The sequence below is a fragment of the Hermetia illucens genome, chromosome 6, assembly GCF_905115235.1.
Source record: "Hermetia illucens chromosome 6, iHerIll2.2.curated.20191125, whole genome shotgun sequence".
NCBI lineage: Eukaryota > Metazoa > Arthropoda > Insecta > Diptera > Stratiomyidae > Hermetia > Hermetia illucens.
The window spans coordinates 5,251,864-5,375,768 of NC_051854.1; the positions used below are offsets into that span (position 1 = coordinate 5,251,864).

Here is a 123,905-nt window from a genome sequence, read left to right on the forward strand (position 1 = left end):
TATATGGTGTAGTGGCCCTTCTCCAGGAAACCGGTCCCTGTCCAGTGCATCTCTTGCAACGCTATTGGATCAGCCTTATATTGGGACAGATTATCGGCTAGTGCTCAGCAGCACTTGGTCTATGCAGGGAGGGCATGTTCCATGAGAACATGTGCAAATCGTTATTCCCTTGTCGTTTTAAATTCCATCCTGCCCGAGGCTCGTTCTGTGGCTGCGTAACTTGGGTTTTCCGTGTAGGGTTGTCAGCCGTACCCAACCCCCAACCTGGAGGACCAGTTGGTACATTTTGTCCCGTTTTTAGGCGCGGGAGGCTCGCCTTCATCCTTCTCCGTCTGCAGTTTTTCATGAAGCCCCATGAACTCCCAGCGATCACCAGAGGTGGAGATAGAATTTGGTAGTAGAGCTGTTGGTGGCGTTTCTCAGGTTTTATGCTCCATCGTGGGTACCACATTTCGCCCTGGGACCTATACTACCCTTTGACGCTTTGCTGGTGTCAAAAGACACCGCTTTCACAACTCTGCCCTTGGCCTTGGCTACAGATATTTTTAGTAATAGGTCGTTTAAGCACGTAATGGTCGATTTCCCATTTCTGTACGCACAGCAATGCTCCGCAAGCACGTTTTTTGTCGCTAGGAAAATGGAAAGTCTTTCCTTGACCATACCATTAAGAATTTTGGCGAAACTGTTTATTAGGGAGATAGGTCCGAAGCTCATGGTGTTGTTCAAATCAATGTGGTTTTTGGGTATTGGAATAATCTTGACTGTCCTCCATTCTTGTGATGGTTGTAGGGCTCTCCAAGCCCCATTAAGCGCGCTCAGAAAGTGAAATTTGGTTTCTTCATTCAGCCGGTTTGCATAAGAATAAAGTGTTTCATTCCCTGGAGCAGACTGTCTCTTATGCTTAGCAAGAAATTTGTTGAGAGCATCCATGTTGAAATCCGCATGGCAATAGGTAGCATATGGTGTTGTATCTAGCGGTACAGATCTTTTGCCATCTATTTCTATTTTTGTTTCTTGTATTTATCTCATGATGTAAGCTGTCTGGACTCCTCCTGAAACGGGGGAATAAATCAACGTTACAATGATTTTGCGTTTAACATTTAGTATTTCTGCAATCAGTATTTCATGTCCAGTGTCAAAAATGGGTTTTCTAAATGTTATTCCGCTGCGAAAGGCGAGCGCCTTTCTGTCATCTTCTTTTTCTGCAGTCTTTGCCCCGTTCACAAGTCGGTTCGGCTCATCGTGATCGTTTTCGCCATTTAGCCCTATCAAATGCCTGATCTGAATCTCCAGGCTTTTAAATCCCCATCCAACGTATCCCCAACGTTCCTCCCAATCTTGGCAAGTTAGTTCTCGTTAGCGCGAATTACGTGACCATGCCTCTCTCGCAATTTTTCCACGATCGATACAACTCCATATCAATCGCGGATATCCTCATTTCGGATGTGATCAAAACGTGTCATGCCACTAGTCCAACGCAACATCCATTACTGCAAGATGCGGTTCATTGTTTTTTATAGTCGACCAACGGTCAGAATCATAGAGAACGACAGGACGGACGACATTGCGGCAAATTTTAGATTGAAGACGTTCGTTGATAAGTCGATCAGAAAGAACATCAATTGTGAAACGCCACTTCATCCAGGTTGTGTTAATACGTGCAGCAATTTTATATCGCAGTTCTCCATTGGGTGATAGCATTGTCCCGAGATATTTAAATCGCTCAGTGCCGCTGACAGTGATTGTACCTGTTTCATGGGGATCGGTCATCAAAAATTCAGTTTTATTCAGATTGAATCTGAAACCGTGTTTCATGAGGCGATCATTCCATGTTTGAAGAAGTTGTTCGCGGTCAGCTTTGCTAATGAGACGCTGGGAGAACATTATCTGGACACAGCAGTGTATAAGGAGCTGGACGTTTGATATCCCGTGTGACAGTGTCCATCATCATCATCATCAACGGCACAACTACCGGTATTCGGTTTAGGCCTGCCTTAATACGGAACTCCAGACCTTCCGGTTTTTGCTCTGAGGTCCACCAATTCAATATCATTAAAAGCTGTCTGGCGTCCTGACCTACGTCATCGCTCCATCTCGGGCACGGTCTGCCTCGTCTTCTTTTTCTACCATAGACATTGCCCTTATAGACTTGTCGGGTTGGATGATCTTCATTCATACGAATTAGGTGACCCGCCTACCGCAAACTGCTAAGCCGGATTTTATCTACAATCAGACGGTCGTGGTATCACTCGTAGATTTCCCCGTTATGTAGCCTACGGGATCGTCCCTCCTCATTTAAGGGGGAATGGAGGGCGCGTTCGAGAGCAGAATCCTCCGAAGAATATTCTGCTCTCGAACGCAGCCACCAAAGCAGACGAACGCTTCAGAGGGTGGACAGTAGGGCCAAGCATCCATCATAGCAAGAGATAATATTTTAAATAGTTCCGCTCGGAGGCTGGTGTAAAACCGTGGGTGAGTGCCTATAAAATTGTTATGATACGACTTAGAGGCCGGCGGTTTCCACAGATCACATTCGCTACCCTCCTGTTGAAAATAATTCAGGGGGTTAATTCCCTCAGCAAGGGAAGAGCGCCGAGAGCTTTCAGAGATCTCCAAATGTGGTGGCTATTGCGACAGTAATAGCACACGAGCTGCTGGAAATCTGCGATAGAGCAGGTGAAAATAAAGCTCCAGGCGTGGATAGAATTCCGACCAGGGTCCTTAGTATCGCCGTGAAATCCAGACCGGATATGTTCGCTGAATTGTTTGAAGCGTGCATGTCTGTAGGGATATATTCTGCACTATGACAAGGGCAGAATTGGGTACTGCTACCTAACACTGGTAAACTTCCAGGTGAGCCATTCTCCTATAGACCCATATGTCTTCTAGACATTATGGGTAAATTGCGGATGGGTAGGTAGGTAGGTATCAGTGGCTGCTCCGAGCAGTCCAATTAGTGTTGTGGTGCCAGAGTCCAGCCGTCTTGGATCTTCAGAGCCAGTCCGTAGCATTCACGAAAGAAAATAGCACCCCACCATCATCTCTCTGAGGTCCCCAAAGAATGGTTTACCCAGCATCCGTAGCCTGATTCCAGCTAGAGCTGGGCAATCGCAAAGGAAGTGCCTGAGGATTTTTCCCTTTCTCCGCAGCTTGGGCAATATGAATTGAAGAGTATGCCGAGCCTGGTGACATCGTTTCCTATGGGCCAGTGAAGCATGTATCAGCACGCGACGCAGCAGCTCTTGTGATGCGGATAATCTATAATAGATTTCGCCCGACTGTTGAAAGTCAAGGAGGCCTATCAGATCGGCAGTATGGGTTCCGGAAAACCAGATCAGTCATTGATGATATCAAATTGATTGTCGGCTTGGCCAAGAAAGCATTTCACGGAAAGGGTATTGCTAGCAAACCTGGCCAATTGGCGTCGTATCCAGAAGTTCCTGGCGACGATTGGAGTTTCCATCTATCTCGTCGCTATTCTCGGTGGCCACTTGCAAGAACGGAGGCTCTGTATAACACCAATGATAGCCCCAAGAAGTACGTTGTCTCCGCGTGTGCTCCACAGGACTTCGTACTGAGCCCACTGCTGTGATGGTCCCGAAGTATGCCGCAGTGGTGGGTTATGCCGACGACATAGCATTCGGAGATGCTGAGATGTACTCATGTGAAGTAAACAGTGTTGTCAGACCCTGGTTAGAGAACGCTGGGCTGATACTTGCAAAGGAAAAAATGCAAGTTGTTTTCATCATAAGGCACCGTAAAATAAATGTTGTATGCAATCTCGCTATAACGAGCGTACATAAACTGAGTGTGGTCTACAGATGAACAGGCCAAAGGGTGTATTCTGTCTTCAGGGCCGTCTCAGATGATGCGACGTTCGTGATCTTAGGAATGTTCCCGATTGACGTCTTGTTCCACCTCAAGTCCATCTCTCCCTTGTTGCAGGTGAAAATGTCGGAAAGAAGAGATCTATAAGTAGATCGCAACCGCGATGGTATCACTCAAAAAAGGGCCGCTGAACCCACAGTTTGATCAATGCCGTCGGGAAGTGGTGGAGAGAACTGCAGGTGAGATGTCGTCACCGGAGAACTTTGTCTAGAGGATGTTAGCATGCCAGGGGGCTGGGCTACGATCAGCTTCATGATCAGAACGATCCAAAGTAGGAAGAAGAGGTCAGGAAGGCGCGATTATGAACGCCATGGATAAAAGGAAGGAGACATGGCGTGTCCAGGCCAGACCTTTTTAAGACTTCCATCCCTCTACAAAAAAGACATTGAACCGATTTTAATAAGATTTTGTTTTCAAGTGAATCTTTAAGCCAGAATCCTTTTGACGACCAGGAGAGCAAGGCAATATGGTGTCTTCCCTCCTCAAGAAAAAAGGGAACAAGTCAACTCCGTTCGAATATTTATTACTACCAACTAACATTATAAACAACAAAGTGCAACCTTCGCATCACCTACGCCGCAATCAACTTCTCCTTGCTCCCCTCGCCACCTTTGCCGGCTTCAACCTGCTCCACCTTCTCCTCCTTGGCCGCTTCTATCGCCTCCAACGGCTGTTCCGGCTCCTCTTCAATCCTGAACGTAATCGGAGCTGGTTGCTTGGCCGGCATCCAATCAGGAATTATCTTCTCGTGCAGCCTCCACACCCCGTACTCATTCGCGATGTGTTTCTCAAAGACCACGTACTCGAGCACATCCTTGGGAAGCGTCTCGCTGCCGTGCATCAACCGCCCGAAGCGGTCATAAATCGCGAGAATCTGCTGCGTGTGAAACCGGACCGTCACTTGTGCGAAAATATTCTCCTTTGTGATCAGATCCGTGCAACGAGCGTGGACCACCCGCGGCGGCTCCAGCGATTGCAGGAACTTCCAATGAATGGTTTTGTCTCGGATATTGTGCATCATTTCGGGGTACGCTCGCTCGGAAATCACCTCCCGGATCGCGTATTTGTTCTTCTCGGCCATCAGCTGGTGGGCTTTGATGTAGATGTCCTGCGCTTCCGTGGCGAACTGTGTAGTGTCGAAATCCTCCTCGTAGCTTCGGATCTTTCGCACGGCCAACATGCTCTTGGACTTCTTCTCCAAGAATTCGAACTTCTGCTTGGCGCCCGTTGAGGAAATGAAGGACTTCTTGCCATCACCTTCTGGAGGCACGTATGGCTCGAAGATTCCGCCAGTGCAGCTTATGTAGAACGAGCGCTCGAACCATGGTCGGGGCGGGAGCACTCCGCGCTCCTTCATTCGACTGCGGAGCACTTCCTTGGGGATTTCGTCGTTTTTCTCCTCAAAGTTGGGAAGATCGACTTTCACGAATTTCTCGCGACGCAGTTTCTTCCATTTCGGGTTCCAGTGCTTGGTGTGTCGTTCACGGAATTGCTGGGTGGTGAGGACGGAAGTCTCTGGTCCAGCGAGGACGAGACTTGGTTGGATAACCTAGAAATGAGGAGGAATTAATTCGTGTTTTGTAAGAGTGATTGGGTGGTTTTCAGGTTGACACTTTGTGGATGCCTAATTTGAGTGTGAATGGGGTCTCACCCGTAGTAATTTCACGCAATTTCGACCGGCGCCAGTTATCACCTCCATAGCGCCCTGATCCTGCTGATGTTTGACAGTTCCAACCAGAGAGCAACCTTCGCCGAGTATGTTTTAAGAGAAACAATTCGACCTGCATTATCTACATTACAAAATTCTAGGCCACCATGCCCCCAGTTCAAAATCAAATTGAACATCAACAGGCCACGCAAAATTTGCCAAATTTTCACGTCGCATTCAAGATATCTTTCTTCCATTTTATTGTAACGGCAACTTTTTGATTTTTTTCCTTTGCATTTGGTGAAATCGCGAATATCGCGGAAGCGATAGACGAACCGCTTTCTTCCAGCTCTAGTACGTTCTTTTTCTACTCACGGCTACGTTCCTATTGGAAAGCCCACTTAACCTCGCCTAATCTACTCCTTTCTCCATAGCATCATTCTCGTGTGTGTGGTTCAATTTGACGCCGCGTAAATTTCCTTCGAGTGCGATCGAGTAATTATTTCGTATTAAAGTAAGTACAAATTGTGAAAATCTGTTGTAGCCATTGTTTTACATTGAATCTGTGTTAGAGTATGTCTGGGTTTTGGTTTGATCGCTTAGGGGATCGGAAAATATGCATCGGGGGCATGGTTACGTATGAAGCCTTCTCCAATGTCATGATGGCGTTTGGAGTGTGGGTGGCTTGATTGCTGCCCCCATGGTCGCCGCTGCCTGTCACACACGCCCTTGCGGCTATTTGGCCGCCTTCAGGAGATTCCGGTTGCTAATTTGAACCCCGAAAAAGTGTATTTTCCTTCGGTGAAATCTGGGACAAGCATACGAAAGTAGTTTAGCGGAATTCGAACGATGTGTGATTGCGTGTGTATGGGTCGCTGATAAGAAATTGGAACGCAAGCGGAACGGATCACGTGTGGGTAGTTTTCGCCGAGTCTATGACATTGCCATGTGTTTTTGTGTCGCCACAGATAATGGAGGGAAGGTTCGCGATGGTTTGAATTGCCGCTTGACCTATTTTAGGCAATTATGGATGGATGGTGGCTAGAATTTTGCAAGAGTGGTGTGATGCGGAATTTAGTGACTTTTACTTCGAGCCCTACTTAGGTTATTTTACGGGGAGTGAGTCGGGGATGCGGTAGGAATCGGTAATGATGGAGGTGGTAGCACTCAACCGCTAAATTTATGCTACTTTCAGGCTCAGATGGATTTGTTATTCGTAAAGACATTCGTAAGTTAAAATAACGTAGGAAAGATGAAAAATAATTGACTTTAGGAACGATTAAGGAAGGATCTCAAAAGTCTTTACGCGAAAATAGGATCATACTGTCTAAGGGCCCTCGTAAATTCGGTTGCCATTTACCCTTTAATGGGGTGCAGCGCGTCAATCACACGCGGTATCGTTCGCGGTTACCTGAAATGCGCTTCAACTCGCCCCGCGAGTTCTTGAGACGACCGTTTTCTTTATGGTGACTAAACTGGGATACGCGATGCAAAAAAATCATTCTAAGTTGCCGAACACGACCAAGAAGGGAGACCTATCCCAAAAACCTAAAAGATTGAAGTTCCACCGAAGTGCTTCGTCGATTCGCACTTGCACGTCTCTGTCTGGTCAGCTAGGAAAAATGGGGCAAGGATGTCCTTCAAACACTTCGATTCCTCACGTGTCTTTCCAAAAATCCCACCCATCGGGTCTGGAAAAAACGGGCTCGCATAAAACGAGTTAAACCTGAAATGAAAATATGTAAAAGAAAATAACGCCTCGATCGCAAGCGTGGGGTCGTAAAACGCCGAACCCAACTGCCGAGGTCAAAAGGGAGGATTGAATACAGATCGTATCTTCGATCGCTGGTTCTCCTCAGCTATAGGATGAGCCGTGGCCTCAAGGTTTTCCTCCTGCTGTGGATTCCTCAGGTCATTCTATTGAAGGATGTTCCTTTTAGTAAGAATTTTGCGGAGTTGAGAGAAATAGGGAAAGAGGACGCCCTCAAATCAAAGGCACCGGAGCTACTCGTACACTTTCAGCGGCTTGAAGCAAAGATACCTTAATTTACAACGTCTTCGATTTCACTCTACGGCAAACACTGAATTATTGCAGTTTATTTAAATTCTCAGCAGACATCAACATTTAATTATCGCAAGCGTTTCAGTCATATCCACTCTAGTTACCAGAACTGCATTTCTTCCAAAAGACAAAAACATCTGGCCTACTCGATGGCTTCGCTTTCTTCGACGGCGGATTCCTGTCTTCCGGCATGGAATCCTTGTAGTTGCTTCAACAGACGAATCCAAGCAAATGTCTCCGGCAATTGGGAGAGGGATGACATTGAAAAAGCTTTTAATGCTCCCTGTGGGAAAAAAGGGGGATAATGGCTCCTATAGCCCGGAAGGTATTCCATCCACTCCAATTCCTATTTAAGGTAAATGATCACCTTTGTAAGAAATGTCATGGCAGAGAATGAGTTCTCGTTTTTCAAAGAATGTGTTTTCTCGACACCGTTAACGTCCACGAGGAAGGTTCAGTCATTGAATCTCTGGACCACTCTGTGCGGTCCTGTATAAGGCTGCCCCAACGGCTTGTTAACAGCATCTATGCCGAGGAAGACGTATTCGCAGGTGGCCAAGTCCTTGAAAACGAAGAGATGGATGTGCGTTTAGTGGGGGGTACTGGACGGATAGCGTTGAAGAGTCGTATGGAGTAGTCCCAGTGGAAATGTACGGCACGATGAATTCACCCGGTATGCGCAGTGGTCTGCCGAACACCATCTCGGCTGATGATGCTTGAAAATGGTGCGGAAACCCAGAAGGACAATCGGGAGTGCGCGAAGTCAAGGCGTTTCTGGTGCGCACTTCAGGGTAACCTTGTCTGTCCTCGGATTCGCATGGGGATGGTATGGCGTTGTGGGCACCTACAAGGACGAGGTGAGACGTCAGCTCCGCCTCGAATTGGTGGCCTTGATCCGCTGTGATCTCCAGTGGTGTGCCAAAGAGGGAAATCCAGCGGTCGAAGGGGGCTCTGGCGACGGTGGAGGCCTTTGCGTTTCGTACAGGAATCGCTTGAGGCCAGGGCGTGTAGCGATCTATGATCGTGAGAGGGTTCTGACTATGCATCTTCGCGCGAGAGTTGACACGGAACGCATTGTTTGGCCCAGCGAAAGACGTCTTTATGGAGATTGGGTCAGAAGAACTTAAGCGCTACCCTCTTGGCGGTGGTGCGTCCGCTCACTTGATGTTCTCACTGAGCTCCCCATAGTAACATAACACCATCGAAAGATTGGTGACCACATGCACTCTGTTTCGTGAATCGGTATACACACGCGCACACTACACAACTTCTCGGATCTGCAGCGGTCAATAGAGCCGTCGACCCTTTCCATCCATCGATCCGCTTTCACAATTCCGCAGTCAGTCGGATCTTATGACTTCCCTTCGGGACGTGGCCAACGACCTGTATAGCATCCGAGAAAAGAGCAATTTTGATGGCAGCCCAATAAACAAGGATATTCTTTGCAGTCCGTTCAGCAAGTTAGCTCGTCAAATGTCAAGCAACAGCAGGATCAAATAAGTCGTCGATGTGGTCAGTCGCAGCTCGTCAACCCTGCGGGAGGTGGCGGACGCAACGCACTAGTGAAAGTAAACGACTATCAGATGGTGATCTATTTCGAGGCCGATGTCTTGTTACGGGCGTTCAAGAGAAAACTCCTAAATCTACTGCTGATTGCGAAGTGGTCGATTTGATTGCTCGTACGGTGTCGGTCAGTCGAAACCTAACTGACGTTTGGCAGGTACTGTGTTCGAATAATGTGCCACCAATGACGAGGTGGTGGAAGTTGCTGAAATCCACAAATCTCCCACCATTACGGTTGCCAAGACCGTCTTTCATCATCATATGCCGATCAAGGTGTTTTCAGATTTCACCTCGGTATTCAGACCACCCATCACAATCACACCGTTACCCTTAGGAAGCCTGCCCTGGAGTGTAGAAAACATCCTTCTCCACTACTTCGGAAATTTGCGTTGGTGCATAACATTGTACAGTTACGTCCTTGTTGGTTTAAAGTGAGTACCTGTCGAGTTTACTTAACCCCACGGTCTTCTTAAGACACGGATTGATTTTTGTGGCTACAATTAGAGCTTCTCCGAGACAAGCTACCCAAATTTCTACCGTACTTTGGAGTACGGTACCTGTGTTGAAATGCAACACCACGTTTGAGGTCCGAAGGTCTCTGTTCGTTTGAACATAACCACAACCCCCATAAAATTCCCACTAGGGGGCCAATCGCTATAACCGAACTGAACGCACACGAGGCAGGAATTCTCCTGGGACATGCGGATACGGGGGCTAACTCGGGCCCCATGGAACCAGTACACCCCTGGTAAGGTGCCGTAACCTGGAACCACTTCAGGTACAAACTAAGTCGGCAAATCATAGTGGGTATAGTGTACCCTGGTGCCATTACGTGGAGGTTTTCCTAGGTCACTTGGTTTTAGTCTAGATGACAGGGTTGCTACCCCCGTCTTCTCGCTTCCTCAGGAAACTATGGCATTGTACAATTGTGATGCTCCTTAATCTGCCTGGGCCGACATTTTTTAGTTAGGATCCTGTCAGCAATCTATCCGAAGCAATGAAGTTTCAAAATTTGCAGGTTTCTAGCCCACAAATTTCTATCTCTTTTAGGCGCCTCTTGCGACAAGCAGGGAAGACTTTCAGTGTATTCTTAAGCCCCAGCTCACAGAGCAAAGACCCTCGCAAAGACGAAAGAAAATTTCGGTGCTACGCGAAACTGCATAAATTCGTTCTAACCTAAAACCTCCATTTCACCCTATTTCCTACTTAAAACTTCAAAAAAATATATCCCGTTACTCTGGCAATGACCCGGAATACATCATAGCCGGCCATTTTGACGGTTCTCTCCATGCTCAAGAAAAACTTCCACCGCATTCAAGAAGTTGTTCACTCTCTCCCGTCACCACACCGCCATATTGCCATAACCCTGTCCCGTTTCCATCCATTCCATGCGGCATTGTCCGCTCATTTGCCGACGGCGATGACTTTGCTCGTCATTCGTAGTATTGCTGTATGTGTGTCCGGACACGATTCTCACACGGCAGTTTCGTGAATTTCCATTTTATTTTAAAGTTTTATTTTAACTTTGTTCCGTTTTTAAATTAGACATTATTCTTAAGTTTTGTATTGAACCGCCGCCCTCAAAGCCCCAGTCCCACGCAGACACTGTCCGGGGTAGATTTAAGTTTTTTTCCCAACAATTTTGACGACAAAGGAGGTGCCGTAGTGTGTGCGTGCGTGTGTTACTTGTCACGGCAAATTTACGAAATTTCTCTACGAATTTCCACTTGGCCGTGTGGCGCGGCGAGATATTGCGAATTGACGTGTGCAGAAGAAGTTGGCAGAAGGAATATCTGTCGGGGCGGGCGAGCGTGAGTGAGTGCAAGTGTCTATAGGCGGGCATCGGACGAGTGAAGGACTTGGGATCTTAGAATTTACCTATTTCGGGGGACGCAGGCGAGTAGAAGCGCAGCAGACAGAACTCTAGTCGAGAAGAATTTCCATTTTTACTTCGTGTGTGGAATTTTTGTTGTGACCCCAGTGATAAAGTAAGTATGCCCGCAGCGGTGGCGGTGAAGTCCTAACTGCATTTCAGGTTGACCGGTAGCCGGCACCGTGACAGGAGTTGCGCATCCTGTTCGCCGTGCCTACGCCGCAGAATATCGAAATAGATCATTGACCTTGTCTCGGTTGTGGCCACACGTCTCTGGGTACTCCCCGATTTCTCCAAAGTTCCATGAATTCACGCCTGAATCATTGCTGCGTGATTAATTCGAGTCGAACCTGTTGTCGGATTGCGACGCAGCTTGCCCACCTTCCTCAGTGAACACTCATGGCCTCAATCGGGCCGGATTTCGGGACCTCGATTGAGAAATGACTGCCCGGACGCGGCCACATGGGCCAGATATCTGCGCTGTCGCGGAAGGCACGTCATCGAGTTTGAGGTTAGATCGGTCCAATCTGGGCAAAATGTCGTCGACGTCACCCCTGGCAATCGAGAAAAAATGCGTTTATCGAGCAACCGCTCGACATCAACGAATCACAAACTCATCTAAAGCATGTACAGTTTGCAGTTTTGACGTCATTTCTACTAATTCGAGGGCGACTCGCGCCGCGCTTGTACATTTAGAGGCGATCCGCCGATTTATCGAACTTGCAAGTTGCAAGGTTAGTCGCGGATCCAAAGTCGAACCAGCACTTTCCACGCGAAATATCACAACTTGTTTTGCACTAACGCGAATTTGCTATGCAATTAGGCCAGTGGACGTGTTTTCTGGGTCAGCCGCTACCCTTTCGTCGCAGTCAATAAATCAGCACTTAGCACTCGAGTGCTAAGAGCATGCCGCCGGCCCTGATTTCCAGCTTCTCTGAAGATTCCGGGCTGCATCGCAATTTATCATCAAGCGCACGGTCCGGATGTGCCAAAAATGAACGGTGAAAGTAAAGAAATTCCGCAATCGGAACTTCTCCGCCGGAGTCGCCACCATTCCGTTGCCTGGAGGTTCTCCACGTAGTCAAATTCCAAGTCGGGTTTTTATGGGCCGACGTTCTAGAATTTCACTTTGCTTGGGTGATTCAGCTCCCAGAGGTCGAGAATAGTCGAAAAAGTGGTCACACTGGAGCTACTTACTTGCTATGGTTGCTCGGGGATTAAGCAATGCAAATGGTTTTCCGTTTTATTAGTTCACACGTTTGGCGGGTTGGACAGTGATTCCGGTTTTTAGATGACGACATCACTTAATGGGGGAAAGGTTACAGTTTTTCAGTGGATAATGCTTGCTGAACTTGGAGAATACAACTGGAGGCCAATGCGGTTACCAGAGATTTTTCGAACTTTCCTGATGGCTGAAAGCATTTCTCCCATTCCAAGCTTGATCCTCTACTTCAACTGAGTACCGGAGCCCATTAGAAATGGTGACCTGAAAAACGATTTATTTTATTCGGCTTTAAAGGGGTTGACCTTAGATCTTAATATTTTTGATTTTTTTATGTCGTTTTTTATTTAGAAGCAATTTTTAAGGTTCTGTGTAAAATAAAACCTCAACAAAATCGATTCATTCTCTGTCTTACACGCATTTTCCTCAGGAATAGTTGCCGCGATTGACAAGAACATTTGGTGGGAACTGTGTGGACGTGTACCCGGCGTTCTACGGCGCGTTTCATGGTCAAAGGAGGATGTACATTTTTTTCTTATTGAACATAGTTACGTGGGGTATCAAATGAAAGGTCTCAATTGCTATTTTCCGAAGCCGATCCTAATTTTAGCATTCATTGTCAAGGCGGGGGCCAGAAATCGATTAATTCTCAGAAACTACTCAATTAAAGGGGGTAGGTATCAGTGGTCGCTCCGAGGCGCCCAATTAGCGCTTTGGTACGCCGTTTTGAAGCCATAAACTCCTAAGACGGTGACTGTTATGGGAGCTGGGAGGTAGGTCCAGCCGGGTTGGATCTTCAGAGTCAGTCGGTAGCATTCACGAAAGAAAGCAGCTCTCCCACCCTGCAGCTGGAAATCTCTCTGAGGTCCCCAAAGAATGGTTCATCCAGTATCCGTAGCCTGACTTTAGCCAGAGCTGGGCAATCGCAGAGAAAGTGCACGAGAGTTTGCTTCGGCAATGCGAATTGTAGGGTATGCCGAGTCTGGCAGCCTTGTCCCCTATGGGCCAGTGCCCCGTGCAGACTGCCGTAACCTTGAATGCATTTGCAGGCGTCAGGCTATGTTATAAGCGGGCTAAATTCTCTTTGACTTTGCACAGCTCGTAAGCCTTCGCCATCTTAGGCCCGCTAGGTAGTGTGAGTAGGCTCAGCCGTCGACAGCCTCCAGCGGAACACCGACTGTATTCGCCGAAGGACTCCCAAGAGCAGAGCCTGGCCAATTCGTCAGCCCGCTCATTCCGTTCTGTTCCTATGCTCGGGAACCCAGAGGAGAGTGACCTTGGGCGTGCCGCCTAGACGGTTCAGCGCGTCTTTGCACTGCCCCACCAGCCTGAAAGATGTCGTCGCTGAGTATAAGGCCTTGATGGCCGCTTGGCTGTCGGTCAGAGTGGCTATCTTACGTTTGGGGCTTGAATCTCGCTCCAGCCATCGCCAGTACTTCCGCCTGGAATACACTGGCGAAACCTGGGAGACCATACGACTTGGATACACTGTGTATTACTCAATTAAAAAAAAATATGAAGTGGCGGCTATACGGTAACCTTCCATAAGAAACATTTGTGATCGACGTCGTCCACCACTCTATTGCAGAACACAGACAAGGATTCGTACCTTTTCAATCTTGTACAGGCAAAATTTCGGTTTTCAGTCTCCATGCCTGCTTAGAAGGTGGGTAGAGAAAATGTCTCATAACGCTTTCGATTTAGCCAAGGATCTAAGTTGCCGATGAGCATGGTAATCCCACTGTTAACTTGTTTTATCAACAGAGTTACCTCTCATTTGGTGTATGTTGTCGTTCTTTATGAGCAATAACCTCCCTTAAGTCTTCCCCCTTGCGGCTGTATGTGGTTTTACATTGCTTAACAAGGAGAGCGGCGGTGATAATTCCTCCGAGCACAATCACAGACGGTGATAATTCCCTGATCACAATCACAGACGGTTCTAAGACAGCGTGGTATGCAGATGCCATCCGAAATTGTACTCGTTTATGTGCAAGGTGCTTTCGATAAAATGTTATCAAGAGCATCAACCTATAGAGCACAACCTACTGCGTTACATTCAAGAATAGATGTTTCTTGTTAGAGGTGGAAATAGCCTCAACATTTGCCATCAGGAGATCGATATAATGAGGAAAATCGAGAACAAAATGTTGCCTAGGGTCAGTCTATCGTAAGTGTTCGAATTGCGTACCGTTGCAGTTTGCGCAATCGTCAAGGCACTGACTGCACTCTTTCAGAATGCGTTTCCGATGGGTTGCAGATTGCGTGGTCTATGGGCGAATATTTTGTCCTTCACGACACCCTAGAAATAAAAATCCATGGGGGTCAGATTAAGGGAGCGGAGAGGCCATTCAAAGGCCTTATGCCGATTGATAACACGTTCCGGGATTACGTCATCTAGGTAGGCACGGACCATGACTGCATAATACGGTGGCGGGCCGTCTTGCTGTAAGTACAGGTCATCGAACTTTGAAAGCTGCTGTATTTTTAGGAGCAATTAATTTTGCAGCATCTCCAGGTAGTTGTGAGCGTTGACATTGCCGTCAAAGAAATAAGGGCCGTAAACACTTGCTTCCGAAATTCCACTCCACTTAATCAATCCAGGCTGGTTTAGCTGCTGTTCCAACGAGAGATGCGAACTTGTGATGTTCCAATACAGGGAGTTCTGACGATTCACTTGTCCCGATAACTTAAACTGAGTCTCGTCGGACCGCAGGATACTCGAAGATAATATAGGATGACTCAACTGATTCTTCATGAGTTCACAACACTGTAATCTTCGGTTCAGATGATTTTCATTGAGGGCGTGTATCAACCGTGGCCAATAACATACATAGTACTGGCATACATCAACACCATCCCATTTCATTTTTACCGTTTTCGCACATGTAATGGTGTTACCAAGGATTTTTCGCGCGTTCACGACCACTTTTTCAAAAGTGCAAAAAGACTTTTGGACCACCCTATACATAGAAGGCTTCCTACGGGGCCCTTTGGGTCTTACTTAATCTAAGTGAACGGAACGACCCCCTGAAGTGTCCTCCAACCCGATTCTATTTGTGTCCAGATGTTCTCCCGGCCCGATGATTCCTCAAACGCACGCCCAAAAACGATTATTTTATCTATTCACGTAATCGCTAAGATAGAACTTAATCTCAACGCTCATGATCATTTGCGAGAAAAAATCGTCTTCATTCTCGTTGAGATTCAGGATGGTTTGAGCATACGTTTGACGCATTTGGCGATCAACAGCTAACAACTGATAACTGCCAGCATTTTGTAAGGGAATATCTTTGAATCTTCCACCAAAATTCTGCGTAGAGATCGCCGACTAATGCCCAATTGCGCGGCACGTCGTCTGGTCGATATTCTAGGCTCCTCTGCGACATATTGGGCAACAGCAGCGATATTCTCAGCAGAACGGCTGCTCCGGAGCCGGCCAGCCTTGGGAACATCTCTCGTTATACCAGTCTTTTCAAGGCGAGTGGCCAAACGCCGCAGTGTTTGTCCAATTGGTGTCGGACGGCCAGGAAATCTGCGATGAAATTCAGACTACGCGAACACAATCAACGAATAGTTGCGTAAAAAAATGAAAACAATTATTCCGCGTTCCTGCGGAGTAAACCAGCATATTCTGTGTTTGTTTACTGCTCAAATGTCAAAATTGAATTGGCAATTGGCGGCATTTGCAAAAGTTATAACCGTTTTCCAATAGAGTGATTACTTTTACCTCACCTTGTGTTGATGGTCGCTCGCAGGCAGGTCCTACAGAACTCACCACTCATACATTGACCGCATCACAAATTCCGTGCCGGAACGCCCTGCTCTCTTCGATATTACCACCTCAACATCTCCCCAAAATTTCATGGAGGATATGAACCAAAGCGGTCTTGAGATGTCTGCTGTCTCCGGCGATTTGCCAATATGAGATCGTGGATTTTTGTCACGTTATCCTCCGTGGTAGCCATTTTCGAGGCACCTGAGCGTTTCTCATCAAAACCTGACGTGTGACCACCTTGAAACTCGTTAAACCAATCTTTAATGGTTGCAGGATCGGATCATCGACTAATATTCTTCCCATTTCTCTAAAACTCGCGGACACATGCAGTGAAAAAAAAAGTACGAGTCCCATTCGGCTGAAATTGTGGCAATAGCCGTTTACGAGAATGTACTATACGATAGTGAATTTCTCTTGCGATAGCGGCGCCATCGGGAAAATGTTGATTTTTGTGGTATATATTTAGCAACATTTTCGAGAAAAGTATGAGAATGTTGTCATGTCGTCCATTTGAATAGGGATGATTTTTGTGCGGAAATTTACGATTGAACTTCACATGGTAGCCACTCCTCTGTTGCACGAGACATCTAACGTCCTGGTCGCTGCAAACTGTCCAATCAGACGATGTTTTTTTATCGTTTTGTCCAATAATGGAATGATCGCCTCATACATCATAATCTCCGACTTAATTTGATCAAAACAGAATTTTTGACAACCGATCCTAATTAAACGGGCGTTGACAATGTCAGTGGCAGCAACCTGCTGAGAACTGAGCGATTGAAATTATCTCGAATCAATTTCTTCAGTCTACGCCGAACGCGCCATGGAATTATTTCACGCACTAACGCAAGTTGGATGAAGTGGCATTCTTTGCGGTCGCGTTGTATCAACGGACGCCTCAAATCCCCCCCAATTTTACTGCAGCGTCGTCCGCCTGCCGCCTGGAGTGTTGGCTGACTATAAAAGGCAATGAACGCCACCTCGCGGAAATGAAGATAAAATTGTTGTGTGACACGCTATGATCACATCTGAAATGAGAATATTTCCGATTGATATGGGGTTGAATTCATCGTGGTATGGCCATGTAATTTGTGCTGACGAGAACTCATTAGCTAGGATCGGCGTGGGTGATTTGAGATCCTCTCGATTCCATCCAGATCCTGCCTATGCCCGAGCAAAATGATGTGGCCAAGATTTCATATGCTATCATCAGCTGCCAATGCTATGCAATTTTAGCGATTAGTTGTTAATTGACGTATTTACGTCAAAATTAAGGCTTCGTGACCGATTTTCAAGCCAGTAATGGCTCTCTGACTACTGCGGAGAACATCGTATAGTCATAAAGCGATGATCATGGCTCGTACAATCCCCTTGCTTCTTTCATAGTGGAAGTGAGTTCACACTATGAAGATATTAAAATTTTGAAAATAACATTTAATCTGTTGATGAAATGCTGAAATTAATATTTTCATCCACAAACCGGTGTGTATTCTTTGTTATGCATTCCATGTCGGCCTTCAAGGAATAGACGGTGGTTTTTGTAGTATCAGTTTCGTGCAGAGATTTAGTCGTAAGTCTGCCGTCTACAGATGATCAGTCACCATAAATTCATTTTATTTGAGAAACTAATAAAACTCATCAATATTTATGGAGATCCATTTTGAGCTCCGATTAAATTCCACTTCAAATCTATTGAGGCATAAAAATACTTATCAAATAAGACTTTGTTGACTGCTCTGATCCCCGCAAATCTCTTAACGAAAGCAGCTCATTTTAAGCTATTTCGAAAAATTAGTTTTTCACCTATTTCAGCTTGTGTCTTCGAGGAGATTCTGTAAGATACCGGAAATTACCAAATAAAGACTAATAAATACGCACTATACATGATTTCAATGAATTTCGCAATTACATCTCCAACAGCAGCAATAAAATATGATTTGACTTGGGACAATGCACTTTTTTTTCGGTCCTTGAAAACCACGAATGCTTGTGTTCGTCTTCAAGCTATCTTTTTGTGATACGAAATAATTTTTTTCGAGAGTTATATTTTAAGACAGTATGCGGTCATGATAACAATGGATTCTAATCTATGCGTACAGATGTGGGGTTTGACGAACACGACGAAATCTTTCACCTTCATTTGGGTGGATAGTGAGATATTTATTCGCTCCAATGCTGAACCCAATTTTTTCCGTCATTGTTTCTTAATTTTCTTGCTTGAAAGTAATTCGATATTATCGAATTAAATTTAACTTTGTGCAAAATAGTTAAAAAATGCGCTTTCCCTACGATGGAGTTTGAATCGGGTGATGGAACGCAATCATCACAGATTAGAGCCACCGACGAGTAAGCGCACAATGATACGGTTGATAACGCCCAAGGAAATGATTCATAATAAAAGTGATATCAGCTTGTGCGTTGAGTTTTAAGAAAAATAAATAAAATAGATTATTAATGTCTATTTCTATATTAATCTATGATTTCTCTTCTTTCAGCAATTTATTGTATGAGTCAAAAAACCGAAAGACCAGTACTGTCAGGTCAGCGCATCAAGACCAGAAAAAGAGGTAAAATTGCACAACTAAGCAACTTAGCAAATAAGCAGATAAAGATTTTATTCTTATTACGGACATGGCTACACGTTTATCGTGTTTATTATTATAGGACCCTAGCAATAAAGTCCTCATATTTTTCTAGTTGAGCTTCGGAGTAAAATCACGTTTTTTGATGATTTACCGTCGTAAAAGAGCGGGCGGCTGGCGTTCTTCTAATCTAATACAAATTTCAAAGGGGGTCAAAGTGCGAACGAGATTTATCTTTCGAGTTTTCACATGCTTTTGTAAATTCAGACAGAATTATATGAACGTTTGCAGAAATTATTAATCAAACAGTATTTGCCTCGATTTCCCTAGCTCGAATATCATTCGCAATTACATCTCCGGTAGGTGGCCCACTTGGAAGAAAGTGGGAAATTCAATTTGTTGAAAAAGGTTGATAAATCTTGCTATTTTTCCGTATAACTACTCATGAACGAAAGTCATACGCACAAAAGCTTCTTACTAAACTCATTTATTTGACCTCCATTGAAATCAGATATTAAGATATATTTCCGCTATTCTATTGACTTATTGTGAAAGTAGCACATACAGATTTCATTGATTTTCCCGTCTATTTGCACTTGATTTAGAGAAAAAGTTCTACTTGAGTGGCAATGAATGATAGACATAAAAAGTAGCGCGTCAGAGAGTTTTATTTGTGTCTCGTTTATTGCGGGGACGATATTTCTCAATGACCTAGGCAATCGTCATATGTCACTCGTGTGTGTAGCCATGTGACGCGGCAATGAATGAATAAAATGATTTTTCTAGGTTTAATAGGTTTTTTTCTTTTATTTCATTGTTACGTGCATGCACTTAATTTTCAATATTGACAGTCGAAATATATTTTATTGTGTTTTGATTCCATATTGAGTGCAAGAGGAAATTGTTTTCAATTTGCAACAATTCTCTACAATATTTTTACTAGAGGATTTACATACGAAAACAACAAATTTATAACTTATTTTACTTAAATTTAAATATGATGTCATTTGAAAAGACTCAGATACGGATTTGTTATAGCAAAAATCAATATTTAAGCTCTTAAAGTTGAAAATAAGAAAAAGAAAAAAGTGACTTAGAGTAAATTTCCACTCGTTTTTATGGAAGTTGAAAAACAAAAACTACTTTGCCAATACGAGAAAAAGACCTAGTCTTTTCTCAGCTAATTATTTGGATAAGTTTCCCATAACTAGATTGATATGCTGAGTGGAATTCGTCAGCTACATTCGTTAGATTCCTTCATTATTATGTTGGTTGCGCACGTCTCCCGGAATGCTGTTCAATGTTTCATCTAGCGATGCACGATCTAGCTCGTTGGTTTCCTCTTGCAAGTAATCTTGCTTTGTCCATCTCTAAACCAACTTTTGTACAAACTCTAGCGCGCTTCAATATTTATAGTCGAAATACATGTTATTGTGTTTTGATTTCATATTGAGCGCAATAGAATAAGTTTTCGCGTCGCAACAACCCTTCTGCAATATTTCTTTACTGGAGGGTTTACATAAGAAAACGACAAACTTATGATGCTAATATTTGTTTAAGAAAAGAAAAGTTGTTCAAATAATATGTTACTTGAAAGATACAGACAGATACGATTAAAAAAAGTTGGAAGTATCAATATTTAAACTCGTGAAGGAAAGAAGCCTAGAATAAAATGATTTAGGGAAGCTTAAAACTAGTTCTTGATGTAATGACAAAATGCTATTGTTCGATGGCCGGAGACGACCAAGAGGAGAGAGCTATCCCAAAACCTAAAAAGAAAACAAAATTGGTGAAATTGACCGTGAAGGTCCCCCCGCAAATACTTTAATTCCATCGAAGTATTCTGTCGACACGCGCTTGCTTGCCTCTTTGTTCGATTCCTCACGTGTCTTAATCGATACATGGGATAGCATACTGGAACCTGAAATTCAAACGCACACGGAGCTTCGCGGAATGTGAAAATAAGTCGGAATACTGGAAGCTGGACACTTCCAGTATAAAGGTTTTTGTGTTCATCTTCTGTGAAAATTTTTTTATGCACATTTTGCCATTGAAAATATTCCTTGATATATCTAATTTCACCGTTCGTATGAATTATTTTTACATGATGAGGACGTCATAACACGTGAAGGATTGCGATGATCCGAGAACGAGACCTGTTCTATTTTTTGGGGTACACATTTTGAGCCCCCAATGTTAGAAATAATATTAGTTTCGAAAAGTACAAATCAAACCCTTTCATTTGATACCACACATGACCATATGTTAAAAAAATTCACTCACCCCTTTCTCGGACTCTCCCACTCGCCACTTCCAAATTTCGTGTCAATACCCCCAGCCGTTTCCGAATAAATCGGGTGTGATATGCAGATAGAATTGAATCGATTCTAATAAGACTTTTTTTCACACGAGACCTTAAAAAGAAGCGCTCGACATGCGAGTGGCGCAAAACTCGCGATCCGAGTGCCGAGATCGAGAGGATCGCATCTTAAATTAATATTTCCCCTCCCTTGCATGTATTGTGAGGTGTGGCTGGTGAGATTTCCGCTCTGCCTTGCGATCCTCAGGCCACTATATTGGAGGGGGTGCCATTAAGGCATTATACAAAACTTTATCTCCCCTTCAACAGATTCGTGGGTCCCAACCGAAACCTGAAAAATAACAAACTCTAGACTTGCCGCGAATCTAGCGAAAAATCAACACGCGAACTGAATCTGGAAATTAACAGAAATAAAATAACGGCTGGATCGCAAGCGTGGACCCGCACCCGAGTGCCGCGGTCTAGAGGGAAGATCGATGGATAGTATCCTCAACCGTATAGGCGATGCGTCAGCCATTTATTACCTTCTCAACCGAAGAAGTGCGGTTAGCTCCTCGAACGTTTTCAAGGAAAAAAACATTAAGATATTCTCTTTACTGACGAGAAAACCTTCGTAATCGACGAACAGTGAACAGTGAAGGGGAAATGCGTGGGTCCAGCGTGGTCACTACCCCACTGCCGTAATGGTTTGGTGGGGAGTTTCTTACCGATATTCACTTCTGTGAAGCTTGTGCGCAGCTTCCAGCGTATACCAAACCATGTTGAAATAGGTAGTTGAACCCTTAAACGAAACCTGATTCGGCGGGCAGAATTGGTGTTTTTGACAAAATTTAGCGCTGGCGCACAAACCGAAGCGAATCCAATAATGGCTGACAGAATGTCCACCATAAATTAATGGCCTTATGGTAGTCCCGATTTAAATCCACTGGACTATCTACTGTTAAACAAGCTTGAGGTTACCTGCGCACGCCGACATCCAACTTTGAGTGGTTTAGAGACGAGTATATTGAAGGTTGTGGAAGAAGTGCGGTTCTACACGCCTGATCTCAGAGACTTCAAGCCTGTATAGACGAGAGAGGTGGTCATTTTGAATGATTTTTTTTAATGACATGTTTAGTCTTTTCTATATTAATTCCGAAGAATTTGCTTCATTGGTTTGTGAGAAATGAAGATTTTTTTGACTGTCAGAACTTATCGCTAACTGTAGTTTAGCAAGAATGGCCTTGAATGGCACTTCCGATGAGATGCCATCGATTACTTCGCTTCAGTCTCGAGTAAAATATTGAGTTGCTGGTGAGTTTTCCAACTGATTGACGTCATTGAGCCTGTATATTAGTGTCTTTGAGAAGTGCCTACTCCAAATATCCGAAGTTTGATCCGGTAATACTGGAGCGTCTCTTGTAGTAGTTTAATGCTGCTTGTGGTAGATATTCCAAATTGCTAGAAAAGGCTTTTTGATTTCGGGATGAAGTTGCATATCCTTCCAGTCGGGTACCGACACCCAAAAACAGGGGAACGCTGGTATGTACTTGATATAAATCGTTACTTTTGTCTTAAGATGAGAAGGCGCTGTTGTACGATATCTCTTCATACTGTTCATTCCCGCACGCCGCTTCGGTTGAGGGCGGTACGTAGAGTGGCAGTTAGTTGGCGGAAAGGTTTCATTGCGGTTCTCAGCATCGAGCAGATTCCAGTTGAGCCGTTAGGTTCCAGTAAGGCGATCAGACTCGAGTTTGCAGCCTCACCGGAGGTTCTCTGGTACCATAGGAACTGGAGTGTGACCACCTGAGAGCATATGTTCCAGAAGAATTTCCGGGGGAATTTGTTCTCGCCCGGGTTATTTGTGGTTAGTCCTTTTATAGAAGTTTCTTGGTGGTTGTGCCTTTATCGCGGGCAGAGCTTAAGCGTGGAATTGAGCCGTGCAATTCGGGCACTATACCCCTTAGTTGCGGAAGAGGTGTTAAGATAGATCTCGCATTAACTGGTATGAATGCTGAGACTGCACTCAGCAAAAACCAGTACCGCTGTGCTAGCACTAAGTATAAACCAGTACCGTTGTGCTAGCAACTCCACCGCTCTGATTGTGTGAATCAATACACCAGATGCAAATTGTTGGGCGGTGTTTCTGTTGGTTTACAGCGCGAGATTTCTGATAACACTGCATTGGATACGTATCATTATGTGTTTGTATTCTCTTATGAGGATTCAATCAAGGATAAGATTTTGTTAAACTTGAAAAGAGCATCTGCAAAGTTTTGAAACAAAATTGTTACCGAATCAGAAATGCAATACTTCACATAGGTTGGTCAGTTTGTTTCTCCCCCATTTTGTCACAAATCCGTATAAGCGCTTTTTTTTCAAATGCAATTATATCAACTTAATTTCAAACACATTATGTTTTATTGAAAGTCATATCTATAATAATGTATCTGTTCTTCTTTTTACAGATGAAAAAGAGAAATACGACCCCACGGGATTCCGTGACGCGGTCATTTCAGGTCTCGAAAAAACTGAAGGTGACTTGGAACAAATCTCTAAATATCTAGATAGTGCTGGCAACAAATTAGATTATCGTCGTTACGGTGAAGTACTATTTGACATATTAATAGCTGGTGGGCTATTAGGTGAGTGAAAAATCCTTTGCTTTATCATTATTTGATCCTCATTATCACATCTGTCAGAATTTCTTCAGTTTAGTCTAATAATTTGATGATTAACTTTTGATTTTTATCTGTTATTTCCTATTAGTTCCGGGCGGATCAATCTCTCAAGATGGCGAAAAACCCCGAACCAATTGCTGTATTTTTACAGCATCCGAGGATATGGATGCCATGCGCAGTTATGAGCAGGTGAGATTATGTTTAAAATATTGTCTAAACATTGATGATAAGCTAGCTAGCTAATTTCACCGTGTTGATAATCAATTCGCAAATTGTGTGGACACTCATAGTTGATACATATCTAGTCGTTTGCTAGGTAAAAATTCAAGTCTTTTATTTTTTGATAAAATATGTAATAAAATTTCCACATAACTTCAATATTCACTGCATATTATTAGAGCCAATCCGTTGACGTTCATTCTGAACACTTTTAAACTGATCGGTGTCGAAAATATGCTAGAATAAAAGCATTTTTACTTGTCTAATATTTAGCGTAATCTATCTAAATTTTGGATTTCTTAAAATGCAACAATTAATCTAAGAAATTGAACGTTTGAGGTCAAAATTGCATTCTTGTCATACTCAAATATCAGACCATACTATTAACGTTTTTCATTTTGAACGGAATTTCCTGATTTCCCTGAGGTGTTGATTTTGGGTATAAATTACACCAAATGTTCACGTATTTAGGGTTTGCAAGTCCGATATAGAATTTTCCAAATTTTTCAAATCCAATTCCGAATTTCCTGAAGAAATTCAAGATTTTCCAAATCAATTTCCGAATTTTCCATTTCAAATTCAGAATTTTTTCAATGCTTTGCTATTACGTGTTGTATCAACATTTTACCACTGGATAAGGATGGAGCTTATGGAGGCAACGAGATAAATCTCTGCTGCCAAATTTCTTTGTTTTCATGGTCTGGGAAAAAATGTAATCCCTTCAATCTCTGCTGTTTTTCATAGCTTCTAGACAGGTTTTTCATGACTTCTAGGCACGAGGCTGTCATACGGAAAGTCGCGGTTCGAATCTCACTGGAGGCAGTGAGATTTGTATCGTGATTTGACGTCGAATACCAGTCGACTCAGCTGTGAATGAGTACCTGACTGAAACCAGGGTAATAATCTCGGGCGAGCGCAATGCTGACCATATTGCCTCCTACAGTATACTGTAGTGTACCGTTACAGTCTTGAATGAAGTGCTCTAACACACTTCAAGGCCCTGATCCAATATGGATTGTTTAAATTTGGAGAAAAGGTGACCTCCGTGACAGTCATATTGCAAACTATTGTTTGGCTAATACTACCTTGATCAAAAAGTTTCCGGAATTCATTAAAAAATTAAACAATTCCTGAAGAGGAAGAAATCACATGAGGCCAAATCAGGTGAATTCGGTGGTTGTTGGATGGTATTCGTGATGTTTTTAGCCAAAAACTCGCGATGGCATTGCGCGACGGTGCATTATCGTGGTGTAAAATCCACGAGTTGTTCGCCCATACATGCTTGGGTTTTTGACGGACTGTTTCACGCTTACATTTCAAAACACTCAAATAGTATTCCTTGCTGACAGTCTGGCCTTGTGGCAAGAATTCCCTATGCACCACACTGTGGTAATCGATGAAAACCGTGAGCATCACCTTCTTTGACTGGTGCGGTTTGGTTTCTTCGGTCTCGGCTCATCTGACGCGCGGCATTCACTCGACTGATGTCTGGACTGCGTCTCGTACTCATAAACCTGATGAATGTTGGGTCAGAATCAGCCATGAAAATCATGTCTTTGGCAATGTGCACACGGTCCTTCTTTTGCATGAAATTTAAGTATTTCGGCACCAACTTGACTACAACACGACTGAGACTCAAATCGTTCACCACAATGCTTTGAACGGATTCAAAAGGAATGCTCAAGTCGTCTGCGATCTCTCCTATAGTTAATTTAAGGTTTTCGGCCAACATTTCCTTCGGATTTCGATGTTGATGGCCTGCCGCTACGCTCATCATCGGCGATACACTCACGACCTTTTCTGAGCCGTTCGGGCCATTCGAAAAGGGCTGTTTTCTTTAAAGCATCGTTGTCGAAACACTTTCCCAACATTTGCAAGATTTGCGTATCGTTGAAATCTTTTTTAACGCAAAATTTAATGTAAACTCGTTGCTCATTCAAATTCATTTTGAAAATTCTCGAAAATCGTGAATATGCTTAGAGACTCGACGTAACTTTCACAACTGATCAATATCAGTGACAGTTGAGCAACACACACACCCAAAAAGGACGGCCGAGTACTAAGAGCGCCACATGGCGTTCATTCTGGGAACTATTTGAACAAGGTAATATACCAAGAGCGAATGAGAGTTTTATTGGAGAACTTGCACTGATAAAAGGAGCAATTGGTTTTCGAAATGCGGAATTTTCAAATAAAAGAATCGTTTCAGGCCACGGAAGTGGCATATATTCTCTACACAAGCTTTTGCGGTTAGTTTTGTACGGGGGAGGATGTTCCAAGGTTTCCCAGTCAAAGAGATCCAATTTTTGTTTCGTTGCGTTGGCTACGCCAGGCGTTGCGTTATCATGAGAAAGTATCATGCTTCTGACGGATTTTGTCTTCCCTTTTCGCCAAAATGACAATTTCGCGGCATCCAGCATTTTTCAATGATATTGTGCGTCTATAATCCGTCGACCATGGAGAAAATGGAGATGAACAACACCTTTCCGTCGTTTTTCCTCCACTCCATAGTGGCCTGTGTGCAATGGTACATCTAAGTTACATCACAGGTGACGATTCTATCCAAGAATGTGCCTCCCTCTGGCTTGGATGGTGCGAATAGCGCCGAGAAACTTCCAATCGATGCTGCTTGTGGATAGGAAACCTGGTAACCGTCTAGCGCAGGCTTTTCGAAATCATCACGATTTTTTGGACGCTTCCATAGCTTATATTAACTTTCTCAATGATTTCGAATCGGAATATTCGTCGCTCTTTTGCTCTATAAGCCTGCGGATTGCCTCTGTTTTCTGTGATAACACTCGTCTTCAGGGTAATCCTGGCTCAGATTTTCGACTTCCTTCCGCCCTTCAGAGAATTCCTTATGCTACGCGAATACTCGGTCCTTGAAAGCGTAAATTTCTGTTGGATTCTCTCCCTAACCAAAAACTTAATTATTGTTTGCTTGACGGTCGCGTGCACTTTTTCTCGCTCAAGGTTTCTTTCCGATACTAAAGGGTTCGAGAGAATTACGGTCGGTCCTCCCTTTTCAATAAAAGTACCGGCTACCTGCGCATCAATTCTTTTCTGCTATAAGACCTCTACGGAATCTTAAAAACAAATCAGTTTCGTTTATATTTGATACACCCTCGTTTCGGCCCCTGTATGGTTCGTATGATCTTTGGGTTATTTACTACAAATAATCCAACTTCTCTGATGTTTGAATTTATTATTTAAATATTAAAAATTATACGAAAATTGATATATTTTATGACGTATGATTCCACACAATTTCAATTTCCACTGCATATTATTAGAGCCAATCCGTTGACGTTCATTCTGAACAATTTTAAACTGATCGGTGTCGAAAATATGCTAGACTAAAAGCATTTTTACTTGTCTAATATTTAGCGTAATCTATCTAAATTTTGGATTTCTTAAAATGCAACAGTAAAAATAACAAAACATTCAAATTTAAAGTCAAAATTGCATTCTTGCCACGCACTGAAATCTTAAATCACGCAATTTATCGTTGATATGTCTTTGGAATAGAAAATCTAAACTCATTTGAAATTTCTCGATAATATTGACATAAATTCTAAGAAATTTCCTGATATAATCTACATAAAATACAAATCGGTATCCATAATTTACTTTGCCCCTCTATCTGAACAACAATCCACCTCCACACTTGCCTTGTATTAGGAAAATTTATCTCTTTATCTTCTCTCGAATTTCTTGGGATAGTATCAGAGCGGTTTTCCGGATTTTATCGTTTATAAAAGTAAACACCCGTAATGAAAAAAAAATATTTGCACGGTAATTTCTTTAATGCAATTCACACTAATTGAAGAGTCCCGTGTTATATTGTATGGATCGCTTTGATGAAATTTATGTAATGTCTCAAGGCGACTTTATAAATTTAGCCTTCATTCTATGATGCGTCTAACCTTGAAGTAAAAGTGATCTACATGAAACATTATTTTTATCAGACTTGTCATGCAATTGAAACATTTTGAAGTAATATTCTGTGAGATAGAATTTCTTGCAAATTTTATGGACCTTTAGAATATAAGCCCCATGAACATTGCCTGATACCAAGGGGGACACTGGGCATGAATGCAGTTTTTCTTTCTCTAAGATACTTTTCAGCTGATTCTTTATACACGTTTGGTAATAAATTCTTCCTCTTTCTCTATTCAACCAGGTATTCATCAAGCTTATGCGCAGATATAAGTACTTGGAGAAGATGTTTGAAGAAGAAATGAAGAAAGTATTGATTTTCATAAAGGGTTTCTCTCCTAGTGAAAGGGTTAAACTTGCTCGCATGACAGCGTTATGGATTGGTAAGTACTCATTTTAATTAGATAGTAATTATCGCGCAGCAATCCAAACATTTAACACTATCGATATGATAATACCGAACATATCGATGAGCTCTTAATTTTTGGTAGATCAAATTATAGGCATGACGTACTGACACTACGGTTTTGTACTTTAGTGTTACAATGTCTGCTACATTGAGTTAAAGTATAGTAAAATTCGGGTTTTTTTTTAATGTGCTATTGTATTTTGTTTCGAGCTTGAGCGGGTACGACTAATCTGTGAATTGTGTTATGAAAGTTCATTCTTTGTTTTTTGGATGAATAATGATTGATAGTCGTCTCATTAGCGGCGATTTGTAACGTGGCAAGAGAGTACGGAATTAATTCGCTGTTAAGCAGTTAGATCCTTCACATGCTACAGTGGAGAAAGATCCACACGTTGATCGGACAGATGTGTCTTAGGGTAGCCCACAGGGAGGGGTTCTCTCTTCTCTGTTATGGCTCCTAGTTATGGAAACCTTGCTATAGATCCTAGAAAACACAAAGGTCTTCGCACAAGTCCTTGCGGACGATCTAGCCGTAATTATTATCGGCAAGTTCGCGGGCATAGTATGTAACCACCGGGATGCAACACTGCAGTAATCCACAGTTGGTCCCTCCGTAATGGACTCACGGTGAGCGCTCGGAAGACTGGACTAGTTATGTTCACTATGAATGTCAGGTGGGGCAGCTACACGCTACCCACCGCAAATCCAGCTGATACAGACAAATATTTAGGAGTACACTTCAACGTGGAAGTACCGTATCCAGGAACAATACCAGAAATCCTGCAAATTGGTCTGGTGCAGTAGGACTATGATAGGTAAGACCTGGGCACATTCACCAAAACGGATTCATTGGATGTATACATCCATAATAAAACCCATTTTGACGTATGCATGCATCTTCTGATGGCCTAAACTGAATTTTGCTAACAGCAGGAAGCTAACGCTAACTAACGCAGATTCAAAGGCTCGATTTCGGCACTCGAAGCTATTCTAAATTTATCCCCAATCCATTTGGAGGTCAAACGGAAAGCAGCTAACCAAGCATATAGGCTTGATACTATTGGCGCGTGGAAAGGCAGCCAATCATACGGTCATGGGTCCATTTGGAAATTTCTTGGCAAACATCAGGTGGCTCTGAGTCTTTTTTTTGGATTACAGACTCAATAATCTTCAGCGACGGGTTAGTCATGAAAATGGATCGGGAGTAGGGGTGTTCTCGGGAAATCCGATTATGGAACTGGAAAATTGACGACCATATTCCAGGCGAGGATATATACCATTTTATTTGCAGTAGATGAATGTTTGCGACAAAAATGGAGGGGTCACACTATTCGAATCTGCTCCGACAGTCGGATAGCATTATCAGTACTAAACAGCAACGACATCTCAAGTCAGTTGGTGTGAAGTTGTCATCAGGTGCTGCTAAAACTTGGCCGACTGAATGAAACATTCCTGATGTGGCACTCAAACATCGCTGGTAATGAGGAAGTTACAGACGCTGGATCCACAATGGTGGGGCCAGAACCAGCTTTTGGTATCTGGCTACCTACTGTCAAGTCTACTCTGAAGGGGGAAGTGGTAAGAATTCACGCGGCCGAATTTAAACTTCTGCCGGCAGGTGAAAATCTTTGTGAAGGAATCCGGCGCCGCCCAGAGCAATTTTGTTGTTCTTTAAAAAGTGGGGCATGACCACTCTAGTAGGGCTTTTAACGGGACACTGCTCCTTAAACTGTCACATGGAAAAAATCTGAGTGGTGGTCTTGGCCATATGCAGCAAAGGTAAGGAGGAGGAAGAGACGGCCTTGCGTTTTGTATGCAGCTGCCCGGCCTCCTCAAACCTCAGACGAAGATGCCTCGGTACGGTTTTCTTCAATGAAGAGTCTGCGCATTCTCTGTCTCTGGAGAATGTTCTCAGGTTCGCGAATGCCTGCGAACTAAACTAAGGTGATCGTCACAATTTTGCAACAAACTTAGGGACAGATTCCTTCATACCAGCCCCTCCCCTTTTCATTCATATCAGACTTTCCTCTTTTTCCCCAATGTCAGACTTTTCTCTTTTCCTTTATGCCATATTCTCCGCTTTTCATGTAAAATATATCACATCTTCCCTTCATTCTCCATACAAGTCCCTCGTCTTGCCTCCGTACCAGACCCTCCTCTTTTCCATGAAATGTTCTTTTATTGAATTGGCAACCGCAATTTTCAAGCAGGGCTGAGAAGTGGATTTCCCTTTCACTCTCTTCATCAATATTTTTTCTTTCCTTCTCTGCATATTTTCTTTCTCTCCCCATTCCTTCCCTTTCTTCTCCCAAACCTTTCCTTCCCCATCTTGCCATTCCTTCCCCAGCTCATGCCTTTCCTTCCCCAGTTCATCCCTTTCCTTCCCCAGTTCATCCCTTTCCTTCCCCAGTTCATGCCTTTCCTTCCCCAGTTCTTGCCTTTCCTTCCCCAGTTCTTGCCTTTCCTTCCCCAGTTCTTGCCTTTCCTTCCCCAGTTTATGCTTTTCCCTCCCCAGTTCATGCCTTTCCTTCCTCAGTTCATACTTTTCCTTCATCAGTTCATTCCTTCTCTTCGCAAATTCATGCCTTTTCCTCTTCGGTTTGTACCTTTCCTTCCCAGTACATACCTTTCCTTTCTCAGTTCCTACCTTTCCTGCTCCAGTTCACACCTTTTCTTTCTCAGTTTATGCTTTTCCTTTGGCAATTCATAGTTTTGTTCCTACAGTTCAGACCTTTCTTCCTACAGTTCGTACCTTTCCTTCCTCAGTTCATACCTTTTCCTCCCCAGTTCATACCTTTCCTTCCACAGTTGATACCTTCCCCTCCTCAGTTTATATCTTTCCCTTCCCAGTTCATACGTTCGTATGTGCTTTCCCCTTTTCTATCTCCATTTATGCCTTTCCTTTCTGCCCCATGCCTTCCCTTCCTACTCTCATATTTTCCTTTTTTCCTTCCATACCTTTCTTTTCTCTCCCCAAATTTTTCGTTTCTCTCCCAAACTTTTCCTTTCTTCCCCAAACCTTTCCTTCCTCCCCCAAACCTTTCCTTCCTCCTCCAAACCTTTTCTTTCTCCCCTAAACCTTTTCTTTCTCCCCTAAACCTTTTCTTTCTCCCCTAAACCTTTTCTTTCTCCCCTAAACCTTTTCTTTCTCCCCTAAACCTTTTCTTTATCCCCTAAACCTTTTCTTTCTCCCCTAAACCTTTTCTTTCTCCCCTAAACCTTTTCTTTCTCCCCTAAACCTTTCTTTCTCCCCTAAACCTTTCTTTCTTCCCTAAACCTTTGCTTTCTCCGTAAACTTTCCTTCCTCTCCTAAAACCTTGCCTTTATCTCCTAAAACCTTTCTTTCTTCCCTAAACCTTTGCTTTCTCCGTAAACTTTCCTTCCTCTCCTAAAACCTTGCCTTTATCTCCTAAAACCTTGCCTTTTTCTCCTAAAACCTTGCCTTTTTCTGCTCAAATCTTGCCTTTATCTCCTCAAGCCTTGACTTTATCTCCTCAAACCTTGCCTTTGTCTCCTCAAACCTTTCGTTTCTCTCCTCAAATCTTTCCTTTCTCCCTCCCAATGAAAGGCGATTGGTTTAAAAATACGTGATTTCCCTTGGATGGTTGTCGTCTTTGAGAAATTTGGAAATTCCAGGAGGTTACGTAGCAATACTTGACCAAATATGCAAGGTTGAATTTTTAGTAAGCCTTGTCTTCTATTTTTTTTAACCTCACAGCGTCCAGATGTGCCCGATTTGCATCGTGCCCGCTCGAAAGATGTAAATTATCCAACAATCACTCCAAAAATCAATTCATACAAGAAAAAATATTTGTAGTTCCCATTTAACATTCCCATTTTCTTCTCCCTTTTATAGGCAATGGTTCTGTACCGCCAACCGTGTTGCTTGTTTTGAACAATGAGCATTTAATAAAAGATGGAATTGCACTCGAATTCTTAGTCGAATTGTTCGTAACTTTTAAAGAAGAAAAGGGAATGTCATCACTTGTACAAGCCTTGAAAAGGGGCGGCTTAGAAAGCAGGTAAGCGCAAATTTGTCTGTCCGCCTATGAAATGCAAGTTCTGGAAATATTAATAAAGTTTGGAGAATTGTCAGGCAGAATTCGGTTCTTATATGGGTTCCGTTTTCTTTAATCAATTTTCCAAAATTAAAATATTTCTTTAAACTCTTTATTTTCCCAAGTGAATTTTATTTTGTTTGGGTTTTTAAAGAGTTTTGAACAGTCATTGCAAAAAAGGTTATTAAATTTGAAGTTCAATAGTAAATGGAACTTGTCTGTTTATTTTTTGTATAATCTCCTGCCATTATCCAATTTTTCTTTTCGCAGATTAATGGATTTCTTCCCTCCAAATAAACGCACCGAAGAATACTTGAAATCCGTATTTCTGGACAAAGGTCTGACAGAAATCGTTAAATTGCACAAGGCACAAGCCAGCCAAGAAGCGAAACGGGAACTGCAACAGGTAAATTGAAGATTTGTGTTGAATTAGGTGTGCATTGTAGGGGCCAAGTGGAATGATCTCCGAAACTGAAGCTGGCGAAGCGGCTGTCCCGCCCTTACAATTGGCCTCTCCAATGCATGGCTTATATTCAAAATCAGCTTTCTGCCAGTTGGCATCCTTGAGAACTTGCTTGACCTACAATTAAATGGTCATCCTGAGTTGTACCACGATGCAAAAGTAAATTTGAATTTTTTGCTTACGTTGTTGCTCTAAATTTACCGTAGACTTCAACGTCAATGGAAATATCAAACAAATTATTAAAAAAAAAAATCGTAGATTTAGTATAAAATTTAATTTTGAGCGTTTCTTTTTACGTAAATTGATTGATCGAAAACTGACCTTATACCTAGTTCCTTTTCACTAAATCAATAATCTATTCACAGGCCCTACTGGATGATATCAACGATAACAAATCTCACAAAGAAATCATAGGCGACATCAAGGAATTGGCACAGAAATCAAACATTCCCGAACATGAAATTATAAGTCTTGTAAGTATCTTTTCTGTAATTATCTAATTTTATCAAGTATGGCTACACATCCTGTTGACCCTTTCTCATAAAGCATAGGACAACTCCCATGGTCTCTTCTTTTTTATCGCTATCTCTACGTACTTCATTGTTAATGTGACTAAACTTTAGTTTCTTTATCACATATGATGGTGTGCGGATGATAAGCCTGCAGTAGCGGATGTTTTTTCTTTACTGTCACTCAAATTTAAAAATAGATATATTTCACCTCCAGCGCAATAGTTATATCCGCCTCATATTCACGTTTATCTAATCTGCATAGAGTTGTCTGTAGGCGATCAAAAAGTATTGAAGATTATATAATGCCTCCTGTTCGCTTCACTTTTATGGAGCTTAGCAAATTGATGGTCTTTTTTTACTACGTGATGAGAAATACTCCAGTTTAGTTTCATTATCCTCACTTTTGAAGATAAAAATTAAAGATATGTGGATTGTTGAAAAGTATCTCTAAGTTCTCAGTGATCACAGTCTAATTCTTAAATTTATAGAAATAAACTGTTAAAACCAGCCACTAACGACTCTTTTCTATTTGATATTCCCTTCCAGATCTGGTCAACGATTATGTCACTCGGTGAATGGAACAAAAAAGAAGAATTGGTTACGGATCAAGCTGTTAAACATCTTAAACTTTATACACAGCTATTTCAAGCGTTCACATCGCAGGATAGGTCGGAATTATCATTGATATTAAAAGTTCAGGAATTCTGTTATGAGAATATGAATTTTATGAAGGCTTTCCAAAAGATCATTCTATTGTTTTATAGAAGTAAGTATTAAATTGCTATTATTTGAAGGCGTAATTAGATTATTGAAATGCCTATGCATCCAATGCCTGTGTTAATGCTAATTAATCGTCCTATTCTCTTTCCAGCTGAGGTTATATCAGAGGAAACCATATTTAAATGGTATAAAGATGCTCACTCAGCTAAAGGAAAAATGCATTTCCTTGAACAGATGAAGAAATTCATCGAGTGGCTACAAAATGCTGAAGAAGGTATGTACCGCCGACCTATTTAATTTTAGATTTTATAAAGCAATAGAAAATTTATATGAGGAACAAATTATACACGCACTTACTGGGAGGAGTACGGCTAAGATTTAAAGCGGTTGGTTTGATTCCTGAGCTCGAGCGTTAGTAGCCATTTGCTAAAGTTTGTGACTCTTAAGAATGTAGTGTTTTTGTGTTGGCATCAAATTGACAATTTCGCCCAATTATAAAACTATCAGACCCGCCCCAGCATGCAATAACAATTTCCGTTAGTCCTATTTCATCCAGGGTATGGTCCCAAAAGTTGGGTAGTCTGGTAACTAGCTGAGATCTTAACACAAGGGAATTAGTTCATGGGAAGAATTGCGCTTACGCAGTATTATTACCTTGGTTTGTCTCAGGTATTCATTCATAACTGAGTCGATTGCTATTTAACATCCGGCATATAATAAAAATCTGTTTGATTGCGATATTCCGTTGTGAAAGTTCACTATATATTCTAGCCAATATGAAAACTCCAGTTGAAACGAAAATCAAGAAGGTTAAACACAGGAGGAACCAAAAAAATGTCTAGGAGGCCCTTTAATTTATTGATGCGGTGCTGTGGCGATGGCGTCTGGATTGTTTGTATTTCCCATTCCATGTGGCCAACCATAAACAACCGTGTTTGCAACCACATCGCCAATGTATTGCATCACATATACGGCACTTTAAAGAGAACTAATGCGTGGATTTTTTCTCGCGCACGTACCGAAGAAGGTCGAATGTGCAGCAATGATTTTTTTCCATCATACAATTTTAAGCAATGCGCTGGGAGACAAATCTCCTGTGTGTACTCTTCTTGTTACAAATTCTTTGACAATGTCATGGAGTTATACAATATTTCCAAAAACGTTTTTTTTTTCACAAACCAGCAAAATGTCTAACACAAAACAAAATTTACCACGTCTTGTGTATGGCTACCATTTTATGCCGTTCAGACGCTGAATCGTCAAGGGTGTTCTGTATGATGAATTCGTCATCGCGTGCATGGTAGGTTGCTTTGTTGAAAAATTGGTTACCGTCTGCGTATAGTAGTAGTGTGAAACAATGAGAAGACTCCCGGGATTATTCCATAGTTAGAGTCAAATAATTCCAATTTAAAAATGAAATTTTCCTCAGCAGTTATTTTCTGCTGATTGACGCTCTGCATTTGGGTGGCAAATCTTTCCGAAGATTGCAGTTATGCAGTTATAGCTTCAGACACTATTGTAGAAGCCCCAAGCAAATAACTACGCGTGAATCAATAAATGAGCAGGACTTTCTGTAAGTGCAGTACCCCCTTGCGAAGTTAATATCGCGAAAGGACAGCGTGGGTAGCAAGATGAAGCACTCCAGTCTATCCTAATTTCTTGGCATCGGTTTAAGGCCACTATTTCCTCTTTATAATGGAAACATTGGGTTTTCCAAGAGCAATAGGGTCAACATGGAAAAATCTTACCTGTTCAAAGAATTGACCACTCCAGCTCGGTCCTTTCACAAAAATGTTTGCTCGCCGAAAAATATTAATTTCTCCATTCGACTGCTTGGACTTCACAATTTTACTCTTCAAATGAAAGTTGACAGTGGATGGTCTAACGTAAAGTGTTGGCTCTGGTAGCACTATTTTCGAACTAGTCTGACACATCAAGTATGTTTCATTTAATCTGCCAAGTACCAACAGCAGCTGGTGGCAACTTCACCCCGACTAGCTAGCTTAATATGATGTTCTCATTTAGTTTTAATTGTCGGAATAGATTCGAATGGCGCAACTCTGTAATTTTGCCGCAAATATTCATTCTCTATCAATATTGCATGTATCCGTCTGATCTTGAGTCGGGGCAGTTCCATAATTGGATTTTCTGAGAACGCTCTTGAGACCCTTTGATTTTCCATGATTAACTTGTCGGTGAATATTATTAAGCCTGTAATCTCAAAGAATTCGTCATTTGTAGATCAATCTTCTCTCTTGGTGATTATGATAGAGGATATCTTCTCGAAGGTAAATACTGAAGAAGAAAATGTCTTCTCAAAGGTAAATCTGGAAACCATATAATTAGCCGGCATTAAAGCCACAATCCGCTCACAGTTGTTGTCAGCCAACAGAGCCTATTTCAGCTTACAAAAACTGTTCCGCTCGAATCGTCTCACCATAGGGTCAAAGCTCTTACTGTACAAGACTATGATCTTGCCAGTTCTCATGTATTCCTCGGAAACTTGGGTTCTTAGCACGAAAATTGCGACCTCTAGGCCGTGTAGGGGAGAAGAATCCTCCGAAGAATTTTTGGCCCCCTACATGAGGATGGACGATTCCGTAGCCTACGCAATGACGAAATCTATGAGCGATACCATGACCGACTGTAAAGCTCACAAAAATTTATTTAATTAATCAAAATAGGTGCCAGTCGATTCAAAACACTTCTCCCAGCGAGATACAAGAGCAAGCATGCCAGTTTCATAGAAGTCCATTTTTCGGGTGTTGATAAACTCGTCGAAGGCAATTTGGATTGCGTCTTCATTCCTAAATTGTTTTTCCGCCAAAAAATGATCCAAATGATTAAAAAAGTGATAGTCGATTGGCGAAAGGTCCGGTGAATGTGGTGGATGAGGCAGAGTCTCATACTGCAATTCGTTCAACTTTTGAACCGTTTTTCTGGATATATGAGGTCGTGAAGGAGTATCACACCATCTCTGTTGACTAATCTCGGCCGTTGAAAACTCAATTTTTGGTGCATTTCCTCGAGTTGGGCACAGTATTTCTGTCCATTTATCGTTTCTCCAGGTGCCAAAAAGAATAGTGGATAACTCCAGCAGTAGACCACCAAACAGTCACCATTACCTTCTTCGGATGGAGGCTCGTATAAGATCCACTTTTCATCACATGTCACTATTCTGTGCAAAAAGGGATCGCTTCTGTTGCAGGAGAGTAAAGAGCTTCTAATTTGCTTTCGAAGGGCCATGTTTTGCTTCGCAAGGGCATGCGGAATCCATTTGTTGAGTTTTTTCACATTTCCAAGTTGTTTCAAGTGCCGGGAAACTGTCGAATAGTGTACGCCCAGTTTCTCTGCAATGTCTTTCACAGACTGACGTGTGTGGGAATCGATTAAGCAAACGCAGCTCGACGTTGTTAGTTGATGGTTCTGGATGGCTCACTTTGAAGGTTTACGTCGCCTGATCGGAATTTTTCAAACCACCGCCGTGTGGTTCGTCTGCGTACCGTATCAGCTCCAAATGCGCTGTTAATTTTCTTGGTCGCCTCCGCTGCTTTATGACCGAGTTTGAAATCATACAGAAAAAGTATACGTTCTTAGCTCGTCTCCATTGTTTTTTCCTTTTTATTCACTGTTATCACAACGATGGTCAAAACTGAAATGACTCCTTGATCAAATGTAGGAGTATTTATACTTCATTATCCGACACCAACAGCGCTAACTGGTGGTGGTTTGCTACAGCAAAATCGCAACTAACTTTGCTTGATTGCCAAATCGGCCATTTCATGTGCAAATTTCGATATTTCGGAAACAATTTATTCTCTTCATTTCTTCCATAGCGCAAACGATAAAATCGATAAGTTCCCGAAATATCGGTATTTGCGCCAAAATAAAATCTGGCCAGCAAAGGAAACGAAGTCACAAAAATGTGTAAAATTTATACAAATAATATACACGTATTTTTATCACAACATGTTTTGCCGGTGAAATCAGGTCGAACACGTGTTCCCTCAAAAATTAGCCCTAAGAGTGCAAGAATCGAACCCGTACCGAAAAATACATTACCCACGAGGAGAGAACCATTCTAAGCATGAAATCTACCTCGATATCTTTCTACCGCTTTGCACGCCCGTCATTCAAGTTGTGTGTAGCTCAGTGGTCTTAGTCACTGTTTCTCGCACGGTGAGCCCCTCGTTCAAATCCAAGCTCGTTTCGAAAAAGTAAATGGGCCGGCATATAACAGTGTTGCCGTGTTCGTTCGTCTCCATGTTCGTGTATAATTTGTTCCGATAATACCTTGTGTAAAATGTTGCTGAGAAATCCCTCTTCCATATGCCACACGTGTGCACTCCGATACAATGCCACGGATCACATGTGCCAGGGAAGGTGCCAGGGAGATTGAAGATCTTAAGAGGAAGCCATTCGTTAGAAAACAACTAACCTATGGTGCCAAACGACAAGACACATTTCCTTTTTTTAGAAATATCTTTATCTTTAACAATGAATTGGATATTAATTGTATCTTTTTTCTCCTTTTATTTACAGAAAGTGAATCTGAAGAAGAAGACTAACCAATTTACATAGAAAAATACAACAATTACATTGTGAACACGTTATATTGAACAAACAAGAGATTCTTTTTACCCGATTATTGTAAAATGAAAATAAAAAAGAACTTAACAAAAACAAACTTTAATAATGAACGAAAACACTATTGTACTATTTATACTTGTTGAAAAATAAGAAACCAGGTCGATCTTGCGACAACCGAAATATACAATGACTAAGACAACGTGCATATGCCCTGGCAATCAATAGAACGAATCGACTTGAAATTAACAATTTAATTCGACCCCCACACTCCAATAAATCAATTGGGTCACTGGCGACAGTTTACTCAGAACTTCTATAAAAGAAAAAGATTTTAGGTCGATGTATCTTCTCTTGATTGGTAGTGCACATGTACGGCCACGATAAATAAAATCCAACAAAAATACCTAACATTGCCAAAACAAAGATTTTATATGCGAAATTTAAGAAACATACAAAATTTTCATATTTCTGGTTGTCGTCTTTCTTATACTCAACCTCTCATTCATTGCCAGACAAAGTATAATTTCGAATAAAACTGAACGTACGACTTTATATTAAACAGAGAAAAAAAAACGGAAAGAAAAAAACATTTACAAGGTAAACATCGACAAGAAAGCTAGAAAACATGGAACAATTTAAAGAAACAACAAACGTATATTTACGTAAAAGAAATCAAGCCGACTTGGTTGCGCGACGCAGCAAATATTGTGCATTGACTGATCTTTATAAAGCTAAATATACGATAGACAAACAAACGGGGAAAAATATCTTAATGAATTGTATAAATGTGTGATGCTCTTTGAGATAAGTAAATTAATCTAGTCGGGGAGCACGATTAATAAATACAAAAGATGATCAATTTAAATAAATATTTATGAGAGATTGATGATGATAAATATACCTAAAAACACAAGATGTTTGTACATTTCGGGACGTAATGATGTGAAGTTGAAAATACTATTACTACTACTAGATCACTGGATGGGAGCGCGTGAATACCGATCGATCGCGAAAGTCAAGATACAGCAAATTATGAAATGAAACCCCTTTCATCGGTATAAATCTGATTTATCAATAAAAAATGTACATTTTGGAAAGGAGAGAATAGTATTTTCTTCTTTTTAGTTAATTTCTTGTACATTTAGTTTTTAATTTGATTTTTTATCTTTTCGGAAGTATTTGAAAATGATAACAAATTGACGGCAGTATATTGTTTTCACGAAACATAATTTTAAAAGTGGAAAACAAATGCTGGTGTTGGATGGATGGAGGAGGATATTCTATCTAGAAATGAGTTTTGTTGCAACCTGTTGACTAAATGCATGTTCCACCAAAGCTCATTTCTATGAACAACTTCTTTCTAATAACTACAACATAAACTCTACTAGGAGTACCAGGTTGAGTCTCTTCTCAGGGTTAATTGTTCTATCGATTTCCACCGCTTGAGGGGAGGGGGTCAATTTTTGATTGTTATTGTTAAATTTGTTGCCGTAGTAGTTTCGATTCATTTTCATGAGGGGTCATTTTGAAGTAAATTTTCTTTCCAAGAAATGCCTACAATGCTGCTAAATTTTTGTGTTAATTAGATCAAAAGGGCAAGGAGATGGGTATTATTACGTTTTTCACTTGAGTTAGTGTTGTGTTGTTGAGTCTTGTATGTTTTGTGGGTAGTATGCAATTGTTCCAACCACGAAATAGCAAAGGAGAGAGGGGGGTCATATTTTTCTGGGCTTAAAATTGGGGAGGCCGTTAAGCCAACATTAGATTTGTTTGTCTATATTTACTGCCGTAAAGGATTAATATGTGATAAATTCTGAGCAATATGTCCTTTTCGTAAGGTTTTATGTAAAACAAAACTTTATTTGTCTTTTTTGGCGTTGGAAGATGGAAAGATTCAAAACTTACCGCGGGCTCCTGCCTTAGCGTTATGTGAGACTTCTACTCACTAAAACCATATGTTTCTCTTTCTCTTAATTCGGGGGGGGGGGGGGATTGCCATTTCGGTATAACTTCGCGGGGCAGGATCAGTTATGAAGTGTGGATTGTGTCCTTATTTAGTATTTTCCATCGAAGCTCCTCCTTCACTAGATCGTGGATCGCTTTCATGAATTTTTCGACCGTCCTCCCGAGTTTTTTCAGAGGCTAATATTTCATCCACGATATTCTCGGGTGACGACCTGACCCGGCGTCAATTTCCGCCTCCGCTCTGTGCGGCGAACCTCAGGCAGTTAAAAGCGACATCCTGTGGAATCATCTCGCATGATGGGCAATATGGGGAGTTATCGCGCGGTACACTCCGCGTCCGCTTAGGAATTGAGTCAGGTCGCGCGAACTTTACCGTGCTTTCGTTTGATCCATTTTGAGACATCTGGAATAATCCTGTGTGTCCAGCGTCCTTTAGATGAATCATCCCATCTTTTTTGCCATTCCAAAATAGATTCACTTCGTGCCAATTACCGACGATAGGTATAGGACTCGCCGATTGTATATGATGGGTCATAGAGGCGTTGACCCTCGTTCGTCAAGATGTCGGTAGGGATCATGCCTGCTATCACACAAGCTGCTTCGTCTGATGTTGTACGGTAAGCGCACGACATTCGCAATGCATTCAATCTGAATGGGCCTGCAATTTTTCTTCTATTTGGTTCCAACTTCAAAGACGGTGCCCAGACTGGAGCTGCATAAAGCAAGATGGAGCTGACAACTCTCGAGATAAGGAGCCGGCGGCTTTGCCTAGGGTCGTCTACATTTAGTAACATTCTTGCCAGCAATGTAGCAACTTCGGTAGCCTTTGTTGCTAAATTGTTAAGATGAGGGTTGAATTTTTGTTTTCAGTCAACCATGACTCCTAGGTATTCAAGCGTGGTTACGAATGTATGATGTATTCGTCAATTCTGATCTTTATCAACGTTTGCTTTCTTCGTTTGGTTATCAAAACTGCGAACGTGTCAGACCAGCGTCTTCTAGCCATGACCGTATTTCAAAAATTGCCTTGATTGTGAGGATCTCGATCCCCTCAATATCTCGTGCCTCGGTAGTCACTCCGATGTCATCTGCGAAGCTAATGATTATCACTCCATTTTGCAGTATTTGAAGGTATGCTTCACATCGAGAGCAACTTTCGCGCAAGATTTATTGGCCTCTCACTGTTTTCTCAGCAATTTTTGTCACCGTACTGATCGTATTTTTCTCGGAAACTCTTATAGCCTTTGACACCGAATTTAGTGTAAAGCTGGGAACAGTGAACGCTCACGCATACACTGAGGTACATTTTTCTACGTTGAATTTAAGGAGGTTCCCATAAATAAAAAAGGAGGGTGTACATTTTTCCACCAAATATAGTCATGTGAGGTATCAAATGAAAGGTCTTGGTTAGTACTTTCCGAAACCGGTGTTAGTTTTGATATTTGTTGGAAAAGTGGGGAGTGCGAGGGTCGAAAGTGATCACTTCTTTCACAGACCCATTCTCAAAAACTACTATTAACAAAACTATATAGGTGTCGCCTCTGTGCAAAATCAATTCTTCAAATGTCAGTATCATCCGAATATGGATATTCTCACATAATATATGCATATTTTACGCGCAAGGTACTAATGGGGCCAACATCCACTGAGATGTTCCTATAAAAGACTTACACAAAACCTTTCATACCTGAAGCGTTCAGCTTCCGGTGTCCCTATTTGTTTTGTTCTCTAGGATGCATGCACATTAGGCCACGATTCGGTTATTGTCCCTAACTTTCCTGTGACCGACCGTTTTAAAACAGTCCGGAGGTGTTCGATGGGATTAGGTCTGGATATTGGCAGAGGCCAGTCTAAGGTTCTTGTTCCGTACTCGAACTATTTGGTGATTGATATTGCTGTGCCCTGCAGATCAAAGTTCTGTTGAAAGACAATATCTGAAGTCTTAATGCGAAACAAATGACTCTGTAGAACCTCAATCTGAGAGTCTACCTTCAATCTTCTCCAATCTTCCATTTCTTGTCGCACAGTTCTATATTATAATTGAGCCTCACTCAAATGTTAGAGTGGGTTGTCTTTTTCTTCCACGATTTCCCTACATAAATTCGCGACCATCGGGCCCAAAACGTTTTATTTGAGTCTCGTCTGACCAGTAGCCTCGGTAATCTGCATCATAGGTTTTATATTTTATGACGGGAAATTTGTACATACATTTTTTTATCAAATCTCTCTTAATGTTGTACAAGTGGTCAGCCTGCATTAACAGGATAGCACCACGGCGAACGCAAATCCATTTCCGTGACAATTCGGGATCCTAGCCTGGCAGAACAAGATGGAGAAGAATCAACAGGAAATATACCTACAAAATTTCAATTAAATCAGTTTAAGACAAGAAATATTGAACCAAAAATGGGATAAACCTTTAACTTCTCCTATAATTGACAAACAGTCTTCCGACCTTTGGTGTGGTGGTTTATATTTGATTTCGAACTTACGTCTTTTCCAACGCCTGGCTATTTATGGCGAAATTTCAAACAATTTTTAGATATAGTTAGTTATTCCTTGGAGGGGAAATATGGAATGTAATTCTGCTTCTCTTTTTTGACATTCATCCCTCCATTCATAATGATTAATGCTCGCATAGATTTTTTGGAAGTATATTGTTTTCATCATTCTAAGGCCTTCTGTGCTGCTCCTCTAGATTGTCGTGGGATATTCTCGTAGCTAGCAATACATCTCTTCCTTCAGTGGTAGTTTATCTGTCTTGACATAGAAACATCGTATCTTTCTGTTGTCAATTCCTTGTATGTGCTTTTTATATCATTTTATATGCAAGGCGGCTTTGGAAAATTTTCATTCAGCAAAAACTGGCGAACATGAACGTAGTCGCCTTAAAATTTCAACTTAGCATTCGTTACGAGTCTTTGACCTTTTTCCTCAATTTATGTTTATTTTCCGTCGAATCTTAGGGTTATACTCGAAAAATTAGATCTATTCCTCGCAATTATTGGTCAGTGATATTGCACAGTATCCCTGAGGTCTTCAGTCACTTGTATGTATTCATCGGTTTTGCTATGGTCTATTGTTTCGCTCGGTGGTAGTATTGCAATGTCGTTTTTGTTTTTGGCAAATTCGATTTTTTTCAAATTTTCAGACCTATCCTCAGTGTTGAAAACTAACTTATGGGAAAGTCAGGAGGAACCTTTGATTTTTTTGCTAAATCGTTTTTCGAATTTGACCAATAATTTGAGTTTTTCTAAAAGCAATGAAAACAGTAGGTACCTGAAAATTGTCATGAAAAATCAGCTAATAATGCAATGCACGGGTCATCCCGAACGGAATCAGGCTCTTAGCAAAATTGTGCAATTCTCCTTAGCCCTCTTGATTTTTATTTCATCCCTGAGAGCGATATATATAAAGTAGATTAAATCAACTACGGAAACTAAATGGGATCTGCCCCAGGGCCTTTCTCTTCAAACGCCTCATCTGTAAAGTTTAATAAACTACGACTCTGATATCATTAGCGCTAAAAATAGTTGTATCGTATAAGCAATAACATTCTGACTGAACTACGAGGAGAGCAGACAACTGGAATATACTAGCCTGTACCAATGGCTGGAAATTTCAAATAGTACCAGCGCAAGCAGAAAACAGGCAGATTTTTGAAGCGAATGGAAATTTTAGGAGTGAAGTTATGACTTCTTAGCTCCTAAAGTATGGTGTTACGTGAAACAAGAATCCTGATTTGGCAGTTGGGGTGCATGCCAGGGATTCAATTTCTATACTGCAGCATTGAAAAGCTGACAAATTATGGGTTATATCTATTGATTGTATGGGAAAGTTTCGGAAACGCATTTATTATATATCAGACTGGCGAAAAAATATCTATGAAGAATTGCTGCGGAAGTGGCAAATACGGATGAAAATGACACGTAAGTACTTAGATAATGGCTCATCTCTCTTACAGATGCGTTGTTTATTGAAATAGTGATTTTAAAACTTAGTGCTTTTTACATCCGTATTGCATCCATGCATGTTCTTTTTATTATTCTGCTTTCTGTTTCTTAATTTACAGAATTTTAAATAAATTCGATACAAGATGGAGCAAGTGTAATTCTAACCTAGAATATACTAACATTTGCTGACGCTTCCCTGACCTACATTACTTACTTTGGATAGTCATTTGTCAAGTCAAACAATATTATTGTGAAGGGACTTCAAAGGGAGGAGACGTTTCGGTGTTAAAGAACCTAATTATTGGTAAGTGTTGCATGCATTATTCTTAATTTTTTTGAATATTAAGGTTATATCATCTACATGAGATATGAGATTATACATTCAAAGTGTTTAAAAACAAATCGAATGTGTATCAGTAACGCTTCTATTAGGTGCACAAAAGCAACAAGTTATAATTAATGAATTACTGAGAAATGTTCTTAGCCGACCCCGCTTGTGACCGGGACAAAGGCTGAAGAGAAAGGAGACTGAGAAATGTTCTTGAAATGAGGACGTGAAGTTATGATTGAAATTTCGAAAACAATTACTTTCAACAGTACGTGGCATATAAATATACATTATCTTTCTCATTTTACTATTTGTAGTATGCATAGTTTATTCTGCTTGATCTTTGTATATTAGTAGAATTAGCGCTTCGCAGAAGAACTATCAGTGTACCAAAGGGCTAGAAATTAAACATAAGCATGTGCCCCAGTGCGCTAGTCATTCAAATAATAATATTCTACGAACGCAGTAGTTATCAATGCTTATCCAAACAAGTAATGATTCCTTATTATTTATGTAAAACACCATAAGGTATTTAAAATACGGGAAGGAGTTAGTTGACTCTAGCTTGATGATTTCCTTTCTTTCATTGGCAGCATTCGCCACTGTGCCTGGTGTGTTGGATGGACTCAATGATACAGTTTTCCATATTCCGATCCCCTAGCAGAGAATGAGAATTCTTCAGATCGGTTTACTTGGTACAATCAATTCATCTATTTTCCTCTGGGTTTCTTCTTTTGCCCCCAAATCTCAGAAATATAAAAAATAATAGAATTCTGCTTGGTCCCCTATACTCAACAAAGGAGGAAACAGGAAACGTAAAGTACTATTTAAAAATATTCTTATGAATTCAGCTTGGAAGAATGAAATTCTATTATATATATGTATATATAAGTATTTTTTGCCTATTTTTTTCTCCATGTTTTTGCTGTTAAAAGATTTAGGTTGTGCGATAATTGAAATGACTGATATTATGGAATCTAAGGAAAAAGAATTAGTGAACACCATAGATCAGTGAAACTTTTTTCAAATTGCTCTTAGGATATCTCCGCTTCCTTCGGAATGTGTTCTAATCGGTTTTGTAAGTTATTCACTTTTTCTGGTGTGGCCTTACAAATTACACAACTGACTGAACGTGCACCCGGGGCGGCACAAAGACGAATACAGTGAACCGTGATTCGAATCCAGTTCAACAAGATTAGGAAAAAATAGTTATTAAGATTGGGAAGCTGGCGTTGAAACTGGCTAATTTTTTTTTTCAATTTACTGGATGTAATGATGTTAGAGTCTCATTTGAGAGTTAAAATTGCATTAGGAGGTGTTGATAAATGGATGTCCCAAGCAGACAACTTTTTTATTGCTCCTTGGAAAGTTACATAGGCTGTAATTCTGTGGCATTGTATGGCTTTATGTTGAGCTTAAGTCGACCTCATCCACGCAAAAGAGAGGTGTTGTCGGTCTGTCTGTCACACCCGATTTATTCGAAAATGAATAGACCGATTATCACAAAATTTAGTGAGAACGTGTGGTCTGTGGATCCCTTTACATGCAGCAACTGGCGTCATTTTGTGAATGTGACCATGTGGGGTATCCACTGACAGGGCGCAATTAGTTCTTTTCGAAACTGGTCCCATATTTGATGTCGGGTGAAGTATAGGGGGGTGAGAGCTCAAAATATGACCCTCAAAAAGTGTAACAGGTCTCGCTCTTAGGACCTTCCAACTGAAAAATCTGAAAAAAAACAGTGACCTGAACGAAGTCTAGACCACAAAATACATCCCATTCTGATATATGCACAAATAAAGTTAGTAGTATAGTATATTAGCAGTTAGTAGTATAGTGTACTAGTATATTAGCATATTTTATAAATTTGGACGAAAGCTAACCCTCTACATTTGAGAAAAAAGTTGTAATTTCATTAGCAATGGAACCAACCTCTTAAATTTATTCTAATTTTTGTACACATTATATCTTTGCTTTCTTTTCTGTTCTGCAGTGAATGACATGGCTTTATGTTGAGTTTAAAGGGGTCTCATACATGCAGAAGAGAGGTGCAAACATTTTTCTCTCTTTAAATGCAGCAATTCCAGATATTCAATAATATGCAGTTTGTGAAACAGTTCTTCGCTTGGACGTTGGTTGGAAGGAATCCTGTCTCATTTTGAAGTAGGAAGGCAGGATTCTATCTCAGAGGTATAATCCCCAAAATACATCCCACTGCTCTATCTAACCAATCTAACCAAACGAAAGGCCCATACATACTGCGGGAATATTAGTCCGTTAGTCCTTGTTTTTGAATGCTTGGGTGCTATTCTTCAAACGGGGGGGTCCGTGGACCAAAAGGCGTGGGAGTAAGTTGCTTTCCATTTGGTCCAGTCCAGCATCATGTGGAGGTGGACTTCGGATCCCTCATATCCCAAACAATATCAAGCGAAAATTTAGCTTTAGCCTAGCTTAGGCTTAAACTATTGGAGGTTAAAGTTGGATATAATTCGTAATCTTGTCGTGGTTTTGCGATTAGCGTTCTCCACCTGTTGCCACTTTCGGTCATACTGCTTCTAGGGCGGAGGTGAGGCAACGTCTGATTAGTTTCCTCTGTCCTGGAGGAAACCGTTAGTCCTAGTTTTTGAATGTTTGGGTGCTATGTCCCAAATTAGGGGTCCGTGGGCCAAAAAGCGGGGGGATAAATTGCTCTTCATTTGGTCCAGTCCAACCCCATGTGGATTATTCCTTGCTATAAGTTAAAATTCGCCCAACATCATATATAAAATGAATAAAAATCTGCTTTTCCAGATTGTAGTTTTACCACATTAAATCAAATAAAAAAAGTAATGTCCGTTCAAGCGCGGACATTATTCTTTGGGAGCCTTAAAGTTACCCATCACATTTCGCAACTTTGGCATTTGGATGGACACTGATTTCGATTAATTTGAAAATCGCGCGTAATGATGTCTGAATGTATTAACCTGCGGTTTATGAGATTTTTATAATGTGGATTCCGCATTGAGGTGTTGATTGATAGTCTCCTTAGCTTGTTTGCTGCTGGCTGAAGGGATTTCGACCTCATACGGATCAGATTGATATGGGTTTCCCAGGAGCTACTTATAGTTCCCGTGTTCCGGATTTAGTGCAACTACCTATGCACGTTATCTGCAGTTCGGAATTGATAGGCGTACCTTGAAAGGTTTCCATGGCGGTGGATTCACGACAAATGCTTTTTCACGCAAGATCCTTCAGTACAAGTGTGTAGTTTGATTTTTCTCCTTCGAATCCTCACCAATCAGAGCGCGCTGCTAATGCTTAATCTTGACTAGGAACCCGATCGCACTGGAGCTTCCGCTTGCTTCTTTCATTGCATTGCATTGAAGAATTTTTTAAGTGCCCAAAAAACTATCTCTATTTTCGTTTATCGTCAGTTGTGCGAAGTTTATGGGACACAATATACGCACATCAGCAAGAGCGGACTCAAAAAGTTCAAGGACACATCCATGACGAATAGCTTTCCAGTCCATATGACAGAATACCATAAATGGTGAAGCGGCCCGAGATTTATTTGAACACTTCATAGAACAGAACGAGGTATTTTTTGATTATATACCGGCAAAGCGGTGTTTTAACCCTCTCAAATATGCTCTTGCTTCTCATAAGTGAATGAAGTCAGTTACGGCAAGCATGTTTGTGATGTGATGTGTGACTCTTCCTACATTTTACTTAATTAGGCTTCGGGTGAAGTAAAACTAAATTAAGGTACCCTGGTGTGAATAGTGTCCCTCCATTGTGTATAGATGAAATTACCCCCTTTTCGGGCTCTTTACAAAAACATGTGGCCATAAACATGTGGCATGCACTTTGGTCCACGGATTCATCTACTGCCGAGAAATATTCAGTTATATTGTATGTATGCGGTCTTCAAAATGGTTTGACTGAAGGTCCGACACGCAACATTCCTTGTTAGATAAAGTGTATGCAGATGTTAATTTTTTCCAGTAGACTATAGCTAACAAAACTGACAATTCAATGTTTTATTTGAGCTTTCCTCTAGCATTGTTTCTAAATATCCATTGCAACTTTGTGCCATGTTTAATTAAAGAAATTGTCGATTTTATGCTTAGTTAGGTTCGAAATAATTTTCAATATTTACTGAATTGTTACAAGTAAGAATATTTTTTAAGTATCTTAGCAAACATCACTTCTAGTCACGGGGAAACATCCTTAGTCACAAATTATTTTTTTTTCCAGCTTCCTCGATCCTCCCCAAATCAACATGCTTGAAGTTTGCGTAGATTGTATTGAATCTGTTGTAGCAGCAGAACAAGGTGGCGCAAGCCGTATTGAGCTATGCTCAGCCCTCAGTGAAGGTGGCCTAACACCAACTCTGGGTACACTTAAAACTCTCAAATCTAATCTAAACTGCAAAATCCCAATTTTCTGCATGCTTCGGCCACGTCGGGGTAATGATTTCTTTTACACACCAGAAGAGATACAATCTCTTCTGTATGATATCGAATTATTCAAAGAAAATGGAGCGGATGGATTCGTTTTCGGAGCCTTGGATGCCAACAGGAATATCGATGTGGAAAATTGCAAAACTATAATTTCTGCAATTGGAAATTTGCCAGTAACATTTCATCGTGCCTTTGATTTGACTGATCCACATAGAATGCATGAAAACGCCCAACTCATAAAGGATTTAGGATTCAAGCGGATTTTAACGAGTGGATTTGAGACCACTGCAGACAGAGCCATCAATGCCTTGAAGGAATTAGTTTCACATCATGAAGATCTCATAATAATGCCAGGTAGTGGGGTGAATTCCAAGAACTTAGAGAAGATTCTACTGGAAACAAATTGCAAGGAGTTTCATGCTTCGGCGAGAGCTCATGTAGCGAATTCTGATGAGAATTCGGGGTCGATTTCGATGGGCGGTGGAAAAAGTGATGCAGAACCGCGACAAGTTACTTGTTCTAGAATTGTTAGGGAATTAGTTGATATTGCCAAACGATATAAATGAGAGGGCAATATAAATTGACTTTAAATAAGTTTATGTTGTAATTTTTATGCAAAGGAAATACGCGTTTTAAATAATCGCTTTCTGCAATGTATTTCAGAAAAAATAATATTTATCTACACCTTTTGAGTAAATTCCAATATTAAAACGAATTTTTTATTTATTTCTAATCACATTTTTTAAAAATGTGTTATTTTTATTGTAGACATATGAAATCAATGATCGCTATAATTAAAATGGTTTTTGATTATTCTTGTTACGTGGTTGACAATGAATCATGACTTTGATGGCACCTCCATGGCCATAGCGGGCGACATCGAAGGCCTTTTTCGTTTCAGTAATGTCGAAGTGGTGAGTGACCAATTTCTTGATATCGATGGAGCCATTAGCTACCATAGCCAAGGCAGCGGGATAGCTACAAGAAAAAAAATATGAAATTAACTTTGGGAAATTCTTTATAAATATTGAGCACTTACTCATTACTGTAGCGGAAAACTCCGCGAATATCAATCTCTTTCACAAGAGCATTGATTAGTGGAATCTTAGCTTCAGCATGAGCCATTCCCATCACAGCAACAATACCACCAGATCGGCATGCCTATAGAAAAAATGAAAAGTTAATTTAGTTGCTATTCTAAGGAATGAACGTTTTGAAACTCACCAGAATACCCAATCGAGCAGTTGGTTCTCCACCGAAACAATCGACAACTCTGTCTGGTTCCGAACCCAACAATTCGTGAACTTTCTTAACTTGTTCTTCTTCTGTCATATCCTTTGTAATAAGCAATGTTGCTGTAGCACCCATGCTCTTAGCGATATCAAGTCGACTTTGTAGCATATCGGTGATGATAACTTTGGATGCTCCCATTGCTTGGGCTGTGGCAAGAGTGACTAGACCGATTGGGCCTGAGCCAAGAATCAAAACCTCAGAACCAAGCTCAATACCAGCTCGTCGGCAGGCATGGACACCACAAGCAAGAGGTTCTAGCAGACCACCTTCTTCCATACTCACATGATCGGGTAATTTGAAACAGATATCTGGAATGTGCTTGTAGTAACGTGTGAGATTGCCACCATGAATTGGTGGTGTTGCGCAATAGACAAGACTCTTGCATAGGTTGTATCTGCCTTTCTGCAAAGAAAGGGTTATATTAGCTCTGAGTTAATATGTTTTGTATAGACAAATGTTACCTTGCAGAATTCACAAACTCTGCAACCTGCACCAGGTTCAATGGCGACACGATCGCCAGGCTTTAGAGTTGTAACATTCTTTCCAACTTTAGCAATGACACCAGATGATTCGTGTCCAATGATCCATGGCCTGTCTACGACAACATCACCGACTTTTCCGTGCACGAAGTAGTGGATGTCTGTACCGCAGACACCAATGCAGTCCATCTCGATAAGTACCTCTGCGGAAGGAGCGAATTTTATATTTTTTTACAGGGGAAAAGTATAATGGACCTAATGCAGGTTAACGAGTAACAGGATACAAATCCTTTTATTTTCAAAGTGAAAACTTGTTCTGTTGGCTTGAGTATCAAAGTGACAATGAAAACTATAACGATTGATGGCGTTGAAACTTACCATGATCTTCAATTTCTGGGATTGGACGTTGTTCCTGAAAATAAACGGAAGAAAAATTATTGTGATTGATCTTAAATGACAAAATTGTGTATTCATGTCGGTTTTTTGATATTATGTCTCGTTTAAAGGTCGACATCAATAATATGTATTACTGTGGAGAGTCTAGAGTATACCACAGGTATCAACTTCTTTTTGTCGTTTTAAGGTCTTATGTTATCAGATAACTAGCCTAGAACCGTTTGACACAGTATTTCGCGCTAGCTCTCTCATTTTCCTGCTTTAGGGAGCCTTCAAGTCAGGAAATTTTCCCGCCGTCCATCAATACATAGAAGGCTACTGACTATCTTTACTAGGTTCATCACTGAATTTAAGACCATGTCAGTTGCAGGGTCACCACGCTCCGAAGTGTCTTCGCGGCTTCGACTGTTCCAAGGGCTTTGACGAACCTCCTGTTGTTCGCCTTCGCGACATTCGGCGTGCAAAGAGATCACCGGGGTGGTGGATGCCAAGAGATAACGTCCGTCATTTCGAACGCGAGGTATTGATGGTTGCTCGCCGAGAAGTCTTCCAGAATTCGCTACTCGTTCACCATCTACATCACTAATTCCGACGAAAAGATTGCATCGGAAATGTTCGCTTTGTAGCTCGGGCACGGGGACTTTTCTGGCGTGTCGAATCTAAGCAGGTTGTCGTCAGAGGTCCAGCCCTAGGGTGGGTCCTTCTGCTACTTCTGATGAAATCTCCATTCACCTATGGCTCTCCAGTGTCTCATGGGGAGCGGCCCTCAGATAATCCACATATAATATCCGTAAGTGGTAACCCGACATGTGGAGTTAAGTTCCGAGTGTGCTTAACATATCTGCAATTTTACGGAATTGAAGGTATTTCTGACATCAAGCGTTACGAGAAGCACAACTTGCATGACAGTAACCCCTGTGGATCTCTCTTAAACTGAACTGTTGTCTTGCTAACTCCAGGCGATGAGGAAAACTGGCCCCCTTTAAGTAAGCTTTGGATGTTACAAGCAGTATGTAGGTCCGGTCGATAGCGAAACATCACCGGTATACTGCGAAGAGATCGTTAGGTCAGGCCGTAGTCCGTATTTTTCATAGAAATTACTGCCATTTCCAGGTCTTCCATAGTGAAAAGTATGCAATTCTCAGCGCCTTCCATCCTTTTGTGTCATCAGTCCAATCCAGGGTCCGTAAGGGATAATTTTCGCACAATCCGGTTCAGCTGATCAACATTAAGTTACAAGGATTTCCGCAGGAACTTAATTTAATTGGTCATTCTGTTACCTAGTCCTCACGGATCCCCATCCACTTTGTTAACTGGTTCCTGATAACAGCAGGCTGCGCAGTCTCCCTTTAGTTTTTCTGTCAATGTGGTGCGTGACTCCTTCCGCTCTGCTAAACGGTGGAGCTTATGTCACTCCCTCCGCTGGTCGATAATCACCTCCGTCTACCAATACATAGAAGGCTTGTCATAGTTGGTTGTCCCCGGAACATGGAAGCACTGCAGACTCTCTTCACCAGGTTCATAACTGAATTCACGATAATTCCAGCTATAGCCAGCGCTCCAAAGTGTCCTATCGTCCGGCTCTGGCTGTTCCAGGAGCTTCGACGAACCTTCCGGTGTTCACTTTCGCAATATTCGATAAACATTCCGATGTTCGCCTTCGCAGCATTCGACGTGCAAAGAGAGCGCCGGGGTGGTGGACGCCAAGAGATAGGGTATGTCATTTTGTGAGCTATTGATGGTTGCTCGCCGGGAAGTCTTCCAGAACTTCCTACTCGTCCACCGACTACACCATCAATTCCGACGAAAAGGTTCGGTTGGGAATGCTTGGTTTGCCTGTGATGTTTAAAACTACGAGTTCCGTATTCGCCCCCTATTATCAGGGATTACCCTGTCATTGAAGTCATCTCCACCCCAGATCCCCAGCCTAACCGGAAACAACTGTTAAAACTTTTCGTTCAAGAAGATCATGAGTTTTCCGAATGGCACAATACACAATGTAAAGATTCATGATTCCATTTAGGATTAACGGTTGCCCGGGTCGATGAATGGAATGACGACATTATCAATCAAAAGTTAAATTTATTCATCCATAACATAATTAAAGACGATAGCTACTGGCGAGTATGAATATCGGTTTGTCATCAACAAACTTAAGCAGCCGAGATTATCAATCTTTTAATCACAAAATTGAAAGAAGATATGCTATCAGCTTGTAGCACAGCTTTACTTCCTCTTTTATCAAGATGAGATTGTTTCAAGCGGGATTACAATGATTTTTCTCAACTTCACGTGTCTGGTTTTAGCAATAATGATGAAGATAATGTTAGAATCCGGATATCAACTTTGGAAATGAGTTGATAATGTACATAAAACAAACTGTTTACAAGACGAGCCCTTAACATGCTAAATGGTGATATCGGACTCTTCATTTACACAGGTCATACCTGATGTTTTGAAGTATCATTGGTATGGTTTTTCCCGGATACATGTAACAATATAGTAATGGGTTGTTATTTTGATGGACGAAGACTATTGTTTACAGTAAATAATTAGATGATTACAGTTACGCATTTACCGGGATCTCAGAAATAACTTGCAATTTGAACAAAATGGCACAACCCGTTTCTGAGGGGGAGGAAGGTGACGATTATTACTAAAATTTGCAGTCCTAGAAGGGACTCAGTCAATTCGCAGTATGTAAAAATGCATTATTATCGAAGGTGCGATGGTTGAAGAGGTAGAGTGTCAGTCTTTCAATCTCACTGTTCTGGGTTTGAATCCCAGTTGTCATGGCTGTCTGTGTTCGTGTTGTGTTTGTCTCACTGCTTTGAGATTATCACTTGTACACTGAGTGTGATGATAGTGAAGCTGAGGGACATATATAAGGGACTTATTTTCCTCGAAGCGACAAGTCGGTTTTCTCAAACCAGCAATTTGGGATGGGTTAAGAGCTCATTGGCCAAAATGGCTGCCCTTAGTTACTTAACCGAGCTTATGAAAAATTACTTTCCAAAAGGATGTGCTAAGGATATCCGAGGTACGTTATTATTTGTGAAACGTGATATAGATGAGTTTATCGTGCCGAAGGAGGTTATTATTATCTGTTTTGCAAATAATTTGACTGCGGTTATCGTGCTAGTTAACATCTTGAAAGAGAATTTTACTTCTCGATGGGAAGCCATATGAAGTTAGTTACAGGCGCATATATCCACGCTATTTGAAACTCACTATTCCAGGATGGTCGCCACGTGAGTCACCTTAGAAGTGCTGGCCCAGAATGGTGGAGAAAGGGGGCAAGTTTCTAAGTAAATCCTGAGTGGAATCAAAGCACATTGTCAGAAACGGGCAACGATAGCCCTCTGTTCCGCATAGGAGGTTACAGTAGATAGATAGATTTCACCAAAGGAATAAGATATCTACACTTAGCACAAATCATTACTTTCTTAGTTTGATGACAAGAGGGTTGATTGTATCGAAAAATTAGTTCATATCTAAAAAAAGGGTGGGGGCTTCAATCTTGAATCTACCATAGCCAAAAATCAGGAATCGCAATAAAGGTCGTCACAAGGTTATTACCCACCAGGCAACCCACGCGATAGTGTTAAATTTTAGTCCTTTTAAAATAATTTTAATATTTAGACGCACTTTCATTTAAATTATAAAAATCAAGGAAACATTTAAATCTCTATCTCGATGTGTGGTCGCATACTAGGAATGCTATCTTTCTAATGAAAACCGGTTAATTATACTAAATCTTCACAGTTTACTGAACATTCTATAGCACAATCGTGCCACGCCAAATATAAATTTACGTGACACAACACGCGCAAATAAATCCACTTATAGAAGCTGCCTCGTGTCATCTATTTTTATTAAAAAACCATAGACCTTTATTATCTCTATTACGCATTTCTAATGAACCGAGTTGTTTTCAATCATTTTCCATATTAATTTTAATACTTTTTCCAGACAACTTTTTAATTAAATTGTATTCTTTTTCCAAGATATTTACATCTATAATCCCAATCGCGGCCTATTAACTCCGACGAGTTTTATTATAAACATAATAAGGCACTTCCTTGTCACAAATATTGCACTAATTCCAAAATATTGCGAAAATTTACAGAACAATTCTACATACCAATCGCAAGTCTTCAACTCCGTAGAGAACAGCGGTTAAATTATCCTTAGCCATGATGTTAGCCTCGCACTTTACAAGCGATTCAACACTGAATAAAGTTTAGTCAAGTGTCTGCGAGATTTTATTGAAAAATTAGCGGAGCTCAGTACTGAGCGATAAGATCAACAGCAGCCCTCTCCCCTACCTTAATTGTAGATAACCAAATGTTTGAGAAAAATGTCATCTTTCAATGAATTTTAATGTATGAATATTACTCTGTATATGAAAATTATTTGAACAGTGTTTAAAAGATGATTGGACGGACTTTAATGTTAGCCATTATTTACGATGTAATTTGTTGGAAGATACATCTAAATCGGGCGTTTGCAAAGATAAAGATACATTGTTTGCACTAAATGAATATTGCTCGTACGACTTTGTATAAATAAGTAGAAATTGAAATGATTCTATGGGTTTTAGAATTAATAGTGTTTTGTAAACTTGTAAAACTTAAAAAATCAATATTCTCATTCAATGCTGTCTACACCTTGTAAGACTCGTCTGTCAAATGAGATTAATGGTCACCTGGTCAGATTTGCGGGCCTTAATAATCGTCTAGCTGTCGTTTACAATAGCTATATTCTGCTTTTTATCGTTCCTTCGGAGGTTGAATTAGCATATCTTCCCATGTATGCTGTTTCTCCTTCTCCATTGGTACTATTTTCGGTTCCCAATGACTTCTGCATTCGCTCCCCCTGCTGCGGTATATCAGGTAATAAATTCCTGGTTTGAACAGTAGGCCACTGGTATACTCTCCTCTGTCTGGCCTAGTCTGGTTCATTCAAATTTCTTGATGGAATGAAATTTTGACGTAATCCTGTCTCTCGGTATCAGTCATTCGGGGTACTGCCTAGAAAGAATATAGTTTTTTTCGGTTTAGGCAGCTCTTCATTTCATTGATAACCTCGGACGTTCTGATGACTACCTTCTTCACCTGCATCTGTATGTAAAGACGGAGAGGAATCGGCCCTAAAAAAGGACTTCAAGGATGGCGTTGGGCATGTCCTCATGGTCCCAGGCTTTGGAGCTTACGCAACTGTTTGACTGTTGTGTTCCCCAAGTTATTGCATGCCCATAGTCACTAGCCCTACTGTTATATCTTTTGGGATGCATAGACCTGCAAATCATTTTGTAACTTTCTTACATACATATTAGGTGTATAACTTTGCTTCTGCCGTTTTTAAGATGGCTTTAGAGATACGTGGTGAATAGAACTAGTCTGATGTGTAATTTGGCAGCTTTACGAGCCAAATTTTTGTCTTTTGCGGGAAATTTTGCTTTACGCGTTCCATTCAACCAAATCTGTGGCTGAGGCTCATGGAATGCTCGCGTATACGTCTGGCAAGGCAGCTATTAGTGAAAGAACGTGTCGTGAATGGTTTCAACGCTTCAAGAACGATGATTTCAACGTCGAGGACCGGCATGGCGGTGGAAGGAAAAAGATGTTTGAAGGTGACGAGTTGACGACTTTACTTGACGAAGACTCGTGCCAAACCCAAGAAAAGTTGACGGAATCATTGCATGTGACTCAGCCAGCCGTTTCCAAGCGTCTCAAAGCCCTGGGAATGGTTCAGAAGCAAGGAAGTTGGGTGCCGTACGAGTTGAAGCCGAGGGACGTTGAACGGCGTTTGTTTGCTTGTGAACAGCTGCTTCAAAGACAACGACGGAATGGATTTCTGCACCTTGTCCAAACTGGGGACGAAAAATTGGTTCACTACGATAATCCCAAACGCAGAAAATCATGTGGTTTGCGCGGGCATGCTTCCACATCGATCGCCAGGCCAAGGCTCCAAGGTTATGCTTTGCATTCGGTGGGATTACTTCGATTTAGTTTACTACGAGCTGCTACAACCGAGCGAAAGCATAACAGGCGAACGATATCGAACTCAATGTTTGAGACGAGCACCGAAGGAAAAACGGCCTCAGTTCGAGGAAAGGCACGATAAAGTGATTTTGCTGCATGACAGTGCTCGCAACCGGGGAAAATATACTTGAAAACGCTGAAATTGGAAGTTCTACCCCACCCGTCGTACTCTCCTGACATTGCTCCATCTGATTACCACCTTTTCCGATCAATGGCACACGACCAGCCGATCAACATTTCGGTTCTTTGGATAAAGTGAAAATTTGGATTGATTCGTGAATCGCCTCAAAGGATGACGACTCCTTACGACGTGGATTTCGTTTCCTGGCGGATAGATGGGAAAAAGTAGTAACCAGCAATGGACAATACTTTCAATCATAAATGTACTAACAATTTTTAAAAATAAAGCCTTGAACTTTGAGAAAAACGGCAAAAGCAAAGTTATACACCTAATATATTGCTGACGTTTGTCGTCATCGTCACTCCCAAATATGTGGTCTTCATTTTCTGTTTAACTTTGGAGTTTCTTCTTCTTCTTCAATCGCTCGACAGTGAGTCCTTGAGGGTTTTACGTGAGCACCTGTCTGGACGACTTAATCCCATGGTCTTCTTAGGACAGGGATTGAAATAGTTATCGTTCCGATGCTTGTAGTTCTTCTAAATAAAAATAAAACTAGGTAGCTTGCTCCTACTACAATATATTTTAATAGTTAGTAAATACGTATTTCGAAAGCTACTTACTTTCTTCCTCAATACTTAAGCTAGCTTGTTACTTTCTTCCTCAGTACTTAAGCTAGCTTAAGTACTGAGGAAGAAAGTAAGTAGCTTTCGAAATACGTATTTACTAACTATTAAAATATATTGTAGTAGGAGCAAGCTACCTAGTTTTATTTTTACAGGGATTGATTTTGTGACCACAATCAGAGCCCCGCTGTGACAAGCAACAACGGTACCAGTCTATACCAAGTGCATGGCTTAGCATTCATACTGGTGGATGCAAGAATTACCTAAATCTCTACCGAACTAAGGAGTACGGCACCCGTGTTGAAACGCAACACCACGCCGAGGCCCGAAGGTCTCTTCTCGCTTGAGCATAACTACAACCCCCATGAAACTCCCACTAGGGGGCCTACCGAAAATAACCGAGCTATCTTCACATTCAACGGGAGTTCACCCGAAGTATGAGAGCACTTGCGCTGGCAAGTGGAACTGGTCCAAATGTCGGCAATGATTGTGGAAGTGGAAGATGAGCAAATTCTTCAGTTGAAATCTGCTCGAAGTATTCTCGCCGTCTATCCGTTGCGGCTCGACGGTTGGCAAGCAAAGTGCCGTTCTTGTCATTAACATAACAGAAGTGTTCGATATCCTGTGTGCGTTCGTTTCGGCTTTTGCCAAGTCGATACAGATCTCTCTCGCCATCTCGAGTGTCCAGGATATCATAAAGATATTTGTAATGGGACGTTCGACTAACAGCGATCGCTTTCTTTGCTTCCCAGTTGGCATTCTTATAAATTTGCCAATTGACAAACGTTTTATCGTCGAGGAACTTGTGGTAGAGGCGTTTCTTTTCACGAGCCTTCATTTGAATATTATCATTCCAACGTCAAGTATCTCGGTTGATGTACCGTTTACCCGGCTTGGTGACCCCGAGGGTTGCAGAGGCCGCTTTATGGATCGTGTCTTTCATTTGGTTTCATGATTCTTCCACATTCGTTATGGTCGGTAATCGTGTAAGTGAGATCATTTCTTCTTTCTCCTCACGAAATCGCCTCCAATTAATGCGCGGCGGGTCAGTGCGTTCGTCACGCTGTTTTATTGGTGGCTTAATTCGCAGGACGGCAATCAACGGCCGATGTTGAGGTGCGATGGTCTCATAGGGAACGGGTTTCCAATCAGTGACAGTGGTAAAATGTCGGTGTGTTATGAGAATATAGTCGATTTGCGTTTTACTGTTCCCGCTACAAAATGTAGGAAGATGAGACAATCGTTTGATGAATCATGTATTCATAAGAACAAGGTCATGGGTATCCGCAAAATCGATCATACACTTGCCACCCTCATTGCGCGCTCCGAACCCCTTTCCCCCATGCCACCTGTTACCGTCTGCCTTTTCACCCACATGACCATTAAGGTCGCCAGCACTGATAATATAGTCGTCAGCAGGCACGTGACAAGTCTTTTCATCGAGAAGTTGCCAGAAGGCATCTTTCTCGGCATTAAGTCGACCTGTCTGTGGTGCGTACGCGATGAAGAAGTGAATAGTATGATCAGCTGATATAATGGTGAGCTTCATCAGCCGATCATGGAATCGTCGACTTCTTTAATGGCATTACGGAAATCCTCTGAGATGGCAATGTCAACACCATATTGAGTGTATGGGCTACCAAAATAGAGAAGTTTGTAGCCATTTTTACCGCATTCGCATTCAATGTCGCAGCTTTTGGCACCAGACCATCGGGTTTCTTGCAGAGCGCAGACATCAATGCGCTTTTTTCGAAGGGCTCTTGCGAGTTCCTCGGTCTTTCCAGTTAGGGTACCAACATTTTGCGTGCAGACACGTATTTGTTTTGTTCGGACTAACCTGCTTACGTCCTGACGCCGTCCATGCGACAAGAACCCATGTCCATTTCTCGACAGGAACGGGACCCGCCCTGCCGCGTCGACTGAGGTGGACGCCCTAGCATTTCTCCGAGGCTTGTGACTCAATTCGATCATCATGTTTGTAACGACATTGTATGCATTTTCTTGGTCGGCCTGTCGCAGGACCTGTCACCAAGAGAGATCAGGTAGGATTTAGCATAGTAGAATAACTCCAACTATACTCTATTTGTTTCTTTCCCTGATATCAGCATTTTACTTTTGTTTTACTGAGGATAGTACAGAGTACGTTGCCTCAAACCCTCCTCCTTTACCTGGGGTTGTGACCAGCATACAATGTTAATAGCATGGCGGAGTTAAAACTGCTAAGTTTACTAATTCTATCTAATTATTTTCTAGTGTGTAACTGAGAAGTTAACACCATCATGTAGGAATATCATCTTGGATATTTGAGGCAAAACTCTCAGTTTTATTTTGAGTTGAATATAGAGTACTAGGTTCTTAATTTGCATAGTTATAAATGGCATTGCTTCGTCCATTGTTTGTTTTTAAATAGATGCACTAAATGCGTCAGTGCATTGATGAGATGAAAAGATACAACGTAGATTCTACAATAGTAGAATAGCATCTTTAATTTTAAATGGCTGCACTGATATTTTTCTGCATCACATTATTTGCGTATTACTACTCTCGTTTCATTTACATGATTTTGTTTATCAACATCTATAGTAAATGGCCCACCAGGTTATCAGTACACAATTTTAGCGTGGCACCCTTCAGCACGAACGCCAAAATCAAATAAACGATTAGAGTATTCTGCTCAAAATCAATTATGCGATAAAACTGGTAATTTGTTATCGACGCAGCGAAATACACATGAATATGTACATAAATTTTAATTATGATTATCAAGTTTCGGGGAGGTTTGTAAATCTTTCCATTTTGTTTCTGAAATGTGTCTGCAAAAAAAGTTGGGATGTTATCAATGGGTGTTACTGAAATTTGTCGTTAGTTACCCTTACGCGGATTATTTAAGAAATTAAGATTTTTATGCATGGATCGGGCACGTGAAGAATTTTTGCATTTTTTTTTTTTTTGCAAGTAGAAGATTTGATTATTAATTAAGTTTCGACAGAAACATTATATAATATTGGTTGTGTACGATGCTCAAGCCATGTTTGAGTATCGATTAGATCTGATTCTTCAGAAATTGTGTGTGAGCCGGATTAAACGGGTTTTGATGTCTACCATTTGGTAAGGGCATTTTGGTTATTATGGAATTTTTATTCTATTGATACATACTTATGTACGAATTAAGTTCAAGGGGTGACTGGGCCCCTAAAGATTATTTTATTGGGACAGAATAAGTTAATTATTGATTCAACCCTTGTCTATTTTGGCACAATGGGTATTTTCCTTCAAATTATGGGACATTGTTCAGTTTGCGAGCTAACATTTAATTAAATGTCCTAGATCTGTTTTGTTCGGAGTTGGCGCCTCTCTATCTATTTTGCTGATTGGAAAGCTGGTTATTTTTGATACATACTCGTATTCATTGCACACTCCTCTTCTGAACCTTGGTGAACTATGTGATATCGGACATAGCGGTTGACAATGCGATTGGGTGTAGCTTTTACGTCTTTGAATTTTAGTGCTTCCTCGCATTAGCTGCATGGTTGGACAACATATGTTACCGTCTAGTCTTACGATAATTTCTTAGACTTTGCTTTCAATTTTAAAATCTTTTCTATGCTATGTCGCTTTGTGTTCTGTATATGCGCTTTCTTTTTAAATTGTTACTTTTATTGTTTTATTAACTTATGTCACATTTTGTAGATATGGTGCATTTTATAACTATAGGGCCACTCCTAATTTAACTGATTTCTGTTTAACTTTTCGCTGATGTTTAAGTTAGATGATTTCTTTGTTCTTGGGGATGAAACATCTAAGACCCTTAACAACCCTACTTCACAAAATTTTACTGATAAAATAATAAAAAAATGAGATGTCGGAAATTCGTTTGTTTTATAACTATAGGATCGCTTTAAGTAAAAACAAATTTATCAATGAAAAGTTCAAATTAACAATTAATAGACAACAATTAATAATCTGTAAGCTGAAAGTCCGAAAATGCGCACTACCACATTGTCTACGAGGTTTTCCATATTTTAGGGTCCGCTACTGCTGCCTTAAGATCGGGTTAGACTGAAGTAAGAGTCTCTAAAAAAAATGGCCCACGCTTCTTTTATAATAAAGTTTTTTTCCCAACACACTCCAAACGTTTCTGATTCAATCATGAATTCATCAATCCATAAATGTCGCTTCCACAATAAATATCACCCCTTTATATGCGGGAGGTAATCTAAAGGTAATGATAATGAAATTAAAAGGCGTTGATTAAAGTCAAAAAAATAATTAGTTTATTTATGTAGTCCCCTAACAAGTCCAAACATTTAGCTCATTTTTTTTTCTAAACCCAGGATTCCGATTGAAAAAAAATCTTTCTATTGGCCCTTCAAAAAAGTCAACGACCATCAGTACATTATCGTTTCCAAATTTCGTGCTTCGATAGTGTCCCTTGAGTCAAGGAAAGAGATACAAATCACTGGGAGCTATTTCTGATAAATAGTGTGGGTGTTAAAGCCGTTGCAATCCCAGGGACAGGCAACACTCCAATCCGCAGTTTGCCGTGTCTTTTTTCTTGATAACCTCTCGCAATGTTCTTATTTGGTGTCCTGATAAAACAAGGCAATAGTGGTTTTGCTTTTCCAATACTACACCAACATTATTCCTTCATCAACGACGGAGCAGCCGGTATCCGGTCTAGGTCTGGCTTAGTCCACTTGAAACTTTTCGAGATTCTTCTTCGAAATGTCCTTTTTTCTTTTGCTCGTCGGTTAATATCTTCAGTATCCAACGCGCAGAGACCTTTCTCATAAGGATTGTTTGAACGCTGCCATATGATGTCCCCGTGACCTCAGCTAAATTGTCACTCTTTGATCGACAACAAAACATCTTTTTTCACGTTCTCTGCATTGGGCGACGTAGATGGGTATCCTTCACGATGTTCATCTTTTGTCCGTAACGTAACTTTCCGTAACGAGTTGGGAAAAAAAAGGATCTTATTAGTAAGTGTGCACGCAATCCGATAGAAGACCCAGCTATTTAACAACATTGTAGTTTCAGCTAGACAAACTTCAAGATGTGGGGTGCTTTCTAACAGTGGCATTGGAGGCCAATTTTTCCCGATAATAGTTTAGATAGTAGTTCTAAGCTACGTCCACATTTATGCGCTTTCCTCTTCACTTTCTCTTTGCGTTTCTTCTTTCCTTTCAACATGTGCTGAACAAGTAACCTGGCGTGAAAAAGAAAAAAAATCGGTCCACCTCTTCGACAAGAAACAGATAACTCCAACTTGATATAAGTGTATTCCATAATTTGTTAAAGGATCATTTTGACAAGTTATTAGGAGCCGTAGAGCCAGCCATTTCACTTCAAGAGCAGCACTAATTTTCGAAATGTTATTCGAGTTGAAATGAAGCTATTGAAAACGTTCACTTCCGCTATTTTGGAATTTTGCAATTACAAGGGCACTGATAGCATTATTCTATTTGGCCTTGTTGGCATAAAATACCGGGAACTGGGTTAATCTGAAATGCTAGGGTGAAACATTAGATGGGAGGTGTTTGAAAACACAGAAAAATAGCAAATGACAGCGCAAATTTTCCACCAAGTGAAGTTCTAAATTGTCGCACAGTAAAGTTGTGTATCTTTTTTAATATATAGCAACTGATGACAACATCCTGAGCAAGGAAAATCCTTGAAAATGCGTTCAGACTTTATTGGGTAGAATGAAATTAAGAGAAATTCTATCTATTCTCTTTTGATATAAATGTAGATAGTTTAAGCTCACGGGTGAGGACGCTGTGATTTGTCACCTACGCAGGTTTTTGGATACTCTAATGGAATATTCACTTGAATGAGGATATACAGGCATATGTAAAAAATCCCACCCCAGTCCTGATTCCCATCACTGAAAGGCACGATCCTGAAAAGCCGATTAAGTGTTACAAGTATGGTTCCCTTTCTTCTTTAACCCTTGTTCTGGTCAGTGATAGTAAATTCTGATCATCATCATCAAACGAGCAACCACTGGTATCCGGTCTAGGCGCTAAGGCCCACCAATTCGATATCCCTAAAAGCTGTCTGGCGTTGTGGATAAAATCCAGCTCAATAGGTGGGCGGATCACTTAATCCGTATGAATGAGGCTGGAAAGTCTATAAGAGCAATATCTATGGTAGGAAAAGAAGACGAGGCAGACCCTGCCTGAGATGGAGCAATGGCGGTCAGGACGCCAGACAGCTATTAGAGATATCGAATTGGTGGACCTCGGCGCAAAACCGGGATGTCTGGAATTCCTTATTAAGGCAGATATAGACCGGATACCGGTTGTTGCGCCGTTGATGATGATGACGACAAATTAGATAACCTTTAAAACTAGCTCCCTTCACTAGAAAGATAAATTTCGATCTAATTTTTGTTCATTTTATGATAGTATCTGATCGAAAGTACTAAACATTTTCAATTGCTTTTATTGCCCAATTCAAATTCAAACTGATTTTCGAGATGATTATCAGCGTTTTAGATAATCTTGTTATCGATTTCAGGGGAGTTTCCATTCTTTTCCCACGTTGTCGTAAAAATGTCAATATCCTAAATTCGATCTTGGAATTAATGCATAGTAATCCATTTAGAATAATTTTGTTGATAAGAATCGTCAGGTTTACGGAAGATTTTCTCAAAATCAAGGTCACAATCTAATCTTCTGAATAGTGCATAGCAATAGGTTTAGAATTTATTTTGAAGATAAGATTGTTGAGTCTGTGGAATTTTTATTTGAAGTCAAGGTCGTCGCATATTACGGATAGTTTTGGGTAGTAACTTTGTTCTGGCATAGTCAAACCAGTTTTCAAAAAAAATTTCCCAATGACTTCGTCCGATGCAACAGATGTTGCTTTATCTCTTACCTGGGAGCAGTTTAGTCGTAAATAGTAAGCAGCTGTTGGTTGCTACCCTTTTTTAATCAGCAAATATGATATGAACCGGAATTCATTGCATTACTAGGATTGCAGCAGCTGTTATTTTCTATTGTTTAATTTATTTGCTATGTCAAATTTGAATTGGCCTCTGTATGAGTTGGCAAATGTTGTTTTGATTGTGTGCTTGCTTTTGCAGTTTTTTCAGTAGTGTTTCACATTTTCAGCTAATGGAGAAGATTATTTGGCTAGTCTTCCTAAATATATAGATGAGATAGTTTAAAATTCAGATTTTAATAGGAGGAACTTCCCGAATATGATCCCTGCCGTTCCAACACTTTATTTAATTGCGCACTATTCTTTGACAGGAAGAGCAATACAGATTAATTTAGGAAGATACATTAAATATAATAAAATAGATAGAACATCTAATATTGTAAAATAAATATTTCTGGTATAACGAAAAAAATCATAGTTTTATTTCCGTCATTCGTTATCACACTATCAATTAGTAAACCCACTTTGTTTCTAAATTTATATTAAATAAGTTTTTGCTTTTTTTCAAATGATTTCTTATGTAATGGGAAAACACGTATTCCACGATTTAAAATCTAAATGACCCATTACAAACATTTAGGTTATTCATGAATTCGCGTGTTGCAATTATAAGTACAATATTAAATTAATTATAATCATTTCCGAATAAAATTGGATATTTTCCCTCAATTGTAAAAATACTTTCAAGGCTATAGATGTTGTATCTGCCACTTTCTCTAAACTTCCTTCGGTATATACGAAATATATTGATCTGTAAAATCGATAAAAGGATATTATAGTTTCTCGTTTAGTCATCACTATACGGAGCATATCAAAAAATCTCACAGACCCACTATGAGTCTCGTAGTCAGGGATAGTCCCTAAGGATGCCGACTCACTTTATAATGAGACTTTGACCGCGTTCTTTTTGACATTGACAGAATCCACAAAAAGGAAAATTCACTTTGGCAACCAAAAATATTATCATTCCTAATCATGGAGCTTTGAGGGATTATTTGACTAAACAAAGTACTGCGTTTGGGATCCCATAGTCTGGTATATGTTGCAACTAAAAATTGGTATTAATTGAATTAATCTTATTTTTTTCACTTAAAATAAACACTTTATCAAAATATTGTCCATAATGGTCGATGACCTGTTGCACATGTAGGTAGAGCCATGATAACCACCCTCACATAACTTATAATTTCTGGCAAAAAATTTCGACAAGTAATTTCACTCCGCCACTTTTTAAATTTAATCTTTTCAAACAAGTGGTGCGATGATGCAGCGGCAGGGCTCTGTAAATCAACATTTCCCAGCCAAACTCGTACTTCATCCGATGTCTTCAGTTACCAGCAGTAAATACTGGAATTATTTTTTTCCAGCTAGGAACAGCTCATAATGACTTCCTTCCAATATCATCAGCCAAAGAGCCATCACCTCCTCCCTTAATACCGACTTTGCAACCATTTCTGAAGCTTGGCTACTTTCTTCCAATCGTTATCATTAGAATTTGTCGTACGTGATCCAATGTCATATTCAGAAACAATCTTTTACTCCAATTGTCTATTTTTGGACATCTTTAGCAATTGATTACTGGTGAAAATTCGATCTAGTAATTTTTTTGCACTAAACTCATGTGGCTCCCACCTATTGAGTTTCGTGACAAATTTAGCTACAAACCGACCTCCACAGCAATTTCTCAACTACTTATATGTAGATTTTAACGAGTTTTGCAGTACTTTATCAATTTCATCTTTCACATAGAATTTTCTAAAAAGAAGTCAAAAAACGATCGCTATACCGCTCGTATTCATTTATTTTTTGTATTGCTTTATTTTTAGATCAAATTTTTTCGCTGCCTTGCCATGTCAACTGATTTCGTAGCTTTACTTGAGCGCTGGATTCATTGCCAATCTGATGAATTTGATTGCAGAGACTTTCGGATTCAGGAGGCATTTTATACATGTACGTCGAAGCTATATTCCAAAAATTTCTCCAGTATTTCACTGAAAATATCTGATCCATAGTCGACTTTTTACATAGAAAACCTCCCTGGTATTCGGCGATAATACCTCGACACTTCTTTCGATTTTTGTGAGCAGCATTTCTTACAAACCTGTGTGCCCAGAAAATGCCTGTACATATAAGTCTCATAGTAAAGTTTCTGCCCATTATTATGAGTAGGACATATTATGCTTTGTTGTAATTCTTTCGGCATAGATTCTTCAGCCCATGAGCACCACAATGATGCTTTATTGTTAATCCTGTGCTCTTGGTTTTGAGTTCCCAAAGTATTCCATGGATCCCCGGCGCTTTGTTATTTTTTTTAGAATTGATGATCTTTGATTCTCTCGAGTATAGGCAATGGGATACATAACTTTTGTCTGTCATACCCGTACACGGCCGACGGGACTATGTCGTAATGTTAAATATTTTTTTTTAGATTCCCTATATCGTTATCTGAGGAGACAGTGGTCGCTGTGATTATACGTCAAAGAAACTAGAGGCCTCTTACTAGGCATCTAACTACAGTCGAACCTGGATATAAGGAATTGCAAGGGAAACTCACTTAAATTCCTTATAAACAAGTTTTCCATTTATCCAGTTTTCCTTATACAGAGGCTTTCAGCAAAAAATTCCTTTTATCCAGGTTTTTAAAATCACCTGGTGTATTTAGTATTACAGCAACTTTGAGTTTTCATTTAAATACAAATAAATAATCCGCATGATAAATAAAATTAAAAAGAGTATATCAATATCAAAGATTCTTTATTTCATAAGTCGTCACTGTAATCAGTCGAATACATAAATGGAATGAGTGTCTATCTCATAGATATTAAGTTTTGAAAAAATCAAATATTTTTGTTTGTTTATCAGTGACCACATTTTCAACGTTTCTTTCAAGAGCGATAATATTTTCGAATATCTTTGGTTCGGTTTCACGCTGTTCAAAAAATTTTGTTAAAGTATGCAGTGCCTCTAACGCTTCCCTCTTCTTTACAAGTTTTATTTCAAGAGTATCGCCGTGATCTTCATCACTATCGTTTTCATTGGTGTCACACATTTGGAGGGTGCTCACAATGTCGTCGACTGTTTGCTCTCCTGTAACCTCGATATTTTCATCGACGTTTACATAATCTTCGAAGCTAGGTACCCTCTCACCGGCATTGGAAGTTAATTCAGACCACTCTTGGAATGAAGGCCGTAACTCCTCATGTGAAGAGTCCCATTCGGAATATTGGGGCTCTTGTAAACCATTTATCCTGAACCCTGCTTTCCTAAAACAGTTAGCTATAGTGGTCTGGGTTACAGATAACCATGCTTTTTTCACAAATCTCATTGCGATGAGAACGTTTATTTCCAAGCTACCGTTGCTTTCGAGATTTGTTAAAATATGGCGAACAACCTCCCGACGATAATTAATTTTAAAATTTTGAATCACTCCCTGATCTAGGGGCTGCAGCTTGCTGGTGGAGTTTGGAGGTAGGTAGACAACTTTTATGTGTTGTAGTTCATCTGAGCTGTAATGGGCAGTACAATTATCGATAAAAAGTAAAATTTTCCTATTTTCGAGGCGCATCTGAATATCGATTTTCTTAAGCCATTCCGAAAAAAGTGCTGCAGTCATCCATGCTTTGCTATTGTTTTTGTATTCAACAGGAAGAGTTATCACGCCTAAAACAGAAAAAAATCTATAGTATTTTAACTATCGACTCATAACCTTTATTCTGTTAATGTCATTTATACAGTAACAGCGAACGAAGAATCTTTTACTCACCTGCAAAACATCTGGGTTTCCTTGACTTGCCGATAAGAAAAACGGGTAATTTCTCAGTGCCAGTCATGTTCGCACATAAAAGAATAGTGACACGTTCCTTGCTGTACTTCCCACCATGACACGAAATTCCCTTAAAGGTAAAGGTCTTATCTGGCAAGCATTTAAAAAAGAGCCCTGTTTCGTCTGCATTGAAAATGTCGTTAGGAGAATAATCTCCCAGCAAAGCGGGAAGATCGTTTATCCACTGGCTACATACGTTGATGTCTACAGCACCACTTTCACCAAAAATTTTTTTAAAAATAAGATCATTTCTTTTTTTAAAGCCATCCAACCAACCGTTGCTGGCGCAAAAACCTCCAATCGTCAACTTCCTAGCAAATTCTTCAGCTTTTTCTTTCAAAATCGGTCCATTTACAGGTACATTCTTGCTTTGGCACTGTTTCAACCACTCCACTAAACACTGTTCCAGATTCGGATATTCCGAATTACGATTTCTTTTTATTTTGCCATGTCCTTCAGAACACTCTTGTTTGATTTTGTCGCTTTCTTTTAAAATACGACACAATGTCGACAGCGGCACGAAATATTCCGCGGATATTGCATTCCGAGTTTTTCCGTTTTCAAACTCCTTTATCAATTTCAATTTCTCACTTAAACTTAAATTTTTTCTCTTGTTTTCGGACATGACAGCCTTTTATTATTAAAAGAAACAAAAGTTATAGCGGCAAAGGAACAGTAAAAGGTTTAATTTGCAAGTGAAAGAATCGTCACCACTATCACCGAGTTTCAAATTAAACTTTGAATAAACAAAAAATTTCAAAACGTGTCACAATAGAAAATTGCACGATTCTAAGAAAAAAAAAAGACCTTCCCTTTTTGTCGTTCAGGGGAAAATTCCATATATAGAGGTCATGACAACTGAATAACATAAAAATTTCCATTTATAGAGGCTCCGGAAAAAAAATGAATTCCTTATAAAGAGGTTTTCTATTCCATATATAGAAGTTCGAAAAATTGAAAAATGTTATTTTTTCTTTGAAAATTGAAGGTGCACGAAAAAATGTTCCATTTAAAGAAGTTTTCCTTATATCCAAGTTCCTTATATCCAGGTTCGACTGTATATGGTTGTCATTATTGGTTTTGTACTCTGGAAAGCCAAGTGGTAGCAGACGCGAATCCTGTGTCAGGTTGTTTCTTACGGCTGCCGCAAGGCACGTTCCCTTGTCTAGGGAGCCGGTCCAGGCTATGGAACACTACAATTGCGCAATGCTACGCACCAACGGAGATTTCCGATATAGTGGAGGATTCTTTCAACGAGCAATTGAATGTAGTTCAGGGGAGGCTTCTTGAAGGTGACATTGTGCTCGTGAAGTGTGATCTGAATGGCAAGGTGGGATCTGACAACATCTTGCTCGAATATGGGATGGTGAAACACAGTCTTAGCGATCGCAACGATAATGGTGGGAGGTTTATGGTTTTCTGCAACTTCCATCGCCTCGTCATTGGTGGCATATTGTTTGAGCACAGAGCCTGCCATAAGGCAATTGGGTTTCAACTGACCTTCACCGCAGAGCAATCAGATCGGCCACTTTGCGATTAGCAGTAGATTTAGGAGTTGCCTTTCTTATGTGCATAACAAGAGAGGCGCTGACATCGCCATCGGAAGGATCATCATCTGATGGTCGCTTACGTTCGCTTGTGTGTTGCGTCTACCATTTCTCGCAGGGTTGGAGAGTTACGACCCCTAAGTTCAACATCGACCGTTTGTATGAACCAATTGTCGTTCTTCGATAGTGGGAGAGCGACAGATCTACTGAGCATTCCGTCTGAAAATATCGATGAGCATTGAGTGGCTATCGAAAGTGCTCTTTTCTCAGGTGCTACACAGGTCGCTACGTCCCGGAGAGACATCATAAAATCTGGCTGATTGCGGTATCGTGGAAGCGGATCGATGAACGGAAGGGGTTGACCGCTACGAGAGATTGCGGGCGTGGTCCACTCGAACTCCGAGAAGATCAGCGAAGGGTACGCCGTGACAAGAGAGAACCTGCTATTGAGCTGGTCGGGCAAGCGGAAAACGCCGCAGGTGGAAATGATTTCAGGAATGTATAAGGCATCACGAAAGAGCTTGCATGTGGTCTTGAATCTTTCGATGGTCCTGTGAAGGACGTCAATGTTCGACTTCTCATCCACGATGATGAACAAATGAAGAGGCGGACAGAACACTTCACCATGGTTCTTAACCGTATCCCATCCGGTGAAGTTCCTCCTCTGGTGGATGAAATGGCTAGTCATCGTAACAGTCGGGTACAGATTGTTTCTTTAAGCAGGAGAGACATCATTTCGGCCATCATTGCACTCAAACAGAATACAGCCGCCGGGGTAGACGGTTTCCCTGCAGAGTTATTTATCGCTTTATTTTCATAGCGACATATGATGGCAGAAAATGTCACGTACTACATCTAAGTAAAATCTCGGAGGATTTTGAGGTACAAAGCGGAATCCACCAGGGTTGCATCCTATCGCCGATATTATTTCTTCTTGTTATTGGTGACGTTCTTCATGTTGCCTTGTCCGGAGGACGTGGAGGAATTCATTGGACGATGACATTTTCCTCAAGTACCTCGACTACGCTCTGCATTTGGGAAGAAAGGCAAATAAAGTAGGACTGAAGATCAACACCACAAAGCCAAGGGTCTCAGCCTGACCGGTCAACGCATTCTCCCTATCTGCATTAACGATCAGAGCATCAAAAGCGTCAATCAATTTGTATAAGTGTGGTTTCTGCCGATGGTGGCACCGAACTGAATGCTGCTAGATGCATTAGCACCACTATATTCACTCTGGAAATGCAGATATCTCAACACCAATAACAAGTTGAGACTGTTCCGTGCTAGTGTCCTTTATTTGTTGCTATATAGGAGTAGCATATGGAAAGTGAACTCCACTGCTATCCAAAAACTCCAATCTTTTGTCATTATCTGTCTGCATCGTATTATCGGAGTGTGCTGGCCTGATACTACCTCAAATGAAGAACTTATTCGTACATGCCTGCCACTCATACGCACTGTGATCGTAAGAAAGAAGTGGCAGTGGATGGGTCACACGTTAAGGAGGAGCGACAATTGCATTACGGGCTACGCCATGCATGCATGCTCTTCCGAGTGGGTCGTCTCAAGGGCGCTTGGAGCTGAACGGTAGAGGAGAAGTGAAAACCCTCTTTAGGTTCATTCTAGAAGTACGAAATTTGGCATCGGTATAAGTGATAATATAAAAGACATTCCTGGAAAGTTTGACAAAAATATCATCATTACCAAGTCGTTATTTTCATACGACTCTTACCTTTGCTGTAAGATAATTTGTAAAAAAAAACTTCCTTGGATTATTTGGTGTTTGATTTAGTCAAAAAGGGGGCTATCAATGTGCCTCCAATTCGGCGCGTAGTTTACTCTATATGTGTCTTGATCTGCTACTGAATTTTATCGCGAGTAATTATATGCTCGCATTTATATAGCATTAAACACAATTGAAGCTATGCGAATGACTCATATTCCCTACCGGAGGACAAGCATCTTCCATCTTTTGCACGATTACCTTGAGTTATCCTATTCAAATTTTATGAATATCTCATCAAACAATCTGAAGTCATATATCAATCGCTAAATGATAAGATATCTAATCAAATACATCACGTTTTCACTGTATTGTTACAGTGATAATAATAATACTTATAGCAAAATATCGATACCCCATGACAAACAATGGGGATGATAAATCCCATTCCACTGATTTAATCCAATATCGGAAAGCTCTAGGATAAAGAACTGACTACTTAATATGTCAAGCCGATAATAGTAATTAGAATTGCAATGAGGGAATTGCGTGATTATGTGGAACGCAGAGATAATCATATGCTACTAACTTCAGAAGAAAAGAATGCCGCTGCTTAATAACGTTAGGATTAATTAGTAAGGATTTAGGATTAATTAGTAAGGAGAGTGCAGTTGATCTAATAGAAATTAATAGGGATAATGCGACAACCAGGACTGCCAGGAAAATGAACTTCTTGCATATCTTTCTTTTCAATTAATTCGGTCTAGTTAGAAAGTTGAACCTCATATCCCGACCCAGGACAAAAGCCATTAATAGCTTACTGACTCAACACATCCTGGACCGTGTGCCGCACGCTAGATCTGCTCTGCATGGCCGTATATTGCAGTTGGTGCCGTACGATTTTCATAACTATTTTTTATGAGAAAATCTTTTCCAACACACAAAGTTTTGATATATTATTTGACTGTATAGATAAAATAAAGAAAGGTAATTTTTCGAAAATAAATACGCTGTAACCACTCATGGCTACATGTGCCGCACGTAAAAATTGTTTTTTTTTTTTCGGCCATACAGTACAAAACTTTAAAAAGATATTCGTACGGATTAAGTTGAGACCATGACAGCAGCAGTTTTTGTCTTGTTTATGGAGAGAACTTTAATGAGGACCTAATACTACTCTAGGTACTTGGGGAATTTCCATTCGGTCCGGCTTAGTTTCAATTTCGATATTAGATCATCGTCTCCCAGCTAAGGAAGTTTAAAATAATTAAGTTGTTTCGATACAGTTGGGGTTCCGTTGTATCAGTTATAATGGTCATAGATTTCGGGAGGTATTAATATATGACTAGATACTATTCAGTTGGTTCAATTTCCTAATTTCCTTTATTAGCAGCTCTTGAGAAACATCAACTCTTTTGGTCACTTGAAATGTTACTTTTCTTCACAAGTTTTTCGAGTCTCTGCTTGAGGCTACGGATTCATGACAAAAAGTTAAACTTTGATTAAACATACTTTTTTCTTGCACTAGAAATTGTACGCTTGCTACTTTCTACATTGAGTTATCAACATCTGTTACGTTTACTTTGCGTATTCCTCGAATATTCATTTCTAATTCTAGTAATACTAGCAGTAATGATAATAGTCTAATACTTAGTTTTTTTCCCTTAGTTTAAAATGCAAATAAAAAATCATATCTGACGCATTTTGCGCACTGCTCTTAGTTTTTCTTTTCAAAATTCTAATCAAAATTGAATTGATAAGAATAGAAAAAAGATTCTATTTGAACTATCTATTTTTAAGCACAATGTATAAATAGCTGAATGGATTTACATGGAGTTAGATTGGCGCTACCTAGACAATGCTGTAATATATTCATTTAAGTAAATGCCAGAAGAGACTCGGAAACTTTTGGAATGATAACTTACTTGACAAGAATGTTGACTTGTTGAAGTATCTTGAATTTAAATTATCTGATAACGTAACTTCCAAAATTATTGGGTCGTTCCGTTGAATTTCTTTGGCGAAGTGAATGAGCTCCTTATCTCACTTGATTGCATGCACAATTTAATAATAAAAAAAAATAGTTTTTTCTTTTTCGCTGGTGTAGATATTTATTTTTGCAAATACCGATATTTCGGGAACCACTTGTTCCCTTGATCAGTGCTAACAAGTCACTTGTTAGGTTCCCGAAATATCGGCGTTTGCAAGAATAAATATCTACACCAGCGAAAAAGAAGAAAAAATGTATTAGGGTTCTTAAGGTATAAATGAGAAAAATGAATGGAAAATTTTCATGTCTGTGTATACGTTGACTTTTATATTTTGAAATTTTAAAGACTGCACGAATAAATAAAAAAATACAAAGATGAGCAGTTTGATTGTCGTGTTAAATTAAACAATTATTATATTTGAACAAGAATCTGCTGTTCAAATATTTTTTTAATGTACTTTATTACCGGTCCACATCCACTCGGCATTTTATCTGAGTTATTCTCTCTGCACGTTTTTGCAAATGTTCTGTTGATATTGATTGTCGAACAAGTGGGTGTGCTCAGTTCTAATTTTGTCGGCCTCCAGTAATATCGTGCAGTTATTTCATAAAAATTAAATTTGTGTTCACCAGTAACTATGGCCACCGATAATTTGACTGCCGTTCTATACGGAATTGAAGATATCAGATTGGTATGTTCTAATCGTAAATTTAATTTAATTAATCAAAGAAGTGAAGCAATTCATGAAAAAAGAAATAATTGAGATTCATTAATTGTTTATCCGCATTTTGTTTGCAAGACAGAATACATGCATATTTGAGATAAGTATCGGTAAATTTGAGCTTAATTGATAAAAATTTGTTCTCCAAATTTTCACGCCTGTTGATGAATGATCTGGTGACTGTGTAAACATAACAAGTTAGTTAAAGGGGGTTAGCAAGTGAAAGGCATCTGAAAATATCTCTTTTCGGGGAATCTTGCGAAAAACGAATGAAAATAAAAAACCATTCGCAAAGAATTCATCTCTCACATGAGGTATTAATAAATTTCAATTTTTTGTCGTTACTAGACTTGCCGGCCCCCTTAGTATCAAAATAAATATTTTCAAGGTCTTTTCACATTTGTATGCAGAAGCTGTTGATACAGAATAATTCGATACCATTTATTTATCATTAATACAAAGCTACAATAATTTAGGTATCTGCTATATTATCTAAGCAAATTTATTTCAGTACAGGTGAAATTCCATTGTTTTGTTCATCTTTTGATGGATGGATGGATTTGATGTTTAGATTTTTCTGTCCTTTTAGGCATTTGTATAAAATAATAGCTTAATCAATTTAATAGAATAAAAAAAAATCGTAAGTCCAAACGTTCGTGCGTCTGTCTGTCACACGTGATTTATTTGGGAATGGTTATACCTATTGATACGAAATTTGATAGAGATGTTTGAACTGTAAGCTCCCACGCATATGAGGAATGACACCATGTTAAGTTAAGTTTACGGATACGTACAAAAGTGGTTTGCAAACTTTTTTCATCGAATATACTAATGAGAGACCTCGATTAGTACTTTGTAATATAAATTAAAACTTTGGGATTGATTGAAGGCGGAAAGAGATGGTCTTTTTGGAAAACTACCAACCTGAGCCTCAAAATACCGTCCATATCATCATTAAAGGGATAATGTTATATAGGCTACGGAATCTTCCATCCATCCATCTTCCTCTAGGGACCTAAAAATTCTTGGGAGGATTCACATCTCAAATGCGGCTTTGCAATTTTTCTTGCTAAGAACAAAACTTTCCGGGCAGTAAGGTCATTGTTGCATTTGTAACTTTGAGCATATGGTGGGATGTTTCAGGCGGAACGGTTTTTATAAGCTGAAATAGGAGAATCTTGTGCATGTCACCCAGGTTGTTTAACGCATTCTTGCACTACAACATCAGTCTGGAGAATGTCGCCGCTGAATCATCATCATTAACGGCGCAACAATCGGTATCCGATCTTCGAATGCCTTAGTAAGGAACTTCAGACATCTTGGTTTTGCCGAGACCCACCAATTCGATATCCCTAAAAGCGGTCTGGCATCCTGACCTACGCCATCGCTCCATTTCAGGCAGGGTCTGCCTCGTCTTCTTTTTCTAAGATAGATATAATGGCTTTCTGATGTCAAGCGTTACGAAAATCATCACCTATCAAGCTACGCTCGATGAACCGCATCCACGACTTACATGACAGCATCAACTGCGGATCCCCTTGCTATAAAGCCGAACTCCCGTGGCAATAAATCTCCAGCAACACGTATTGCTTCAACGGTGATCAGCGCATGCCTCGCCACCTTCCAAGTAAAAGGGAAAATGCCCTTTTTCAAGCACGCGTCGAATGTGCCGAGCAGCAGGCCTGCCCGATTTTGGAGTAACAGTTTGTACACCTATGCCTTCTTGGTTTTCCTAGTGTTGTCGTCAGCATCCCGCACCGGATGCGTAGAGAATAGTGCCAGTTCAATGCGGTTCCTCTGTTCGGCCTTAATCCCCGCAGAGCCCCGATTTTTTGGTTTGCCATTTTGTAACCCCAGTTTGTTTATTAGCCGCAGAGTATCCGGATCTCTGCAATTTACGTCATCTACAAATACATAGAAGGCTTTTCACGTCTCAATGCCCTCCTGGGCATAAAAAATCCGCAGGCCGTCCTTATCAGGTTCATAAATGAATTTACAGTTTTCCAGAACTCGCCACCAGTGATTTCGACGCGAAGGTTGCGCCGCGGCATCGTCTCATTCAGTATCAGATAGACAAAACCGTTCCCTCGGCCTTCGGCAAGAATCCTAAGGTGGGTACCATCCCGAAACCAGATGACAGCGGTATCTGATATGTCGAGGTGCCGTGAAGCTGGGTCCTTGTTTCGGTTGATGAGCACTAAATCAGCTCTAATCAGTGAACATTTATCTGTAGGATGCAGATCATGTTAGCCGCTCTTTCCAGTTCTGGCTGGAGACTGGACACAGCCCCGAGTCACTAGTGTGTGCAGCGACCTCATCCAACGCGCCACGTTCCCTGCATAGAACCAACCTTCCTTTTCGTTCCAGGTATTCGCTTTATAGCTTAACTGGCCACATTTGTGGTATGTTGCCCTCCTGCCGGGTCCCCGGCAGGTTGCAGACCAATTCTGATTTTCACGCTGCTAAGAAGCTTTTCGCGTATTGCTCTTATTTTTATTTTGCAACTTCTACCACAACGAGCTTCGTGAGTTCGCGGAGGTGATATCAATCCAAACATTAGTTACCTCCGGACATTCGCGCTTGATGGCCTCTTTTACTTCGTTCTTTTCTAAGAAGGCGTCAAGGTTTCCGATGTCCAGAGACCACGTGGGTTTTAGGCTAGAAACCAAAGTTTTCTCTTTCAGAAACTCCTTGACTGCTTCACAGAACATAACTTTAATTGTTGTCCTCGTGCCTAATTCGACTAGGAATCCATTACTCTTCGTTTTTCGAATGGAAGACATTTCTGCTCCGTTATCTTCGGGCTCGATCTTGTAACGGATTTCATTGAGGTCTTTCGCAATAGTCTTGCCTTCCGTCGGCTTAATGAGCAGAGCTGAGGGTCTAGTCATCCTTCTTCTCCTCACCTTTTCTTTTGGTGCTCCATCCTTCGTGTCCGCCTTAATTTTAAGCACAAATTTTCTGGTGACTCGTCGTGTTGTTGTCTCTTGTCTCTCTTTGTCTTCTTCTTTTGAGCCCTGGAGAGTACCTAAGTAAAGTCTGCTTCAGATATCACTTCCGCCTTTCATTTTCTCCCCAGTTCGCTCTGCAGCGGGCTGTCTGCGATCCGTTTCGTGGTGTTTTCATCGGGGTTCACGATTGTTTCTGCTTCCTGCGGATTTTCTCTTAATCTCCATGTTCGCCTGTAGTACGAAATTCTGTCCAAGAGCTCCTCCAACTCCATTAGCTCGTTTTTCATCCCTTTGCTGACGTTTTTCAGGAGGAACGTCGCAGATCGCTTGTGCTTCACAACTGCCACCCATTTCTTAATAAGCCTTTCTTCTTCAACTTTCGCCAGAGTAGTCGACAGCGCTCCCACTCGGCTTATATTCGAAATTATCTGGTTAGTTTCACCAATTTCCTCTGTTCCTCTTTCCGTAACTATATGAATGCGTGGTACTGTCTGGGATGCCGTCTCCGTTGCAGGTGCTACATCACTTTGCGAGTATTTTTTCTGTTTGCGCATCCCGAGTATTTGAGCCCTTGCTGCATCCTTCGCTGTGCGCTGGGTCGACCGACGCAGTTTCGTGCTGCGTACAAACGCAGCCAACTTTCGTCATTTCTTTTTATTCTCCATTGAAGTTCTTACCAGCGCAAGGGATCGGGGCGCAATAGTTAGGAACGGGTATACTCTCGAGGGCAGCGCTTCTACCCCAGTTCCCTAAGGCCTGACCTACCCATAGCTGATACATGTTACAACTATCACATTACCAGAGCTAGGTTCACACAATCCGGTCGACGTTGACAAAGAGTTTTTGATGGCTCCGGGAGCTAGAACTGTTTCCCAACGTGTATCAGTCATTAGCAGTTCGCTCTTCGCCGAGAAACTTCCTCGAGGCTACTACCTAGGGCGCAGGTATAATGCCAGCTAGGGAGTCAGGGGTGCATAAAACTATATACTGGAAAGTTTCTCATTGTTAACTGAAATTTCGTAGTCAATATCATTTTTTTTTAAATCAGCGATGATGACGGCTTACGGTTTCGTCCAGGGCAGAGGCCACTCATCAAACGCTGCCCTGGGAGCAGCCTTCTTCGTCCCTGAGTTTTGAATATTTAAGTGCTAAGTTCAAAACGAGCTTCGATCCGACATCCTCAAACAAAAAACTATTTTTTTTTGTATATCAAGCTTCAAAGTCTTGGTTTCTGACTTTTGCTCTGTAGTCAGAAAATAATTGTTACTCGAAGGGTAATAGGTGTCCTCTTTTCCGTTTCATGGCTTAGATTATAAAAGAAAAAAAGCCTCAATCATGGGGGTACTTTTACCACCACCTAATAAGTATACTTTAATCTATAGTAGCCTTCTCCATATCTTCTATATCCATCATCAGCCAGCAACAATATCCGGACATACCGAGAGCGATAAATATACCCAATGAGAGTAGAGAAAGTGCGATGAATTACATTAAACACTCTAGATTCGCGAAGTAATTTCCATTAACCTTATCTAAGTGCAAATATTAGATTATATATTACCCTTAGCTGCGTTAATTGGATCTTTATAGGAGAGTTCAAAATTTCATCGGTAGATAACGAAAATAGCGGATTATATTAATATAAATTTGCTACTTCAGCCTATCAAGCGCCTTCCGTTGACTAGATCATACGAAATTCGACTCTTCCAGAATTGAACATTTGTTTGGCTAAAGTTTTAATAATAAAATAGTTATTGCTAAGAAACAGGATAATTTAACAGCAGTTCTTTATGGAATAGAAGATATTCGAATGGTAGACTTCATTCTTTAGTATTTTCATTCAAATGTTTCAAATTAATTTCCACAAGCTGGGGGTAGAAATGTATCTAATTTAATTTTGTCTTTCCCAGGAACAACGCCCGATACCAGAAATCGAGGACCATGGTAAGTTGAAAGTATTTATGTATGAAAAAGGGGGAAGTGAGGTAATATTCTGTGCAAGGGTCGATATTTACATAACTTAGTGATAGTGAAGTGTGTGATTAAATTCTTTTTCCAACAGTTGTAATCCAATAATTAAGACAATCCTTAATTTGCAGAGGTTTTGCTTGAGATGGATTGCGTTGGAATTTGCGGATCAGATGTCCACTACCTAGTCCATGGACGAATTGGTGATTTCGTTGTAGAGAAACCCATGATTATTGGACATGAATCGTCTGGCGTTGTAGCTAAACTTGGAAAAAACGTCACAAATTTAAAAGTTGGCGATCGAGTTGCTATCGAACCTGGATTTGGTTGCAGAACCTGTGACTTTTGCAAGGTAATCTGTCGTAAATATCTCCTCAATTGCATGACATAAAAAATAAAAAAAAAACTGAAATCTACTTCTATTCACACATAGACTGGACGCTACAATCTTTGCGAAAAGATGATATTCTGCGCCACCCCACCAGTTAATGGAAATTTGATGAAATTCTACAAACATCCGGCTGATTTTTGTTTTAAACTACCACCAAACGTAACCATGGAGGAAGCTGCTGTTCTTGAACCGCTTTCGGTGGGTGTTCATGCATGTCGTCGAGCCGGAGTTGGACTTGGTTCAGAAGTTTTAATCCTCGGAGCTGGACCAATTGGTCTAGTCACCCTTATGACAGCTAAAGCGATGGGCGCAGGGAAAGTTTTAATTACTGATATGGTAGAAGGAAAACTGGAGATTGCAAAGAGTTTGGGCGCTACTTACACAATGCTTGTGAAAAAAGATATGACTGAGGAAAGTTTGGTTAAGCAAGTGCATGAGATAATGGGTTCGGCGCCAGATAAGGCTATTGATTGCTGTGGAGGAGAATCTACTTCGAGATTAGCAATTTTGGTAATTTCTAATAAGTATGGCTGTCTTATTTGGAGGTTTCATTTTTGTAATTATGCTTACAGGCAACCAGATCAGGTGGAAGTGTTGCTATCGTGGGCATGGCTCAAGCTGAATCAAAGTTACCAGTAACTAATGCTATCGTTCGAGAAATAAATATCCATGGAGTTTTCCGTTATTGCAATGAGTAAGTAGTGCTGACCATTACCTGGAGTCGTTTCGTACTTTTTACTCATTAATTTAACTTTTCTAAAATTTATTTTTAGTTATGCTTCTGCATTGGCAATGGTGGCTAGTGGAGCCGTAAATGTAAAGAAATTAATTACTCATCACTACGACATCACTGAAACGGAAAAAGCTTTTGAAACTGCCCGATATGGCCACGGTGGAGCAATTAAAGTTATGATTCATTGTCAGCCACGAGATAAAAACAACCCCAAACCATTTGATTCGTAAAATAGGTACAATACCATTATTACACAGAATTTGAATTATTTCGACTCCTGTTTTTACGAATATATAAAAAAATATTTTAAAATATTTTGTGTTTCAATCAAGGGCTCAACCGTTCACCGAAAATAATTAGCAAGAAAATTACTCCAACCACCGACTATACTTTCGGACACAGTTCAAAATTGGGACCACTGCTGTTTTTGAAGTCAATATTTAGCAATTGTAAACTTTGCGATTTCTAAAAGGATCAATATCCAGTTCAAGATTAGGATGAAGCAGCTGTGAATTTGGTTCGAGCTTTCAAGAGGAGTCGTATCAAATTCAGGTATGTGAATGATCCTAAAATATTTTGGAAAATTTGAATATCTACCTCTACATGACTGTGTTGGTAAAGTCAGAAGAGTTTGTATCAAAGTTCGCATGATGTGAGGTAGCGCCTGAATTTTACCGTCGACTGTCGCTATTAGATTATTTTGGGCCGATTTCCCTTACCTCCTTCAGTTCTACACGTTGTATGCTACAAGAAGGGAACAAGTGGTCCTCACAATATCGGTATATGCGGGTTGAAATAAAAAAAACCGCTAATCATTTCGTTTTACTCTAATTTAGTCGCTAAAAACACGACAACTACACACTTGGAAATTTTTTAGGCAATTTATAAATCGCTTAGATGACAGCGGGAGATAATAAATTATCTTTGGTTATTGTAAGTTTTTAGGTGGGGGCGGAAAATTTTGACAACCTCCCATTAACGTAACCAGTTTTGATTAACTAACAAAATCGATTGATTGTTTCGATTTTGTTAGTTATTCAAAACTGAAGTATGTTGCTTCTTTGAAATGTACTCCTAATTTATCCTATGATCAATTCTAAAAATGGGCAAGGTATCTTGGCGCATGGACGGCGTCAGGACGTAAGTTAATTAGTCCGAGCAAACCAATACGTGTCTACACACAAAATGTTGACATCCTCACAGGAAAGGCCGAGGAGCTCGCAAGAGGCGCATTAATATCTGCGCTCTACAAAATACCCCTTTGTCTGGTGTCAAAAGCTACGACATAGAACGCGAACATTTTTAAAATAGTTATAAATTCCTCTATTTTGGTAGCTCACACACTTAGTATGATGTAGGCATTGTCATCTCAGAGGGTTTCGGTGACGCCATTAAAGAAGTCGAACGGCCGCGTATAAAATGGTGGCGATTTCGTGATAAGGAATGACCTTAGTTACGCGATTACCAATCATTAAAAATGTGAAAGAATCGTGGAACCATCACATCCGAAATGAGGATATACCCGATCACTATGGGGTTGCATCGCTCGTGGAAAAATTGCGAGAAAGGCGTCTTCGACGGTAATAATCACGTAATTCGCGTTAACGAGGATTCACTCACCAAGATTGGTCTGAACATCGAATTTGACGGTGAGCGACCAAAAGGCCCTCCGAAACAACGGTCGCTTGATACGCTAGATAGGGCCCTTTGATAAAATAAAATGGCGCAACCGATCACGACGAGCCGATCCCGTTTGTGAACGAGACAAAGGCTAAAGAAAAACAAGAAGTTGTTATGGGTTGTGATTTTCAACCCTAAATAAGAGTCTCAAATTGTAGTCTCCTATTTTTCGTTTTTGGTGCTGACGTTGCCATCATATACTTCGTTTTGCCTTTATTGATGTGAAACTGAAAATCTCGTGCCGAACGGATGAAGGTAAACTGCACATCTCGGGTTGTTCTGCGCATAATGTCAATATCGTCAACATAGGCGAGTAGTTGGTTGGACTTAAAGGGTGATGTTTCTCGCATTTACCTCAGCATTGTGGATCTTTTTTTCAGGACCAGGTTAAAAAGAAGAGTGCACGGTAGGGCATTTCCTTGTCTTAGACCATTGATGATGTTGAAGGGTCTCGAGAGTGATCCTGCTACTTTTGTCTAGCTTCGCACATTGGTGAGGGTCATCCTAGTCAGTCTTATCAATTTAGTCGAGATACCGAATTCTCTCATGGGTGTATACAATTTAACCCTGGCCATGCTATCGTATGGGGTCTTGAAGTCAATTGGTGGCCATATTCCAACAGTTTTTTCCATCGATTGCCGGAGAGAGAAAATCTGATATGTTGATGATTTACCTGGAGTGAAGCGCCTTTGGTATTGGCCAATGATGTTCTGAGCGTATGAGGCTATCCGGCTTAGCAAGATAGCGGAGAATATCTTATCGGTGGTACTCAGCAACGTGATACCTCTATAATTGCTGCACTGCGTGGTAACTCCCTTTTTATGTATGGGGCAGATAATGCTTCGTTGCGAGTTGTCGATGCGGTCGCTCCCTGTACTTCTCGAGTTCACAGAACTGTTGGTTCCCGGCTTCCTTTTTCTGTTTGTGAAGTCGTTTTTCCACTCGACGATAATAGCAGGTTTTATTTTCTGGCTGACTAGGAAACTTTCTCTGGGTACATGGTTTACTGGATGGCCGCTATAATATATGATGTGTTGGCTCTTTTCCAGGAAGCCGGTTCCTGTCCAGTGCATATCTTGCAACGCTGTTGCATCAGCCTTGGGAGAGGGTATCAGCAGTTGCCTAGCAGCTCCTTTTCTGTACAGCGAGCGTAAAAAATGAATATAGGCATTAACAACGCGCTGAAGTTTCGGCAGAGCTACATCAGCAAGTTCTTCCATTCTCTGTATGATGATAACGTCTTACCTCGGAAATTTTTCATAGTTGAAGTTCCAAGAGTATTTGTTAGCCAGTGGTTCAATGGAAAGAAAAGAAATTTGAAGAGAAATTTGAATTTGAAGGTATAATTACCTTGGAACATTTCGGAATGGTATAAAGAACCTACACCGACTTCTAGGAAATATTTGTATGGCAAACTTTGCTGTAAGCTATGTGCCTATCTCTTAGTGAAAGGTTGTGGTCCGGAATGATCAAAAAAATTAGCTCCAACATCATTCACCCTGAAATATTTGGTATGTCTGGTTTAGCGCCATATTCGCGAGAAAGCACTGGGGTGGTGGTACTCCTCTAGTGTAAACGAACAAGCAACATGAGAAGCCCAACGAGTCTTTTATTTTTTTCTTGGCTTCTAAACTAGAAAACGCAACTCTAGAAGACAAAAGGCTCCTAAGAAACTTTGCTAACTTAACTTCTGTGGATTATACTGTCAATCAACTTACGTTTGTGTGAACTGCAAAAATGAAATGAAATTAATACAAGTTCCAACAGTATAAGCAATAAATATTTCTGGGAGTTATTTTAGGTAAGAAGCTTCTTTAGAGGTGAAGATGAAACGACTTTTCACCGAAAACTTTAGGCTGGATTACGGTTTAAATTAGAGGACTGCTGATCTGGTCCGATGCTGCCTTGCCTCTGCCCTGCTAAGCTGCTTGACCGAAAGCGAGTATGGCTTTTAGCGTCCTATGCCAGCGTTCCAGCATCCCAGATCCATAGAACACATCAGATTCCGGGTGGTAAGCAGTCGTCCGATGACGTTTGGAGCCTAGTAGAGTTGCGTAACTCTGAGAATAACGTAGACTTGAACCGGATTCCCTGATCAGTAATGACTTCGGCGGGAATTCCCTTCCCGGCAAACGGCTTTGTGACCATGTGTAGTGGAGAAGACCAGCAGCTATTTGATGGTCTGCAAATACCCGGCTTTAAAAGTATGTCATTTTCTTATTTAGCAACAGTGAGCTTGTGGAGTGGTAATGGACGCACCTTCGAAAAGATAGGAGAGCCAGTGGCATGGATGTAGTGCTGTATTACATACTTAGCTGGCTGTAAGAGACTTTTTTCGGTAGTTATGTTGCTGTATTTTTGCTAATGTCTGCTATAACATACGCCATGAAAATGTTCGTCGAAGTCCCAGGTCCACGTCCATTTGCCTGTAGCTATAAGTGTATTTTGAGTTGTTGCGAGATCAACTTGTGACTCTGCGATAGTGGAAAGACTGAGACGTGCCCCCGAAGTTGCGGTGGTATCGGCAAATCGCAGGATTCGTTGAGGCCCCCGACACGCGACTACTCGATCGCCCATTTCAGTTAGCAGACCGCAAACAGATTCAGGACTCAGCTTCCGAACGCAAAGCTGCACCGTCGCCGCTAGCTTGGAGACAGTAACCGCGAGGGTGGCCACTGTCTGCTGAAGCTCAGTAATTTGGCTCGCGGCCTTACTCGACAATTCACCGGCCACGGTGCGTGCATGCATTTCGTGGATCTTGTCAATGGGGTTTGCTAACACCACCATTCAGCTTTACTGACTCACTTACCGACAGTCGCTTGATGAGGGTGCTTTTCAACTTTATGTAAGAACACTCTTCGAGCACGTTATGATGTCCGCGTGCGCGAACTACGCCTTCAACGGACGAAACTGAGAGTGCGAGCTATGCCGCCAAAACGGTGGCACCCAAATCGCCACGGCGCCACGAGAGGTGTGGATGTGCCGCAAGCGCCTGCCGCGTTGTTGTCGTATGATATTGGACAAACTTAACTTTAATTTATGAGAAGAAAGCACTACGGCCGAAGCGGAGCCACTCGAGTCCAAATGTCAATATCAAGAGGAGAAACCACGAGAAGCGCCAGAGGCCACAGCCTGCCCACCTTTGTACTTACTCTTGTGGGCTAAGGTGTTTTAGTCTTATCTAATTAATAAATAATTTTAAATTAATTAATGGGTTAATTGGAAATTCTTGTCAGGATGATTTTCCGATAGAATGTTGAATTTCAAAAATGATCTTTCAAATTCTTCATAAACGCAAAAACCTCAATATACGAGAAATGGAGAAAAACAGCAAACTCGAAATATGCGATAAAAAGCGAAAAAATTACAATTAATTGCATCCCCGTCCGATATTTACCTTAGTCTTAGATAAAACAAATCGACTTTCGGGGTTCTTACCCTAACTTGGGTGTGTCTACTCATTTTTTAAAAGTCCAAATGGAAGCTAGGAGAAAATCAAAAACTGAGTGAGCCAATATCATTTATTATATTTTTACGAATTTGAAAGAGAAAAAGTAAAACAAGCCGGGAAACCGGAAGCTGGACGCTTCAGGTACGAACGGTTTTGTGTTTTTCTTGGTACGTAGCACGTAATATATGCATATATTATGTGAGAATATACACTTTCGGATGATATTGACATTCATAGTCTTGAATTTGCAAAGAAGCGACAACTTTGACGTATTATAACTTTGTTAGTAATAGTGCATTTTCCACCAAACTTGGTAAGATCGTGCTCTATGTTATATCCTATATTGTTGCGAAATTTCGTAGTCCTAGCATGAACTTAAGGGGGGTCTTGGAGCGAATTACTAAAAATTATAGTAATATACTATTATTAACTTTATTTGTGCAGATATCAGTATGGAAGGTATTTCGGAGCCCAGGCACCATACAGTGGCAGCCTCTTGATTTTTTTCAGATTTTTCGGTTGGGTAGTTTCTGAGAATGGCGAGGAATGAGGAATGGTCACTTTCAACCCCCCGCCCTCCCCACCTTTTCAACAAATGTCAAAAGTAAGACCGTCTTCGAAAAGTACTAACTGAGACCTTTAATTTGATACCCCACATGACTATATTTGATGAAAAAAAAATTTACACCCCCCTTTTGCATGTATGGGGACCCCCCCTTAAATTCATCATTAAAGGATGTAACTCACTGTATGCGTGAGCGTTCACAGTTCCCAGCTTTCCACCAAATTTGGTGTCAATCACTACAACCGTCTCCGAGAAAAATGCGTGTGACGGACAGACAGACAGACAGACAGACAGACAGACAGACAGACAGACAGACAGACGGACAGACAGACAGACAGACAGACAGACAGACAGACAGACAGACAGACAGACAGACAGACAGACAGACAGACAGACAGACAGACAGACAGACAGACAGACAGACAGACAGACAGTAAACCGATTTTAATAAGGTTTTGTGTTTACACAAAACCTTAAAAACAATTACGCCATATTTTTTGACACAGTCAGCGGGATAAGAGCCGATTTTAGACGGTAGTTTTTACAATTCCCTAGAATTATCTTTTTCTTCCCTATCCGACTGGTTGTGCTGTCTTGGTTTAATAGAGGGTTCGCCCCTCATCTTGGAAAGTTTCAAAACATTGAGTAAAAGGAAAGACGTTGATTTCTTCCTATTCACGCGAAATATATTCGATTTTAACACGATTCTTGAGGGATGAACTGATTTTCTCGAACATTCATATTTTGTATTTGTATAATAATTCTGCGCTTCATATATCTTTCACTAATATATATATATATATATGTCTATTCTCTTTGATTTTACCGCACTCAATCATATTTCAAGACTCTGCTTTTCTCAATTTTCATTTTCAAAATAAACGAACCAATAAGAAAATTAGGTGTTTCGCTCCCTTCAAAAATAGTCCCATTCACGATTTGAACGCAATCAGGTCTGTAGAACAATTGCAAAGGAATAATTTTGGAGCTAAATGAAAAAGATCGAACTGAGAGTGTCCGTGCCGTTATTGGACATGTTAACTGGGTACCGTTGAAAAGTGCATTTACTATGGAAATAACGTAAAGTGAAAAAAAGTCAGTCATCAGGAACATCCCTTCATTACAAAATTCGAATTTCCGCTTTAGGATGACCGATTTTCTTCTCTTTGTGCATATTTGTAGAACCGATAATTGCATGAAAGGCTGTCGAAACGTGCGTTTAATAATTATGTCGATATCGACGTGCGTCTTATTCACATTTCGAATAGAACATTTTCCATAATCCAGTGTCGCAAATGCGCAAGTATTTCCTATGAAATTGAATCCGTAATTCTAAGAAAATTTAATTTATTATAATCAGGTCATAGAAATGTTGAAAATATCTCACCCATCGATCCCCCAAAGCAATGGTAAAAAATATTAAAAATAGGAAACAATTTACTTGAAAAACTATTAAACTCATTTTGTCCATGCAATATCTGAATGTGTTCTGATGAGAATACAATGCTGACATGCCCATTCATACCCAACTAATCAAAAGAGAATTTGAAAAATATCAAATTGAGTTTTGATGGCGATGTTATGAAAGAAATTATCATCAACTTTACAAATAATTATCAACATTAAGGGGGTCATCCAGTGTCCCGAACCCGGATGAATCGATTTTTTTGCAATCAATTGTATCCAGGTATACATAGTGTAGAATATTTGGGAAAAGTAATCTTTTTAATACTTCGAGTCATTCGGAAATTACAGTGCTAAACAGGTAAAGTGTCACATGTTAGGTTTAAGGTACGGCCGCATATACGCTATGCAAAGCGACACTACATTCAGCACAACTGCACACCCGCTGGCTGGAATCGCTATAAAGAGGCACAGAAGACTCTAAAGAAGAGCATAAGATCGGCTAAACGATCATCAAGGAAATGCTTTTGCGAAGAGATTAACTCTTGAGGAAACTTCAAAGCTGAAGCGGATTCTTGTTAAAAAACGTAACCAGAAGTTGGGTTATTTACGTTTGCAGAACGGGAGGTACAGAGAAAGCGATGAAGAAACGGCAGATCATTTGCTTGAAGTGTACTTCCCAGGTAGCATCCAAAATCTAATCTCGGGGCCGGCAGGTGCATACAGCCCTCAACCGAGAGACTGGAATCTGACATGCAAAGTAGTATCACTGGAGCGAGTAAAATGGGCATTTAACTCCAACTCATTCCATAGATACAAGTCTGCAGGTCCGGATAGTGTCATTCCTTTGCTAGTAATAGAGGGAATGGATTCCCTGGGTCTACATATTCGGAATATATCTCGTGCATGTTAGCAGCCGCTTATATTCCAGTTGACTGGCGTGATGTGAAGGTGATATTTATTCCGAATCCAGGGAAACCCACCTACAGAGATGCAAAAAACTACCGACTGATCAGTCTAACGTCCTTTCTACTAAAAGGACTAGGAAGACTAGTAAATCAGTTCATAATGGATACACCCATTCCGAAGTAGCCACTGCATCATAGGCAACACGCCTAGCAGAAAGCTAAATCCACAAAGGCAAGACACCATGATCTCACAGCAAAAATTGAAAAGGCGATGTCCGAAAAAATACGTGTTAGGCGCATACATGAACATCGAAGATGCCTTCAATTATGCCTTATTTGCGGCGATTTGTGATGCGAGTTCCTGGTAATGGGTACCCTGTGGCTCTTGGAGGACAAAAAAGTCTTCGCGCAAGCATTTGCGGACGATCTAGCCGTGGTAATTATCGGCAAGTTTGCGAACACAGTGTGTGACCGCTTGAACGCAACTCTCCATGGAATCCAAAGTTGGTGCCTCCGCAATGGACTCACGGTGAACGCTCAGAAGACTGGACTAGTTACCCACTTTAGCAGGGAAATCCAGCTGGCACAAACAGTCAAGTATTTAGGAGTACATTTCGACTCCAAATTAACGTGGAAGCACCATATCCGGGAACAATGTCAGAAATCCTGCAGATTGCGCTGATGTGGTAGGACTGCGCTAGGTAAGTCCTGGGATACATCCGTAATAAAACCCATTTTGATGTATGCATGCATCGTCTGGTGGCCGAGATTGAACTTTGCTAACAGCAGGAAGTTGTTAACACAGATTCAGATTCATAGGCTTGGTTACCTAAGTATTACTGGAACAATGAGTACTACGCCGACTACGGCACTTGAAGCTATACTAAATCTAGCTCCGATTCACTTGAAGGTGAAACGGGAAGCAGCGAACTACGTATATAGACTCGATACCATTGGAGCGTGGATATTCATACAGTCATGCGTCTATCTGGAAAGTCCTTGACAAACATCCGGTAGCTCTGATGCCGGCCGGCGTTGATGATGATGAATGACGTGGGCAGAGGCACAGCCATCCTAGTCAGATCGGAACAAAGGGCAAATAGCATCCCATCGGCTGCACTGGCATCAAACTGCCTGTTTGCCTAGGTCAGACTATCTGTCAGGGACCGAGGTGTCCTCAGAGTCTTAATCGGCTCTCTATACTTCCCGGGCGGCATAGGTCGCCACCTCAATCCAATTGTGTCCGAACTTTGGGGAATAGCGGCATATTTCGATACTTTCATCCTCGGCAGCGTGCGACAGTGTGCTCTTCGATTAATTCCAGTCAGGCCCACTCCTTAGCGTGAACATCATTAACGCTAGAGTGCGATCCTCTCCTCGAGAGTCTTCCTTTCTAGGCGGCTTTATAATCTCGTCTAATCTTTCAGCGTCTGTTTTTAGCTGCTCTTCTTTGGCAGCCCACTTCGACCACCATGCCCTCAGCCTATCTCTGCATCTACAGCTAGAAACTTGCATCTGGAAATTCAACTCTGCCTTCGAAACTACAATCGACACGCCTCGCCATTCTCTTCAACAACTGCCTGAACAACGAACACTTCCCGGTATCATGGAAATCAGCCCTCCTAATACCTATCCCTAAGGAGGAATGCTCGGGCGATCTTAAAGATTTGAGTCCCATCTCTGTCTTTTTTCCAATACTGGAAAAATCTTCGAACGTATCCCATTATTTCAACTCAATAGGGACTACTCCTCTATCACTCCACTTTATCAATTCGGCTTCGGAAACCTCAGATTCACCGAACAGGCAATCCTGTACCCGCAAGACCACATTTTCAATCACCTGGAAAATAGGCATTGCACCGTAGCCTGCGCCTTAGACCTTGAAAAGGCATTCGATTCAGTTTGAAAAGAGGCCTTGCTCTGCAAACTAATTCAAACCTATTGCCCCCTCCCCTTGTTCAGGATCCTTGGAGACTTTATCTCCAACTTAACTTTCCACGTGCGCTTTGATGGACTTTATTCCATCGACTTCCCGGTAAACTCTGGAATCTCTCAGGGATCCATTCTAGGCCCCGAACTTTTTAACATATTCCTCCACAATATTTCCCTCCCTCCCGTAAACTTATCCCCTACTCCAACGAAAGGTCAGGCGGCCCTTCACCCGCCCTTTCTCCCCAAAGACAATGGTTCTCCCGCTTCAGGAGGGATTCTCGTCGGATGCTAACGGCTACGCGGGATATTTCCGTAGATGAGCGTTACATACTTAATTTGTCACGCTTGAGCTTTCAAGTTAATATATACATATATATTTTTTGTACTGCACATGTATTTCTGTTTCTTTTTAAACCTTTCACTGATATAATAATTGCTATTAATTTCTATTCTCTTTGATTTTACCGCATTCCATCATATTTCAAGAAGTACTTCTCTCAATTTTCATTTTTAAAGCAAACGAACCAATAAGAAAATTAGATGTTTCGGTCCCTTCAAAAAATGTTCCATTCACTATTAGGACGCAATCAGGTCTGTAGAATAATTGCAAAGGAACAATTTTGGAGTTCAATGAAAAACTTCGAATTGAGAGTGTCCGTGGCGTTATTGGACATGTTATCTTGGCACCATTGAAAAATGCATTTACTATAGAAACAACGTAAAGTGAAAAAAAGTCAGTCATCAGGAACATCTTTTCATTACAAAATTCGAATTTCCGCTTTAGGATGACCGTTTTTCTTCTCTTTGTGCATATTTGTAGGACCGATAATTGCATGAAAGGCTGTCGAAACGTGCGTTTAATAATTATATCAGCATCGGCGTGAGTCTTGTTCACATTTCGAATAGAACATTTTCCATAATCCAGCTTCACAAATGCGCAGCTATTTCCTATGAAACTCAATCCGTAATTCTAATAAAATTTAATTTATATAATCAAGTCATAGAAATATTGAAAATATCTCACCCATCGATCACCCAAAGCAATGGTGAGAAATATTAAAAATAGGAAGCAATTTATTTGAAAAAGTTTTAAACTCATTTTATCGATGCAATACTTGAATGTGCTCTGATGAGAATATAATGCTGACGAGCCCTCTTCATACGCAACTAATCAAAAGACAATTTGGAAAAATACCAAATTGAGTTTTGATGGCGATGTTATGAAAGAAGTTATTATAAACTTTACAAATAATTATCAACATTAAGGGGGTCATCCCGTGATTTTTCGATATTCCAAGTCATTCCGAAATTACAATGCTAAATAGGTAAAGTGCCATATGTCAGGTTTAAGGTACGACCGCATACATGCTACGCACCGCAACACTACATTCAGCACAACTACCGCGACGTGGCATGCCTATATTACACTAGCACGGCAACCAACTACAAACAACTTTACGTTTTGACACTTTAACAAGTGGATACAAACCAAAAGTGAAAAATGGTAGCATTCAATTGCAAAACATTTTCTGCCAGGCAATTCAGCCGCGTTGCGTTGCTTTACTGGATGTCACGCCGCACGCCTACAAAGCCGTATAAAGATATTTTGACAGGCAGTGCAGTCTGTAGCCGCGCCGCGTCGCATAGCGTAGATACGGTCCTACCTTTATGTCGATAATCGTAATGAAGAGCGAATTTACCGGTCCGAAAACTAGGATAATTTCGACTCATCAGGCTGTTCTCCTATACGCTAAGGAAGGCGTGAACAAACACCAAAATTTACAAAAAAAGGTTAACATGTTATCAAAAATTTATCTTTGGATTTGGATTTTTTTAATAATTAATTTCTTTAAGATGAGCAGGTGCCCTCTAGCATGCCACCCGAAAAACACTTTTTTTTTGAGAGGATATTGAGTAACGATATCGGTCAGAAAAAAATTATTATGTATACTCAAGATATTAATAAATCTATGGTGACAAATTCGCATTTCCATCTTTATTCGGTTTAAAAAAATTCCATGAAAAAGCAAAAACAAAAAACTGCCCTCATTCGGGTTGACCCCCTTAAATACTTGAAAATTAAGCGTTTGTATATAGATTTTATCATGGCACATTTATATGTAGGTAATGCACATATGCAGATAAAAAAACACTTCAATTGTCATTATTCAAACACAGTGAAATCCCGATAATACGTACATCGATTGTTCGTATTTCCGGTTAATTCGTACAAATTTGCCAGTCCCCAGAGTTAATTCTCTTTGTTTTGCACTCCCAATAATTGGTGATCCCCATATTCCGTACGAAATCGTCAGCCTCTTGACCATTTGAATTATATGATGCCATCAGCGTAGTGGAGATGTTTAATGAAAAATATCGCAGTCCATAGAACTCCTCTATGTCCTTAAGACAGGGCTGCATGAAGAACGTCATCGATAAACCGAAAAACTAATATCAGTAACAAGATGCAACTCTGGCAGATTCCACTTTGGACTTCAAATATATCTAAGATGCAGGACGATGCGTCACGTGACATTTTGCACCATCATAACAGTTACTATGTAGTTACTCCGAAATGCCTCTGCTGCGTAGAGCACGTCAGATACACTCTCTGTTCACGCTATCGAAATCCTCCTCGAAGTCGGTGTCGCACTCAAGACGTATGCCCTTCTTGGGAATCTTAACGATCATGCCTTTCTTCGACTCTCTGGCAAAGGTCTCGGACAACCAGGATTTCCGTAAGAGTGGAAGTAACAGATCTGCGAAAATTGCAAGTGCAGCGATACATTCCTTCCTTCAGCTGCTTATCATCGTGGTGGAGAAGTCGTCCTTCACAGGACGAAAGTTTAGGCCTTCTTATATCATTACGATTTGCGGAAGTTTCGGCTTCTCTTACCAGTATAATAACAAAGTCACTTTTGTGACAGCGCACACTGCGATGAACTTCTCGGCCTTTCGCACGGTACCGGGGCTCAAATGCGTCACGCCAGCCATCACTTGCAGCGGCCAATAGAGCCTTCAATCTCTTTCGTTCATCAATCCCCTTCCACGGATCCGCATTCAGTCAGATCTTATGACGCCCCTTCGAAGCGGGACCAATGACCTACGTAGCACCTGAGAAAAGAGCATTTTCATGGGGTTCTAATGTAATATTCTCAGAGGGTTTACTGAAGGTATCTGCCGCCCAATCAGCAAGACAGCTCCCCCATTGTTGAGCGACAGCTGGATTGTATAAGCGGGCGCTTTTGAACTTAGTGGGGTGCACTTCTCCAGCCCTGCGTGAAGTGGCGTACGCAACCCTAAGCGAACGTAAGCTACTATTAGATGGTGATCCGTTTCAAAGTCGATGTCGGTGCCTGCCTTCTTTCGCACATCCAGAAGACAACTCCTAAAGCTATTACTGATCGCAAATTGGTCAATCTGACTGCTCGTACGATGTCGGCCAGTTGCAACCCAACTGGTATTATGCCAAGACTGTGTCCTCGAACAATGTTCGATATTTGTTCTAAACAAAAATTATTTTGAAAATAAAATAATCTTGCAGTCAAAACTCTGTGAGAAACCTGCCTGATCAAGAGAGCGCGTCTTGCGGTAGCGTCAGAAACAACCCGACATCATATTCTTCTCTGCTACCACTTGTCTCTCCAGAGTACAAAAGTATATTGCCACAAGAGAGAGAGGAGTACTCTCCGGAGTTCTACAATCTTGCTTTGCTAAGGCCCAGACGGTTCAGCTTATATCGTTGGAATTGTAGTTCATATTGCGAAAAACGAGTATTCTAAGGACCCTCGATATCGTTGTCGAGGAGCGTGCGCACATTCCAGAAACCAATCATAGTCCGCTTTCTATAACGAAAGGTCGTAGCTGTGAGGTCAATTCCCATCTGAGGCGTTGTTGAAATTCTGGTAGCAGTAAAGTATTGGAATTTTCAGGTTGTTAGCCCACAAATTTCTATCTCTTTTAGCCGCCTCTTACAATAAGCAGGAAGGAATTTAAGTGTATTCCTAACCCCAGGGCGGTAAGGTAGGTAAAGAATTAATCAACACCGGATATACGTTCACTTGTTGCAGGCTTACCACGTTCCTATAGCGCTTTATTGAAGAGTTCATCATTCTATAAATTTCTAGACTTTTGATCACATCAAATTTCCTTGTATCTCTTATGTGCTTCACCAACCTTACGCTCTACTTGGAAGCCATGTGTTTATTTAGGACGAGATGTTCCGCTACCTTTGATCTGAAAACCATGGCGCTCTTTTCCCGCCAACTCTGCTTCCTCGAAATGTTTCCTAAATTATATAGTTTCCTGCAATTTGCACAGGAAATTTCAAAATTCAAGAATACAATTTTCGAAGGGATCCAAAAACGGCCATCATCGAAATGGTCGCAAAGCACCTGGAGTTGGCAAAATACCATCAGAACTTCTAAAAATTTGAGGAAATGATTTCATAGGTTCGAGTAAGTTTCATGTTAAAGTTTGGACCAAAAAGGAGACAGGTTGAATCGCTCAGTTCTGGGCAGATCACTGCCACTGACAGTGATTGTGCCTGTTTCACGGGGATCGGTCGTCAAAAATTCAGTTTTGTTTATATTCAATCTGAGACCGTGTTGCATGAGGCAATCATTCCATTTTTGGATAAGTTACTCGAGATTATTTTCGCTATCAGATGTTAGGAAAACATCATCTGCATAAAGCAGTGTGTAGGGCGCTGGACGTTGGATATCCCGTGTGACGGTGTCCATAACAAGAACAAAGAGGTGTGGTGAGAGGGCGCTTCCTTGATGAACAAAACAACGGTTTTGATACACCCGCCACATTTCCAACTTTACTTTTCGGATCGTGGTAGAGCAATTGAACCCAGCGTACGAGTTTTTCTGGCATGAAAGACAAATAGAGCCTTGGGAACAAATTATTTCACTGTTTAAGGACGAACTATATCATGGGTAACAGGTAAAATCTACAAAAAAATATCAGCTTCTTTATTTATCTATAAAAAGCTTATAAATTCTGTAAAGCTACGAATTAAACGGTTTTGAATTATTTTTATCACGTGGTTGACAGTGAATCATGACCTTAATCGCACCTCCATGACCATATCGGGATGTCTCAAAAGCTTTTGTTGTTTCCGTAATATCAAAATGATGTGTAACCAGCTTTTTAGCATCCACAGCTCCGCTAGCAATAAGCGAAAGCGCAATGGGGTAACTGAAAAAATATTTGAAAAATTATAGATTGTACATAAAAAAAATGTTCAATTTGGTTATGATTTTAAGCAAAGATATGAATGACTCTAATGCATGAATCCAATAATGCTATTCATATCTTTTTCGTATCTAAAGAAAGTACAGAAAAGAACTGTAAATTGAAACCAGGTTAATTCACTTGGTGTCACCATATTAAAACTTACGCGTTAACATAGCGGAAAACTCCACGAATGTCGACTTCCCGGACCAGAGCGTTGCACAAAGGAATTTTTACTTCAGCCTGACCCATTCCAACTATTACGACACATCCACCAGATTTCGTAGCCTTCAATCGTACATGAAGAATATGCGAAAGTTAAGAGTGTCAAAATATTAAAGAAAAGAAAAATGACACCCACCAATATCGCCAACCTCGACGTAGTTTCTCCTCCACAACATTCAATAGTTTTGCTCGGAACAGTTTCCATAACCTCATGTATCTTCTTCACTATTGTCTTCTCATCTAAATCCCGCGACACTAGCAAGGTATGCGTCGCACCTAACTCTTTGGCCACATCCAAACGTCCTTGTATCATGTCAGTAATCAAAATTTTCGTTGCACCCATGGCTTTGGCAGTGAGTAGCGTCACCAAGCCAATAGGTCCTGCTCCTAGAATCAGAACTTCAGAACCAGGCCCAACTCCAGCACGTAAGCATGCATGAACTCCAACCGAAAGTGGTTCGAGAAGGGCACCTTCCTCCATTGATACATTAGGTGGTAGTTTGTGACAGAAATCGGCAGCGTGCTTATAGTATCTCGAAAGGTTTCCATTAACTGGTGGCGTTGCGCAGAAAATCATTTTTTCACAGAGATTATATTTTCCGGTCTGTGTACAGAAGGAGTTTCATTGGTAAAAGCACTGAACTGAGTCTTTTTTTGTTTCCTGAACCAGAATCTGTAATTAGTCACTTACCTTGCAAAATTCGCACAGCCTGCAACCAACGCCAGGCTCAATAGCAACGCGGTCACCCACTTTCAGATTCGTCACATTTTTCCCAACTTTTGCAACAACTCCTGACGATTCATGTCCCACAATCATTGGTTTCTCCACAACAAAATCACCAATGCGTCCATGTACTAAGTAATGAACATCGGAACCGCAAATTCCTACACAATCCATTTCAAGAAGAACCTCTAAAATATAGGAAGGTTTGAGTTAGCTTATCTGGGGATTGATTTGAAATCAAAGTACGTACCATTGTCGTTGATTTCAGGAATCGGCCGTTGTTCCTAAAATAAAGAAATGTGAAATGTGAGTTAGGTCGGACAATAATTTGGAAAATCAATATGATGGATACAGAACAAAATTTTGTAAGTTACCAATCTTAAATCCTCCACACCATAGAGTATCGCACTTAAATTGTCCTGTTTATTAGCCATATTGGTAAAGGAATTGGCTATTGTTTCTGAGCTTCTAAGGAGGCGATTAAAATTTCGATTTTATGTCAGCCAACGAAGTAAAAGAGACGCGGACTTTCCGCATGCTACAGACTATATTTCCGTATACAAGATGCGGATATCCATCAAATGTGCGTATGTGGGACTGAAACACATGTAGAGCAAGTTTTTTTCATGCACTAAATGGCCATTCAAACCGTCGCGTGTAATATTCTGATGTAAGAATAATAGGTCCCAGGGGTATGTTCGATAAATCTTAGAATGGATGGGTTCAATCCCCGGAGCAATGGCGATCATATTCCGAACGTAAATGCATATAATATTTGTGGCAAACCAGGTGCTATCTCACCATTTCAATCTATTCCGGCACTCCGCGGGTCTTAACAGAACAGTTAATATGGCATTACCACCAGATACTGTTGAAATGCGTTAGACTGAATGCTTGGCGTGTGAGAGAGTAGCTGCGACCACATTCGACGTTCAGCTCACGAAATGGGTAATCGGGTAGTTGAACGCCACTGGTACCACCAGGCCACTAAATGTAATAGCCCATGGACGTGAGTCTTAGCTCGCGTAGAACTTTTTTCGTGGCACTTCACTTTAGCTGACATCTTTCCATCATTTTTGAGGACGTTGCCGACCCACGCATTCGCGCGCTCTTCCAAAAATATCGGTAGTACTGAATGTAGTATATCTCAGCCAGTTTAGCATGATGTTGAGCACCACAGGGACACTATTGGTTCCCCAATCTTCTCTAAGGTCTATCCTTTGCAACCCCAGAAGCTCACTGAAGGAGAGAGAGAGTTTGAATAACTACCTAAGCAGGATACATGCAGAACTTCCAACGCCAGTTCGTCATCTCCACTCCATCTAGGCGGGTCAAGATTATAGATGCTCAGACCGGTGCCTCGTTCCACTCATTCAAGACTTTGTGCACCATTTAGCAAACTGTCGTGTTTTCTCTATCTTGGATCTCGCCAATGCTTATTGCCAAATCCTTGTAGGTTCCAAATATATTCCAAAGACAGTAATTTGGAACTCGAGTTAACACGGATGACTTTTGATCTGTGCAACGCGACGCAAACTTTCCAAAAATTCGTCCACTTGAACTTCTATTTCGTCTACTAAGAGGACATTCTGATCGCATCTTCCACCGAGTCCAAGCATTTGGCACATCCACGAGCCCATTTTTCAACGCCTTCTTGCCAATATCCTAATTCCTAACGATGAAAAGTGCAGATTTCCCCCGCAGAAAGATATTCCATCACCCTTGACGGTATACAATCCGGCACGACAAGGTGCAATGGATCGTGAGTTTGGCGCTACCAAAGACGGTCAGAAATCTTAGAAGGTTCTTGGGTATGAAAAACAGACATCGCACCAAGCGCTGCTCTTCACTAGATAGTGAATTAAAGCTGGCCACCGTTGGGTTTCTTCTCAAGACAATTGAGTCCCGCTCAACGGAATTGCAGCGCCTATGGTCGTGAATTACCCGCGTACCTGAGCATCAAGCACTTCCGTTTTTTCCTTGAAGGCAGTCAGTTTACATCGTACATTCAACATGTGTCTGGTAAAGATAACTTACCCGATGATACTTTGTCTGGGATCTTTGGGATCAGCATCCCCACCGCAGTCGATTTTTCGTCAATCGCTGCGGCCCAGAAGGATGATGCAATTTTTCCGAGCGCGTAGTCGGACTCAAAATAAATGTTTTAGGAGTTCCCTATTTTCGGCTTACTCTCCTCTAACTGCTGTGAGATCGCCGAAAAGGGATCTAGACCATATATTCCGGACGCTTTCCGCAAGGAAGTGTTTCGCTCGGTGCACGATCTTGCTTATCCCGATATTTGGAAAAGAAACCAGCTAGTCTCCAGCAAATATTTGTGGCCTTCCATGAACAACGAAGTGAATTCTTGGTCCAGAGGTGCGATGGATGCCAAAAGTATAGAGCGTTGAGAATGGATTCCGCGCTTTGGTGTTTCCACCGTAATCATCACAGACCAAGTAAATTCCATTCGAATTTACTCTCTTTTTAGAGCTTAGAAAGCTTCTTGATTAAAATCCCGACGGATAACCACATACCACAGTCCAATGGGACGCGCAATGCAGCAATTATTGCGCGCGGCGAACCATCCTGATCGTAGGTCTTGCCTTTTGTTCTGCTTGGCCTGCGTACATCAGCCGCGAGGAGTTTGCTGCCAACCCTGCTAATCTGGTGTGCGGGGAGAATCTAAATCTCCCCGACGACCTGGTTCTCGACAAGAAAGACGGGATTGGAGAGACCACGTTTTAACAAGAACTGATGCTACTCGAAGCCCCTGCGGATGAGAATCACGCAGAAGAGGTTTGCTCAAAAGGATCATCACTTTTGGCAATCATAAGCAAGGTATGACATTGAAACGAATCTCCAATCATCCCAATAAAAGCAGTCACATGAACCACAATCGTACAAAGCATGCCATTTCTTCAACTACGTAGTTTAGCGCAGTTCATCACGAATTCCTGGGATAAGGTCATACCGTCAATAAAGAATGCCACCAATGCCAAATATGTGAAAATATTTACATTTAGTGTAAAAAATATATATAATTTTTGTAGGACCAGGTTAGAGAGGATATATAGTATCTATCTAGCACCACACATTGGTCAAGGTTAGTTTTGGTTTAGTGTTACTAGTTTTGTCGGCATATTCTTTTTTTCATCGACTTCATCTTCTTTAGTCTCTGTCCCGTTCAGTAAAGGAGTCAGCCCGTCTTGATCTCCTTGTGCGACTGGGAGGCCCTCAGATCACCATATAGCGTATCAAGCAATTGTTACTTAAGTCGGCCTTTTGGTCGTTTCCTATTGAATTTTATCCTCAGGCTAATCTTAACTAATCAGGTCTCATCAGCGCGAATTATATGGCCCTACCCTTGAAGACGTCTTTCCCACGTTAGGTCTAACCCCATTGACCGCCAGGATGGATTCTCTTCAGTTTCCTTGGTTCAATAACCGCGTCCTTCAGTTCCATTTTCAAAAACGAATTTATTGATTAATGTAATTATAATTTTAGTTATGTTGTATTCATACTCTAAGCCGTGCAACATGACCTAAAATATCATAATATGTAACCCTTGATGCCCTCCGGGGAAAATTTTGAACCCAGGATGAAATCCATGCAGGCCCTCACTAAAATTGTAAAATGAAGCTAATTTCATTTAAGTCTTTATCTAAGCCAGGGGAATCACACTCATTCTCCCTTTCGATGGCCTTGGCCTTCAAAACTTTTTCTATATTGGCAACAAATACAAAATATTGTCTGATCATGCATCTAAATCCAGGAGATCCTTTCAAAATGAAAATCAAACAACACCAAGCTGTTCAGATGTCGCCATTAAATCAACTTAAGCTCTTATTTAACGATACGTTTCTCACTTTTGATAATTAATATGGTATGTCATCAGGTTATCAGTTATGAATTTATTTCTGAATGGATGAAACTGCACCAGCAACGTGTACATTTGTAAAATCACACAGATTAAATAAATTGTATATTTTAATTTATTGCTAGCATTAAGAGATTATAAGCGTTTGCAGGCATTTCTCAGAGTTCTACAGAAAATAAAACATGGAGTTTGTGAGGTAGGAAAGTAAATATTGAGAGCTGCACTTGCAACTAAATATTATTCAAGCAGTTGTTGAAGATTATATATTTCCCATGATTTATGTTGCATACTTTCGAATTAACAAAAATTGCTATTGTATTTTACCATAATCTCTTATTCTGCGTTCTAAATTACTTTCATCTCTAATAGAAAAATGGCAATGATAACTAATCAACTTTTAAAATATAAACAAGTCGGGAAACCGAAAACTCGGCGCTTCAGGTATGAAAGATTTTGTTGATCTTTCATGTAACAATATTCGGGTGGTTTGATTTATACATAACTCATAGTGAACGTATCCAAAAGAGGCAACTTTGACCTTCTGTAACTTAGTTAATAATAATAGGACTTCCTTAATTTAAGTGACCCTTTATGACCCCCTTACTCCCCTATTTCGCAGTTGGATTCAAAACCAGGACTTGATTTGGAAAGTAATAATCGAGACCTTTGATTTGATACCCAACATGACTATATTCGATGGAAAAAATGGACACCCCACTTTTGCTTATATGGGGACATCCTCCTTGTTCCACATAGAACGATTCAACTCACTGCATGAATGGACGTAGTTCCCACCTTTCAATCGGTACAACCGTTTCTAAAAAAAGTGCATGTGACAGACAGATAGATAGGATAAAGTACAACCACAAATATCAAACTCGAACAAGCAAGAATCTTCGATAAACCAATTTTAAATTAAAAATTCAATTGAGCACCTCTATAGACAGTTAGTCAGGATGATTCTCATAGCATATAGTTCCCAATTAAAACTCGATAGATCGAGAGAAGAAAAGGGAATATGACTAACACTGTAGACAAGATTCAGAAGGCCTTCCTATAGAAAAAGACTCGGAAAAGAGTAACCTAAGGGAAAAAACTAAACTATTAACTATTTGAGGACATCTAGCGAGAAGATTAGCCCGAATGGATCAGAAAAGAGTCCGAACTTCATGATTAATAAAACAAAACAAACTTTCATTGAGGACCAGGAAGAACTATTGAACATGTGCTGAAACTTGAGACTCTGGCAACCGAGTCTGCCGAAGGAACAGATCGTTATTGATATTGAGGCCGACATTCAATTTGAAAACAACGAATTGAAAAAAGCAACATGAAATAATGTGGCTGACATCCTCTCCTCATGTAATAAACTTATACTAAAGGAACTATGGATAGCGCAAAGATAAGGAAGAATTATAAAGAAACCGAAAGAAAATCCGATGTTTTATTTAAAAGCGGGCAAAAGGGAAATGCGGTGGAAAAGAAGGGTTTCGACGCAACATTGTTGCAAAACCCAGCCTAATTGAGAATGCCCAACCGCGTGCTGCCAAGAATAAAGGGTCTACCTCAGATCTAAAAACGTAACAACGAATTGCGGGAAATTAAAGCAGCTACAAACTTGCCCACACAAAATATAGTCAAGTGGCTACTAAGTAGATTTGAGGAGCTATGAGTACTATTGAATCTAAAAACCATTAGGAATAGAGAGGACCTTATCATGAAATCAAAGGATGTGGAGTTGACGGATGAGCGGATAGTGTCATTCGAGGTGGGGCTCTTGTTTCCAAGCATCACGGTGAAGGAGGAGTGGTTACTAGGAAAAAAATTGACACCGAGGGTTATTTTTATATTATCGTGGTGAAGTTGAGTTTGCCAATCATACCCCCGCAGAGGGAGAGGGTAAAGAGAATATATAGAAAGAAGAAAAAGGTCCCACATTTCTACTTTTGTTGGAGTTACGACACCCCAGAAAAGGGCTATTTTCGAATTACAAATAAGCTTATTTTTGAGGTAATTTTCATTCCAATGTATAGGGGGGGGGGGCACCCCTTGCCCTTCACCTCCCACCGCGACCGCGCGTCCCCCTGCTGACATCGGCCTCCAAAAGGGTCAGCATTTAGTAGTCGCTTATGTGTTACTATCTGCTCGCAGGGGAACAGAGTGTCGTCCCCTCAATATTCAATACGGCCGGGCCTATCCCCGATCCGGTTGTCATTCAGCATGGGCAGAACTTTTTTGTCCTTAGACTCTAAACATATCGCTCGAGGATGTTGATGAGTGTTAGGCTGGAAAAGCAACTACTTCAGCATGAACCAGAAGTTGATGCTGCTCTACATCTCACTCATGTCTTCGTCGTGCCATTGGAGTATTCCGGTCTGTAACAATAATAAAGGAAGAACCTCGCCCGCGTCCGCCAGATTTCCCTGACGTGCTGATCAGACAGTGGAACTGACTGCAGATTATGCCATCGATTGCCATCCTATTGAACACACTACCATGGGATCGTCGGCGAGTAGGTCATTCTAGAGTTTCGTGGTCCAGAAGAGTATAAGTACCTTGGACAATTGTGGGAATGTATCAGGCATATTGCCAGGAACTGATAGCAATAGCGCGTAGGTATGGTTGACACGCTATACTCCACATGAAGGTTTAGTTATACCAGTGGCATTAAATTTTGACATACTGCTAAAAACGAAGCGGTGCGCTACAGGTTAATGAAAATGGGGTTTGATTAGTTTCATCGATATTGTTGTCTCTAATAATCAACTATGTTATTCCTTATAAATCCTATTAGAAACAATAATCCAAGAAAAGATTTGAATTCATTCAATTCTGGATTTTCTTTTCTTTTACACACGTATCTATCATGGGCAATCAACGTGTTAAAAGCGTAGGCTTAGCTTTCTAATGGTGAAAAAAGTATTGTTGGCGAATGAAAAATTCTAAATACAATTCTGTTTTCTACTCGACCAATATAGATAGTGTTGTTGAGTAAGGCCCATAGGCACTATGACGATACTAGACAAAGTGACCTTCACGGTTCTTACTTTTCAAAAATAACTGATCTATTACGTGAATGCTCCCTTATCAACTTGTTACACAGATAAGAGGTAGACTGGGGGTAAAAAAAGAACCTTTTACTAATATAAGATGAACTTTGAATGGGCATTGATTTCTTCGTAGTTTTCAGAAATTTTGCGAAGTGAATTTATTTATTTGTGAGAAACATCTAGGATTCGAACCGGTTTTGGGGACCTTATGAGATTTTGAATAAAAAGTTCCGAAGAAACTGGCTTAAGGCAGGGACTTTTTTCTCACTTATGCATATATACCATATTTCTGGCAGCCTCGTACATACAGCTAGCTTGCCTGTATAAAACATCGAAATGATAAAATACTTACTAAGGTCAAAAAGGAACCACCTCAAAATTTTTAAAGTGGAATGATACATGCTGTCCCGCTAGTTATCGATCCATTTCTCCATAATTCTCTTCCTAAAAGTGCGAGTTGTGATTTGTATTTGTCCGTTCTATCGCTCTCTATGGTTCTGAGTGTTGATCCACTATAAAAGGCAATGAGCGGCGCCTTGCGGTAATGGAGACGAAGATGTTGTGTTGGACTAGAGGGACTATGGGGTTGCACCAATCTTGGAAAAATTGGTGGAGAGGCGTCTTCGATGGTATGTTCACGAAATTCGTGCTAACGAGAATTCACTTGTCAAAATTGGTCTGCATATCGAAGTCGATGGTGAACGACCAAAAAAATCGACCGAAATAATGGTGGCTTGGTACGCTGGATGGGGATTTAAAAGCCTCGCGATTGCATCTAGATTAGGCATTTTATAGAACCAAATGGCGGAACCAATCATCACGAGCCAACCCCGCTTGTGAACGGGACAAAGGCTGAAGAAAAAGAAAAAGTTGCCTATGACACATCGATATCCACTCGAGATAGCTATTAAAATCAAGTAACTTCCATCACAATAAATAAATTGGATATTATGAAACGATAGCACAATTACATCCCTCATATAACAGATATGGATGTTTGTTTCGTAAAGCTGATAATTATCTTCCACAAATAATAAAAATTACTGTACAGAGTGTGGAGGGAGACAAATGACCACTTTAACTGCATCTTAATCTTAATGATCTTTTCTATTTCGTAAGAAAATGTTACGGAGAAACGATGAATTCTGTCGGGAAACGGGAACCGCATAGAACAAATCAAATAAAGTCACAAGACCAACCATAGCCCAAGGTGGATTGGGGGAAAAACTAACGTCTGGTCTAGGATACACGTTGAATTGGCCGATTATTAGTGGGCCTCGAGCTTGATATACTTTATATCGAGCCGCGATTAACGTGTGGAAGAGTGAATATCAAATAATGATAGAAAGATTAAGCGAATGAATTACAATTTATGACGGGAGGTGATCAAAGTACAAGATAGGCTAAAATCTAAACAGTAATTATCAACAAAATGCAGGTTTACGGTGCCTATGTAATGTCATCTTAAATTGTCTCATAACCTTGATGATACCACACTGCACACTTCACAAATGCAACTCCTCCTCCTTTATGGCTTCCATAAACAAACTTCCAATGATTGTATCGTGATCATCATCATATCCATCAATGCAACAAAATTTCCTTTTCGAACAGTTAATAACAGTACAGCCTTACATATTCATTAGAGGGAAGTAAGTTTGTCTATTAAAAAGCAACTAACAGTTTCCCATTCGTTATTGCCTCAATAAACTTTGCATTCTATGAAGAATTTCTGAGCAACAAAGATACACTTCACTAAATAAATCTTAATAAGCAGAAACTTCTTACTAATCTCAGATCTTCCACGCCATATAGAACTGCAGTTAGATTGTCCTTAGCCATGGTATCACTGTTCACTATTGAATGAGCTCTATCAAATCTGACTGCGCGACTCTAGTAAGATACCGTAGATGTGAATAGTACTCGAGCTGGAACTGAATTAAACCTGGACAAGTACATAAGCTTCTATCAGAAGCACATTGGCATGGAGCTTGGTCGAACTCTGAGAGTTCTCAATACACTATAGCTCAGTCAAGTAATCGGACGGCAATGATGTTGAAGAAAAGTGGAGGATTTGAAGTGGCAGATCTCCTATGAACTTAGTCCACTTAATGGTTTTATGGCCAGATTATGTTAGGAAACAAAAAAAGACTTTCCATTAATATTTTCCTTCATTTTCATTTGACTTTATCAAGAGATTTCAGCCATACACTAAGTCCAGTTGATGTGAGCATGGTTTGAACACTGTTGTTATCTATGAGCCTACGTCCTAACTGCTTCCTAATGTCAGTTAGATTCATAAAACTAAGCATTCAGAAAATCATAACAACTTAACACATAAATCCAAACTGTCTTGATATCTGTTCAATTATTGTAGCTATGAATCCCAATAAGCCATCATCTGAACGGAGAGAGAGAGTCCAAAAATAGATTTAGAGTTCACCATAGACGAGCACATCGTGATGATAGAAAGTACCATGCCAGCCTCCATAGTTCCATGTGACATTGAGTACAGATTATACTGTTTCTAGTGAGGATGATAAGTTGAAGAAGAATCTTTCATTTCACTCTCCTTGCAGATACGAAATGGGATGACGTTGGTAGCGAAGTTTTCAAAAATACTCTTCTAATTCCGTATATGATGCTCTGAAAAAAGAGGATTTAAAAACTTGTTACTTCCCGCTCGATGCGTTAACAGTTCTATTATTATTATTCTGTCAAGGGAAAGTCGCACCGCGTCCTTAAAAAACTATTGTGTCCCTTTTTCTGCTTATAGTGTACCGATTAATATCTATTTATTAAAGTATCTCAAGCAAGCATATAACCGTCAGGAACTTTAGTATATTCCCTACTTCCAAATCTTTCAACTTTGCATCTCAGTGTTCTCCCAGATGCCTCGACTTACTTTGCACAAGTGCCGGAAACTGCCCCAGGACATGTATGGAGGTTTCATCACACTCCGCACGAAACCTGCGGGTGGTATCCGTAGATATCCCTAGCTTCCCTAGGTGATAGTTTAGCTGACCGTGACCAGGGAGGATTCCCACTATGATTCGAAGGTTCTTTTTGGAGATGTTTAAGCAATCCTTTGTGCGCATGGGCTCGTATCCCGCAATAAGAACCCTGGACTGCTCCATCCCTGGTAGGTCTGGCCAGTATAGTTCCCTCAACCATTCCTCGTCATTTCTTAGTTTTATAGCCATGGAACCGTTTCCGATTCCACAGAAGGGTTCTGGCCCGTGTAAAGGCATTCCTGCTCCCTTCTTGGCTAGTTCGTCCGCTGCCTCGTTGTCTTCCAACACAGCATGGCCTGGAACCCAAAGTTTCCAGGCCTTGTTGGACGAGACGAGTGCATTCAGCCTCTCAAGGCATTTCCATACCAGTTTAGAGTTCACCTGGTTGGACCTAAATGCCTTGATCGCTGCTTAGCTATCGGTGAGAAGAGCAATGTTCTGCCCCTGCAGTTTCTTTGGAGATTAAAGGAGGCACATCTGTCTATGGCGTATATTTCCTCCTGGAATATGCTAGTGTATCTGCCCATTAGCTTGAAGTACATTTTCCTTGGACCAATGACACCCACACCCGCTTCCTCTGCTGTGAGGGGTCCGTTAGTGTACCAAGTAATCAGTTCTAAATCAACCATTGATATTTTGTTCAAAATCTGGAAATGCAATTTCTTAACACCATCACCTTGAGGCTGCTCCGCGCCTAAATAGAAGTAGTATATGGAAAATGAACGCCATTCTTAATCAAAAGCTTCAGGATTTCATCAATTCATATCTTCGTCAAGTCAGTGTGGCTTTCTGACCTAAGATAATAATTAATGAAGAACTTGGTCGACATACGGACCAGATACCCGTGGAGATGTTAACCAGAAAGCGGAAGTAACAATGGATAAGTTATACATTAAGGAACAACCAGAACATTGGCGAGTTGGAGGTCCCGCCAACTGAAGACAACGGACAAATACTGCCACCACCAAGTATAGGAGAAACAGTCCGTGCAATTCATCGACTCAAAAATCATAAGTCGCTAGGAGCCGATGGAATTAAGGCCGAATTAGTTAAATATGGAGGCGACAGTTACACCAAGTAGTGCATCAATATCGCCTCTTTGGTATGGACAAATGATGTTCTGGGCGTATGGGGCTATCCAGCCTAGTAAGATAGCGGAGAATATCTTATAGATGGTACTTAGGAGCGTGATACCTCTCTCATTGCTGCACTGTGTGAATCTCCCTTTTTATGTATGAGCCAAATAATGCCTCGTTGCCAATCGTCAGGCATTGATTCGCTGTCCCATACCTTGAGCACAAGTTGATGAACCACTTGTGTAACTGGTCGCCTCCATATTTAACCAATTCGGTTGTAATTCCATCGGCTCTTGGCGACTTATGATTTTTTAGCCGATGAGTTGCACGGACTGTTTCTCCTAAACTTGGTGGTGGCAGTATTTGTCCGTCGTCTTCAGTTGGCGGGACCTCCAACTCGCCGATGTTCTGGTTGTTCAGTAGCTCATCAAAGTACTCAACCCACCGCTCCAATATGCCCATTCTGTCGGAAATCAGATTTCCCTCTTTGTCTCGGCAGGATGAGCATCGAGGTGTACATATAAAGCTTCATTCTGCTGACTTGTTGGTAAAACTTCCGCGCCTGGTGCGATTGCTCCCTGTACTTTTCTAGTTCACAGACTTGTTGGTTCTCCCAGGCTTCCTTTTTCCGTCTGTGAAGTCGCTTCTCCGCTCGACAGAGTTCGTGATAAGTCTCTGCGCGTGCTCGCGTTCTTTGAGAATGCAACATTACTCGGTATGCGGCATTCTTCCGTTCCGTTGTCAGCTTACATTCATCGTCAAACCAGCCGTTCCGACTCCTTTTGCCTGGGGCCAAGTATGTTTATTGCCGTATCCATGATAACGTTCTTCAGGTGGTCGTGAAGATCATTTGTTGATGCTTCATCTCCAGGTCCTCTATTGACTGCAGTTATTGCGGCATCCATTTCCCTCTTATAGGTGTCGCGGAGGGCTGTGTTATGGATGGCTTCAGTGTTAACTCTCACTTGATTGTCAGAGGGGATTCTAGGTGGTGTTGTTATTCGAGCTCGGAGCACCATACCAAGGAGATAGTGATCCGAGTCTATATTGGCCCCTCTATATGTTCTGACATTCATCAAGGCTGAGCGATGGCGGCGTTCGATCAACACATGGTCAATTTGGTTGAAAGTGGTCCCGTCTGGAGAGGCCCACGTATGTTTGTGGACCGCTTTCCGCGCAAACCAGGTACTTCCAACAACCATTTCGTGTGACTCTGCAGGTTTCATTTTTTGGCTGACTAAGAAACCTACTCCGAGCACATGGTTTACTGGATGGCCACTATAATATATGATGTAGCGGCTCTTCTCCAGGAAACCGGTCCCTGTCCAACGCATCTCCTGTAACGCTATTACATCAGCCCTATATTGGGACAGAATATCGGTTAGCTGCTTATCAGCTTCACCTCTGTACAAGGAGCGCACGTTCCATGAGAAAATGCGCAAATCGTTATTTCGTTGTCGTTGCCGGGTTCGTCGTTGTATAATCCGTCCAGTCCGAGGCTCCTGTTGTGGCTTCGTAACCAGTCGTTTTCCATGTAGGGTTGTCAGCCCTACCCAACCCCCAACCTGGAGGACCAGTTGGTACAATTTGCCCCGTTTTTAGGCACGGGAGACTCGCCTTCATCCTTCTCCGTCTGCAGCTCTTCGTTAAGAAAGAGCTCCCAGCTGCACCACGTGGAGGGTTTGGTAGTAGAGCTGTTGGAGTTGGTTCAGCAGGCATTTCCCAGGTTTTATGCTCCATCGTGGGTACCAATCCACGTTTCGCCCTGGGGCCTGTCTACCTTTTGACCACTCCAGGCAAATCAGCAACAGATGAGATTTTCTCTCTGTTCCAAGCAATGGAACAACTGTTGGAATATGGGCATCAGTTGCACCATCTATTCATCGACTTTAAAGCCGCCTGTGATAGCATAGCCAGGGTAAACCTGTACACGGCCATAAGAGAATTCGAAACGAAACGAAATTGATAAGACTGACTAGGCTGATCCTGACCAATATGCGGGACCAGATAAAAGCAGCATGGAGTTGCTTATTAAGGCAGGCCTAGACCGGATATCGGTTGTTGCCGCGTTTATGGTGATGACGAGTCAGTTATAGAATACAAATCGGGCTCAGAGGTGTTCTCGAAAAATTTGATTCTGCATCAACCCTCGATAAATTGACCATCATATTCCAGCCGGAGATATATGCCATTTTATATTGGCATTGGCACTGAAAGGATCGTACCATTCGAATCCATTTCGACGCCGTACAGCGTTAACAGCACTAAATGGCAATGATATATTAAGCAGCTGGGTTAGAATTTTCAGCAGATGCTGCAGATTCCGAGACGACAGAACGAAGTATTCCTGAAGTGGAAGCCAGGCCGGTCAAACATCGATGGCAATAAGGATGTTGATAAACTGGCTCGCCAAGGGTTTGAATCTATAATGGCGGGCAAACGAAAATCGTCGTCCCATAGAGTGGTATTATTATTGTCCTTTAACAAATAGGACATGGAAACTCTGGTAGAGGGTTGCTTCTTGCACTGGTGCATTCTCTGCCTCCGGAGGATGTTCTCAGATTTGCAAAGATTAACAAACGCCGCAAGCGGGAAGTCATTGAATATATAATTTTAGAGAATAGTACAATGGGCCTAACAACAGGTCTGATTTCTTGGAGCTGCGGTTTCTACCAGCAAACTAAACTCAACTAAAACTATCAACTCTTGGGGGAAATCACTGTAAAGTTCAACTATGAAGGGATGACAATCTAGTTCCCTAGCGGAATGCGGAACCAACGAATATCTGCTTAGACGACATCCATAAGCTTCCTCAAAAACGAGGCAATCAATAAGATCATGATCAGATACACTGAAATCTTAGGCGGAAAAGCTGACGATATTTCCGGGTACATAATCTCACTGGGATCGTGGGAAAATGTCAATCAGTTTTCCATCGAGAAATAGAGGTTCGATACGCACTGCCTAAGAAACTGTGTAGATCATTACCAATATCGAAACCATTAATTGGAACTTCCCATTGATCCTTTTTCCCGATGTAAGGGTGTTTGATTACGCCCTGATTATAAAACTCGACATAAATGACCATTTTATCAATGCATGTTATCCATTTCGGAGGACACCCTTTACGGAGCATATTCTGAAGCAGAAATGCTTCAAGTTGCGCATCTCCAAGTTCAAGGTCTAGTTCTAGCTCCTGATGACCAGAAGCGCCGACTATTCTTATGTCGCAAAACTTCCACAACATCACAACCGCAAAGGGCAGAATTGGCGCCCAACTTTTTTCACTACTCGCCAGGCGATAATTCGCTTCTTAATTTCGAACGCCGCCACATGTGCTTAATCAATTGCTTAAGGATATTTCGTCGAAAATGAACCAAAGATACCTTCAGTTTGGCCAAGGGTGGATACTGAAGGCGATCGTTGATACGATGGCATAGTTTCAGAATGGAGCATCTACAGACGCTGCTCTATACCAAAGCCCTTTCATGCCATGGAGAAAAGTTTCTAAACAAAACCAACCTCTACTCACCTCAATAGCCTGGCCCCTCTCCTACATACTTCACCGTATTCCAGCACTGGCTCATTACATCCTTTCCGCCTAAATGCCTTGCTTCTAATTATATTTTTCATTTTCTCCAATTCAACTACTCAATTAAATTTTTCTAAGCATTACTGTCTTATTTATTTATAGGATGATGATTGTGTACCATTTGATCATCAATTTCAACTTTAAAGTGGGATTATAGCCCGCATCAGCGACCAGAGATATTCTTGCTGATACTCTATGTGCTTATTGAAGAGTGCAGCCTCCAAGGACTATTGGAGCCATGATGGACCCATCGAGCACAGTCGTCCACACCTGCATCCTTCATTTGAAGACTATTTGTAGCTTCTCCATGGATGCTTCCAGTTTTCTTCGGGCATTGCCCAGATATATAAAACGCACTGTTTGATATGTTCATAAATATACGAGTCACATTATGTTTTTTGTATTCTCAATAAATGAATTGTTTTAATAAAATCCATGCCTGAATTCTTTGTCTTTTTATCTAATGTGGAAAAATGGCCAAAATGCCCTCATTCATCCAAAATTAGTCGATTACATACAGAAGTAATGCAAACTATCGAAAATGGGGATCCGCAACATGGCGGCTAAATTCCCTAAATCCACGATCTGCTAAAATTTCAATTTGTTCGAGCAAAGTACTAGGCCCCGATAATTCGCAGCAAGCAAATGAGTTCAGTTGAAAGGTTGTTTACATTTTGCATTGCAGGCTGCAGGTACCTGAGTTAGAAACGTAAACAATAAATGTAAACAACAAATGTAAACAATTTGAAACTGGTCGGTCGGTGCCATTTTGGATTTTGCTTGTTTGTTTACATTTCAAAGGTCTACCTGGCCCGATTGAGAAGGTCGGAAGGTAGCGGCCATCTAGTGCACTTTTGTTTACAATTGGAAATGCGACAGTTTGAGAGCTACAGATTCCTCGAATGCAAAATGTAAACAACACATTTCGACCGAACTAATTTGCTTGTTGCGGATTCTGGGGGCCTAGTATTTTCCTCGAACAAATTGAAATTTTAGCCAGACCGTCGGGTGCCCATGTTGCGGAGTGCGATTCCCGAAGTTATTTGTGGAATTCTGAAATTGCATTTTGTATGTTTTGGGTGCATCACCTGAGGAATTCGATAAATGGGAGGAGATACTTACTTAGACGGGGACATAGTACTTACCATTTATATTGCTCCATCAACCGTAATAGTGGAAACGAGTAACTTTACACGTCTTATCCTTGAAAATAAAATAAAAAAGGCCAATTTCCTCAGTTTTAGTCACTTTATTTATAACGATCTCAGAAAAAAGTTCAGTGAAATTCTTTATTAGAAATTTAAATTTTACAACTAGAACTTAATTGCTATATTTGGATGGGAATCTCCAATCTGAAACTGACGACCTTAGCCTGACGACCTCATTAGCGGGTGGGGAGTTTAATTCCATACACACCTCCTGGGGAGCAGTTTCAATGCCCGGAACGGGATCACCTTGTATACATATTGATTGCGCAACATCTGCTTCTTGCGTATCTCGAAGTAATGCTCCTGGAGTCATCAATCCGGCCATATTTGGAGTCTATCCGACGAAGGGAGATCCTACAGATCAAGAGCCCCCAAAACATATCTGTTTTTTTGCTGACTCAACCTGGATAACCTTTAACAAGATACTTTTAGGCATTAGTAGGAAAATTAAATATAATGAACTCAGCTGAAAAAAATTCATGAAATTTGAGTAAGGACTTCAGTACAGCACCTAGAGGACATTTTGAAAGGAAACTACAATTGCTATTGTGGATTGATAGATTGAAAGAAGGTGATAGAGTAGACGGGGACGATAAAGGATAGGTTGAGGAAAAGGTAACTTTGGGAGGCGTTTTGGATAGTGAAGTATTGTGCGATCAAAATAAAGGACTACTTACTGTAGTTTTACTATGGAAAAGACGGTTATCACTATTTTAGGCAATGAAATTTCGAGAAATTGGTTTGAGAGGATTTTTTTCACTGACACCTATATATGTTGAGCCTATTTCTGTTTACAAAAACTGCTCCGCTCGAAACATCTCACCATGGGGTCAAAGCTGTTACTGTAAAGACAATGATCTTGCCAGTCCTCATGTATTCCTCGGAGACTTGGATTCTTAGCAAGAAGAATTACAAACTCTTGGTCGCATTCGAGAGAAGAATCCTCCGAAGAATTTTTAGCCCCCTACATGAGGATGGACGATTCCGTAGCCTACACAATGACGAAATCTATGAGCGATACCATGACCGTCCGGTTGTGGATAAAATCCGGCTTCTTTGGTTACGGTGGGCGGGTCACTTAATCCGTATGGATGAGGATGATCTAGTCCGGAAAGTCTATAAGGGCAATATCTATGGTAGAAAAAGAAGACGAGGCAAACCCTGCCTGAGATGGAACAATGGAGTAGGTCAAGATGCCAGACAGCTTTTAGGAATATCGAATTGGTGGACCTCGGCGCAAAACCGGGATGTCTGGAGTTTCTTATTAAAGCAAGCCTAGACCGGTTACCGATTATTGCGCCGTTGATGATGATGATATGTGTAGATGCTCCTCAATAAAAATACCAAGGGTCCCCATGAACGCCAGCCTTTCCAATTTGAGCGAGAATTACTGCGATACTTGCTGGATATTCTCGACCTAAGCAAAGTAAGGTGTTGAGGTCCTAAAGAGTACCCCCCCCCCCTTCCTTGCGGTACGACGCTTTTATATTCTCATATGTCTAGCGGCGGTAGATGTGAATCTGATTTCACCTTAATGCTAAAATCATCAGCAAGGCGCGCTCTCATAATCTGGGAGCTATTTTTAAACAGGATTTTGACTGAGGTTTCGATTCAAATCAAAGAGCATCACACTAGAGATATTTTTCACACAGTGCGCAGAATTTCGATATAAAAGAGAAGGGAAAGTACAGTCTACATTTGGAAACATTTGTATTGTCATTCAGTTATCAAGAGGTACCGAGCCAGAATGAGAACGTAGGTCTTCAAAATCTTCAAACGACTAAGGCACAAAAACGCACTGCGATCAGGGAAGCAAAAATCCAGGAAACTCAACGAATGAATTGAGCAAATCAAGGAAACATCCAGGTTATGTAAAGTTATAGGCAAAGGGCAAGCGTGAGGAGGAATACAGGGATATGCGAAGCAACCTTAAGAAGGCCATTCGGAGAAGCAAGCGGGAATGCTACCAGAAGCTCTGCATGGAGGCTAATACGAATTCGTGGGTTACAGCCTACCAAGTTGTAATGAAGAAGATCCGCGGGCGAAAATCACCCGCAGGTGACATGCCCACGGCTCTTGTTGCAAATAATTGCAACTCTTTTCCCGCAGCAGGAGCAGGACGAAAGAGAACCCCAACTGGCGGCTCAGCAGGGCATCTTCTCGATCCCTGATGTTACCGAAGAGGAACTTTGGGAAATCTGCAAACGTACTGGGGACAGCAAGGCTCCGGGATTGGACGGCATTCCGAACAGGGCTCTGAAGGTGGCGGTCAAGGCCAGACCAAGGTGGTTCGCAAGCACATTCGAATTGTGCATGGCGGAAGGAGTGTTTCCCGCCCAGTGGAAGAGGCAGAAGCTGGTCTTGCTACCGAAGCCTCGAAAACCACCCGGCGTGCCCTCTTCATATCGCCCTATTTGTCTCTTAGACACCATGGGGAAGATGTTGGAGAGGGTGATATACAACAGGCTGCTCCCGTTCATCGAGCTTGCGGGTGGTCTTTCAGAGCGGCAATATGGGTTTCGGCGAGCCCGTTCTACGGTCGATGCAGTAGCAAACGTCGTGGAATTGGCTCGAAATGCAATGGCCATGAGCAAATGCTGTGCTCTGGTGACGATGGACGTCAAAAATGCTGTTAACTCAACCAACTGGGGCTGGATTAAGGGCGCTTTGGCCAAACTGGGTGTTCCTAGCTACTTGGCTCGGCTCATCGAGAATTACTTTTCGGACAGACTTCTCTGGTACGAGACGGACGACGAGCCGAAGGAGTACATTGTGACAGCAGGTGTGCCTCAAGGTTCTGTATTGGGACCGCTGCTGTGGAACATAATGTACGACGGAGTGCTTGGCCTTCGGGTGCCGGAGGAGACAACGCTGATAGGTTTTGCGGACGACTTGGCGGTAGTTGCAATTGCAAAGCATCCCGAGGACGTGGAGCTTTATGCAAATGAAGCCATTCATACCATCAAGTCATGGTTACGAATGGCCAAGCTGGACCTGGCGGACGAAAAGACGGAGGCGGTCCTCATTACCAACCGTAGGAAGAACAACACGGTTACCATCCGGGTTGGTAATCGTGAGGTCGTCTCAAAATCGGTTGTCAAATACCTGGGGGTGATGATCGATGCCAAGCTGAGTTCCAAGGGACACTTGGATTATGCGCGAGAGAAGGCAGCAAATGCCAGCTCATCCCTTGCAAGGATGATGCCTAACGTGGGAGGGCCGAAGTATAGTCGCAGGCTACTCATCGCGGGAGTGGTGAGGTCGATCCTGCTATACGCGGCCCCTGTCTGGGCAGGAGCGTTGAACCACGCTGTCAACCGGAGGAAGGTATGTTCGGCATACCGGCCAATTGCGCTAAGGGTGTGCAGCGCATTTAGGACGGCGTCGACGGAGGCAGTGTGTGTTACCGCAGTAATGATCCCTATAGATCTTCTAGCGAGCGAGGCACACTGGCTCTACGAAAAACGGAAGGCAAATCCAGCCGAGTGGAATGCGGATTTCCGAAAAGCCATGAGGAGAGAGTTGTGTGGCAAGTAGCAACCACGATGGGATAACTCCGACAAGGGCAGGTGGACCCATACATTGATCCCGTGCATCGAGAAATGTGTCAACCGAAAGCACGGAGAATTGAATTACCACCTGACACAGTTCCTTACGGGACACGGTGGCTATAGGAAGTATTTGCATCGCTTCGAGTTGGACGAGTCTCCCAACGGTGCTACACTCGAGGACCCGGAGCACGCTATGTTCCATTGTCCCAGATTTCTGCAGCAGAAAAGGAGATTGAACAGCATCTTAGGGGCGGAAGAGTGGGGGTGGTTTTAGTGGGTGTGAATCCCACACACTTCTGCAACCTGGCGCAGCAGCGTCTTTCTAAGATTTCCACCTCCATCCATAAAAAAAAAAGACAAAGGGCAATATCTTGTTTGTCTTCAGCGTTGTGTTCCGGGCAAAAATGCAGACACTCTATGTGATGGAATCAAAACTGTATAGAGAATTAATAGCAGGTCTGCACATCAATTCATCCAAGGCTATCGTAGTATCCTTCACTAGGAAACGCAAACTTTATCACCTTGGAGCCATCCGACTTCATGATATGATTGGAAGATTTATGTATCAGTGATACCGATAGTTCGGTTTGGTATGCAGCAAATTTTTAAATGCTTATAGGATGGATCCACTGAACGGAAAAAGGCGTTCGGACGAGTGTGACCAATTAATTAACAATGAAGTTCCCTTGCTAAAGAGAATGTGTTTAGGTGATCAGATCGAGCCAACCCTTTTCGAAAAATGACGTTAGTAGAACATTGGACGGAGAGACAGCCGAATGATTTGGGGATGTTTCCGTAGTGTTTTTCTGCTGCCGTGTTCGAGGGCGCTGTGATCATCTTAAAGAAAAAATGTAAGTGGCATTTTAACGTGCGGACTTAATCACAATCCGCAAACTAGAATTGTTAAAAAATATTGAAAGCTAAATTTTTGGTGCCGTCTTAAACTATTTTTTTTTTGTAAATGTTGGTGCTTTTCAAGGCTTCTTTGAAGAATAAGTAAAAAACTACTGAATGAATCGCAATTATCCTAGTTTACGGACCGTAGAAATATGTTCTGAATAAGTAAGTCGTGAATTTTGTTGGATAAATTTTGGGCTAGGGTGGCAGCAGATTTTCAACATGCTGTTTCGAGAAAAAAGCGCATTTAAAAAGTAGAATGCGATTTTAAACTATAAAATCTTAACTGACCATCAATCTGCTATATCTAGTCCATAAACCTTTGGTTTCTTAAAGAAACACAATTCTTATGATTTTAGCGAAGTCATTCGAACCGATAAATACGCGTTTTATTACGGCGATCGTAAAAAATCTGGCATGTGACTTATCACGTGTTTAACACTTTAATTTTTGAACGACTCTGACACACGGGATGACCCCCTTAAGACCTCCTAAGCATCTCTATTTTTTTTACTAATTCAACCTGGATAACATTTAGCAAGATATCTAGACCTTAATAGGAAGGTTAAATATAATGAACTTAGCTAAAATAATTCATGAAATTTGAATAGGGATTTCAGTACAGCACCTAGAAGAAATTTTAAAAGAAACCTACACTTTTTTCACTCAGTTGGGGACAACTAACGCCTTTCAAGAAACTGCACCACGAAAGCAGTTAATACGATATCAATGTATGGTGTTTGGACGGTTTCGCGCAGAAAAGGTTGAATCCTTGTGAGGTAGGTTTGCTGCAGCGAAGAATAAAATAAAGGAATTCAAACTCACTGTTTTCATGCCTTAGACCCTTGTTGGTCTGGGGACGTTGGAAGGGCCGACATTAAGTCAAGGTAGACAATTTTGCCCACTGTGGAGTTTAAACAGTTATGAATTGTGCAATGAATACTATCTGGTTAGAGGGTTACATAGTTTTCATTTGATGAAGTACCGTTGAGCTCCTCTAAATATGAATTCAAACAATTTATGGGCTAACACCACGCGTATCTCGCAGCCGAATGGATGCTAAAGAAATGCAATCCCCATCTAAAATAAGGATAAACTTATCAAGTACGACTTTTGACTATCGAGCACGGACTATGATCGCCTGTAAAAAGGTGCAGATGGACCTTGGTAACAATATCGAGGGTCCCGAGAACACCTACCTTTTCCAACTTTAGCGATAATTATGTTGCTATGATAGATGTAAATCGGATTCCGGATTGATGCTAACATCTGCCGCAACCGGACGGCGCTCTCTAATGACCTAGTAGTCGTTTTTAAATAGAATTTTGACTGAGATTTCGAAGCAGGTTGAAGGGCCATGTTACACACCAAGACAGACTTTCGATATAGAACGGTAGAGGGAGGTTTGCGAAAGGTTTGCTTACAATCGTAAGCTTTTTCAGAAAATCGTTGGTATAAAAAGTGAACTTTTTCGATACTGCTCAGAACTCAAAAACCTTCGTATTGTTGTCATTGACGCGTAAGAGGTCAGTTGTCCGGCTAAGACAGTCACGTTATCAAGCAATGTAACGCGATCAAAGAGAAAAAGTGAAAACAAACCATAGAAGCATCCAGGCTATACAAAACTATAGCCAAAAATGGGACAATCTCCTCTGTCTGTCAGAAGGAGGAAGACGGAACATGACAAGGGGAGGGTACATTTGCTTTTCAAAATTCATCTCCCGGTCCCATCCCACGACGAAAGACAACAGCATTCTCCCTGACTCTCCAATAACAAACAAATCGAAGAAGACAGAAGATGGGAAACTAACAAAAGAAATATGCACGGAAGCTACGGTAAAGTCCTGACTATACAACAAATCCAAACCCAACGCAAACCCATTTTATTTGTTTCTTGGTAAAAATTTGAACCAAGAACTATGACAATTCTCATCTTGATTGAAACTGGAAATCCGACTACGATCGGTGGCGGCATTACTGCGTAAATTGACCAAACAGCGCCAGAGGAGGAATCGGTAGAAGGAAACTTCATCTATTAAAAAGGGAGGACACCACAGGTTAAATATTGCCTGTCAGAAGAACCTTCTCCTCCCCCTTACCAGAAAGAGAATTCGGTGATGTTGTCGTTACTGATCTAATGCCGGTATGTGAAAATGAAGCCGTGCGAACCGGACACTGTGAACCCAGAAAAGCTCCCAGCCGACGGCAGATAAAGGCACTTAAAAAGAAGGCAAAGCTCCTTGGGAATGAGGGCACGGATGTGAGTGGACTTTGGCCAAAGAAATCGGACGCAAGTAAGCCAAATCTTCGGCGGAAGGTGGGAACAAACTAGAAACCGTAGTGACCACAGCCAACCCTTCGGTGAGTGGTAATGCGCGCAAGAAGCGTAAGACCAACATATCTATGGTGAACAACACTTTGCTGTGCCCATAGAAATGCTAACACAAAAGTAGGAAAAAGGACGTATGCGCAAACTACAGCATCATTTTTGACCGCTACCGCGTCCTCTAAGGATGATAAAATATCAGAGAGCCGATTTACCATCCTCCGGGAGTACCTGTCGAAGAAAATGTTGGAGCCTGGAACGAAGCCAAGGTTTTCGCAATGAGCATCTTCGTTTTTAGTTACTGATGAGGTTACATTAAAATAGCTCCAGCAGGTAATCCCATCTTTTAGTTCTGGCGGTCCGTCCAGGTTCACCATTATGAGCACCGAGCTGTGTAGGACAGAACATATTTAATGTTAGATTCCCGGCCCTCTAAAATAGTAAGAAACATCCTCCTAGGTAGACAGAAGCCGGACATTGATACTCGCCACGGGAGTGTAAAGTTCATGAATGACAGGAAGGAAAAATCGTATTCGAACTGAACCAAGAGATTCGGAAGGTGCTCAGGGACAGTCACCATATGATGCTTCACTTTTTCTGGAAGCACACCCCTTGAGCGAAACAACAGGAAGAAAAACTAAAAACGTGAACAGATTTGCGGGAACCGGACACCGCAAACTAGAGAAGACGTTAAACCAAAAAACAGAAATATATTTTGCGCAAAAAGACGAGACAATTTATGGACCAAGACATGGGCACTGCTGCACCACCGGATGCGGCAATTCTCAGATCAAATCAGTAAGAGACTAAGCTTATATCGAAAAATATAAAGACTGGTCACATCAACCTATAGCATGTCATAGCCTCTTCCTTTTTGCTGGCAGCAAGACTAACAAAAATGCAGGACTGCCCTTATAGACCCCAAGAGCCATGAATTCGATTCAACAAAATCGGTGATGTCGGATCAACTAAAGGGGCTCGGATTAGAGACTGCCGGGCGCTAAACAAAATCTTACTGGCAGACCATTGTTACTTAGAATTTAGTTTGACTCTACAAAAGTTCAATGAACTTCTTAGCAACAAAGTGCAGTTCCCTAGGCGACTAGAAGATCATTTTGCGATAGAATATCGACTGAAATTCTAAATTATATACTTAGAGTGCTTTGAAGAGGCTTGTCCTATTAACCGAGGCAAACGCGATTAAACTGTTCCCTTGTGAAACTGAGAACTACAAAAACTCAATAAATCCACCAGAACCGTGTTTATAAAAGCGATCAAAATGAAGAGTGGTTGAACTTCCGAGGAGACACAGGTGACACTTCCTCAACATAAGATAGAACGCAGACAAACGCCAAAAAAGCTGCACCGACGAAAATTCCGGGTAGTTCTTCGATTGCGGGTCCAACTGTAACAAAAGGGGAACAGCCTGCAGTTCATAAAACCGAAGAAAACACAAAGGTGGGCGGCAAAAAGCGGCACAATGAGAAAAGGAAGACTCGTCCGGAAGTAATCATTATTTCCAAGAAAGGAGATATGTCTTACGCCGACATTCTTCGGAAAGTCAAGGCCCATCCGGAACTGACAGAACTGGGTGACAGTGTGAGCTGTATCAGGCGTACGCAAAAGGGGGATCTGTTGCTGGACCTAAAAAAATTTAGCGAGAAGATAGTGGATAACTTCCGCGGCCAGATGGAGAAGGTGCTAGGTGAGCAAGCAAACGTGAAAGCTCGGAACAACATATAGTGATCGAGTGCAAAAACCTAGACGAGGTCACATCACGAGAGGATATCTGTGCTGTGCTAAGGGAACAATTCAATCTTAGCCACCTAGAAGACAGTGCCATCAAGAGGATGAAGAAGGCATATGTAGGTACACAGGCCGCTATTAGCTAGCCGGTGGAATCACGGATTAAATTGATTTCCGCCGGCAAGGTAAGAATAGGTTGGGTCATGTGTCGACTTAGGGAGCAAATATTTCTGAAGAGATGCTTCAGGCGTCTCGACTTCGGTCGCTTTGCAGCAACATGTGCTAGCGAGTACGATAGGTCGAGAAGGTGCAGGAAGTGTGGTGAAGAGGGCCACCTTATCAAAGACTGCACTGGAGATCCGCGACGCATGTTGTGCAAAGGGAGAACGGGAGCAGATGGCCGGCACGTTGCAGGTGCCCGACATATAAAAGGCAGCTGGATCGTAAGGCTAGATGAGGTTGATACAAATCAACCTTAACCATTGACTTGCTCTCGCAAACAATTCGAGAGTCGAATGTGGACGTGGGGGTAATATGTGAACCGCACCGAAATTACGATAGTGCTATGTGGGTGAAAGACTCATCAGGAAACGTAGCGATAGGGGCATGTGGACAGCAAGCCATTCAAGAAACAGTGGCATTCCGGGGAGCCGGCTTTGTAAGGGCGAAAGTCAACGACATCCACATCTATAGTTTCTATGCTCCTCCTAGTGCAACATGGCCGCAATATGAGGAGATATTAGACGACTTGGTGCTGGACGCTAGAGACCACAGCCCCAAAATCATTGCCGGCGATTTCAACACGTGGGCTTTAGACTGGGGAAGTCGAGTGACGAACACCAGGAGCCAAATCTAGCTTGAACCCTTCGCGGAACTGGACATCGTACTCGCCAACGTTGGATGCGTGTTCACCTTCCGAGGCAGAGGACTAGGCTCAATCCTCGATCTAACCTGCCTCAGTTCCTCGTTGGTGAGAGGGATGGTGAGCACTGTCCCTCCAGTGACCATCAGGCCTTCTTTCTCGACATCAGGAACGGTGGAAGGCGACAAGTTAACTGGGTGGTCCACTGGAGCTTTCGAAGAGGAGAAGGCTTTAGAAGGTTACGACCCGAAGGGCACGGCGCTCGAAAAAGTGAGCCACTTATGTCAAAGGATAACTGAGGCCTGCAACTCTACAATGCCAGGACGAAAGTTTCACCACAGAAGGAAACCAAACTACTGATGGAACCAATAAATCGCGCTGTTGAAAACATCGTGTCTGCAAGCGCGGAGGTTTTGTCAAAGGACTAGAGGAAAGCCAGAACATAAGCAGTCAGAGAAAAAAATACCGCGATCTTCGAAGCAGCCTTAAGGAGGCTATACGGAAAAGTAAGAGGAATTGCTACAAGCAGTTGTGCCTTGAAGCAGATAGGAACCTGTGGGGCGTTGCTTACAAGGTTATAATGAACAAGATTCGTAGAGAAAAATCACCCTAAGTGGCGTGCCTCTTGTTCAAAATAATCGCAATCCTTTTCCCACAACAAGAAGAAAGCAGACCTCATCCAATGATTCAACAGGACGTCTTCACAATCCCCGGGGTGACTGAAGAACTACGGGAGATCTGTGGCCGAATTGGAGACAAAAGGGTTCCAAGATTGGACGAGATTCCGAACAAAGCCTTGAAGTTGGCTGCAAAAATCAGGCCCGCATGGTTCATTAGTACATTTGAATCATGCATGGTTGAAGGAGTGTTTCCCGTTCAGTGGAAGAGGCAGAGCAGAGGTTGGTTCTGCTACCGAAACCGCCTGGCATACCCTCTTCATATCGCCCTATCTGGTTATTAGACACTATGGGGAAAATGTTGGAGAGGGTGATATACAACAGGCTGCTTCCGTTCGCCGAGCTAGCGGGTGGTCTATCCGAGCAACAGTATGGGTTTCGTTGAGCGCGGTCCATGGTTGATGTCATTGCAACGGTCGTGGACCTGGCCCGGGAGACATCGACCGCTGGTAAGTGCTGCGCGGTAGTAAGGATGTCAAAAGTGCTCGGCCTTCGCGACGATCTAGCAGTGGTAGTAGTTGTGAAAGACCACCAGGACGTGAAACTGTATGCAAGTGAAGCCATTCATGCTATTAAAGCATGGCTCCAAATGGTGAAATTGGAGCTGGCGGAAGATAAAACGAAGGCGGTCCTTATTACCAATCGCAGGAAAAACAACACTGTCAAAATCCGCGTTGGTAATTATAATCGTTTCAAAACCGATCATTAGATACCGCGGGTAATGATCGATGCCAACCCGAGCTTCAAAGGGCACCTGGACTATGCTCGTGAAAAGCAGCAAAGGCTAGTTCATCTCTATTAAGAATGATGCCAAATATTGGAGGGCCAAAATCTAGTCGCCGGCTGCTTATCGCAGGGGTGGTGAATTCTATGCTGCCATACGCGACTCCTGTTTGGACGTGCCCACATGATAACACAGCGAACCAGAGAAGGGTAAGTTCGGCATACCG

At 41.3% G+C, this 123,905-nt stretch overlaps 8 protein-coding genes across 12 annotated transcripts; 3 read left to right on the forward strand and 5 right to left on the reverse strand.

The window, feature by feature from the left end:
* Nucleotides 1–4,427: 4,427 nt before the first annotated feature.
* On the reverse strand, nt 4,428–5,693 carry LOC119660501 (probable 39S ribosomal protein L45, mitochondrial). Its single transcript, XM_038069098.1, has 2 exons — nt 5,540–5,693; nt 4,428–5,437 (listed from the first exon to the last, which is right to left on the reverse strand). Exons 1-2 carry the CDS (start codon nt 5,585–5,587, stop codon nt 4,460–4,462), a joined length of 1,026 nt encoding a protein of 341 aa, XP_037925026.1. The 5' UTR covers nt 5,588–5,693; the 3' UTR covers nt 4,428–4,459.
* A 144-nt stretch (nt 5,694–5,837) lies between these two features.
* On the forward strand, nt 5,838–39,603 carry LOC119660500 (protein krasavietz). 2 transcript variants are annotated; one of them, XM_038069097.1, is made up of 12 exons: nt 5,838–5,890; nt 5,971–6,050; nt 18,527–18,598; nt 23,381–23,557; nt 23,682–23,782; nt 27,996–28,134; nt 32,017–32,182; nt 32,489–32,624; nt 33,047–33,154; nt 33,740–33,959; nt 34,065–34,187; nt 38,456–38,481. In XM_038069097.1, the coding sequence occupies exons 3-12, from the start codon at nt 18,538–18,540 to the stop codon at nt 38,479–38,481; spliced, it is 1,257 nt and encodes a 418-aa protein (XP_037925025.1). In that variant the 5' UTR covers nt 5,838–5,890; nt 5,971–6,050; nt 18,527–18,537. The 2 variants fall into 2 exon arrangements, with proteins under 2 accessions (XP_037925025.1, XP_037925024.1); XM_038069096.1 differs by lacking the exons at nt 5,838–5,890; nt 5,971–6,050 and adding an exon at nt 10,591–11,149 and having other exon boundaries at nt 38,456–39,603.
* Nucleotides 39,604–43,645: 4,042 nt separating this feature from the next.
* On the forward strand, nt 43,646–49,906 carry LOC119659537 (copper homeostasis protein cutC homolog). Its single transcript, XM_038067678.1, has 3 exons — nt 43,646–44,397; nt 44,541–44,725; nt 48,986–49,906. Exon 3 carries the CDS (start codon nt 49,011–49,013, stop codon nt 49,755–49,757), a length of 747 nt encoding a protein of 248 aa, XP_037923606.1. The 5' UTR covers nt 43,646–44,397; nt 44,541–44,725; nt 48,986–49,010; the 3' UTR covers nt 49,758–49,906.
* A 41-nt stretch (nt 49,907–49,947) lies between these two features.
* On the reverse strand, nt 49,948–55,638 carry LOC119659535 (sorbitol dehydrogenase-like). The gene is made up of 6 exons (XM_038067677.1): nt 55,504–55,638; nt 51,342–51,375; nt 50,946–51,166; nt 50,416–50,886; nt 50,231–50,352; nt 49,948–50,169 (listed from the first exon to the last, which is right to left on the reverse strand). The coding sequence occupies exons 1-6, from the start codon at nt 55,555–55,557 to the stop codon at nt 49,986–49,988; spliced, it is 1,086 nt and encodes a 361-aa protein (XP_037923605.1). The 5' UTR covers nt 55,558–55,638; the 3' UTR covers nt 49,948–49,985.
* Nucleotides 55,639–74,721: 19,083 nt separating this feature from the next.
* Nucleotides 74,722–81,442, forward strand: LOC119659098 (sorbitol dehydrogenase-like). 3 transcript variants are annotated; one of them, XM_038067019.1, is made up of 7 exons: nt 74,722–74,876; nt 79,768–79,801; nt 79,957–80,177; nt 80,259–80,726; nt 80,789–80,910; nt 80,990–81,184; nt 81,282–81,442. In XM_038067019.1, exons 1-6 carry the CDS (start codon nt 74,823–74,825, stop codon nt 81,177–81,179), a joined length of 1,089 nt encoding a protein of 362 aa, XP_037922947.1. In that variant the 5' UTR covers nt 74,722–74,822; the 3' UTR covers nt 81,180–81,184; nt 81,282–81,442. The 3 variants fall into 3 exon arrangements, with proteins under 3 accessions (XP_037922947.1, XP_037922946.1, XP_037922948.1); XM_038067018.1 differs by lacking the exon at nt 81,282–81,442 and having other exon boundaries at nt 80,990–81,263; XM_038067020.1 differs by lacking the exons at nt 74,722–74,876; nt 81,282–81,442 and adding an exon at nt 79,515–79,670 and having other exon boundaries at nt 80,990–81,263.
* A 5,966-nt stretch (nt 81,443–87,408) lies between these two features.
* LOC119659100 lies at nt 87,409–88,156 on the reverse strand. Its single transcript, XM_038067022.1, has 2 exons — nt 88,033–88,156; nt 87,409–87,977 (listed from the first exon to the last, which is right to left on the reverse strand). The coding sequence occupies exons 1-2, from the start codon at nt 88,114–88,116 to the stop codon at nt 87,477–87,479; spliced, it is 585 nt and encodes a 194-aa protein (XP_037922950.1). The 5' UTR covers nt 88,117–88,156; the 3' UTR covers nt 87,409–87,476.
* A 3,107-nt stretch (nt 88,157–91,263) lies between these two features.
* LOC119659101 lies at nt 91,264–92,132 on the reverse strand. Of its 2 annotated transcripts, none has more exons than XM_038067024.1 (2): nt 91,914–92,132; nt 91,264–91,837 (listed from the first exon to the last, which is right to left on the reverse strand). In XM_038067024.1, exons 1-2 carry the CDS (start codon nt 91,915–91,917, stop codon nt 91,371–91,373), a joined length of 471 nt encoding a protein of 156 aa, XP_037922952.1. In that variant the 5' UTR covers nt 91,918–92,132; the 3' UTR covers nt 91,264–91,370. The 2 variants fall into 2 exon arrangements, with proteins under 2 accessions (XP_037922952.1, XP_037922951.1); XM_038067023.1 differs by having other exon boundaries at nt 91,264–91,859; nt 91,914–92,118.
* A 3,713-nt stretch (nt 92,133–95,845) lies between these two features.
* On the reverse strand, nt 95,846–105,956 carry LOC119659099 (sorbitol dehydrogenase-like). The gene is made up of 6 exons (XM_038067021.1): nt 105,795–105,956; nt 97,330–97,363; nt 97,047–97,267; nt 96,492–96,959; nt 96,297–96,418; nt 95,846–96,094 (listed from the first exon to the last, which is right to left on the reverse strand). Exons 1-6 carry the CDS (start codon nt 105,846–105,848, stop codon nt 95,905–95,907), a joined length of 1,089 nt encoding a protein of 362 aa, XP_037922949.1. The 5' UTR covers nt 105,849–105,956; the 3' UTR covers nt 95,846–95,904.
* Between the last annotated feature and the right edge of the window lie 17,949 nt (nt 105,957–123,905).

Excerpts from the sequence above, each read along its gene's own strand:
- LOC119659099 (XM_038067021.1), bottom strand. The coding sequence starts at position 105,848 with ATGGCTAAGGACAATCTAACTGCAGTTCTATATGGCGTGGAAGATCTG. Across the intron at positions 96,419-96,491 it reads CGTCGAGGTTGGCGATATTG|GCTACGAAATCTGGTGGATG; the intron begins GTGGGTGTCATT and ends GTACGATTGAAG. Across the intron at positions 96,095-96,296 it reads GTTTTCCGCTATGTTAACGC|TTACCCCATTGCGCTTTCGC; the intron begins GTAAGTTTTAAT and ends ATATTTTTTCAG.
- LOC119659101 (XM_038067023.1), bottom strand. The coding sequence starts at position 91,988 with ATGAGTTTAAAACTTTTTCAAATAAATTGCTTCCTATTTTTAATATTT. Across the intron at positions 91,860-91,913 it reads TTGCTTTGGGTGATCGATGG|AATTACGGATTGAGTTTCAT; the intron begins GTGAGATATTTT and ends AAATTTTATTAG.
- LOC119660501 (XM_038069098.1), bottom strand. The coding sequence starts at position 5,587 with ATGGAGGTGATAACTGGCGCCGGTCGAAATTGCGTGAAATTACTACGG. Across the intron at positions 5,438-5,539 it reads ATTGCGTGAAATTACTACGG|GTTATCCAACCAAGTCTCGT; the intron begins GTGAGACCCCAT and ends CCTCATTTCTAG.
- LOC119659098 (XM_038067019.1), top strand. The coding sequence starts at position 74,823 with ATGGCCACCGATAATTTGACTGCCGTTCTATACGGAATTGAAGATATC. Across the intron at positions 79,802-79,956 it reads ACCAGAAATCGAGGACCATG|AGGTTTTGCTTGAGATGGAT; the intron begins GTAAGTTGAAAG and ends CTTAATTTGCAG. Across the intron at positions 80,178-80,258 it reads GAACCTGTGACTTTTGCAAG|ACTGGACGCTACAATCTTTG; the intron begins GTAATCTGTCGT and ends ATTCACACATAG.
- LOC119659537 (XM_038067678.1), top strand. The coding sequence starts at position 49,011 with ATGCTTGAAGTTTGCGTAGATTGTATTGAATCTGTTGTAGCAGCAGAA.
- LOC119659535 (XM_038067677.1), bottom strand. The coding sequence starts at position 55,557 with ATGGCTAAGGATAATTTAACCGCTGTTCTCTACGGAGTTGAAGACTTG. Across the intron at positions 50,887-50,945 it reads GAGTTTGTGAATTCTGCAAG|AAAGGCAGATACAACCTATG; the intron begins GTAACATTTGTC and ends CTTTCTTTGCAG. Across the intron at positions 50,353-50,415 it reads CTGCTCGATTGGGTATTCTG|GCATGCCGATCTGGTGGTAT; the intron begins GTGAGTTTCAAA and ends TTTTTTCTATAG.
- LOC119659100 (XM_038067022.1), bottom strand. The coding sequence starts at position 88,116 with ATGGACAAAATGAGTTTAATAGTTTTTCAAGTAAATTGTTTCCTATTT. Across the intron at positions 87,978-88,032 it reads TTGCTTTGGGGGATCGATGG|AATTACGGATTCAATTTCAT; the intron begins GTGAGATATTTT and ends AAATTTTCTTAG.
- LOC119660500 (XM_038069097.1), top strand. The coding sequence starts at position 18,538 with ATGAGTCAAAAAACCGAAAGACCAGTACTGTCAGGTCAGCGCATCAAG. Across the intron at positions 23,558-23,681 it reads AATAGCTGGTGGGCTATTAG|TTCCGGGCGGATCAATCTCT; the intron begins GTGAGTGAAAAA and ends ATTTCCTATTAG. Across the intron at positions 33,155-33,739 it reads AACATGAAATTATAAGTCTT|ATCTGGTCAACGATTATGTC; the intron begins GTAAGTATCTTT and ends ATTCCCTTCCAG.